At 47.5% G+C, this 144,179-nt stretch overlaps 2 protein-coding genes across 2 annotated transcripts; both read right to left on the bottom strand.

Annotated features, from left to right (window-relative positions):
* Positions 1 to 27,375: 27,375 nt before the first annotated feature.
* Positions 27,376 to 78,115, bottom strand: LOC146340941 (extracellular calcium-sensing receptor-like). The gene is made up of 10 exons (XM_084807279.1): positions 78,109 to 78,115; positions 77,220 to 77,308; positions 76,394 to 76,410; positions 69,439 to 69,555; positions 58,195 to 58,334; positions 48,077 to 48,093; positions 46,281 to 46,322; positions 28,792 to 29,001; positions 28,178 to 28,304; positions 27,376 to 27,598 (listed from the first exon to the last, which is right to left on the bottom strand). The coding sequence occupies exons 1-10, from the start codon at positions 78,113 to 78,115 to the stop codon at positions 27,501 to 27,503; spliced, it is 864 nt and encodes a 287-aa protein (XP_084663405.1). The 3' UTR covers positions 27,376 to 27,500.
* An 11,865-nt stretch (positions 78,116 to 89,980) lies between these two features.
* LOC146340940 (vomeronasal type-2 receptor 26-like) lies at positions 89,981 to 113,949 on the bottom strand. The gene is made up of 7 exons (XM_084808231.1): positions 113,771 to 113,949; positions 113,033 to 113,218; positions 105,701 to 105,943; positions 103,241 to 103,532; positions 98,498 to 98,707; positions 97,503 to 97,629; positions 89,981 to 91,980 (listed from the first exon to the last, which is right to left on the bottom strand). Exons 2-7 carry the CDS (start codon positions 113,086 to 113,088, stop codon positions 91,073 to 91,075), a joined length of 1,836 nt encoding a protein of 611 aa, XP_084664357.1. The 5' UTR covers positions 113,089 to 113,218; positions 113,771 to 113,949; the 3' UTR covers positions 89,981 to 91,072.
* Positions 113,950 to 144,179: the final 30,230 nt, after the last annotated feature.

The raw sequence follows: 144,179 nt of genomic DNA, 5'->3' as shown, positions 1-144,179 counted from the left end.
GGGGATGGATTCGACCCATTCCTCCCCCCGGAATCCTCGCCAGCCAGCTCTGCTCCACAGTGACTCCACTGAGTGCTCAGTGCCGTGCCGTATCACTGAGCACTCACTGCAGGAAGGGATCCAGCCGCAAATGGCATCTGCTACGCTATTTGCGGCCCTGTTTTTCATGCGATAGGCTACGCATTTGTATTTACATTGATATTTGCATAGCCTATCGCGTGAAAAAACAGGGACGCAAATGTCGTCAACCCCGTAAATGGCGTCCAGGACCCTTCCTGCAGTGAGTGTTCAGTGATATGCCATGGCAATGGCAGCTGTATCGCTTGCTTTACGGATCTGGCCGGCAAGGAGGATCCGGCTCCATGCGGGTCCGGTGGGAGGCGGAGGTAGGTGGACCCGTTCCGCCATTGACTCCGGAGGCTGGATGAAAAAAAAAAAAATCCGGTCACAATGGAGTCTGTGGCAGAATATTCTGCCATCCCTACCCACCCGCCACCCCTGTTCCTTTTGGATATGCCCTGGTTCAGAGGTTCTCTCAAGATAAGTTACCAGTATGAAGGGTTACCTGATGAACCATACATATACAGAACCCTCTCAAAACATAATCCTTCACTCTCAAGATGGGTGAGACCAGACGCTATTTCTTAAGGAACACTCTCAGACAAGATTTGTCTTTTTTTGTCTTTTTACTGCAAAGGTATCAGCATAACAGCACTAAATACAAGAGCTTCTGCATGCATGAATTCAAACATTTCAAGGATACAACACCATGGGAATTACATAGCAGGCAGCCCCACATCAATCCCTGGGACAATTCTGGAGCAGATGATAAAACAATCCATCTGTAAGCACCTTGAAAACAATGCAGTGATTACTCAAAGCCAACATGGATTTGCCAAGAACAAATCCTGCCAGACAAATCTGATCTCATTTTTTGATCCAGTAACCTCTCTTGTGGACTGTGGGAATGCTGTGGACATCATATACCTCAACTTCAGCAAAGCTTTCAAAAAAGTGTCCCATGATATCCTGATGAGCAAACTAGCTCAAAGTGGGCTAGATGGAGCAGCGTTCAGATGGATCCACAGTTGGCTACAGGATTGGACTCAAAGAGGGCTTGTCAATGGGATCTTTTCCAACTGGGGAGAGTTCATGAGCGGGGTACCGCAGGGCTCAGTCCTGGGCCCAGTGCTCTTCAACATTGTTATTAATGACTTGGAGGAGGAGGTGCAGGGAATGCTGATCAAATTTGCAGATGACACAAAATTGGGCCAGATAGCTAATGCCCTGGATGACAGGAACAGAATTCAAAGTGATCTTGGAAGTTTTCTTGGATATCATCCTGTCCTGTGAGCTTGTCTCCATCTTACATATCTTGCTGTATTTACCATCTGGGATGAGGCATCTTGTCACTTATCTAATGGCCCATCTGGCCCAGTTAGGACACTAATTGTTTTATGGCACTCTCTTGAATGATGCTAATGAAACCCAGGACTATACTTTTAACACAGGCACCTCCTTATCTGGATTCCTTCTTAATCAGTAAAAGGATGCTAATGATCCATCTCTAATTGCCCGGCACTGCTGTCACAAATTCTCTGACTAGACATGAAAACCTGGCAAATTTAAGAACTCAGTCATGCTCAGTCACCTGCAGTATCTTCTGAATGGGCAAAGATATAGGGAAAGTCCTATCCCTCATCATCTTAATATGACAAAATGTCCTCTGAGGAGCTGTGTTGGTGCAGAGGCTGGGGAACAGATTGCAAAAATCTCTACAGATAAAAGGGGGGAAATAGTTTGGCATTGGATTAGGGGTGGATGGACTCACCAAGTCCGGGTTTGCTGGATGCATGAGGCACTGCCCCTGCTGCCCACCCACCCAAGCCTGGCCGCATGAGCCCTGGTCCAGGAGTGCCCTGCAGCTGCCCACTCCCCCATGTGAGCCACCATTTTGATGCAAGACTGGGGCTCTAGTTTCCATATATCTAGTGTTGTGCAGAATGGTGTCTGCAAAGGGCCATTTCCACAACAGGACAGTCCTCTAATGTTGTGGAAATGGCCCTTTCCAGCCACCATTGTGCGCAACATTACATATACGAAACACTAGAGCCCACAGCTTGCATTAAAATGGCAATTCGCTTGGAGAATAGGAAGTCCCCAGGCACAAGCAGATGGGTCTGACACATCCCAGGGGCTCGCCAAGCTGGGTTTGGGGGTGAGTGGGGCAGAGGACTACAACAGATTCTCAGATAGGGATGTCAGAGAAATCCGCTCGAAAGTCAAATGGGACCGAATTCAGACACATCCGGTCCGCGGAACCCTTCCCCTGGATGGGGCGCCCCAGTCTACTCGAAGCGGAGCTCACACGGTACTTTTTTTTTTTCTCTGCCGAAAATTTTACGCATGTATTTACGAAGGAAACGTCGCAAATCGGGACGAAAGATGGTGAAAGGGATTTTACGAAACTATTTAATAAATATGCAGTTTCCTGCTACAACGTGGCTTTCTTTCACTGGGAGGGACGGGGTCACGAAGTGCACGTAGCCTGCCTGAGGCTGAGTCACGAACTGCACGTAGCCTTATCTCTTTTTTTTATTGTCTGTGTGTGAAGGTGAGGTCAGGTTCAGGTCAGGTGAGGTCAGGTGAGCAAGATCCCTCCAGGCCACCACCCCACCCCACCAGGAAGATAACGTCATTGAGGGGAGGGAACTCATCGACCATTTATGAGAGCCAGTGTAGTGTAGTGGTGAGAGTGACGGACTGGGAGCCAGGAGATCCGGGTTCTAGTCCCCACTTGGCCATGGAAGCTCACTGGGTGACTTTGGGCCAGTCACAGACTCTCAGCCCAACCTACCTCACAGGGTTGTTGTTGTGAGGATACAACGGTGAGGAGGAGGATAATGTAAGCCGCCTTGAGTTCCTTGCGAGAGGGAGAAAGGCGGGGTATAAATGCAATAAATAAATGCAATAAATAAATAAATAAATGCAATAAATAAATAAATAAATAAATAAATAAAATTTATCCCACCTTCACATAGGACGGCAGTGTGTCCAGCAGCCTCAGTTGCTCCAGTCCAGACTCCAGACTAGAGACCAGAGGCGCCACTGCTGCAGACAGAGTGTCAGTCTCCAGCAGCTGCAAGGAGTGTGTTTCTGTGTCCCCTCATTCTACGGCACTGCAGTTCAACTTTTATTACAGTGAAGGTATGTTCTTTCATATGTTTACTTTACCTGAATGTGCCCCTATGCTTAGTGATTTTGGGGTGGGTTGGAGGAGCAGGGGGAACTGGGAAGGCATCCTCCAGCAGCCTTTGTTATGCCTGCTGGGAAGGACTCCATCCTCCATCCTCCTGGGCTTTCCAGGATTAATCCATGTGCTTTCCAACTCCATGTGCGTGTGCCCCTAGTGTTTCTGAGTGGGTTGGGGTGGCGGGAACTGGGAAGGCATCCTCCAGCAGCCTTTGTTAGGCCTGCTGGGAAGGACTCCATCCTCCATCCTCCTGGGCTTTCCAGGATTCATCTATGTGATTTCCAACTCCATGTGCGTGTGCCCCTAGTGTTTCTGAGTGGGTTGGGGTGGCGGGAACTGGGAAGGCATCCTCCAGCAGCCTTTGTTAGGCCTGCCGGGAAGGACTCCATCCTCCAGCATCCGGTGTGTACTGTAGGCTTGTGTTTTTCAGGCCACATGGATGGACTACATCCTCCATCCTGGGCTTTTCAACCTAATCTGCTGTACAATATGCCCCTATTTAGTTAGCATTGGATGGCTGAATTGGTGGGGAACTACTTCTACACTGCACTATATCTGCGATTAGGCTGTTCACATGATTTCAGCTTTGCCACATGCATTTATGTCTCCTTTTGCCCAGAGACATGAACATGGAGGAAAGAGGAACCCGTGGTCATTCCGGCACTCAAAAGAGGCGTGGACGCTCGAGAACCGCTGAGGTTGCATTTCAGCGGTATTTTAAGAATGAGATGGAAGAGGAGGAAGCCTGGTGTGACCAGCAGCGACAGCAGCCCCAGCCCCAGTCCGGCCTGCACCCATAAGCAGTGCACACCACCAATTTCCGCCACAGAAAGTGGCACAGGCACAGCCGGCCACAACTCCAGAGGAAGAGGAAGAAAGTTCATGGATGGTGAGCAAAAGGGCAGTGTCTCCAAAGCGGATGAAAATGTTCCCAAGGAGACTCTACAGCGGTGGAATGAAAGTCAAGATATCTACGTCATTCCAAAGGATGAATCTGGTAAGACTCTGTCATCACAGGTGCTTGTAAATATCTGGATACAAATAAATATCTTCGAATATTTGAATAGTCCCTACATTAGCATTCTGCAACCTGCAGCCTTCCAGATGTTTTGGGCTACAACTCCCAGCATTCTTGACCATTGGTCATGCCTGCTGGGGCTGATTGGAGTTGAAGTCCAAAACCTTTGGAGGGGACCATTTGGGGAAGGGATCTTCTTCTTCAACATGACAAAACATACACGACTGTTTTACATTCATTCATATTCATTGCTGTGAACATATTTTATATTATTTAAATGTTACATGGTACTCCAGTACTAAAGAAAACCCCACCTCTTTAAAAGAACTGCAATAATTTCTCAAACGAAACACCTTTTCAGTGGGAAAACACTTCAGTGTTTTGTGCTTGCTTTGTTTCCAAAGCCATTCATCATAGTTCGCTGTCTTGTTTGGCCTTGATCTCTTTTAACTAGAGCTGCAATGTGAATGGATTAAGCAATTACATTTCTGAGGATGGTTTTTAAAAGAGGGCCTGACTAATCAGGCACTGCTCCCGGGGGACCACCAATTCACCCCGGAAAAAGGCGGTGGGATTTGCCAAGTATGTGTTCAGGTCAGGACCAGACCTATCATTAGGTAGCAGCGAGGTGTTGGGGCACAGAACTGTGGGTGTTCCTCAGACTGCCTTGTACCTCCTCAGCCAGCTTGTTGTCCTCTGGTGTGGTGGAAGAGGCTGTCCCATTGTCATTGTTCAAGTAAGATTCAGCAATCGCTCTATGTAGGATGGAGGGGTGCCATTTTATCCTTTGCCTCAGGAAGCAAAAGGCTTTGGGCCAGCCATGTAGGTGCTGAGTCCCACACAGTGGTATAATAGAGCTGATGCAAAGAAGTGGACCTTGCAAGGGAGCCAGATATCTCCTCCTCCATGCTTTTCAGACTTTCACCAGTGAGGACACGTTTAGACTCTCGTGGAGTTTCGAAGTCTGTACTTTACATTTTTTTGCAACTTGTGTCATGTGTTTTCGCAGTGCTAGCTAGTGCAAGAGTAGCTTACATCTGCACCTTGTGTCATCTTGATTGATCGCAATTCCAAGCTATGTTTCATAGATTTCTACAACTACACAGTTTTATTCTCTTGGCTATTACTCATGTGTAAAAGTCGCATTTCTCATGAAACTCTGGTTGAATCTGGACCTGACAGTGGTCATTGCAGAACGTATGCTTCCCTTCTCCCTGGTGGAAGATGAAGACTTTGTGTGCTTCATGAAGAGATTGTGCCCTTGGTGGGATGTCCCCTCTCGTCACTATATTAGTGGCGTTGCCATTCCAGCGCTGGCTTTTGAAATCAGAAGGGCGCTCCAACAGGATTTGAAATGTGCAGTTGGAGGAAGTGTACATTTAACGAGTGACACATGGACGAGTAACCAAAGACTTATCTGTATGTCACGGCGCAATGGGTATCCATCAGTGCGAGCAGCCGACTGACTCGTAGAAGAGCGACATTGGCCCTCACAATGCTCTCAGGGACACACACATCAGAAAACATCAGCAGTAGCATCAGTGGTGTTGTTCAGTCCTGGCTGGCCCCCTTAAATCTAACAGTGGGCTGTGTAGGAATGGTAGGGATGGCGGAGAATTTCTCCTCGAATCTCTGGGAGGCCGAATGCCAATGCATTCGGCCCCCCAAAATTGTTGGGGAAATTCTCCGCCACCCCCCGCCCCCCACCCCGGGATGGGACTTACCTCCTGCAAATGTCCCTCTCGGCGGCGGGTCCCGGCGGCGTTTCGGTGGCATTTCAGCGGTGGCTGGGGCGGCGACTGGTCTTCCAACCGGCTGCCACCGCTGCCATTGCAAAGTAAAGTAAAAAAACAAACAAACACGTGATAGGCTACGTAACGATTTACGTAGCCTATCACGGCTAGATTTTCAGTCAGCCGTGATAGGCTACGTAAATCTTTACGTAGCCTATCACGGCTGACTTTGAAGAAAAAAAAAAGCGTGTACGCAAACAGCAACGCCCATGGGCGCCGCCATTTGCGTTCCTTATTTGGGCACGGGTAGCGTTGCCCTTATTTCCGCCCTAGTCTACATAAATCTTTACGTAGACTACCCGTGCCCAAATAAGGAACGCAAATGGCGGCGCCCATGGGCACCGCCGTTTGCGTACATGCTTTTTTGTTTTTTTTTCAAAGTCAGCCGTGATAGGCTACGTAACGATATACGTAGCCTATCACGGCTGACTTTGAAAATCTAGCCGTGATAGGCTACGTAAATCGTTACATAGCCTATCACATGTTTTTTTATTATTATTATTTACTTGTTTTATTTCACGGACAGGGAGACGGGGCGCTCCCCCCCAGCCTGAATTTCGGCGGCGAGGGATGGGGCGCCTCCCCCCCGACCTGAATTTCGGGCGGAGAAATGGAGTGCCTCCCCCCCACCGCGAAGCAAGCTGCAGGACCAGGTAAGGGACTTTCGTCTATCCTTAAGCAACAGACAATGCCTCCAACTACCTAAAAGCAGCCCGCATCGCATGGCTAAACCACGTTCAGTGCGTTGCGCACTGTTTGAACCTTGTGGTGCCTTCCGGATTGAGCAACGCATCTCCTAAAATAGGCAAGCTACTTCAGGTGGCCCGATCCATTTGCACCCACTTCAGGCAGTCCTGCTCAGCAATGGAAGCAATCGGTGCCATCCAACATAGCCATGGCCTTCCAGAACACAAATTCATTTTGGATGTGTCCACACGCTGGAACAGCACATTGCATATGCTTCAGAGACTCTGTGAGCAGAGAGCAGCTATAAACGACTACATTACTGAGAAACAACACCACACCAAATTTTTTGTCACACCACATCAGTGGCTCTGGATGCAAGACCTGGTGGACATTTTAAACATATTCGATGAATACACAAAGTGTATTCATCGAATACACAAAGTGACTTCCAAAGTGTAAAAACCTATTTGACAGAGAAAGTCATGGAGTGCTGCCAGAGAGATGTGCTGGATGAGCAGGAGCTGGGGAAGAGTGAGGCTAGTAGGACTACTACCTCCCCTGAAGATAATATCTGCAGCAGTAGCAGCATCACCAGCAGGAGGGGCGACGATGATGACGCCGCAGCAGCTGCACCACCAAGACAACATACATAGTCAGACACAGGGGCATCTTGTCTCAAGTTCAACTTGTACTCCTCAATGGCAGTGGAGCTCAGTGTAAGTGGGAGCAGGCAGGGGGAATGTGCCAAAGAAGCCAGGAAAGGATCAGCTTATGATGTGGCTATCCAGGAACTGGAAGCTTATGCCAGAGAGAGTTTCTCGGGAATGCAGAGCCGCCCAGAGAGTGATCCTCTCCTACTTTGTTGTTGTTCAGTCGTTCAGTCGTGTCCGACTCTTCGTGACCCCATGGACCATAGCATGCCAGGCCTTCCTGTCCTGCGCTCTCTCCCGGAGTGTGCTCAAGTTCATATTCATTGCATCGGTGATGCTACCTAGCCATCTCATCCTCTGCTGTCCCCTTCTCCTTTTGCCTTCAGTCTTTCCCAGCATCAGGGTCTTTTCCAGAGAGTTTTCTCTTCGCATTAGGTGGCCAAAATATTTGAGCTTCAGCTTCGGTATCTGTCCTTCCAATGAGCACTCAGGGTTTATTTCCTTTAGGATGGACTGATCTGACCTCCTTGCAGTCCAGGGGACTCGTAAGACTCTTCTCCAGCACCACAGTTCGAAAGCATCAATTCTTCGGCGCTCAGCCTTCCTTATAGTCCAGCTCTCACAGCCATACATTACTACTGGGAAAACCATAGCTTTGATTATGTGGACCTTTGTCAGCAAGGTGATGTCTCTGCTTCTTACTATGCTGTCTAGGTTTGCCATAGCTTTCCTCCCAAGGAGCAAGTGTCTTTTAATTTCATGGCTACAATCACCGTCAGCGGTGATCTTGGAGCCCAAGAAAGAAAAATCTGTCACTGCTTCCAATTCTTCCCCTTCTATATGCCAGGAAGTGATGGGGCCAGATGCCATGATCTTCGTTTTTTTAATGTTGAGTTTCAAACCAGCTTTTGCACTCTCCACTTTCACCCTCAACAAGAGGCTCATTAGATCCTCTTCGCTTTCTGCCATTAGGGTGGTATCATCTGCATATCGGAGGTTGTTGATAATTCTCCCAGCAATCTTAACTACGACCTGTGATTCATCCAACCCGGCGTTTCTCATGATGTACTCTGCATATAAGTTAAATAAGCAGGGTGACAATATGCAGCCTTGTCGTACTCCTTTCCCAATTTTGAACCAATCCGTTGTTCCATGTCTGGTTCTTACTGTTGCTTCTTGACCCTCGTACAGGTTTCTCAGGAGACAGATAAGGTGGTCTGGTACTCCCATCACTTTAAGAATTTGCCACAGTTTGTTGTGATCCACACAATCAAAGGCTTTAGCGTAGTCAGTGAAGCAGAAATAGACGTTTTTCTGTAATTCTCTTGCTTTATCCATGATCCAGCAAATGTTGGCGATTTGATCTCTAGTTCCTCTGCCTCTTCAAAACCCAGCTTGTACTTCCGGTAGTTCTTGGTTCGCATACTGCTGAAGCCTAGCTTGTAGGATTTTGAGTATCACCTTGCTGGCATGTGAAATGAGTGCAATTGTGCGGTAGCTTGAACACTCTTTGGCATTGCCCTTCTTTGGAATTGGAATGTAAACTGACCTTTTCCAGTCTTGCGGCCATTGTTGAGTGTTCCAAATTTGTTGGCATATTGCATGCAGCACTTTAACAACATCATCTGTTAGGATTTTAAATAGCTCAGCTGGAATACTGTCATCTCCGCTAGCTTTGTTGTTACTAATGCTTCCTAAGGCCCACTTGACTTCACTCTCTACGATGTCCAGCTCAGGTTCAGTGACTGCACTATCATGGCTATCAGGGACATTCAGATCTTTCCTGTATAGTTCTTCTGTGTATTCTTTCCACCTCTTCTTAATCTCATCTGCTTCTGTTAGGTCCCTGCCTTCTTTGTCCTTTATCATGCCCGGCTTTGCACAAAACGTTCCCTTGAGAGCTCCAATTTTCTTGAAGAGATCTCTAGTCTTTCCCATTCTGTTGTTTTCCTCGATTTCTTTGCATTGTTCATTTAAGAAGGCCTTCTTGTCTCTCCTTGCTATTCTCTGGAACTCTGCATTCAGTTGGATATATCTTCCCCTTTCTCCCTTGCTTTTCACTTCCATTCTTTCATCAGCTACTTATAAAGCCTCATCAGACAGCCACTTGGCTTTCTTGCATTTCTTTTTCTTTGGGATGGATTTCGTTGCTGCCTCCTGAACAATGTTACGGACCTCTGTCCATAGTTCCTCAGGCACTCTGTCTATCAGGTCTAATCCCTTAAATCTATTCATCACTTGCACTGTATATTCATAAGGGATATGATTTAGGTCATACCTGAATGGTTTAGTGGTTTTCCCTATGTTCTTCAATTTAAACCGAAATTTTGCAACAAGAAGCTCATGATCTGAGCCGCAGTCAGCTCCAGGTCTTGTTTTTACTGACTGTATAGAGCTTCTCCATCTTTGGCAGCAAAGTATATAATCAATCTGATTTTGATATTGACCACCTGGTGATGTCCATGTGATCCTCTCCTATACTGGGAGACAAAACGTGGCGTTTGGCCAAATCTGACCAAAGTCGCCATTTGGCATATATCTTGCCCTCCCTCAAGTGTGTCCTCTGAAAGGCTTTTCTCCACCACTGGCAACATTGTCACCACCCACCGAAGCAGACTCACACCACAACATGTCTCTACCCTCGCCTTCATACGCTCCAACAGGGAATGGGTTCCCGAGCAGCACCTCCCTCCACCACCACCAGCTGTCAGCAGAGTAGAGCAGTCATCAAGTGACGAGGAGGGCCCCTGGGATGATGACACTGCTGCTAATGTGAGCGAGAGTTCTGAGGGACAATGAGGCAGAATGATAGAATTTGTGAGAGTGGTCACACTGAGGTGTCCCTCAGAACTGTGTCCAAACAAGCAGTCCCTGTCTGGCCTGGGCAGAGCCCAAAGCACTGGCGATATGTGGCGGAGCTTTATAATAACTCACATGCAGGGTCCAGTTGCACTGCCCGACTGTGTGTGGTGGACTATGCAACAGCGTACATCCCTACTACACACACACACACAGAGTTTTCTATGCATCCCAGTGTACTTCACTATTGACTGTATATGTGTATCTTTACCCCTCTGAATGTTAGTATGATTCTGATTCCCCAAATGAATGTATAGTTCTAATTCTCTTGATGTGTGCTTTTAATTCATTTTAAATTCTTCTTTCATAAATCAAGGAATTGCTTTCAAAGACCTTGTTGTGATCTCTCTCTGGACTCCCTCAGCTTTTGGGTTTTCCTAAGCACCGAGAGTTCGATGTGAAAAGATCCCTCTGGTATGTGTCCAGTTTACATGTATGTGATATGCACCTCCATATAAAACAAAGCATACTTCATAGAATCATAGAGTCATAGAATCATAGGGTTGGAAGGGGCCTACATGGCCATCGAGTCCAACCCCCTGCTCAATGCAGGTATCCAAGTCAGAGTATCCCTGGCAGATGGCTGTCCAGCCTCGTCTTGAATGCATTCATTCATAACATCAGGGATGCTGACTGACCATCTCCCTATGAGGGAAGCTTACAGCAGCTGGGCTTGTTTGGCTGGGAAAGCATTCTTGTTGCGGTTAACAGTAAGCAAACACAGAGATCATTGTGTACAATGACCTAGATTTAAAAAATTATATCTGTGGACTTGAACCAAGGAATTGTTACCTTTTTTTTTAGAAAGAACTTTATATACAAACAGAACAGATCAAAACAAAACACAGAAACAGTTGTAACGTTGGGCTGGGCACTGGCTGGTTGCAGTCCTCAATTCAGAGGAGGATGCAGTTCCCGTTCCAGGGCCTCCACCCTTCTTTGAAGGTCATCACCTGTGTGTAGAAAGAGAAGAATAAAGCGCAATAGTGATATGCATCTTGCAGGCAGAGTTGTTAGCTCAGGTCAGGTGCCATTCTGTAGTACTACTTACAGGTCCTGCTGAGCCTCTGGATGTCTCTCATCAGACGCATCAGGAGCACAAGAGGAGGGGCTTCATCTGTGGAAGAAGGATGGCCTTCCTCCACAGATGCTGCTCCTCTCGCTGCTGGCTCTTCGATCTCCTCCTCCTCCTCTTCCTTCTCCTCTTCTTCCTCTTCCTCCTCCTCCTCCTCCTCTCTCCTCTCCCTCTCTGCCGCCCTCAGTGCCTCCTCTGCCAGCAAGTCACGATGCGCAGCTGTGGGATGTCACAGTAACAGAATGAATGCATTTATATATGTGGTGAGTGAACAAAACCACAGTCATTGATTGATCTGTCTATCACCATCCCCACTACCATAAGAACCACTGATTCTGTCCTCCCACCACAAGGTCTAATGATGAGGGGATAATTAGGGAGGCAGATTATACAGTACTGACAGTTTTGGTGTGATGGGGACTGTTGGACTTCTGTAAACATGCACAGGATTGCACTTCTAGTCACCCCATTTCTACATTTGCAATGCCATGGTTTTTATTTATTCTATTGATGCATTGCATAAATGCCACCATTTTTCCTAGCGCAAGGAACGCAAGGTGGCTCACATTAGCCTCTTCCTCTCCATTTAATGCTCACAACGACAACACTCAGGTAGGCTGGGGCTTTCTGACTGGGCCAAAGTCATCCAGCGAACTTCCATGGCTGAGTGGACTATACCCAGATCTCCAAGCTCTCAGATGAACACTTGCTCATGAGTAGACTTGAGTGCCGATGTCTTGGTAGAAAGGTGGGGTGGGGTGCAAAAATTCAGCAATCACTACATGAAGAAGGATGACGTGCACACACCGAGAGGCTGGCCCTGTTGCTGCTGGGCTGGTGCCAGTCCTCCTGTGTGCTTTGTGCAGAGACCGGCAGCAGCATTTTCCTGGAAATGGACATCATGTCAGTGTGTAATATGAGTTGTAGCCAGGCCCGCATAATCCTATGCATGTGGATGTACAGGAAAAAGCAATGCAGTTCCCAGCATCCCTTCTTGAACCAGCCAAAGTGGCCGGAAGATGCTGGGACCTTTTTCTGTCCAAGTTCACCAAGCATAGGATTGCAGGCTAAATGTCAGGATTTGTTTGTTTCCACATGAGACCACAAAGAGATAGCTTCATTTTCGGTACACATCCTTGTCTTCATATTTAGCTGAGCTTGATGATGGGATGGGATAACTATAACTTACCAGGCATATACCTCTGCAAAAATGGGGGCTGGCCTGCCTTGACCCACACTCTGTGGATGAGCCAGTAGTAGGTGGGGCAGTTGGACAGCGGTGCCCTCCTCTCGGCAGCAGCAATCCCCTCTCTGATGAAGGACTGCTTTAGTGCCTTCCATTTGGACCTCAATTGTCCAACTGTGCGATGGTGGCCAGCTCGCTTCATCCTCCTCTTTATCCGGGTCCAATAAAGTTCATTGTGGCAGGAGCAGATGCCAAACAGCACAGCCACCGCCTCGCTGCTCTTAATGTTGCTGAGGAGGGCCTTGGTCTCCTCATGGTCCCACCTCCTGCCACACACTGGTGCAGCCATTTTAGAGCAGCTACTACACACACACACACACACACACCAGACAGCCACGCACAACCACCACTTAACTACACACACACAGACCAAACCGGACAAAAACACCACAATGCACAAGTACACACACACACACACCAGACAGCCACGCACAACCACCACTTAACTACACACACACAGACCAAACCAGACAAAAACACCACAATGCACAACTACACACACACACACAGACCAGACAAAACCACCACAATGCACAAACAACACTGATACAAGGAAATCCACTAAGCGCCACCACTAACACACCACCACTGCCACACAACAGAACTCCACCCACAAATCACCACGCAGACGCAAGCACAAATGCAGACGACATTCAGGAAGTTAGCAGGAAGTTGATGACAGATTTTGCGGAAGTGGAGCTGCAGCCCCGTTTTTTTTTTTTTATTTGTGAGGCGGTTAGGTCAACATGACCAGTAAACGCGAGGATCATCAAGCACAAATACACAGAAATTAATAAAATCACAGTCCCTGTCCCTGTCTGAGAAAACAAGACAGCGGGGGAGCGCGCAGAGGGTGGGAAACATTCCGCTTGGCAATGAAAAAAGATGGGTAAATAATTATGAAAATAGTGGGAACGTTCTGGCCATGGCAATCCCAACAATGGCGAGAGTGCAGCGGAAGCTACAGGGGGATTCTCCCCTAGGGAGGAAATACGTAAGCAATCACAACAAGGGAGAGTGCGGCGGAAGTTACATAGGGTCAATTCCGGCCAACGGAAACTACGTAAATATTTGAGACAAATAGTCTTTCGCAGAATGGCGGAACGGGACGGGCGGATGTTGGGCGCGGAGGATTTTTCGACGTTTGCTGCGATTTTATTTACGTAACATTCAAGGCGGGAAAAAAAACACAGTATTTTGGGGGTTTGCAGACAGCGGGATGGGACAGAGGACGCCAACTGTGAAAGTCAAGCGGAATGGTATGAGCACAATTCGTACATCCCTATTCTCAGACCCAGTTGGGCACCGACAGTATCCCTGCATTGGAGTAACATCCTCCAGTTGACATAAGGATGATCAACCAACTGCCCTGGTCAATCTTCTGCCTCAAACACTTCAGGTCTGATGCCAAAACAACCAAGGTTGGGAACATGGTTCTAAAATAAATATATATGAAAAGTGGAGCCAGGACAGATTCTGCAGTTTTGAGTATTAGTAATTTCCTTGGAGTCCTTATTAGGGATGTACGAAAGTCACTTACCTTTTCGACGGGGTGATTCACGGTGGGGGGGAGGCGCTCCGCACCTCCCCCTGAAATCATAACCCGTCCAGCTCCGCTCTGCAGCAACCATGTGGAGCCTGTGGACCCAAATGTCAGCAGGTATGGCGGCCGCTATTTGCGTTCCTGTTTTTTGGCCGTGAAAGGCTATGTAAATATTTACATAGCCTATCATGGCAAAAAAACAGGGGTGCAAATGGCAGCCACTATGCCATTTGCACCCCTGTCTTTAGCCGTGATGGGCTACGTAAATATTTACATAGCCTATAACAACAACAAAAAGGGAACGTAAATGGCCAGCGGCTACAGCGGCTGACATTTGCATTCCCTTTTCTTGCCTTGACAGGCTACGTAAATATTTATGTAGCCTATCATGGCATCCGCGGGGATGCAAATGGTGTCCCTGCATTAGCTGTGATAGGCTACGTAAGTATTAACATAACCCATCACGGCAAAAATAGGGAAGCGAATGGCAGCCGCAGACGCAGAAACCATTCTCAAAGCAGCGTGAACAGCATCAGGTAAGTGTCTCATTTCGCGCGCATTTCGCGGGGTGGTGGGGCAGGGGCTTCGTTCCGCCATGGATTTCAGGGGGCCAAATGTACTGGCATTTGGCCTCACCAAGATCCATGGTGGAATTCTCTGACATCCCTAGGCCTTATTTTATTATTTGAATAGATTTCTTAAGGAAGTCATGAATACTTTGCACATAAGTAAACAACAGAGGTATGCCATCCGAAATGGTATTTATACAGAAAATATTCCTATGGCACATGGCTCATGTCCCCTTGTCCATGACTTTCCCCCTGTCCCCACTTCACTCTTAGCCCAGTATGGTCTGCACTTTTATGGGGATCTCAAAGTCAGAGGTACCTGCGGAGTTAGAAATCGTCCCTTCTGGACAACGGTCACATCTGTAGCAGCAAACCGGCTTCCCCTCTGGAACTCTTCAGCGGTGCCCTGGAGAGCACTGCTCCACACACCTCGCGATGGGCACCTCCTGAAAGGAAAAAGGCAAACAGCGGAGGATTTCCACCTGGCAATAACTGCACTGAATGCAGCAACTCAACAGAGTCTCCCATTGCATGATGGGATTATGAGTTCCGGAGGGGATGGGAAATATGTGGTTTTAAGGCAGTTTAGCAGAGAGAGGCAAAGCAGAACAGGGATTTGCTAGTCCCACATTCATATGTATAGCGGCCATACTCTTCCTTTAGTTAAGAAATAAAACAGCTTTGCTCACACGTCATCTTGCTTGTAATGCATGCACAGGTTGCAGTTTCAAAACAAGAGATTGTTCAATCAATTTTTCTGTGTACAGGGATGAGAGAGAGCAAGCCAGGTGCACTGCCAGCATTGGAGAAAGGTGGGGGGGGTAGAGGAAAAATAAACAGGAGGCAGCGGTGAGCTATAGAGTCCTAAGGCCAGCTATGTCTTTGCTTTAACTAGCTAAATGCCGAACTTCCCCCTTCCTTTAACTTGCAGAAGAGGTTGCAATTTCCCCAACAGGAGGGCCAAATCTCTCAGCACCATCGTAAAAGAGGCTCCTCTGGGAGACACCAATTGTAACACCAGAACCAGCTGTATCCGGATGAGGCTAAGGGGACAGGGAGCCTCCACGCAGCAAATCCCTTCCCTTTGCCATTATATCAGAGAGTTCGTCCCATCCACTTTCCCCCTCAGTGCAGAGAGAGAGAGATGGAGCTCCATACCTCTCTCTGCACAGAGAAAGCGACCTCGTCCTGCAGCTCTGTCTGAGCTGGATGCTTCTGTGCTGCCGCGTTCATGTTCCAACTGGGGTGTAAGGCGGACCCCGGACCATTCCCTTCAACCCCACCTCTGTCGCCCACACAATTGCATCAGGGTGAATGGTGAAGTCTTGGCCTGGGGGAGCCCCTGAGTCCACTCCCCCAACTTTCATAGAATAGAAAGACCCATTTGGGAAGAAGATCCAGTTCAGAATATCCCATCTCTTGCCATTTTCAGTGAAACAGACTTCATCTCCAGCGATGTTGTTAAAGCGGATGCTCCTCAAAGAGGCAAGAATCTGAAAAGCAAGAGACACTTATAAAATGGGGGAAATTGTGAATGAGTTCTGACATCTTCTAACACTCTGTAACTGCCATTAGGTTAGGAAACTGGTTTTTTTTTTTCCTGCACTCCATTAGTAATTTAATGCCTAAGATGCATCTTATTTTGGCATCTCTGCTCGGCTATGCTTGTGGAATGGTTCTGGCTTTTTTGGCTGGTACCTACTTGCTACAACACAGCCTGCTATCTTTGAGTGGGATCTGGAGGGGTTTTACTCATAGCAGCAAAAAGAGCAACATCTGGGGTTCTTCAGCTGGCTGTCAAGATGGAACATAAATGGGGGGGGGAGCTGCCTGCTGTTTGCTTCTCAGGGGTGTGCTGGGGAACGATGCCACTTTATGGATAAGAATTCCCCCCTCCTCACTATTGACAGTTGCAAGTGTAAAATTATTCCAGAAGTGCCATGAATCTCCTCTATCCCTGACTCACTTTCCAGTGCTCTTTAATGGAAAGGATGGCCACGGAAGCATTTCCATGTGGATATGTCCCTCTTCTGAGCATAAGAATGGCTAGCAGCCCTTCTTCCAGGCCCCCTTTTGCTTCCAGGATCAGACCACTGAGAAACAACTCAGGTGCTTTCATATGCTTGCCCAGGGTGAAGAAGGATGTTACCTGCCATGGCTGGATGTCCAGGAGCCTCTTGTCTCCCCTGGTCAGTCCATGTTTGGATCCAGACACAGCATGTAACGCGTGTGCCTAAGGATGGATGAAAGTCTCTTACCTAGTCCCGCAGCTTGCTTCGCAGTGGGGTGGAGGTGCTCTGTTTCTTCCCCTGAAATTCTTGGTGGGGGGGGAGGCACTCCACCCCTCCCGGCAGAAATTAGGTCAGGGGGGAGGCGCCCCATCCCTCGCTGCTGAAATTCAGGCTGGGGGGGAGCGCCCTGTCTCCCCGGCTGTGAAATAAAAAAAGTAAATTGGAAAAAAAAAACGTGATAGGGTACGTAATGATTTACGTAGCCTATCACGGCTAGATTTTCAAAATCAGCCGTGATAGGCTACATAAATCTTTACGTAGCCTATCACGGCTGACTTTGGGGGGGGGGAAAGTGCGTACGCAAATGGCGGCACCCATGGGCGCCGCCATTTCCGTTCCTTATTTGGGCATGGGTAGTCTACGTAAAGATTTACATAGACTACCGCGAAAATAAGGGCAATGCAATAGCTGACTTTGAAAAACTAGCCGTGATAGGCTACGTAAATCTTTATGTAGCCTAACATATTTTTTGGTGTTTTTTTTTACTTTACTTATTTCTTTCGCGGCTGGAGAGGCGGGGCGCTCCCACAGGCCAGAATTTTGGCGGGGAAGGACGGGGCGCCTCCCCACCTGCCAAGAATTTCAGGGGGAGAAATGGAGCGCCTCTCCCTCCCCCCGAAAAAAGCTGCGGGACCAGGTAAGGGACTTTCATCCATCCCTAGTTGTAGCAGAATGTTTGGGCATCTAGCACAGTATGAATGGCATGAGCTTCCATGGACTTTCCAAAGCAGACTTTGGATGCATAAAGTGCCACCCAGAAAGAAGATGGACATTTTAATAATACATATCTAAATATAAAATGCCCTGCTCTGCACTTTTGCCACCTCTGCAATGTCCTTCCTTGATGTTGCACCCTAGATTTGTATAAGTGGAGTTTGATCATGGAAGTTTTATTTTCAGCTCCTTTGCTAGTTATGCCACACATGAAATTTTCCTTTTTCACAGCAGCCACACACTGGGATGACATTTTCATTGAGCTGTCCACCGCAACCCCGAGACCTCTTTCATGGTCAGTCACTGCTGGCTCAGATCTAGGGGTGGACGAAAGTCACTTACCTTTTCTTGCACCTTGTTCGCGGTGGGGGGGAGCGCTTCGCTGCTCCCCCCGCGAAGTTCAGGCCGGGGGAGGAGGCTTCCCGCCTCGCTCGCCGGGCCGAAATTCAGGCCGGGGAGGAGGCTTGCTGCCTCGCCCGGCCGCGAACGCGAAAGTAAAAAAAAAAAAAAAAAAAACGCCCCCTGATAGGCTACGTGACGATTCACGTAGCCTATCATGACTAGATCTGCAAAGTCAGCCGTGATAGGCTACGTGAATTGTCACGTAGCCTATCATTGGTGACTTTTTTTAAAAAAAAAGCGCGTACGCGAATGGCGGCCCCCATAGGGAGCCGCCATTCGCGTTCCTTATTTAGTTGCTGTAGTCTACGTAAATGTTTACGTAGACTACGGCGAAAATAAGGGCAACGCAAATAGCGTTGCCCTTATTTTCTCCGTAGTCTACGTAAACATTTACGTAGACTACAGCGACCAAATAAGGAACGGGAATGGCGGCTCCCTATGGGGGCCGCCATTATCCGTACACACTTTTTTTTTTTAAGTCACCCGTGATAGGCTACGTGACGATTCACGTAGCCTATCACGGCTGACTTTGCAAATCTAGCCGTGATAGGCTATGTGAATCGTCACGTAGCCTATCAGGGGACTTTTTTTTTTTCTTTTATTGCAATGGCGGCGGCGGCGGCAGCCAGTCGAAAGACCGGCTGCCGCTCCCACCCCGCTCGAACACCCGCCGAACCACCAGCCAGACCCGCTGCTGGGAGGGACATTCAGGGAAGGTAAGTCCCGTCCCGAGGGGGGGTGCGGGGGCGGGGTGTGTGTGGAGGATTTCTCCCCGAAACTTGTTCGGGGGGCCGAACACGTTGGCGCTCGGCCCCCCCGAAGTTTCGGGGAGAAATTCTCCGCCATCCCTACTCAGATCACATCAGCTTGTAGGTGAAGTTGGGATTTCTTGCCCCAACGTGCTGCTTACACTGAACCACATTTGATCAAACTCCTTCCATTCTACATGGGAAGGCATCGAGACACACAAGACAGAAAATGAGAGGCAATGTTGGTGGGGCTGAAAAAGACATCCCTGAAGAGAAGTGCCCCCATTCCAAACTCTTTCTGTTGACATCCTATGGTGTGTGGCTGAAACATGGGCCTTTTTAAATGGAAATCAGAATATAGGAAGAGCCCTGCCGGAATTAGACCAAAGGTCCATCTAGTCCAGCATTCTGTTCACACAGTGGCCAAGCAGCTGCCTGTGGGAAGCCCACAATCACAGCATGATTTCCTTATGCACACCCATAGTCATGTTCCCCTCCAACTAGTGTACACTGGCATGCTGCCTCTGATACTGCTGGAGGTCGCACGTCTCCCTCAGTACTAGTAGGCATCGATAGCCCTATACATAAAAGTCAGACAAATGTCACATTGTCATGGGAGTGAGGCCTCCCCCAAGCCCTGGAGGGGTAGCTGCCTTAGTTGATCGCAGCAAGAACAACACGGAGTCTTAAGGCACCTTGTTCTTTTATGACTCTTGAAGGTGTCAAGAGAATCCATCTGATTTCGCCCAGCCCACACACTTTTTCTGACAGAACAGGCCCTCGGCTGGGTGGGATTAGTTGTACAGAAGCCATCTGGGATTCCTGGCCATCACCAAGGAATGGCAGCTTAGCCAGGGCCCCTGACCCCCCAATCCAGAATACAGGCAACTCACACACTACAGGGATAAATCTATTTCGGATATTGCCTTGTCCGACTGGGTGATCCTGCCTCTGCAGGCCTCTCATATCCATCCCTTATGGACCCCCTTACCTGTGGGATCTTGTAGATGCCTGTTAGGGATGCTATTTCTCTGGAAGATTTGGAGTCAAGACCCCCAATGATGGAGAGCAGTTTATCCTGCCGGTCACATTTATAATTGGGCATTATTTGCCCCCGAGTGGAAAGCAGAGAGAGGCTGTTCTGATGCATTCATCTGGCAAGGTCCTTGTGCTCATACATGCAGAAGCCCAGCGTTGTGTTGGGAAGGAGAGCCGGATCCTTGTTGACCTCTGTGATGGCAAACGCCAAGGCCAGGAAGTGCTGGTAGTTCCTGACTATCGACCTGTAGCAGAGAGGGAGACATTGGGAGGTGGGTGAGGATCCCAACAGAACTGGTGAGAAGTGTAGTGTTAAAACAGCTTCTGTGTTAAATGTGCCTATTATTCGGAACCATGAGGACTCGAACATTGTTTTATTTTTAGAGGAAGGAGCATAGTCCAGGGATAGAATGCCTCCTCTGAAGGTTCCTGGTCCCAGGATCCATCTTTGGCATATACAGGCTATGCTGGGAGAGACGGAGAGAGAGACCCTGTCTAACACCCTGGAGAGCTGCTGCTACCTCTGGAAATGGGAAAAATTACAGCTATCACTTCTGAGAAGAATTGCAACGATTAAAATGAATGTATTACCTGGAATGTTTTTTGTTTTTTTTTTTTTTCAAATGACACGCATTATTACTTTGGATTTACCTTTTAAGCAGTGGCAGAGAGATATAATGAAGTTTATATGGCAAGCAAAAAACCCAAGTTCAAATACAAATTTTACCAGATGCAAAGGAAAGAGGTGGCTTGGGATTACCAGAAAAACCTATTTTTCTGACTGCTGCTTGATGTGGATGAAGGAATGGGTGACGTTGAAAAATAGAAGACTTTTAGAACTAGAAGGACATGAATCGAGATATGGGTGGCATAGTTATTTGTGGTATGATAAAACAAACAAGACTTAAATACTCATTATATAAGAAGGGCTGTATTAAGAATTTGGAATGAATATAAATTAAGGTTTTATCAGAAAACACCACGTTGGATATCTTCACAAGAAGCAATGCAGACAAGAGAATTTGATAGCACACATAAATGGATAGGATATAATGATTTACTTGAATTGTCACAAAGGGGAATATAAGTTAAAACCAAGGGAAAACATACTGGAAGAAGGTCATGTCTGCCAGTGGTTTTCATATTTGCAAATTAAAGAAAGGTTTAAAATAGAAGAGAAAAATGGTGGATTTGAACAAACAGAATCTGAGTTTGAAACAGCACTGTGTACAAACGATGAACACGTTATTGCGAAACTGTATAAATTACTGTTAAGGTATGAGACAGAGGATGAACAAGTAAAAGATTGTATGATAAAATGGGCACAAAATGTTGGTCATAATATATCAATGGAAGAGTGGGAAAGTATGTGGGGAAAAGATCTAAAATGTACTTTATGTACAAGTCTTAAAGAGAATTTTTATAAGATGATGTATAGATGGTATATGTCACCATTTAAACTGTCTAAAATATATAAGGATGTTTCTGGAAAATGCTGGAAATGTTAAACTCAAGATGGAACATTTCATCATTTATGGTGGACTTGTAAAAAAGCTAAAATAGTTTGGAAACGAATACAGTTTTTAGCTCAAAGAATATTACAGACTACTATAGAATCAAAGCAAGAAACTTTTTCATTGGGACCAACAGATAAACACGTAAAAGAGAAGTGGGGAACCCTCTTTCTCTACATGACAACGGCTACACAGTTATTGTATGCACAGAAGTGGCAGAACGAAGCACGACCAACTGTGAGCGAGTGCATCATGAAAATGATGGCGCTGGCAGAGATGGCAAAATTTACTGTTACAATTAAAGAAGGATCAACAGCAAAATTTATGTTGGTTGGAAACCTTCTCTAGAATTTGTACAAGAAATAGAAAAAAATGATGTCTATGTATGTGGATTTTGAACTTTGAGATGGTTGGTTCTCTTTTCTTCTTTTTCTTTTGTTGTTAAAAATTAGGAGAGAAATGAGATAATGTCTGGGAACGCAATGTATGATATACAACTAAGATAAGAAGTAGACAATAATAATAAGCATTTGTTGTGTAAGGGGAGCCAAAGTTAGATATCTTACAACCTTAAGAGATACTTCAGTGGATGTGTATTGTGTGTTTATGTTGTTGTTGTTGTTGTTTTCTTTTTTAAAAATAAAATTATTACATCGAAAAAAAGAAAAGAACCCTCAAGGCTACGACTCTCCTTACAGGTCAAGGCCAATCCTGACAGGCCTCTGAGAGTGTCATCTCAAACCAAGAGATTTTAAACATCAGCAGCATTGCTGATGCATTTCCCTGGAAGGAGCTTTCCCATCTGAGAGCAAAGCAGGCAAGGCCCTCTCCCAGATCCCTCTGGTGGAAACTTAACAGAGAATACCGGATATGTATAATCGGGGGAATCTACAGAAGTCTTCTGACTTTTTGAAATAATAAGTGCCAAGGTGTAAATTCCCACCGACAATGAGGTCTCCCGGCCTGTAATAATCTTCTTCCAGCTTAGATGGGCAGGTCAGGGGGCACGTTGTCCTCAGCATCCTGTGGGTGGCCTGAGGCAGGAGCCAAAACAGCAGGAGCAGCCAAATCATCAGCAGCACAGGGAGACCTTCCCCGCTAGGTCAGAGACAAAGAGAGCCAGAAAAAGCTGCCCTGGCAGGGGAATTCGATCACAGCAAGAAGAGAGCAGATGCCAAGTGACCAGACACCACCCCAGCCCCACATTGACGAGCTCCTGGCATACTTATATTAAGCATGTTTTCTCCAGGATTTATTTGTTACTGACTTGCTGGATAGAAATCCCTGCAGAATTCATGAACAATAATTGTCATTTTGATCTTTCCAGGCATGACAAATAACCACATCCCAATAACACTGGGCCCTCTTTGCACTTTGGAGGGAGAAAAACAGATTTGCATCACTCTTTGCTTCTTTGTGGGCCACTTGGACTTGACCTGAGTTGTCAGGCTCTTCCCTTTCACCTGTGTAAATATGAGCAGTTACATCCAAGATGGAGTCTAGCTGAGCATAAACATGGCCTCACTTCTCATGCACATCCTCAGCTCTGATAAGATAAACGGTACCAGAGCTCAGTAACATGGAATGTGCTGAGGTGGAGATATCGCCATTTGACTCACCTTACAAGCTAAGAGGCCCACTAGCAAGAAAACTGCAGCTAATGAACCAAAGCAAAGAGCAGTATGGATCACTATGTCTCTCTAAAGCTACTGGCAACTTCGTTACAGGCTTGGGGCTTACACCTGGGTATATGTGAGACCCACAGGAAAAAGGAAAAAAGGGCTCCACCCTTGATTTAGGGACAGAAATGGGGCACGAAAGGAGTGAGCATGAACATAGGTCTCTTACCCTTTCCTCCTTGCACTGTCCTCACAAAGTTCTGGAGTTATAGGACCCCTCAAGTAGGATGTATGAAACTTCCGCCACGGATCTCGGGGAGGCCAAATGCCAGCGCATTCGGCCCACCGATATTGGTGGCGGAATGGCCTGCCCCCCCCACGCGCCCCCGAGACGAGACTTACCTTGGGGGGATCTTCCTGGTGGTGGCGGTGGCTCCGGCAGCGGCGGCGGCGGTGGTTGGTCTTCCAACCGGCTGCCGCCGCCACCATTTCCAGTTTAAAAAAACAAAAAACACGTGATAGGCTACGTAAAGATTTATGTAGCCTATCACGGCTAGGTTTTTTTTAAATAAATGTGATAGGCTACGTAAATGTTTACGAAGCCTATCACGGCTGACTTAAAAAAAAAAATTGCGTACGCAAATGGCAGCGGCCATGGCCGCCGCCGTTTGCGTTCCTTATTTTGGCACGTCTTAGTCTACGTAAACATTTACATACACTAAGACGACGAAAATAAGGGGAATACAAATAGCGTAGCGGACGCTATTTGTGTTCTTCTTATTTTCGCCATCTTAGTCTACGTAAATTTTTACGTAGACTAAGACGTGCCAAAATAAGGATGTCTGGCTGCTGGCAGAGCCAGCTGGCGGCTCCGCAGAATCCCTGCGGAGCGGTGCCGGCCGGCCACGATTCCGGTGGGGGAGCGACGTAGCGCCTCCCCCCCCGGCATGGATTCCGGGGGGAGGGACGGAACGCCTCCCCCCCAACCATAAACATAATCTGCGAAAGGTAAGTGATTTTTGTACATCCCTACCCTCAAGACACGTCAGTCAGTACAAGATGGGGGGGCTTTAGCTCAGGACATCAAGAGGTTAACTATGCCACACCTCTCCCCACCTCAGAAATCGAAGGGGTGACAAACTCAATAGTGAGGAAGTCAAAGAGTTCCAGTACTTATTTTTGATGAGACTATTAGTCTCGGTCATCCCTAAGAAAAAAGGAGGGCTGAGTTCTTTGTTGAGGAAACGTCAGAGTATCAGAAACCATTTTTTTTCCTCTCTGGAGAGTTTCATACACACAGACCTCAGACAGAGATTGGGCCACCATCTCTCCAGTCTGAGACAAGGGAGTTCCCTCCTAGCCTAGACTTCCTGCCTTTCCCCCTGAAGCTGCCATGACAGGGGGAACAGTTTTTTCAGGAAGTGGCCTCTGTCTTCTGAACCCTGAGGGTTCAAGGGGAAGTCTCCAAGGGCAACAGCAGTTGAGCCTGTTAGCTCCTTTAGAAAGAATGAAGGAGTAGTAAAATAAATAAGAATTCCTCGTGACACTCTGAGGGGTTCCCCTGGTGAAGGGTCTGGAAGTTTCATTCTGGTTCCAAAAGTGGATGAAATGCAGGCTCAGCCTGAACCATTGATTTTTCAACCAGTCTTTCAAGTCTGCATCCATTCATGGAGGAGGGGAAGATAGAGTAGCTGAGCTAGCAGGAGAGGTAGGCAGAGAAGGGCCGGAGTTCAGGGCTAGAGAACACAGTCTTCATGCAGAAGGTCCCAAGTTTGATGCCCGGGATCTCCAGCTAGGGTTGGGAATGGCTCTAAATCTCCTGAGAGTCACTGCCAGTCAGTGTGGACACATCCTTCCCAACCTGGTTCCCTCAATGCAATGCAGGGCAGGAGAAGCACAGGGGGATCGTTCCCTCTTGCTTCTCCTGTCCTGCATTTGCAGCTAGACAGCCGATTTCAGCAAATAGCGTTGCCCTTATTTTCACCATAGTCTACGTAAATCTTTATGCAGACTACAGGGACCAAATAAGGAATGCGAATGGCGGCTCCCTATGGGGGCCGCCATTTGTGTATGCGCTTTCTTTTTTCAAAGTCACCCGTGATAGGCTACGTGACGATTAACGTAGCCTATCATGGCTGACTTTGCAAATCTAGCCATGATAGGCTACGTAAATCGTTACGTAGCCTATCACAGGGGCGTTTTTTTTTTTTTACTTTTCTTGTAATGGTGGCGGCGGCGGCAGCCGGTCAAAAGACCGGCTGCTGCCCCCGCCCCTGACGAAGACCTGCTGAACCGCCAGGAGCGACATTCGTAAAAGGTAAGTCCCATCCCTGGGGGGAGTGGGGGGGCGGAGAATTTCTCCCCGAACCTTTGGAGGACCGAATGCATTGGCACTCAGCCCCCCGAAGTTTCTGGGAGAAATTCTCCCCCATCCCTAACCATACTGCAACTTTCTGCTGGACCAACAATTAATGGTAAAAGGTAAAAGGTAAAGGTGTCCCCAACCAGTCGTGTCCGACTCTAGGGTGCGGTGCTCATCCCCGTTTCTAAGCCGAAGAGCCAGCGCTGTCCAGAGACGCTTCCGTGGCCATGTGGCCGGAATGGCTGAACACCGAGGTGCACGGAACGCTGTTACCTTTCCCGCCGAAGTGGTACCTATTTATCTACTTGCAATTTCTTGCTTTCGAACTGCTAGGTTGGCAGGAGCTGGGACTGAAGACGGGATTAGTGTTATGTACCATGTATTAATGGTACATAACACTAATTTATTAATAATTGATAATTATTAAATAATTATTTGACTAAAGGATGTCTATGGGGAATATAATGCCATACAGACAACCTTTGAGTCCACTTCCAGTTGAGAGGGAAATAGCAAAAGCCCAGTGTGGACAGGACCCCGTTGTTCAAGGAATAACTCGGCACATTCAGCAATGTTATTGGCCTTCTTTTGGTGTACTTGACAGGAAACCAGAGTAGCAGGGCATGTTTCAAAGTGATAGACACCCTAAGTCCTTCTCCTGATTAGATGATCTTTACAGTTGAGACTGGGCCTTAGCACTATGATGTAGCATTTGGGGAGGAAGATGCAAGCCAGGAGACCAGCCCCAGAGGCCAAGATGGAGAAGACCTCCATAGCCACCATGGACTTCCCCTTGGTGCTCAGGTAGGTGGGCACAAAGGAGACCCAAACACTGCAAAACACCAGCATGCTGAAGGTGATAAACTTGGCTTCGTTGAAGGTGTCAGGCAGTTTTCTGGCTAGGAAAGCCACCATGAAGCTGACGACAGCCAGAAAACCCATGTAACCCAGGACAGTGTAAAACATAGTGACTGAGCCTTCATTACATTCGACGATGACTTCTCCAGCCAGGGAATGGAAGTCCAAGATTGGGAATGGGGGAGAGGTCACCAGCCAACAAGCACAGATAATAGCTTGGATGAGGGGACAGGCCAGGACAATGGAGTTTGGTAGTTGTCTCCCCAAGAGTTTTCTGGCCGTGTTTTCTGGCTTGGTGGCCATGAAGGCCAGAACCACTGTGACAGTTTTTGCCAGCACAGAAGAAATGGCAACTGCAAAGATGATGCCAAAAGCAGTTTGACATAGAAGACACGTGACCTTCATGGGGCAACCGATGAACAGAAAGCAGCAGAAGAAACAGAGCCGGAGAGAAAGAAGGAGGACATAGGTGAGGTGTCGGTTGTTAGCTTTGACGATGGGTGTGTCATGGTGTGGAATGAAGGTGGCCAAAAGTACAGATGTAATGAGAGAGAGGAAAAGATCCAGAGAAGCTAAAATGAACCCCAGTGTCTCTTGATAGGAAAGGAAGTGGGTCTTCTTGGGGAAACAGTCATCTTGGTTCCTCTTTGGATGTAGGGGTGTACGAAACCCTGCTTACCTGGCTCGCCTGGGTTCTGCAGGTGGGGAGAGGTGATCCGTTCCTCCCCCCGGAATCCTGCCCGGCTGGCTCTGCTCTGCTGCCAGGCCACGGAGCCGCCGGCTGGGGCAACCAGCAGCAGGGCTGCCAGCCGCTGCCGGGCTGGTGCGGATGCAAATGGCATCCTGTGTAGGGGACGCCATTTGCGTCCCTACACTGGCCCATGATAAGCTACGTAAATATTTATGTAGCCTATCATGGCAAAACTAAGAGAACACAAATGGCGGTGACTACAGCGGCCTCTGTTTGCATTCCCTTTTTTCCCCACCATGATAGGCTACGTAAGTATTTATGTAGCCTATCACGGCTATATGGATGAAGCGAATGGCGTCCATGGATGCCATGCCTATTTGGATGTTGATCTTCTGGGCATGGGTCACAGTGATCTGAATCTGGAATGAGCAAAAGTATCTCAAACATGGCATCAATATTTTTATGTGCAGACAGTGCAGCTGATAAAGAAGGAGATGGAGATATCAGTTCCCTGGCTTACTGTACATATAAGCATGCAACGTCCCTTTTAGTATTTTCTCTTTTCATTTCTACAACATATTCCATAAGACCAGAGTCAGGAAGGGTACAAAATGCTCCTTTTCACCTGTGTAGGATAGCCCATGCCAGCAGACCCATGTTCCATATTCTGCAAGAAGAAAAACCTCAAGTCTGTAACCAGAATTTAAAAACTGTTAAGTGTAAGAACATCACCACAGCCTGTCACCTGCAGTGCCTTCTGAATGAGCAAATAAATACATAAATAACTCTCTGTCCTATACTTCAGATGATGCACTTTCTTCAGAGGAGATGTGTTGGTGCAGCGGCTGGGAAATAGCTGACAGGAATCAATATAGATTAAACAGCAGTTTACTTGACATTGGAGTATCATGCTCCCATTGCTACAACAACTAATCACCGTTCAGCTTCATGTTTAATGCCCAAACAACCGAGATTGGAAACATGGTGTTTAAAACACTATGCATGGAAAGGTGAGCCAATGCAACTATCTAAGGATATTATTATTCTTTATTATTTAAATAGAAGGTTCTTCACGAAATTGTGAATAGTGTGCAAAACAGTAAACCAGCGAGCTATGCAACCCCCAATGGTTCTTAAGGAGAAAATAAGCATAGGTTAAACAACCATGTCTTCTCCTTGCCCATGATCTTCCCATGCGAACCTCAGTTTGCTCTGCACTTTGACAAGGCTCTGAATGACAAGCTACCTGTCCGGTTAGAGATCGTCCCTTCTGGGCAACGGTCACATCTGTAGCAGCAAACCAGCTTCCCCTCTGGAATTTTTCTCTGGTGCCCTGGAGAGGACCCCTCCACACACCTCGCAGAGGGAGGCACCTGAAAGGGAAGAGAGAAATAGTTGAGGTTTAACATGCAGTGGATATTGCATAAAAATAGGACAGAGTTACTCAACAGAGTTTCCCAATTGGATAGGATCACCAATTTAGAAAGTCTGAATCTTTTCTGCAGGTTACTTAGAATCATCCTAATGGAAGCTGATGTAGATATATATGCTCATACACAATCAAAAACATGAAGCTGCCTCCTCCTGCATCAGACCCTTTCTCTACCTCACCCACTATTGTCTGCACTGAGTGGAAGTGGCTCTCCAAGCTTTAAGACCGGGGCCTTTTCCAGCCATACCTGGAGATGCCAAGGACTCAACCTGGGACTTCTGCATGCAAAGATGGTTCTTTCTCACTGGACAAGGGCCCCTCCCTGGGCTCAATAGGCCTTTGGTCTCATCTAGAAAGACACGTTCTGTTCTCAAGCCATAGTACTGCAACATTCTTTATTGCCCCCATGAGTTTCACTTCAGACCCACCTCCGTAGCCCACACGATTGCATCAGCATGAATGGTGAAGTCCTGGTTAGGAGGAGCTTCTGGATCCACCTGTCCAACTTTGGTGTGAGCAAAAGATTTATTTGGGAAGAAAACCCAGTTCACAATATCGTATCTCTCTCCCTTTTTAAAGAAAGAGACTTCATCTCCAGCACTGTTGTTAAACCGGACGTTCCTCAAAGAGGCAAGAAACTGAAATGGAAGAGAGAATTATAAACAGGGTTATTGTCAGGGAGGTCTGGTGTCTTCAGACATTCTGTGACTGCCATCAAGATAGAGACTTCTTTTCTTTACTCCATTGCTTAGTTCAACACTGAAGATGCATTAAGATGGGTTCATTGTGCAACTGCTCACATATGCTTGCCCAGTGGTTTGGCCTTTCTTCTTTGGTGTCTACTTGCTGCAAGCCACCTTCATATCCTTGCCTGTGTGCCAGAGGAATTAGGGTGGTGCCATCAAGGCGAACAACACCTGTGGTGTCCTCTTGCTGCCTGGCAAGAATGAATGTGGGGCAGGGAGGGGGGAGAAGCTGCCTGTTGTTTGCTTCTGGAGATGGGGGGTGGGGAGAAGAATACTAGGGGGTATGGAGAGAAGAATACTATGTATTTGGGGTGAGAGCTTGCTTGATTCTTCCTCTCAGTAGCCACAGTTTTCACTACATAATTATCACAGAAGCACCATTGTTCTCCACTGCCTATTACTCACTTCTTAGTGCTCTTTAAGGGAAATAATGGCATGGAAGAATATCTATGGGGAATGTCTCTATTGGGACCTTTAGATTGGACCAACATCCTGTCTCCTAGGCTCACCCTTTGCTTCCAGGATCAGACCACCGGGAAACCAACAAGGAAGCTTTTATAAGATTGCCAACTCTCAACGAGGACATTACCTGCCATGGCTGAAGATTCAGCAGCCTCTTGCCTCCCCCTGTTAATTCATGCTTGGATCCAGATGAGGACATGGCATGTAACGTGTGTGCCATGGAATACACAGCATTGTAGTTGCTGTAGCTGTAACTGGACATGGTCATTTCAAGCTTATGGCTCAGCAGGCAGTGCAGTCCCTCCTTCCCCTCGGAGAGATTTCTCCTGATTTCAGAAACTGACAGTCAAATGCAAATTCCCACCATTTTTGGAGAAAGACATCTCCTTGTGGTCAGTGTGGATTTAAGGCCCAGAGAAAATGTCTGAATTCTGGCACATCCCTGCTGTTGACTCTAAAGTGCAAAGCAACATGGAAGAGTTTGGCCTGGTTTAAATTTTGTCCTTTAGCAGAAGTTTCCCAATGGGCTGTCAGGATCCAAACCTTCCTAAATGGGGTCTTGGTCTTTTCTTCATGAATAGCCAAGAAGACTCTTAATATGCGTAAAACCTTGGTGTCCGCAAAGGCAATAATCTCTTGGGGTTCAAACCAAGCACTAGGAATAGATCCAGATAGGGATGTATGAAACTTACTTACCTTTTTGCAGAATATTTCAAGGGGGGGGGGAGGTGCTCCATCCCTTCCACTGAAATCCTTGACGGGGGGGGAGGCGACCCCCCCGGAATCCTTGATGGCCAGTTCTGCTCCACAGCCAGGCTGCGGAGCAGCCAGCCAGGGCAGTCCACAGCCGGGTTTCCGGCCACGGACGGCTGCTGTGGACACAAATGGCGGTCACTGTAGCGGCCACCATTTGCGGCCAGCCAGCCAGCTGTGATAGGCTACATAAGAATTTATGTAGCCTATCATGGCTAAACCCCCCACGCAACCCCCCCCCCAGCATACTCAAATGACGGTGGCTACGGCGGCCGCAATTCGCGTTCCCTATTTTTTGCCAATTTATCTTACGTAAATATTTACGTAAGATGAAACGGCCAAAAAAAGGGGGACGCAAATAGCATAAATAAATGTTTACGTAGACTAGAATGGCATGAAATAATGGAATGCAAATAGCGCCCACTACGCTATTTGCATTCCCCTTTTTTTTTCACCATTTTATCTTAGGTAAAAATTTACATGAGATAAATCGGCGAAAAATAGGGAACGCAAATGGCAGCCGCCATATCTGCTGCAATTTGCATACGCTGGGTTTTGGGGGGGGGGGGTTAGCCGTGATAGGCTATGTAAATTCTTATGTAGCCTATCACGGCTGCAAGGACGGCAATGGCGGTGGCAGCAGTCTGGGCGCGGCCGGCCAGGAGACCAGCCACCGGAGCCGCCGCCACCGGAGCCGCTGCCGGAACCGCTGCCACCGCCGAATCCGCCGTATCAGCCCCAGGTAAGTGCCTTCCTGGGGGGATTCCATGGGGGGGTGGGGGGTGGATTCTAAAGAATCTGGCCTCACTGGAATCCATGGTGGAATTCTCCGCCATCCTTAGATCCTGATAGTGCTTGTTGTATAAGGACAGGTTTTGTTGGCTCAAACATTTCAGTGAAGGCCACACAGATGTCCTTCTGCCTGAGCATTGGTGTCAGTGTCTGGATGAAATTTTCACCACTCTCCTCATTTAAGGCAACCAGCCCAATCCAGTTCCAGTGGAAACGCAGGAGCAGCCGGACAAGGCCCACATATTGAGCAAGTTCATTAATATCAATCGGGCATAAGCAAGGAAATTCTGTTCTTTCTCCCTGGACAGGGTCAACCAAACCATAACTGAGCTGAAAGACAGATTTCGTTGTTAATCTACTGCAGTGAAATTTGTGCTGCTTTGAAAGCTGACACATTTCTAATGGCGTAATCTTCCATGGACTGCTACAGCCAACTTCAGATGCATGAAGTGCTATCCAGAAGGCAGACATCCATTTGGAACATAGGCGCCTAATATGAAATGAAGCTCTCTTTAAGGTCACCCACTGCTGTGGATGTCAACCCAAAAGTCAGGGCTACCATGGAGGTAACCTTGGCACAGTTTCTAGCCATTGTCCTGAAAGGCCCATGTTGCTATACTGAAGCAATAGGTCTCCTTGTAAGGGTGGTGGGGATTTAGGGTCCCTCCCCAAATATGATAGTTTGGTCAAACAGTCCATTGTGTGTCAAAATCCATTAGGACACACAAAATGGAAAACGTGACTTAATCAGAAAGACCGTAAGTTCCTCTACTCCAAACACATTCCGTTTTCATCCTAAGCCATGTGGCTAAAAGAGTAGCTCTTTTATATGGGAATGTTCATCAAAAATTTCATCAAAAATTACTGGGCTTACCACAATTCCAGAGTGGCAAAATAACCACAACACCACAGCACTGAGCTCCCTTTGCACAGTGGAGGGGGGGGGGGAGTTTCAATTGCTTCTCTGTGGGGCAGGCTCTGAGATTGGACTTGAGTTGTCACATTCTGGCCTTGGGCCTGTGTGGAGCTGAGGAGCTAAATCCAAGATGGAGTCTGAGCTTGTGCCAAAGTTCATTAGCCCAGATATGTGACTGGGGAAAGGGAGGAGCTGGGTGTGGCAGAGTCATGCTCAGTGATGCTTGGAGCAACCATAGTATGTGAGCTGTGTGTCTAAGCTTAAATGCATGTTTGTTTCTCTTGCAGGCCAGATGGAAGTTTCTGGGTTAGCTGAACAGTCCATCAGCTAGGTTCGTTTGACAGTTTATATATGATCGTTCAGTTGACATTAGGGATGTACGAATTGTGCTCATACAGTCCTGCTTGATTTCCACAGTTTGCGTCCTCCGTCCTGTTCTGCTGTCCGCAAACCCCCAAAATACTGGGGGGGTTTTCTGCCTCGGAAGTTACGTAAATAAATCCGCAGCAAAGGTCGAAAAATCCTCCACACCCAACAGCCACCCATCCCATTCCGCCATTCTGCAAAAGACTATTCATCACAAATATTTACGTAGTGTCCGTTGGCCGGAATTGACCCTATGTAACTTCTGCCGCACTCGCCCTTGTTGTGATTGCTTACGTATTTCCTCCCTAGGGGGGAATCCCCCCGTAACTTCCACTGCACTTGCCATTGTCTGTTGTGATTGCTGACGTATTTGTATTTTCTCCCTTGGGAGGAATCCCCCCGTAACTTCCGCCACACTCGCCATTGTTGGGATTGCCTTGGCCGGAACTTTCCCACTATTTTCATAATTATTTACGTATTTTTTTTGCTGCTGCCCAAAATGTTTCCCACCCTCTGTGCACTCCCCCTCTGTCTTGTTTTCTCGGACACGGACAGGGACTGTGATTTTATTAATTTCTGTGTATTTGTGCTTGATGATCCTCACGTTTACTGGTCTTGTTAACCTAACCAACTCACAAATTAAAAAAAACGGGGCTGCCGCTCCACTTCCGCAAAATCTGTTGTCAACTTCCTGCTAAATTCCTGAATGTCGTCTGCATCTGCGTTTGCGTCTGCGTGGTGATTTGTGGGTTGAGTTCTGTTGTGTGGTGGTGGTGGTGTGTTAATGGTGGTGCTTAGTGGATTTCCTTGTATCAATGTTGTTTGTGCATTGTGGCGGTTTAGTCTGGTCTGTGTGTCTGTGTGTAGTTAAGTGGTGGTTGTGCGTGGCTGTCTGGTGTGTGCGTGGTTGTGTGTGTGGTTGTGCATTGTGGTGTTTTTGTCTGGTCTGTGTGTGTGTGTATTTAAGTGGTGGTTGTGCGTGGCTGTCTGGTGTGTGCGTGTTTGTGTCTGTAGTAGTGTGGCTGCTCTAAAATAGCTGCACCAGTGCTTGGTGGGAGGTGGGACCATGAGGAGACCAAGGCCCTCCTCATCAACATTAGGAGCAGCAAGGTGGTGGCAGTGCTGTTTGGCAGCTGCTCCTGCCGCAATGAAATTTATTGGGCCCAGATAAAGAGGAGGATGGAGCGAGCGGGCCACCATCACACAACGGGACAATTGTGGTCCAAATGGAAGGCGCTAAAGCAGTCCTTCATCAGAGAGGGGATTGCTGCTGCCGAAAGGAGGGCACTGTTGTCCAACCCCCCCGCCTACTACTGGCGCATCCACAGAGTGTGGGTCAAGGCAGGCCAGCCCCCATTTTCACACAGGCAAATGCCTGATAAGTTATAGTTATCCCATCCCGTCATCAAGCTTAACTAAATATGAAAACAAGGATGTGTACTGAAAATGAAGCTATCTCTTTGTGGTCTCATATGGAAACAAACAAATCCTGACATTTAGCCTGCAATCCTATGCTTGGTGAACTTGGACAGAAAAAGGTCCCAGCATCTTCCGGCCACTTTGGCTGGTTCAAGAAGGGATGCTGGGAACTGCATTGCTTTTTCCTGTACATCCACATGCATGGGATTATGCGGGCCTGGCTACAACTCATATTACACACTGACACGCTGTCCATTTCCAGGGAAATGCTGCTGCTGACGGTCTCTGCACAGTGCACACAGGGGGACTGGCACCAGCCCAGCAGCAACAGGACCAGCCTCTCGGTGTGTGCACGTCATCCTTCTTCATGTAGTGATTGCTGAATTTTAGCACCCCACCCACCCCACCTTTCTACCAAGACATTGACACTAGGGGTGTCAGAGAATTCCGTGATGGATCTCGGTGAGGCCAAATGCAAGTGCATTCAGACCCCCGAAACCTGCCAACCCCCTGCCCCCTGCGGATCCCCCCCAGGATGAGACTTACCTGGGGTGGATCTTCCGGGCGGCGGTGGCTGCGGCAGCAGCAGCTGGTGTTCCTACCGGCTGCTGCCGCCGCCGCCAGCAGTCTTGTAAAAAACAAAACACGTGATAGGCTACGTAAAGATTTACGTAGCCTATCATGGCTGGGTTTAAAAACAACAACAACCACGTACGAATATGGCGGCGGCTATGGCCGCCGCCATTTGCATTCATTATTTTTGGTCATCTTAGTCTACATAAATATTTACGTAGACTATTACGGTCAAAATAAAGGGGAACGCCAATAGCGTAGCGGGCTCTATTTGCGTTCCCCTTTATTTTTGCCATCATAGTCTATGTAAATATTTACGTAGACTAAGACGGCCAAAAATAAGGAACGCAAATGGCAGCAGCCATAGCTGCCGCCATTTGCGTACACGGTTGTTTGTTTTTTCCCAGAGCCCTCCGCGGCTGGAAATCTGGCTGCAGATGGCTCTGGCCTGGGCCTGGCCGGCTGCTCCGCAGAGCTGCCGTGGAGCACAGCCAGCCGTTCGAGGATTCTGGGGTGGAGGAACAGAGCACCTCCCCCCCGTCGATGATTCTGGGGGGAAGGACAGAGCGTCTCCCCCACACCATCAATGTAATCCGCGGAAAGGTAAGTGACTTTCGTACATCCCTAATTGGCACTCAAGTCAACTCATGAGCAAGTGTTCATCTGAGAGCTTGGAGATCTGGGAACAGTCCACTCAGCCATGGAAGCTCACTGGGTGATTTTGGCCCACCCAGCCTACCTCAGTGTTGTTGTTGTTGTGAGCGTTAAATGGAGAGGAGAGGATAATGTGAGCCATCTTGGGTTCCTTGCGCTAGGAAAAAAGGTGGCATTTATGCAATGCATCAATAGAATAAATAAATACCATGGCATTGCAAATGTAGAAATAGGGTGGCTAGAAGTGCAATCCTGTGCATGTTTACAGACGTCCGACAGTCCCCATCACACCAAAACTGTCAGTACTGTATAATCTGCCTCCCTAATTATCCCCTCATCATTAGACCTTGTGGTGGGAGGACAGAATCAGTGGTTCTTATGGTAGTGGGCATGGTGATAGACAGATCAATGAATGACTGTGGTTTTGTTCACTCACCACATATATAAATTCATTCATTCTGTTACTGTGACATCCCACAGCTGCGCATCATGCCTTGCAGGACCTGTAAGTAGTACTACAGAATGGCACCTGACCTGAGCTAACAACTCTGCCTGCAAGATGTATATTACTATTGTGCTTTATTCTTCTCTTTCTACACTCAGGTGATGACCTTCAAAGAAGGGTGGAGGCCCTGGAACGGGAACTGCATCCTCCTCCGAACCGAGGCCTGCAACCAGCCAGTGCCCAGCCCAACGTTACAATTGTTTCTGTGTTTTGTTTTGATCTGTTCTGTTTGTATATAAAGTTCTTTCTAAAAAAAAGGTAACAATTCCTTGGTTCAAGTCCACAGATATAATTTTTTAAATCTAGATCATTGTACACAATGATCTCTGTGTTTGCTTACTGTTAACCGCAACAAGAATGCCTTCCCAGCCAAACAAGCCCAGCTGCTGTAAGTAGGGGTGTCAGAGAATTTCTCACCGAAACTTCGGGGGACCGAGTGCCAACGTATTGGACCTCCCGAAGTAGTTTCGGAGAGAAATTCACCCCCCCTGCCCCCGCCCCCGGGATGGGACTTACCTTTCCCGAATGTCTCTCCCGGTGGCAGGTTGCAGCGGCGGTTCAGCAGGGCTTCAACAGGGGCGGGGGCGGCAGCCGGTCTTTCGACCGGCTGCTGCCGCCGCCATTACAAGAAAAGTAAAAAAAAAAAAACACCCCCATGATAGGCTACATGATGATTAACGTAGCCTATCACGGCTAGATTTGCTGCGCATCATGCCTTGCTGGTGGAGGAGGCACTGAGGGCCGCAGAGAGGGAGAGGAGAGAGGAGGAGGAGGGAGATGAGTGAGGAGGAGGAGGAGGAAGAGGAGGAGGTGGAGATCGAAGAGCCAGCAGCAAGAGGAGCAGCATCTGTGGAGGAAGGCCACCCTTCTTCCACAGATGAAGCCCCTCCTCTTGTGCTCCTGAGGCGTCTCTTGACAGATGTCCAGAGGCTCAGCAGGACCTGTAAGGAGTACTACAGAATGGCACCTGAGCTAACAACTCTGCCTGCAAGATGCATATTACCATTGTGCTTTATTCTTCTCTTTCTACACACAGGTGATGACCTTCAAAGAAGGGTGGAGGCCATGGAACGGGAACTGCATCCTCCTCCGAACTGAGGCCTGCAGCCAGCCAGTGCCCAGCCCAACGTTGCAATTGTTTCTCTGTTTTGTTCTGATCTGTTCTGTTCTGTTTGTATATAAAGTTCTTTCTAAAAAAAAGTTAACAATTCCTTGGTTCAAGTCCACAGATATAATTTTTTAAATCTAGATCATTTTACACAATGATCTCTGTGTTTGCTTACTGTTAACCGCAACAAGAATGCTTTCCCAGCCAAACAAGCCCAGCTGCTGTAAGCTCCCCTCATGGGGAGATGGTCAGTCAGCATCCCTGATGTTATGAATGAATGCACTCAAGACGAGGCTGGACAGCCATCTGTCAGGGATACTCTGACTTGGACTCCTGCAATGAGAAGGGGGTTGGATTCGATGGCCTTGTAGGCCCCTTCCAACCCTACGATTCTATGATTCTATGAAGTATGCTTTATTTTATGTGGAGGTGCATATCACATACATGTAAACTAAATGCATACCAGAGGGATCTTTTCACATCGAACTCTCGGTGCTTAGGAAAACCCAAAAGCTGAGGGAGTCCAGAGAGGGACCACAACAAGGTCTTTGAAAGCAATTCCTTGATTTATGAAAGAATTTTAAATGAATTAAAAGCACACATCAAGAGAATTAGAAATATACATACATTTGGGGAATCCGAATCATACTAACATTCAGAAGGATACAGATACACATATACAGTCGATAGCGAAGTACACTGGGATGCACAGAAAATTGTGCATGTTTGTAGTAGGGATGTACGCTGTTGCATAGCCCACCACACACAGTCGGGCAGCGCAAATGGACTCTGCATGTGAGTTATTATAAAGCTCCGCCACATATCGCCAGTGCTTTGGGCTCTTCCCAGGCCAGACAGGGACTGCTTGTTTGGACAAAGTTCTGCAGGACACCTCAGTGTGACCACACTCACAATTATGAGTCTGCCTCATTGTCCCTCAGAACTTTGGCTCACATTAGCAGCAGTATGCTGCTAATCATCCCAGGGGTCCTCCTCATCACTTGATGACTGCTCCACTCTGCTGACAGCTGGTGGTGGAGGGGGGATGTGCTCCTCGGGAATCCATCCCCTGTTGGAGCGTATGAAGGCGAGGGTGGAGACATGTTGTGGCGTGAGTCTTCTTCAGTGGGTGGTGACAATGTTGCCAGTGGTGGAGAAAAGCCTTTCAGAGGACACACTCGAGGGAGGGCAAGATAGATGCCAAATGGCGACTTTGCTCAGATTTGGCCAAATGCCACATTTTGTCTCCCAGTATAGGAGAGGATCACTCTCTGGGCTGCTCTGCATTCCCGAGAAACTCTCTGTGCAATAAGCTTCCAGTTCCTGGATAGCCACATCATAAGCTGATCCTTTCCTGGCTGCTCTGGCATGTTTCCCCTGCCCACTCCCGCTTACACCGAGCTCCGCTGCCATTGAGGAGTACAGGTAGAACTTTCCACAAGATGCCCCTGTGTCTGTATGTCGAGTTGGTGGTGCAGCTGCTGTGGCGTCATCATCGCCCCTCCTGCTGGTGATGGTGCTACTGCTGCAAATATTATCTTCAGGGGAGGTAGTAGTCCTACTAGCCTCACTCTTCCCAACCCCTTCTCATCCAGCACATCTCCATGACTTTCTCTGTCAAATAGGTTTTTGCACTTTGGAAGTCAGGGTTCTGGTTTGGCAGCACCGCCCTTGTTGTTCTTTCCTGGAACCATGGTTCAAGGAATGCAGCAGCAACGTTTTTCATGTCCCCCCTCATCAAAGTGTTGTGTTTGTTGGTGCCCAGCTCCTGCAGAAGGAATTCAGCAAGCCTAACTACAGGATTGGGGACTTGACTGCCTACAGCACTGGTGTGCTCACAAAGCTCAGCATGGGGTTTTCTCAGAACCCCCTCTATGATCTTCAGCACAGGTAGAACTTGGCCCAGTGTGGCATAGTCTGCACTCAGTAGCATTGTGCATTCATCGAATATGTTTAAAATGTCCACCAGGTCTTGCATCCAGAGCCACTGATGTGGTGTGACAAAAAATTTGGAGTGGTGCTCTTTCTCAGTAATGTAGTCATTTATAGCTGGTCTCTGCTCACAGAGTCTCTGAAGCATATGCAACGTGCTGTTCCAGCGTGTGGACACATCCAAAATGAATTTGTGTTCTGGAAGGCCACGGCTACGTTGGATGGCGCCGATTGCCTCCATTGCTGAGCAGGACTGCCGGAAGTGGGTGCAAATGGATCGGGCCACCTTAAGTAGCTTGCCAATTTTTGGGGAGGCGTTGCTCAATCCAGAACTCACCACAAGGTTCAAGCAGTGAGCAACGCACGGAACGTGGTTTAGCCGTGCAATGCGGGCTGCTTTTAGGTAGTTTGAGGCATTGTCTGTTGCTACACAGCCCACTGTTAGATTTAAGGGGGCCAACCAGGATGGTGTTGTTGTTGGCATTGTTGATGGCGCTGACCAGCGCTTAGCAGGGGATGTTTGTTCCTGAGGTCTGGGATTGCTCCCAAAATCCCAGCAGGCTGGAAGTGGAACACAGAGTCAGACCCAGTCTCAGCAGGGACATCATTGATATAGAAGAGCTCCTCATCATCTTCGCTGTCCGGATCACTGATGACGCTAAGTCCTCTGGCATTTTTTTCAAAATCACCTGAGCCGCCGCCAATGAGGTGATTATCAGCAGGCAACTGTGGACCTGGTTCACCTGTCCCACTTCCGCTGTCTGATGCAGGGAGGACGGTTGTGGGCGTCTCTGTAAGGATTCAAAATAGATAGAAGTGGAGTTTCATGAGAAATGCACCTTTTACACATGAGTAATAGCCAAGAGAATAAAACTGTGTACTTGTAGAAATCTATGAAACATAGCTTGGAATTGCGATCAATCAACATTGCACTAGCTAGCACTGAGAAAACAACACATGAGACAAGGTGCAAAAAAAAATGTACTGTACAGACTTGAAAACTCCACAAGAGTTATCTAAACATGTCCTCACTAGGGATGTCAGAGAATTTCTCCACGAATCTCGGGGAGGCCGAATGCCAGCGCATTCGGCCCCGGGAAACTGGTGGAGAAACGGTCTGCCCCCCCGCCCCCCTGGGACGGGACTTACCTTGCTCGAATGTCCCTGGCGGCAGCGGCTCCGGCGGTGGTTTGGCGGCGGCGGTGGCCGGTCTTCCGACCGGCTGCCGCTGCCACCATTTCCAAGTAAAACAAACAAACAAACGTAATAGGCTACGTAAAGATTTACGTAGCCTATCACGGCTAGATTTTCGAAAAACACTGTCATAGGCTACGTAAATCTTTACGTAGCCTATCACGGCTGACTTTGAAAAAAAAAAGCACATACGCAAATGGCGGCGCCCATGGGCGCCGCCATTTACGTTCCTCATTTTGGCACGTGTAGTCTACGTAAACATTTACGTAGACTACGGCGAAAATAAGGGCAACGCTATTTGCCCATGGGCGCTGCCATTTGCGTATGTGCTTTTTTTATATATATAAGTCAGCCGTGATAGGCTATGTAAACATTTACGTAGCCTATCACGGCTGACTGCAGGCCAGGGATGCAAAAGGCAGCGGCTATGGCTGCCGCCATTTGCGTCCCGGCACGAGATGAGGTTTCACGGCCGGAGGGACGGGGCGCCTCCCCCCCGGCCAGAATTTTGGCAGGGAGGGGTGGGGCGCCTCCCCCCTGGCCAGAATTTCGGCAGGGAGGGATGGGGCGCCTTTCCCCTGCTCAGAAATTCAGGGGGAGGGACGGAGCGCCTCCCCCCCACCGCGAAGCAAGCTTCGGGATCAGGTAAGTGACATTCTTCCATCCCTAGCCTCATTGGTAAAAGTCTGAAAAGTATGGGTGAGGAGATATTTGGCTCCCTTGCAAGGTCCACTCCTTTGCATCAGCTCTATTATACCACTGTGTGAGACTCAGCACCTACAGGGCTGGCCCAAATAGGGATATACGAAAGTCACTTACCTTTTCGAAGGGTGACATTCGCGGTGGGGGGAAGGCGCTCCATCCCTCCCCCCGAAATTCTGGCCGGGGGGGGAGGTGCTCCGTCCCTTCCCCCCGAATCCTGGCCAGCCAGGTCCGCAAATGGCGGCGGCCATAGCTGCTACCATTTGCGTCCTTGCAGTCAGCCGTGATAGGCTACGTAACTGTTTACGTAGCCTATCACGGCTGATTTAAAATAAAAAAAATGTGCGTATGCAAATGGCGGCGCCCATGGGCATTGCCATTTGCATTCCTTATTTTGACACATCTTAGTCTACGTAAACATTTGTGTTCCCCTTATTACATTATTTGCGTTCCCCTTATTTCCGCCGTCTTAGTCTACGTAAATGTTTACGTAGACTAAGACGTGTCAAAATAAAGAACGCAAATGGCAGCGCCTATGGGCGCCACCATTTGCGTACACACATGTTTTTTTTTTCTTTTAAATCAGCCGTGATAGGCTATGTAAACATTTACGTAGCTTATCATGGTACTTTTTAAAATTCTAGCCATGATAGGCTACGTAAATCTTTTTTTACGTAAATCCAAGATTCGTGACAAAATTCTCTGACATCCCTAGGCCCAAATCCTTTTGCTTCCAGAGGCAAAGGATAAAATGGCACCCCACCATCCTACATAGAGCGATAGCTGAATCTTACTTGAACAATGACAATGGGAGAGCTTCTTCCACCACACCAGAGGACAACAAGCTGGCTGAGGAGCTACAAGGCAGTCTGAGGAGCACCCACAGTTCTGTGCCCCAACACCTCGCTGCTACCTAATGATAGGCCTGGTCCTGAGCACATACTTGGCAAATCCCACTGCCTTTTTCCGGGGCGCATTTGTGGTCCCCCGGGAACAGTGCCTGATTAGTCAGGCCCTGTTTTAAAAACCATCCTCAGAAATGTAATTGCTTAATCCATTCACATTGCAGCTCTAGTTAAAAGAGATCAAGGCCAAACAAGACAGCAAGCTATGATGAATGGCTTTGGAAACAAAGCAAGAACAAAACACTGAAGTGTTTTCCCACTGAAAAGGTGTTTCGTTTGAGAAATTATTGCAGTTCTTTTAAAGAGGTGGGGTTTTCTTTAGCACTGGAGTACCATATAACAATTTAATAATATGAAATATGTTCACAGCAATGAATATGAATGAATGTAAAACAGTCGTGTATGTTTTGTGGTGTTGAAGAAGAAGATCCCGCGGGGTACTCTTCCCGAAATGGTTCTCTCCAAAGGTTTTGGACTTCAACTCCCATCAGCCCCAGCCGGCATGACCAATGGTCAAAAACGCTGGGAGTTGTAGCCCAAAACATCTGGAAGGCTGCAGGTTGCAGAAGGCTAATGTAGGGACTATTCAAATATTCAGAGATATTTATTTGTATCCAGATATTTACAAGCAACCTAGCAGTTCGAAAGCAAGAAATTGCAAGTAGATAAATAGGTACCGCCTCGGCGGGAAAGGTAACAGTGTTCCGTGCACCTCGGTGTTCAGTCATGCCGGCCACATGGCCACGGAAGCGTCTTCGGACAGCGCTGGCTCTTTGGCTTAGAAACGAGGATGAGCACCGCACCCTAGAGTCGGACACGACTGGTTGGGGACACCTTTACCTTTACCTTTTTATTTACAAGCACCTGTGATGACAGCGTCTTACCAGATTCATCCTTTGGAATGACGTAGACATCTTGACTTTCATTCCGCCACTGTAGAGTCTCCTTGGGAACATTTTCATCTGCTTTGGAGACACTGCCCTTCCGCTCACCATCCATGAACTTTCTTACTCTAGGAGTTGTGGCCGGCTGTGCCTGTGCCACTTTCTGTGGCAGTAATTGGTGGTGTGTGCTGCTTACAGTTGCAGGGTGGACTACTGCTGGGGCTGCTGTCGCTGCTGGTCACACCTTGGGCTTCCTCCTCTTCCATCTCATTCTTAAAATACCGCTGAAATGCAACCTCAGCGGTGTATGTTCTCACGGGGCATCCACGCCTCTTTTGAGTGCCGGAATGACCACGGGTTCCTCTTTCCTCCATGTTCATGTCTCTGGGCAAAAGGAGACATAAATGCATGTGGCAAAGCTGAAATCATGTGAACAGCCTACAATCACAGATATAGTACAGTGTAGAAGTAGTTCCCCACCCATCCAGCCATCCAGTGCTAACTAAATAGGGGCATATTGTACAGCAGATTAGGCTGAAAAGCCCAGGATGGAGGATGTAGTCCATCCATGTGGCCTTATAAACACAAGCCTACAGTACACACAGGATGCTGGGGGATGGAGTCCTTCTCAGCAGGCCTAAACACAGGCTGCTGGCCTGGCCTGGCCTGGCCTGGCCACCCAGGCAGGCCCTCCCCAGAAGCACTCAGAAACACTAAGTACATAGGGGCACTAAGTACATAGGGGCATGGGCCTACTAGCTCCTATCTCTAATCCGGTTCATGGTTAGACTTATAGCTGAATGATCTGATACCCTTTTTAGATAGATCTCTCTGCTTACGATGGAAGAAGCATGAGTCAAAGGAATGAATAGATGGTCTATTCTAGTGTATGTTTGATAGCGAGGGGCAAAGTATGCATACAGGATCCTATATTTAAAATGGCCAAGAATCTATTAATCTAAATTTACCAAAAAGTCACTAAATGATGAGATAGTGGTGGTCCTGCAAAGCAAGTTCTGTCCGGAGTTGGATCACTTCCTATGTTGAAATCCCCCCAACAATTGTTACACCTTGTCAAAATAACTAATTTTTGCAAAGTGTCATGTAAAAAAACTATGTTGATTTGAATCTGGGGAGTATGAAGTCGCAAATGTATACTATGAACCCCCTATGGCACTTTTAATAAATAGGTCTCTGCCACTGGGGTCTACCATAGTACTTTCAGTGGACAGAAGAAGGGAGGTTTCAAAAGGAATAGCCACACCACGGGTTTCTGAATAGCCTGAGGCAGTAAACTGTTGTCCAAAATGTGGGTGTTTTAATATTGCCTGCTATCTCTTAGTTAGATGCACTCCTGCAAAATTACGATGTCTGGAGACTGCTTTTTAATTTCTGTTAGAACCCTTTTCCTTTTAACATCTGTGTCACTTGACCACATTCACACACACACAGAGGTCCCAGAAATGCACCACTAAACGTCTGCTGCTGCTTTGGCTTCTCCTCCACACGGCAGTGATTCCCCTCCCCACCACACCCGCACATTCCGAGGTCCACATGATGAGGCACCCACAGACTTGCATTATGCTAATAAAAAATATTTTTAAAATAAGGAAATTGCATTTTAAAAAATTAATTCCATCAGTGACACTAGAAAGGAATAGGAAAACATCAGACTCTAAAATAAGGAGCCTATAGTTTTGTTCACAAATGACAGGCACCAAAGGGAGCCAACACAGGCTTTGAGGAACACTTTTGCATGACCAGGTTTTTTCTTCTTTTTTCTGGTAAGTGCCCTTTCTCCTGCAATATTTCACCAATCTCCTTGACATTTTCCGGTGATGTAAAACAAACATGTCTTTCTGGCACCTGCAAATTTCAGGAAGGTTGGTGAAATCTTTTCGATTTTATAAAGCTTAGAACAACCCACCTGCCTGATTTCCATTCCACATGACGGGACCCTGATTTTCCTGATGCCTTCTCTAACAGGAGCTACAACTGTGCCTCCTATAACAGAGATGTGCATCATTATTTTTCTAATGTTCAATTAAAGGTCCCTAATGTTGGAGGAATCTGTTATACTGTTGTCTCTTCTCTCAACCCCATTTTCCTTTTTTTCCACAACAGCATATTCATATGTTTTACATTCCAACTCTGCAAATATAAGTGTCGCTGACATTCTTCATGACTGAACATAATGCATTCTTGCTGCTAGTATCACCTCTCTAATAGTATCACCTCTTGTTGGCACTTGCTCACGGGGCAAGTGCCAACAACAACCAAGCCACAATGGGGCTCCTGAGAAACAAGAGAGAAGGATGAGCATTCTGGAAGGAAACAGGTTGAGAGAATCACTGAAACTTGAACACAATTTATTTTATTCTTTTTTATTTAGTATCACATTTATATCCCGCCATGTTTCCTCTTCGAAGGAACTCAAGTTCCAGTTGCCTCAACAGTGGCCAATAAAATAAAGTAAAACCTCCCCTCCCCAAGACCAATCCAGTTAGCAGAATGGAGAAAGGCATGGAGGAGAGAAGAATGTTCTCCTGATAGGGGAAGTGAGATCCATCAAATTTAGAGTATCTCAGAAGTGAGCCTAACCCTGAACCATACTGCAACTTTTTGTTGTACCTCCAAGGCATGCCATATAATGATACCTGATAGTGGAATGGTGTAATTTTTTTTAAAGAATTATATGATTGAAAGATGTTTAGGAGGAATATAAAGCCATACAGACAACCACTTCCAGTTCACTGGGAAAGAGAAAAAGCCCAGAGTGGGAAGGACCCCGTCGTTTAAGGAATAACTCACCACATTTAACAATGTTATTGGCCTTCTTACATGTGTACTTGACAGGAAACTAGAGTAGCAGGGCAGGTTTCGAAGTGATAGTCACCCTAAGTCCTTCCCCTTATTAGATGATCTTTACAGTTGAGACTGGGCCTTAGCACTATGATGTAGCATTTGGGGAGGAAGATGCAAGCCAGGAGACCAGCCCCAGAGGCCAAGATGGAGAAGACCTCCACAGCCACCATGGACTTTCCCTTGGTGCTCAGGTAGGTAGGCACAAAGGAGACCCAAACACTACAAAACACCAGCATGCTGAAGGTGATAAACTTGGCTTCATTGAAGGCGTCAGGCAGTTTTCTGGCTAGGAAAGCCACCATGAAGCTGATGACAGCCAGAAAACCCATGTAACCCAGGACAGTGTAAAACATAGTGACTGAGCCTTCATTACATTTGACGATCATTTCTCCAGCCAGGGAATGGAAGTCCAAGACTGGTAATGGGGGAGAGGTCACCAGCCAGAAAGCACAGATAATAGCTTGGATGAGGGGACAGGCCAGGACAATGGAGTTTGGTAATTGTCTCCCCAAGAGTTTTCTGGCCATGTTTCCTGGCTTGGTGGCCATGAAGGCCAGAACCACTGTGACAGTTTTTGCCAGCACAGAAGAAATGGCAACTGCAAAGATGATGCCAAAAGCAGTTTGACGTAGAAGACACGTGACCTTTGTGGGGCGACCGATGAACAGAAAGCAGCAGAAGAAACAGAGCAGGAGAGAAAGGAGGAGGACATAGGTGAGGTGTCGGTTGTTGGCTTTGACGATGGGCGTGTCACGGTGTAGAATGAAGGTGGCCAACACTACAGATGTAATCAGAGAGAGGAAAAGATCCAGAGAAGCTAAAATGATCCCCAGTGTCTCTTGATAGGAAAGGAAGTGGGTCTTCTTGGGGAAACAGTGGTCTTGGTTGCTGTTTGGATGTTGATCTTCTGGGCATGGGTCACAGTGATCTGCATCTGGAATGAGCACAAGTATCTCAAACATGACATAGATGTTCTTTATGTGGGGACAGTGCAGCCCACAAAGAAGGAGATGGAGATATCAGTTCCCTGGCTTACTGTACATATAAGCGTGCAACGTCCCTTTTAGTATTTTCTCTTTACATTTCTACAACTTATTGCATAAGAGCAGAGTCAGGAAAGGTACAAGATGCTCCTTTTCACCTGTGTGGGATAGCCCATGCTAGCAGACCCACGTTCCATATTCTGCAAGAAGAAATATCAAAAGTCTGTAACCAGAACTTAAAAACTGTTAAGTGTAAGAACATCACCACAGCTTGTCACCTGCAGTGCCTTCTGAATGGACAAATAAATAAATAACTCTCTGTCATTTGCTTCAGATGACACACTTCCTTCAGAGGAGATGTGGATGTTGGTGCGGAGGCTGGGATGTAGGTGACAGAAATCAATAGGGATTAAACAGCAGTTTCTTTGACATTGGAGTATCATGCTCCAGTTGCTACAACAAATGATCACTGCTCAGCGTCATCTCTAATGCCCAAACAACCGACATTGGAAACATGGTGTTAAAAACACTGTGCGTGGAAAGGTGAGCCAATGCAGCTATCTAAGGATAATATTATCCTTTAGTATTTAAATAGGTTTCTTCAGGAATTCATGGATAGTCTGCAAAAGAGTAAACCACCAAGTTATGCAATCCCCAATGGTTTTTATGGAGAAAATATGCATAGGTTAAATGGCTATGTCTTCTCCTTGCCCATGATCTTCCCATGCTAATCCCAGTATGCTCTGCACTTTGACAAGGCTCTGAATTAGGGATGTACGAAAGTCACTTACCTTTCTGCGGATTATGTTAATGTTGGGATGGGAAAGCGTTCCGTCCCTCCCCTGGAATCCTCGAACGGCCAGCTGTGCTCTGCGGCAGCTCCACAGAGCAGCTGGCCAGGCCCAGGCCAGAGCCGTCCGCAGCCGGATTTCCAGCTGCGGAAGGCTCTGGGTAAAAAAACAAAACAAAAAACTGCGTACGCAAATAGCGGCGGCTATGGCCACTGCCATTTGCGTTCCTTATTTTTGGCCGTCTTAGTCTACGTAAATATTTACGTAGACTATTACGGCAAAAATAAAGGGGAACGCAAACAGCGCCCACTACTCTATTTGCATTCCCCTTTATTTTCGCCATAATAATCTATGTAAATATTTACATAGACTAAGATGGCCAAAAATAGGGAACACAAATGGCGGTGGCCGTAGCCACCACAATTTGCGTACGCTTTTTTTTTTAACTCAGCCATGATAGGCTACGTAAATACCTACGTAGCCTATCACGGCCTCTGCAGGGACACAAAAGGCATCCCTGCATTAGCCGTCATAGGCTACGTATGTATTTACGTAGCCTATCATGGCCATGAAGAAGAAGTGAATGGCGGCCGCCCATTCGCAAGTCGGTGCCAACGGGAGCAGGTAAGTTTTATTTATTTTATTTATTATTAAATTTATTAACCGCCCATCTGGCTGGTCACCCAGCCACTCTGGGCAATGTACAACATACAATAAAACAGTTTAAAACAATACAATTCTACAATAAAAACATTTTCTAAAATACCCTAACCCACCCCAAATGCCTGCCTGAACAACCACATTTTTAATGCACGACGGAAGCTCATTAAAGAGGGGGCATGACGGAGTTCCCTAGGGAGGGAGTTCTCCGTTTCGTGCGATTTTCGTGGGGTGGGGTGAGGCGGGGGCTTCGTCCCGCTCAACTTTCGTGGGTTGGGGGAGGGGGGGCTTCGTTCCACAATGGATTTCGGGTGGCCGAATGCACTTGCATTCGGCCTCACCGAGATCCGTCGCAGAATTCTCTGACATCCCTACTCTGAATGCTTGAGCTACCTGTGTGGTTGGAAATCGTCCCTTCTGGACAACGATCACATCTGTAGCAGCAAACCGGCTTCCCCTCTGGAACTTTTCTCTGGTGCCCTGGGGAGCACCATTCCACACACCTTGCAGATGGAGAAACCTAAAAGAGAAGAGAGAAATGTTTGAGGGTTTACATGCAATGGATGTTGCACAAAAATACGACAGAGTTACTCAACAGAGTTTCCCATTACACAATGCATAGGATCACCAATTTAGAAAGGCTGAATCTTTTCTGCAGGTTTCTTAGAATCATCCTAATGGAAGCTGATGTGAATAGATATGCTCATACAGAAACAAAAGCATGAAGCTGCCTCCTACTGCATCAGATCCTTGGTCTACCTAGCCCAGTATTATCTGTACTGATTGGAAGTGCCTCTCCAAGGTTTAAGACAGGGACCATTTCCCAGCCATACCTGGAGATGCCAAGGACTCTACCTAGGATTTTGCATGCAAAGATGGATCTTTCTCACTGGACAAGGACCCCTCCCTGCACTCAATAGGCTTTTGGTCTTATCTAGGAAGACACCTTTCATGCTCAAGTGATAGAACTACAACAGTCTTTATTGCCCCCATGACATTCACTTCAAACCCACCTCTGTAGCCCACACGATTGCATCAGCATGAATGGTGAAGTCCTTCTCAGGCGGAGCTTCCGGATCCACCTGTCCAACTTTGGTGTGAGCAAAAGATTCATTTGGAAAGAAAATCAAATTCACAATATCGTATCTCTCTCCCTTTTTAAAGAAAGAGACTTCATCTCCAGCACTGTTGTTAAACCGGACGTTCCTCAAAGAGGCAAGGATCTGAAATGGAAGAGAGAATTATAAACATCGTAATTGTGAGTGAGTTCTGGTGTCTACTGACATTCTGTGACTGCCATCAAGTTAGGAGACGACTTCTTTTTTCTTTACTCGATTGCTTAGATCAACACTGAAGATGCATTAAGATGGCTTCATTGGCCAATTGCTCAAATATGCTTGCCAAGTGGTTTGGCCTTTCTTCTTTGGTGTCTCCTTTCTGCAAAATACCCTCATATCCTTGCCTGTGTGTCAGAGGAAGAAGGGTGGTGCCATCAAGGCGAGCAACACCTGAGGAGATCTCATGCTGCCCAGCAAGAATGAACATGGGGCAGGGAGAGTTGAGAAGTAGGGATGGTGGAGAATTCTACCACGGATTTCAGTGAGGCCAAGTGCACTGGCATTCGGCCCCCCGAAATCCGTGGCTGAATGGCCTACTACCCCCCGCCACCCCCACGGATTCCCCCCAGGACGAAGGTTACCTGGGACTGCCGCAGCCGCCATTGTCATCCTGGTCTTTGCCGTGATAGGCTATATAAGTATTTACGTAGCCTATCATGGCTGGGGGGGGGGGGAAATGGCGTATGCAAATGGCAGTGGCTATGGTGGCCACTATTTGCATTCCCTATTTTTTGCTGTTTTAGTCTATGTAAATATTTACATAGGCTATTACAGCAAAAAAAAAAAAAGGGGGAGTGGGCGCTATTTGTGTTCCTTTTTTTTCCGCTGCTTTAGCCTACGTAAATATTTATGTAGGCTAAAATGGGAAAAATAGAGAATGCAAATGGGGGCCGCCATAGCTGCTGCCATTTGCGTATGCTGTTTCCCCCCTCCCCCAGCCATGATAGGCTACGTAAATACTTATGTAGCCTATCACGGCTGCCTGGCTGGATGCGGCCGGAACTTCGGCTGCGGACCGGCCTGGCCAGATGCGGAGCAGGGCCGGTCGGGCAGGATTCTGGGGGGAGGACTGGATCCCTCCCCCCCATCAAGGATTCCGGGGGGAGGGACGGAGTGGTTCCCTGCCCCATTGCAAACACAATCCGCGAAAAGGTAAGTGACTTTCATACATCCGTAGGGAGAAGTGGCCTTTTGTTTGCTCCGGGAGATGAGGGGTGTGGAGAAGAAGACTATGCATTAGGGGTAAGAACTTGCTTGATTCTTCCTCATCAGTAGTCACTGTTTTAAATTCAGGATTATAACAGAAGCACCATTACTCTCCACTGCTTTTTACTCAGTGCTCTTCCAGGGAAATGATGGGCATGGAAGAATATTTATGGGGAATGTCTCTATTGGGATCTTTAGATCGGAACAACAGCCCTTCTCCTAGGCTCAACCTTTGCCTTCAGGATCAGACCACCGGGAAACCAACAAGGAGCCTTTTATAAGATTGCCAACTCTCAATGAGGACATTACCTGCCATGGCTGAAGATTCAGCACCCTCTTGCCTTCCCCTGTCAATGCATTTTTGGATCCAGAGGAGGACACAGCATGTAACGTGTGTGCAACAGAATAGACAGCATTGTAGATACTGTAGCTGTAACTGGACATGGTCATTGCAAGCATATCGTTCGGCACATCCCATACCTTCTCCTCCCCAGTACAGCTCCTCCTTCCCCTCGGAGAGATTTCTCCTGATTTCAGAAACTGACATTTAAATGCGAATTCCCACCATTTTTGGAGAAAGACATCTCCTTGTGGTCGGTGTGGATTTAAGGCCCAGAGAAAATGTCTGAATTCTGGCACATCCCTGCTGTGGACTCTGAAGTGCAAAGCACCATGGAAGAATTTGGCCTGGTTTAAATTTTGGCCTTTATCAGAAGTTTCCCAATGGGCTGTCAGGATCCAAACCTTCTTAAATGGGGTCTTGGTCTTTTCGTCATGAATAGTCAAGAAGAATCTTAACATGTGTAAAACGTTGGGATCCCCAAAGACAATAATCACTTGGGGTTCAAACCAAGCACTAGGAATAGATCCAGATAGTGCTTGTTGTAGAAGGAGAGGGTTTGTTAGCTCAAACATCTCAGTGAAGGCCACACAGATGTCCTTCTGCCTGAGCATTGGTGTCAGTGTCTGGATGAAGTTTTCGCCACTCTCCTCAGTTAAGGCAAGCAGCCCAATCCAGTTCCAATGGAAATGCAGGAGCAGCCGGACAAGGCCCACATATTGAGCAATTTGATTAGTATCAATCCGGTAGAAGGAAGGAAATTCTGTTTTTTTTCCTGGAACAGCGTCAACCAAACCATAACCGAGCTGAAAGATGATATTCTTGTTAGTCTACTGCAGTGAATTTGTGCTCCTTTAAAGACTGACACATTTTTAATGGCATAACCTTCTATGGACTGCTACAGCCAGGTTCAGATGCATGAAGTGCTATCAAGAAGGAAGACATCCATTTGAAAAATAGGTGACTAATATGAAATGAAGCTCTCTTTAAGCCCCCCCCCCCCACTGTGGATATCAACCCAAAAGTCAGGGCTGCCCTGGAGGTAACCTTGGCACAGTTTCTAGCCATTGTCCTGAAGAGGCCCATGTCACTATCCTGAAGCAAAAGGACACTTTCTAAGTGTGGTGGGGATTTAGGGTCCCTACCCAAATACGATAGTTTGGTCAAACAGTTCCACTGTGTGTCAAAATCCATTGTTGTTGTTCAGTCGTTCAGTCGTGTCCGACTCTTCGTGACCCCATGGACCATAGCACACCAGGCCTTCCTGTCCTGCACTCTCTCCCGGAGTGTGCTCAAGTTCATATTCATTGCATCGGTGATGCTATCTAGCCATCTCATCCTCTGTCGTCCCCTTCTCCTTTTGCCTTCAGTCTTTCCCAGCATCAGGGTCTTTTCCAGAGAGTTTTCCCTTCGCATTAGGTGGCCAAAATATTTGAGCTTCAGCTTCAGGATCTGTCCTTCCAATGAGCAGTCAGGGTTGATTTCCTCTAGGATTGACTGATTTGACCTCCTTGCAGTCCAGGGGACTCATAAGAGTCTTCTCCAGCACCACAGTTCGAAAGCATCAATTCTTCGCCGCTCAGCCTTCCTTATAGTCCAGCTCTCACAGCCATACATTACTACTGGGAAAACCATAGCTTTGATTAGACGGACCTTTGTCGGCAAGGTGATGTCTCTGCTTCTTACTATGCTGTCTAGGTTTGCCATAGCTTTCCTCCCAAGGAGCAAGCGTCTTTTAATTTCATGGCTACAGTCACCATCTGCGGTGACCTTGGAGCCCAAGAAAGTAAAATCTGTCACTGCTTCCATTTCTTCCCCTTCTATATGCCAGGAAGTGATGGGGCCAGATGCCATGATCCTCGTTTTCTAATCTTGAGTTTCAAACCAGCTTTTGCACTCTCCTCTTTCACCCTCAACAAGAGGCTCTTGAGATCCTCTTCGCTTTCTGCCATTAGGGTGGTATCATCTGCATATCGGAGGTTGTTGATAATTCTCCTGGCAATCTTAATTCCGACCTGTGATTCATCCAACCCAGCGTTTCTCATGATGTACTCTGCATATAAGTTAAATAAGCAGGGTGACAATATGCAGCCTTGTCGTACTCCTTTCACAATTTTGAACCACTCGGTTGTTCCATGTCCATTTCTTACTGTTGCTTCCTGACCCTCGTACAGGTTTCTCAGGAGACAGGTAAGGTGGTTTGGTACTCCCATCACTTTAAGAATTTGCCACAGTTTGTTGTGATCCACACAATCAAAGGCTTTAGCATAGTCAATGAAGCAGAAATAGACGTTTTTCTGGAATTCTCTTGCTTTTTCCAGGACCCAGCGAATGTTGGCGATTTGATCTCTAGTTCCTCTGCCTCTTCGAAACCCAGCTTGTACTTCCGGTAGTTCTCGGTTTGCGTACTACTGAAGCCTAGCTTGTAGGATTTTGAGCGTCACCTTGCTGGCATGTGAAATAAGCGCAATTGTGTGGTTGTTTGAACGCTCTTTGGCGTTGCCCTTCTTTGGAATTGGAATGTAAACTGACCTTTTCCAGTCTTGTGGCCATTGTTGAGTGTTCCAAATTTGTTCGCATATTGAATGCAGCACTTTAACAGCATCATCTTTTAGGATTTTAAATAGCTCAGCTGGAATACTGTCATCTCTGCTAGCTTTCTTGTTACTAATGCTTCCTAAGGCCCACTTGACTTCACTCTCTACGATGTCCGGCTCAAGTTCAGTGACCGCACTCTCATGGCTATCAGGGACATTAAGATCTTTCCTGTATAGTTCTTCTGTGTATTCTTGCCACCTCTTCTTAATCTCATCTGCTTCTGTTAGGTCCCTGCCTTCTTTGTCCTTTATCATGCCCGTCTTTGCACAAAACGTTCCCTTGAGATCTCCAATTTTCTTGAAGAGATCTCTAGTCTTTCCCATTCTGTTGTTTTCCTCGATTTCTTTGCATTATTCATTTAAGAAGGCCTTCTTGTCTCTCCTTGCTATTCTCTGGAACTCTGCATTCAGTTGGATATATCTTCCCCTTTCTCCCTTGCTTTTCGCTTCCCTTCTTTCCTCAGCTACTTGTAAAGCCTCATCAGACAGCCACTTGGCTTTCTTGCATTTCTTTTTCTTTGGGATGGATTGAGTTGCTGCCTCCTGAACAATGTTACGGAGCTCCATCCATAGTTCCTCAGGCACTCTGTCTATCAGGTCTAATCCCTGAAATCTATTCCTCACCTCCACTGTATATTCATCAGGGATATGATTGAGGTCATACCGGAATGGTTTAGTGGTTTTCCCTACGTTCTTCAATTTAAGCTGAAATTTTGCAACAAGGAGCTCATGATCTGAGCCGCAGTCAGCTCCAGGTCTTGTTTTTACTGACTGTATAGAGCTTCTCCATCTTTGGCTGCAAACGACATAATCAATCTGATTTCAATATTGACCATCTGGTGATGTCCATGTGTAGAGTCGCCTCTTGTGCTGTTGGAGTCAAAATCCATTAGGACACACAAAATTGAAAATGTGACATAATGTTAGTTGGTCTTAATCAGAAACCCCGTAAGTTCCTCCACTCCAAACACTTTCTGTTTTCATCCCATGCTCTATGGCTAAAACAGAAGCTCTTTTATATAGAAATGTGTTCCAATACATAAAACACTGACAAATGTTATATTGTTGTGGGTTCAAGTTCCCACAATCACTGGAGGGTTTAATGAAATGCATTAACTGACTGCAGCAAAATCAAGGAGTCTTGTGTCATCTTGTTCAAGAACACAAGTTCAGAAGAAGAGCCATACTGCCGCACACCAAAAGGCCATCTAGCCCACCATTCTTTTCCCACAGTGGCCAACCAGCGGTCAATGGGGAACCCTCCAGGAGGACACAAGTGCTACAGCACCCTCCCGCCCATGTTTCCCAGCAATAGGTCTACATAGGCATACTGCCTCTGATCCTGGAGGTAGCACATGGAAATCAGGACCAGGAGCCATGGGTGGCCTTCTCCTCCAGGAAGTTCTCTAACCCCCTTTTTAAGCGATCCATGTTGGTGGCCATCACTACATGTTGTGGTAGTGAATTCCATAATTTAACTATGCACTCTGTGGGAAAAAAAGCCTTCCTTTTCTCTGTCCTGAGTCTCCCACCAATCACCTTCATGGGATGACACCAGGTTCTAGAATTTTGAGAAAGGGAGAAAAATATCTCCCTATACACATTCTCCTTACCATGCATAATTTTGTACACCTCTATCATGTCTCCCCTTACTCTCCTTTTTTTCCAAGCTGAACCAGCCCAGCTGTTGTAACCTTCCCTCATGGGGGAGATGCTCCAGCCCCTTGATCATCTTAGTTTCCCCTTTCTACACTTTTCCAAGCTCTACAATATCCTTTATTGCCTGGTTTATTCTCAGTTCCTTTTCTAACTATCCCAAACATGGAGTTTGACTTTTTTACAGCAGCCACACACTAGGTTGACATTTTCATGACTCTCTCCACCGCAATCCCAAGAAAGTTTTCTTGGTCAGTCACCATTAGCGAAGATCCCATCAGGTTATACATGAAGTTGAGCTTTTTTGTCCCAACGTGCATCACTTTGCATTTGCCTACATTGAACCTCATTTGCCATTTGTATGCCCATTCTCTCAGTTTGGAGAGATCCTTTTGGAGCTCCTCACAATCCCTTTTTGTTTTTACCACCCTAAATAAGTTGGTGTCATTGGCAAACATGGACAGTTCACTGCACACTCCTAATTCCAGATCATTCATGAACAAGTTGAAAAACACTGGTCCCAATTAGTGATGGACGAAAGGGACTTACCTGGTCCCGCAGCTTGCTTCGCGGTGGGGGGGAGGTGCTCCGGTTCTCCCCCCGAAGTTCAGGCAAGGGGGGGGAGGCGCCCCATCCCTCACCACCGAAATTCAGGCCGGAGGAGTCTACCCGGCCACAAAAAAAAAGTAAAGTAAAAACAAACACACACCCGTGATAGGCTACGTAATGATTTACTTAGCCTATCACGGCTAGATTTCCAAAGTCAGCCGTGATAGGCTATGTAAATCGTCACGTAGCCTATCACGGGTGACATTGAAAAAAAAAAGTGCGTACGCAAATGGCGGCACACATGGGGCGCCGCCTTTTGCGTTCCTTAGTTTGGCACGTCTAGTCTACGTAAAGATTTATGTAGACTACGGCGAAAATAAGGGAACGCTATTTGTGTTGCCCTTATTTTCGCCGTAGTCTACGTAAATCTTTACATAGACTAGACGTGCCAAACTAAGAAACGCAAATGGCGGCACCCCATGGGCGCCGCCATTTGCGTACGAGCTTTTTTTTTCCCCCAAAGTCACCCGTGATAGGCTACGTGACGATTTACGTAACCTATCACGGCTGACTTTGGAAATCTAGCCGTGATAGGCTACGTAAATCGTCACGTAGCCTATCATGTGTGTGTGTTGTTGTTGTTTTACTTTCCTTTTTTATTTTGCAATGGCGGCGGCGGCAGCCGGTCAGAAGACCGGCCGCCGCCGCCCCCACCAAAACACCGCCAAAACGCCACCGGGACCCACCGCCGAGAGGGACATTCGCACGAGGTAAGTCCCATCCCGGGGGGTGGCAGGGGGCTGGCGGAGAATTTCACCACCAATTTCGGGGGGCCGAATGTGTTGGCATTCAGCCTCCCAGAGATTCGTGGAGAAATTCTCTGCCATCCCTAGTCCCAATACAGATCCCTGTGGGACCCCACTATTTACATCTCTGTATTGGCAGAATTTACCATTTATTCCTACTCACTGCTTTCTGTTCTTTAACCAGTTCCTGATCCATAAGAGGACCTGTCCTCTTATTTCATGACTGCTAAGTTTGCTCAGGAATCTTTGGTGAGCAGCTGTGTCAAAAGCTTTTTGGAAGTACATGTAGACAATGTCTACCGGATCACTCCTGTCTACATGTCTAATGAAACTCTCAAAGAACTCTAAAAGATTACTGAGACAGGACTTACCTTTGCAGAAGCCGTGTTGATTCTTTTCCAGCAGGGCTTGTCCTACTAGAGGCTTGCTAATTTTATCTTTCATAATGTTTTCAACCAATTTACCCAGAATAAACCTTAAGCTAACTGGCCTGAGATTTCCCGGATTGCCCCTGGATCCCTTTTTAAAAATTGGTTTTACATTGGCCATCACTCAGTCCTTTGGTACAGAGGCTGATCTGAGGGACATGATGCATATTTTGGCTAGAAGATCAGCAATTTAATACTTGAATTCTTTGAGAACTCTAGGATGGATAGCACCTGGGCCCGGTGAATTTATTTGCTTTCAATTTATCAATAAGGTTGAGAACTTCATCTCTGGTCACCACTATTTGTCTCAATTCCTTAGACTCGATTCTTGAAAACATCAGTTCAGGCTCAGGTATCTCTCCTATATCTTCAGCAGTGAAGACAGATGAAAAGAATTCATGCAGCTTCTCTGCAATCTCCTTGTCCTCATTTATTTCTCCTTTAGGAGGAGGTTTGTTTGTGAATTTTTAAGGTCTTGCAAGACTCCATTTTTTACTCCCAATCCAAAGCTTTTTCTTATGCAACAGACACATTGCTGATTGGGATTAGTCAAACAATAGAGACCCGAGATTTCTGGCTGTGACCAAGGCTATTACAGGGCTGGTTAGTCACAAGGACTCCTACTCCTCCCATCCAAAAGAAAGGCAACACACCCGCTGCATGGGGGAAAATGGTTTCAGAGATTGGCCTCTCCATCTCAGAGTTCCTGAGTTCTGCAGATCCCCCACATCTCTCCCCAAATGAATCCCCTTACCTGTGGGATCTTGAAGATGCCCATTAAGGAAGCAATCTCCCTTGAGGATTTGGAATCGAGACCCCCAATAACAGAGAGCACCTCATCTTGCCTGTCATATTTATAATTAGGAGACATTTGTCCCCATGTGGAGAGCAGAGACAGACTGTTCAAGTGGATCCATCTTGCGATGTTGCTGTGGTCATAGATGCGAAAGCCAAGGGTGTGGTTGGGGAGGAGAATTCTGTCCTTGTTGATCTCCTTCATGGCGAATGCCAATGCCAGGACTTGTTGGTAGTGCTTGAATATGATCCTGCAATGATGGGAGTTATGTTGGGAGGTGAGTCAAGATAGAATATAATTTAATATCAGGTGGGAGGGAGACATTTGTTGCCCCTATTACGCAATTGCGAGTCGGAAATGTTTGCTCATCTACTTCAGCTCACCCAGAAATCAACCTTCCCCTCCCCTGTCTTACATGAAGTCTGTGGGGGGTGGAAGGGTGGGCATTTGTAGGTCACTATGAAACTCTTCACATGAACCCCAATTATTGTTTCACTCTGCCTACCCTCCTTGCAACAAACAGCCTCTAGGAGCAGGTCACCTGTTCTCCCAGTTCGCAAGGAAGTGGATATATGATGGCCAGCCCTCTCCAGGTCACCCCCGCCCTGAGCTCGATTCAGAGGAGGAGGAGACTGCAAAGCCAGCTTCTGGCTCAAGACTCTGAAAATTATTTATTCCAGACTCAGTTACAAAGAGGACACAATCCAGCGACTTCAGTGTTGGTGGAACAAAGTATGAAGTGTCCTCCCAGCCTATTGGTTGAATGCACAAATCCCATCTTCCAAATGCCCCTTCTCTGCCTTACACACACACACACACACACACACACCATTCCACATATTTCACCTTGCAGCAGTAGATGCAACAGCAGAGCTTGGCTCCCCCAGTCTCTGGACATTATAGTTCCCAGGGTTTCTGTGTCACTACCATAGCCAGAGAAGGAAAGAGGAATCATGCTACGGCTTAGAATGGGACCATACATAGCTCAGAGCCACAAAGCACAGGCTTTGCATCCTTTGCAAGCAAAAGGTCCCAGGTTCAATGCCTGGGTTCTCCAAGAAAGGCAGGAAAGCTTCCTGACTGAAACCCTGGAGAGCTGCTGCCGCCAGTCAGTGCTGACAATACCGGGCAAGCTGGACCAAGGGTCTGACTCAGTATACTGCAGCTTCCTATGTTGCCATGCAGCCGGAGATGGACCCCCAAGTCTCTGCTTCTCATTACAGGTCGAAGCCAAATTAGGATCAGCCTGGAAGGAGCCCTCTAACCTGCAAGCAAAGCAGGCAAACATCTGTCCCAGATCCCTCTTGTGGACACTTACAAAGTAGTAGTGTGGAGTGCTGGTGGTGCTAAACCACTGAAGTCCTGAGTCTCTTCATAATAATTCATGCCAAATGGTAAATTCCCTCCGACAATGAGGTCTCCGGGGCTGTGATAGGCTTGCAGTTCCTTAGGCCTGGTCAAGAGGCAGGTGGTCCTCACCATCCTCTGGGTGGCCTGAGGCACCATCCAGAGCAGCAGCAGTGCAATCATCAGCGGCACAGAGAGACCTTCCCTCCTCGGTCAGCGACCAGGCAGAACTGGAAGAAGAGCTCAATATGCAGGCCCTGGCAGGGGAATTCTAGCGTAGCCAGAAATGATCAGCCCTCAAGTCATCAGACACTGCCCCACCACACATGGAAGGGCTCAGGGCATATTTATATGAAGCATGTTTTCTCCTGGATTTCGTTGTTCTTGGTTGGGTGGGTGGAAATCCATGGGGGTTCATCAGAAATTACTGTCATTTCCACAATTCCAGAGTGGCAAAATAGCCACAGCCCCACAGCACTGAGCTCCCTTTGCACAGTGGAGGGAGGAGGGAAAAGTTTCAACTGCTTCTCTGTGGGGAGACGGGCTCTGAGATTGGACCTGAGTTGTCAAGTTCCAGCCTTCGGCCTGTGTGGAGCTGAGGACCTAAATCCAAGATGGAGTCCGAGCTTGTGCCAAAGTTCATTAGCCCAGATAGGTGACTGGGGAAAGGGAGGAGCTGGGTGTGGCAGAGTCGTGCTCAGTGATGCTTGGAGCCATAGTATGTGAGCTGTGTGTCTAAGCTTAAATGCATGTTTATTTCTCTTCCGGATGGAAGTTTCCAGGGTTAGCTGAACAGTCCATCTGCTAGTTTCTTTTGACAGTGTATATATGATTGTTCAGATAACATATTGCTGTCTCGGGACTGATCTTTTCCCTCCCTGTTAAAAGATTGTCAAGTTCATTACTCAAGTTTTCTTTTGTCTACTTCAGCTGCCTGTTCAAGTTACTGGCCCACAAGAAACAGCATGCAGCCAATTTGGAGCTCCAGTTTCCATTTAAATCCTTTCCACTATGGGGAAAATAGCCAGTAAAGAACCATTGAGGGAGTTTGTCAAGCAAAGCATACAGATATAGAGTACATTAGCGACAGACTCTGAGATGGGCCCCCTCAGGGCCTGGGAGAAGGAGAGACCAGAGGAGAGAGCCAGTCTCCTGTCTGAGGAGAAACTGCTCTGAGAGAGACTCTGAGGGAAGATTACGGAAGGGCACTGAAGCGCGCTAATTCACCTGTAGAAAAGGCCTCAGTGCTGAGATACCGAAGGCCTAGTGCTACTCTTCTGCCTCTCCTGAATGGATCTGCCTCGGAAGGAGCAGTGGGAAAATGCTGGGGGATTGCAAGATAAAGACAACGATGTCTGGCCCCCTTGTAAAAATTAAGGGACTGAGGCAGGATGAGGGCACAAGGAAAGCCTCAACTGGGAGCCCCCTTTCTCTGTTTTGCTTGGATTTTTTAAAAAGGGGACCGGCCCCCCTCACGTTCTTCTGCCCCAAGGAGGAGGATTTTCCAGCTTAAAATGGAGAGACGGGGGAGCTCTTGGTGGCGCAATTAGAGCAGAATGACTGGTTACAGATGAAGGCATGGAGCTGTCGGCTCTCTTCACACCTGGCAGTTCATCCCACTACAAACCGGGGGGTTTGATTCTGGATCTTTCCGGGATTTGGACTGGCCCTGTATACGGGCATCTCTCCTAGCACGTCCCTCTGCTCTGTCCCTTTTCATGGCTGCATGGAAAAATCAGGACAGAAGGCTGACCGGTGGATCCTTTGGATTCCGCAGCAGGAGGGAAGTCGGAAGCCCTTCTCGTGGCCTTGACAGTGGAGGGAGCCCCCCTTCCAGATGCATCTGCTTGGGTCCTCATGGTGCTGCCACAGGAGGCTTCCCCTCGACTGGGTCCCCCCCACTTCCCCTTTATTCTGGCTTCCCAATGACCCTGCAAGGTGGGCTAGGAGGAGAGATAGCTGCTGGCTGGCTTCCCCATCATATGGATGTTAGGGATGTCTGAGAATTCCGCGATGGATCTCGGTGAGGCCAAATGCCAGTGCATTTGGCCCCCCGAAATACATCGCGAAATGAAGCCCCTGCCCCCCCAACCCACGAAAAGCACATGGGATGAAGTCCCCGCCGCCCCCACCCCACTAAAGGCGTGCAAAATGGAGCACTTACTTGCTCCTGTCAGCGCTGCTTTGCGAATGGAGGCCGTCCTGCAGCCGCCATTCATTTCCTCCTCTTCAGCCGTGATAGGCTACGTAAATGCTTACGCAGCCTATCACGGCTAACGCAGGGACGCTATTTGCGTCCCTGCGGATGCCATGATAGGCTATGTAAATATTTATATAGCCTATCACGGCTCACTACAGGGATGCAAATAGCGGTGGCTATGACAGCTGCCATCTGCATCCCTGCAGGGCTGCCCAGCAGTCGGATGTCCAGCTGCAGCGCCCGGAACCTGCCGGCGGCTCCGCGGCTTGGCCGCAGAATGGAGCCAGCCGGGCAGGATTCCGGGGGGAGGGACTGAGCGCCTCCCCCCACCTGCGGATCCCGGCGGAGCCAGGTAAGCGGGGTTTCGTACACCCCTAGCTACTGCTGCAGATATTATCTTCAGGGGAGGTAGTAGTACTACTAGCCTCACTCTTCCCCACCTCCTACTCATTGAGAACATCTCTCTGGCAGCACTCTATGACTTTCTCTGTCAAATAGCTTTTTTGACTTCATAGAATCATAGAATAGTAGGGTTGGAAGGGGCCTCAAAGGCCATCGAGTCCAACCCCCTGTCAATGCAGGAATCCAAGTCAGAGCATCCCTGACAGATGGCTGTCCAGCCTCATCTTGAAGGCCTCCAGTGTGGGAGAGCCCACCACCTCCCTAGGCAATGGGTTCCATTGTCGTCTTGCTCTAACAGTCAGAAAGTTTTTCCTGATGTTCAGCCGGAATCTGGCTTCCATTCACTTGAGCCCATTATTCCGTGTCCTGCACTCTGGGATGATCAAGAAAAGATCCTGCCCTTCTTCTCTGTGACAGCCTTTCAAGTACCTGAAGAGCGCTATCATATCTCCCCTCAGTCTTCACTTCTCAAGGCTAAACATGCCCAGTTCTTTCAGTCTCTCTTCATAAGGCTTTGTTTCCAGTCCCCTGATCATCTTTGTTGCCCTCCTCTGAACCCTCTCCAGTTTGTCTGCATCCTTCTTAAAGTGTGGTACCCAGAACTGGACACAGAACTCCAGATGACACCTAACCAGTGCTGAGTAGAGGGGAACTAGTACTTCCTGGAATTTGGAAGCTATGCTTCTATTAATGCAGCCCAAAACAGCATTTGCCTTTTTTGCAGCCACATCACATTGCAGGCTCATATTCAGCTTGTGATCGACAACAATTCCAAGATCCTTCTCGCTTGAAGTGTAGTTGCCAAAGCATTCGGCCCCCCGAAATTAGTGGTGAAATTCTCTGCCGGCCCCCCGCCCCCCCCCCCGGGATGGGACTTACCTCGTGCGAATGTCCCTCTCAGCGGCGGGTCCTGGTGGCGTTTCGGCGGCGTTTCGGCGGGAGCGATCTTCTGACCGGTTGCCGCCGCTGCCATTGCAAAATAAAAAAGGAAAGTAAAAAAACAACAACACACACCCATGATAGGCTACGTAACAATTTCCAAAGTCAGCCGTGATAGGCTACGTAAATCGCCACATAGCCTATCACGGGTGACTTTGAAAAAAAAAAAAAAAAGCGCGTACGCAAATGGCGTTCCCTTATTTTCGCCGTAGTCTACGGAAATCTTTATGTAGACTAGATGTGCCAAACTAAGGAACGCAAATGGCGGCACCCATTTGCATACGTGCTTTTTTTTTTTCAAAAGTCACCCGTGATAGGCTACGTGACAATTTACATAGCCTATCACGGCTGACTTTGGAAATCTAGCCGTGATAGGCTAGGTAAATCGTTACGTAGCCTATCACGGGTGTGTGTGTGTTTTTTACTTTACTTTTTTTTTTTCACGGCCGGGTAGACAGGGCGCTCCTCCCTGGCCTGAATTTCAGTGGCGAGGGATGGGGCACCTCCCCCCCCTCGCCTGAACTTCGGGGGGAGAACCGAAGCGCCTCCCCCCCACTGCGAAGCAAGCTTACGAAAGGTAAGTCCCTTTCGTCCATCCCTAGATTTGTGTGGCAGGACTTGTTTTTGAAAAATCCATGTTGGCTTCGAGTAATAACGGCACTGTTTTCAAAGTGCTTCCAGATGGATTGCTTTATCATCTGCTCCAGAATTTTCCCAGGGATTGATGTCAGACTGACTGGTCTATAGTGACCAGGTTCCTCCTTTTTACCCTTTTTGAAGATAGGGACATCGTTAGCCCTCCTCCAGTCATCTGGCACTTCCCCCGTCCTCCATGATTTCTCAAAGAGAATAGACAGTGGTTCTGAGAGTTCTTCTGCCAGTTCCTTTATGACTCTAGGATGCAGTTCATCTGGCCCTGGAGATGTGAACTCATTCAAAGTCATTAGGTGTTTCTTGTAGGGATGTCAGAGAATTTCGCCACGAATCTCAGGGAGGCCGAATGCCAGCGCATTTGGCCCCCCGAAATTGGTGGCGAAATGGTCTCCCCCCCCCCGGGACGGGACTTACCTTGGGCGAATCTCCCTGTCGGCGGCGGCTCCAGCAGCGGTTCAGTGGTTTGGCGGCAGCGGCAGCCGGTCTTCTGACTGGCTGCCACCGCCACCATTTCCAAGTTTAAAAAACAAAAAACAAAACACGTGATAGGCCTATCACAGCTAGATTATTAAAAAAATACCATGATACGCTACATAAATGTTTACGTAGCCTATCATGGCTGAGTGAAAAAAACAACAACGCGCGTATGCAAATGGCGGCGCCCATGGGCGCCGCCATTTGCGGTCCTTTTTTTGGCATGTGTAGTCTACGTAAACATTTACGTCGACTATGGCGAAAATAAGGGGAGCACAAATAGCGTAGCGTCTACAAATAGCGTAGCATCTGCAAATTTGCAGACCCGGCAGGACAGGATTCGTGGAGGGAGGGACGGGGCGCCTCCCCCCCGGCCAGAATTTTGGGGTGGAGGGACAGGGTGCCTCCCCCCCGGCCAGAATTTTGGGGGGAGGGACGGAGCGCCTCCCCCTACCGCGAATCAAATTTCATCACAGGTGACTTTCGTACATCCCTAGTTGACCATATGCCTATCGATCTCAAGCTGCAATCCTGCCCCTTCAGCATGTACTTTGCCTTTGCCAGGGGGGTCATAGACCCTCTTTTGGGAGACGACTGAGCCAAAGTAGGAATTGAGCACCTCTGCCTTTTCTTTGTCATCTGTTATCATTTTGCCATCCTTATTTAACAGCTGAACAACCATTTCTTTCCTCTGCCTTTTACTATGCACGTAGCTGAAGAAAGCCTTTTTGTTGTTTTTAGCTTCCCTCGCTAACCTCAGCTCGTTCTCACCTTTAGCCTTCCTGACGCCATCCCTGCAATTCTGTGCTACCTGCCTGTACTCTTCCTTTGTTACTTGGCCTTCTTTCCACTTCCTATATGTGTCCTTTTTTGTTTTCAGGTCATCTCTAATCTTTTTGTGAAGCCACGTTGGCTTCTTCTGTTGTCTTCCACATTTTTTTCTTGTTGGAATTGTTTGCGATTTAGGGATGTTGGAGAATTTCTTCACGAATCTCCAGGAGAATGCGTTGGCATTCGGCCCCCTGAAATTGGTGGAGAAATGGTCCACCCCCCCCTGCCACCCCCCGGGATGGGACTTACCTCGTGCGAATGTCCCTCACGGCGGCGGGTCCCGGCGGCAGTTCGGCGGCGGCAGCCAGTCTTCCGACTGGCTGCCGCCGCCGCCATTTCCAAATAAAAAAAAAGAAGTGATAGGCTACGTAAATCTTTACATAGCCTACCACGGCTGACTTTGAAAAAAAAAAAAAAGCACATATGTTTTTTTAAAATCTAGCCGTGATAGGCTATGTAAATCTTTACGTAGCCTATCACGTTTTTGTTTTTTTTTACTTGGTCCCAGCAGAAGAACTTTCATGGCCGGAGAGGCGGGGTGCTCCCCCCCACCCAGAATTTCAGCGGGGAGGGATGGGGCGCCTCCCCCCCACCGCGAAGCAAGCTGCAGGACCAGGTAAGGGACTTTCGTCCATCCCTAGTGATTGTGCCTTGAGAATTTCCTTTTTTAAAAGCTCCCACCCATCTTGGACTCATTTTCTCGTTAGCGTCGCTTGCCATGGGACCTTACTGATCATTGTTCTGAGTTTATTAAAATCAGCTTTCCTAAAATCCAGGGTACGCGTTTGACTACACTCAGCTTTTGCTTCCCTTAGAACTAGGGATGTATGAAAGTCACTTACCTTTTAGCGAAATTGAATTGAGGTGGCGGGGGAGGCGCTCCATCCCTCCCCCCAAAAAATTCTTGCCGGCCAGCCGGCTCCGCTCCACAGGGATTCTGTGTTCCCTTATATAGCATTCCCCTTATTTTCCCAGTAGTCTACGTATATATTTACATAGCCTACACGTGCCAAAATAAGGAACGCAAATGGCGGTGCCCATGGGCACTGCCATTTGCGTACGCGTGGTTTTTTTTTTTCACTCAGCCTATCACGGCTGACTGCAGGGACGAAACGGTGGCGGCTACGACTGCCACCATTTGCATCCTGGCAGGACAGGATTCGCGGCCGGAGGGACAGGGCGCCTCCTTCCCAGACAGAATTTCAGGGGGGAGGGACGGGGCGCCTCCCCCCAGGCCAGAATTTCAGGGGGGAGGGGGGAGCACCTCTCCCCCACTGCGAATCAACTTTCGGGTTCAGGTAAGTGACTTTCGTACATCCCTACCAGCAGCGTGATCAACTTGCACTTGTTGCAGGTGTAGGCCATGTTGTTCTCAGGCAAGAAAACAAACATTGCACACACCTTGCAGGTCACCACCACTGGAGAGTCTTGTCCTTCCATTGCCTCTTTTCCCTTTTTGTGTTTAGCTTTGTGATTGTTCTAGGCTAGCCTGTGCCTGCTCCTCTACTCAGTAGAGGTTAAAAGCAGAGTCCCACTGGTGTGAAAGTGTGTGTTACAAGACAAATAAATGGGAAAAAAGTTAGTTAAAAAATTTAAAAAAATGAAAAATGAAAAAAAATGTTAGGGGCCTCCCCCTTGACCACCCCTGCCGAACTCCCCTGGCCAAATCCTGTTTGCTCCCCATGTTTGCTCCCTCTGTCCGCTCGCTCTCTGGGAGCTTGCTTGCTTCTGTAGTCCCTGGAGCAGCTGGAGCAGGTTGCTGTGCTCTGCTTTGCTCTGCTCAGCTGGGAGGCGGGAAACAGACTCGGAAGTCACGGTTCTGGTTTGGCAGCACCGCCCTTGTTGTGCTATTCCGGAACCTTGGTTCAAGGAATGCGACAGCAATGTATTTCACGTCCCCCCTCATCAAAGTGTTGTGTTTGTTGGTGCCCAGCTCCTGCAGAAGGAATTCAGCAAGCCTAATTGCAGGATTGGGGACTTGACTGACTACAGCACTGGTGCACTCACAAAGCTCAGCATGGCGTTTTCTCAGCACCCCCTCTATGATCTTCAGCACAGGTAGAACTTGGCCCAGTGTGGCATAGTCTGCACCCAGTAGTGTTGTGCATTCATCAAATATGTTTAAAATGTCCACCAGGTCTTGCATCCAGAGCCACTGATGTGGTGTGACAAAAAAATTGGAGTGGTGCTGTTTCTCAGTAATGTAGTCATTTATAGCTGCTCTCTGCTCACAGAGTCTCTGAAGCATATGCAATTTGCTGTTCCGGAATGTGCTAGGGAAGTCAGAGAATTTCACCACGAATCTCGGGAAGGCCGAATGCCAGCTCATTCGGCCCCCCGAAATCGGTGGCGAAACGGTCGGCCCCCCCGGGACATGACTTACCTTTGGCGAATCTTCCTGGCAGTGGTGGCTCCGGCGGCGGTGTGGCAGCGGTGTGGCGGTGGCGGCGACTGCAGCGGCTGGTCTTCTGACCAGCTGCTGCTGCTGCCATTTCCGGTTAAAAAAAAAAATGTGATAGGCTACGTAAAGATTTACGTAGCCTATCACGGCTGATTTAAAAGAAGAAAAAAAAAACGCGCGTACGCAAATGGCGGAGCTATTTGTGTTCCCCTTATTTTCGCCGTAGTCTATGTAAATGTTTACGTAGACTAAACGTACCAAAATAAGGAACACAAATGGCGGTGCCGATGGGCGCCGCCATTTGCGTACGCGCGGTTTTTGTTTTCGTTTTTCACTCAGCCGTGATAGGCTACGTAAACATTTACGTAGCCTATCACAGTGTTTTTTAGAAATGTAGCCATGATAGGCTATGTAAATGTTTACATAGCCTATCAGGTTTTGTTTGTTTTTTTACTTGGAAATGGCGGCGGCGGCAGCCGGTCGGAAGACCGGCCGCTGCAGCCACCGCCGCCGAACCACTGCCGAACCACTGCCGGAGCCGCTGCCGCCGCCAGGGACATTCGCACAAGGTAAGTCCTCTCCCGGGGGGGCGGGGGGCAGACCATTTCGCCACCGATTTCGGGGGGCCGAATGAGTAGGGATGGCGGAGAATTTCTCCCCGAAACTTCGGGGGGCCGAGCGCCAACGTGTTCGGCCCCCCGAACAAGTTTCAGGGAGAAATCCTCCGCACCACCCCACACCCCGCACCCCCCCGGGACGGGACTTACCTTCCCTGAATGTCCCTCCCGGCGGCGGGTCCGGCTGGCGGTTCGTCCGGTGTTCGAGTGGGGCGGGAGCGGCAGCCGGTCTTTCGACCGGCTGCCGCCCCCGCCATTGCAATAAAAGAAAAAAAAAAAAGTCCCCTGATAGGCTACGTGACGATTAACGTAGCCTATCATGGCTAGATTTGCAAAGTCAGCCGTGATAGGCTACGTGAATCGTCACGTAGCCTATCATGGGTGACTTAAAAAAAAAAAAAGTGTGTACGGATAATGGCGGCCCCCATAGGGAGCCGCCATTCCCATTCCTTATTTGGTCGCTGTAGTCTACGTAAATTTTTACGTAGACTACGGCGAAAATAAGGGCAACGCTTAACGTAGACTACGGCGAAAATAAGGGCAAAGCCCTATGGGGGCCGCCATTCGCGTACGCGCTTTTTTTTTTTTTAAAGTCACCCGTGATAGGCTACGTGACGATTCACGTAGCCTATCACGGCTGACTTTCCACATCTAGCCATGATAGGCTACGTGAATCATCACATAGCCTATCAGGGGGCTTTTTTTTTTTTTAACTTTCGTGTTCGCAGCTGAGCGAGGCGGGAAGCCTCCCCTCCCGGCCTGAACTTCGCGGGGGGAGCAGCGAAGCGCTCCCCCCCACCGCGAACAAGCTGCGAGAAAAGGTAAGTGACTTTCGTCCACCCCTACGAATGAGCTGGCATTCGGTCTTCCCAAGATTCATGGCGAAATTCTCTGACTTCCCTAGCACATTCTGGAACAGCACATTGCTATTTGCGTTGCCCTTATTTTCGCTATAGTCTACATAAATCTTTACGTAGACTACAGGGACCAAATAAGGAACGCGAATTGCGGCTCCCCATGGGGGTCGCCATTCGCGTACGCGTTTTTTTTTTTTTAAGTCACCCGTGATAGGCTACGTGACGATTCACGTAGCCTATCATGGCTGACTTTCCAGATCTAGCCATGATAGGCTACATGAATCGTCACATAGCCTATCAGGGGACGTTTTTTTTTGTTTTTTTTTTACTTTCGTGTTCGCGGCCGGGCGAGGCGGGAAGCCTCCCCCCTGGCTTGAATTTCGGCCGGGCGAGGCGGGAAGCCTCCCCCCCCGGCCTGAACTTCACAGGGGGAGCAGCGAAGCGCTCCCCCCCACCGCGAACAAGTTGCGAGAAAAGGTAAGTGACTTTCGTCCACCCCTACGAATGAGCTGGCATTCGGCCTTCCCAAGATTCATGGCGAAATTCTCTGACTTCCCTAGCACATTCTGGAACAGCACATTGCTATTTGCGTTGCCCTTATTTTCGCCATAGTCTACGTAAATCTTTACGTAGACTACAGGGACCAAATAAGGAACGCGAATGGCGGCTCCCTATGGGGGCCGCAATTAGCGTACGCGCTTTTTTTTTTTCAAAGTCACCCGTGATAAGCTATGTGACGATTAACGTAGCCTATCACAGCTGACTTTGCAAATCTAGCCGTGATAGGCTACGTTAATCGTTACGTAGCCTATCACAGGGGCGTGTTGTTTTTTTTACTTTTCTTGTAATGACGGCGGCGGCAGCCGGTCAAAAGACCGGCTGCCGCCCCCGCCCCTGACGAAGACCCGCTGAACCGCTGCCGGGACCCACCGCCGGGAGCGACATTCATGAAAGGTAAGTCCCATCCCGTGTGGGGGCGGCGGTGGGGGCAGAGAATTTCTCCCAGAACAACCTTCGGAGGACCGAATGCATTGGCACTCGGCCCCCCGAAGTTTCAGGGAGAAATTCTCCCCCATCCCTAGTTCTGGAAGGCCACGGCTACATTGGATGCCACCGATTGCCTCCATTGCTGAGCAGGACTGCCTGAAGTGGGTGCAAATGGATTGGGCCACCTGAAGTAGTTTGCCTATTTTAGGAGATGCGTTGCTTAATCCGGAATGCACCACAATGTTCAAACAGTGCGCAACGCACTGAATGTGGTTTAGCTGTGCGATGCAGGCTGCTTTTAGGTAGTTGGAGGCATTGGCTGTTGCTACACAACCCACTGTTAGATTTAAGGGGGCCAACCAGGACTGAACAATAGCACTGATGCTACTCCTGATGATTTCTGCTGTGTGTGTCCCTGAGAGCATTGTGAGGGCCAATGTCTCTGTTCTCCAAGTCAGTCAGCTGCTCGCACTGACGGATACCCATTGCGCGGTGACACACAGAAGAGACTTTGTTTGATTACTTGTCCATGTGTCACTCGTTAAATGTACACTTCCTCCAACTGCACATTTCAAATCCTGTTGGAGCGCCCCTCTGATTTCAGAAGCCAGGGCTGAAATAGCAACACCACTAATGTAGTGACGAGAGGGGACATCCCACCGAGGGCACAACCTCTTCATGAAGCACAGGAAGACCTCGTCTTCCACCAGGGAGAAGGGAAGCAAACATTGAGCAATGAGCTCTGTCGGGTTGTCATTCAACCTTCGTGCCTGGACACTGTCAGTGGGGAATTTCTGTGTCAGTGTGAGGCATTTCTCACTTGACGCCTGCCTCTTAGCTAAGTTGCCTTCAGTGCCCTTCTCACCCGGACCACTTTGTGAGGTCTTTGGGAGATGAGGCAAAGAAGGCGGTAATGTTCTTTTTGGATGGTTGTGGCAGGGACTTCCCATTGCTATCTTTGGGCACAAGAAGTGCATGATGCACCTCCGTGTGTTGCCTCATGGCAGACGTGCCCACTCGTCCACACCTAGGGATGTCAGAGAATTCTGCGACGGATCTCGGTGAGGCCGAATGCCAGTGCATTCAGCCCCCCGAAATCTGTCATGGAACAAAGCCCTCACCCCCCCCACCCCACAAAAGGCGCGCAGGATGAAGTCCCTACCGCCCCCACCCCACGAATGGCGCGTGAAACGGAGCACTTACCTGCTCCCGTCCGTGCTGCTTGCGAATGGCGGCTGTCCTGCAGCCGCCATTCGTTTCCTCCTCTTCAGCCGTGATAGGCTACATAAATACTTACGTAGCCTATCACGGCTAATGAAGGGACACCATTTGCATGCCTGCGGAGGCCGTGATAGGCTACTTAAGTATTTACATAGCCTATCACGGCAGGGGGGGAGGGAAACCCAGCATACGCAAATGGCGGCGGCTAACACCATTTGCGTACTCTGGAGGTTTTTTCCCCCTGCGGTGATAGGCTACATAAGTATTTACATAGCCAATCATGGCTTTGATGAAGAAGTGAATGGCAGCTGCAGGGTGGCCGCCATTCGCAAGTCAGCGCGGTCGGCAGCAGGTAAGTGCTCCATTTCGCACACCTTTCGTGGGGTGGGAGCTCCGTCCCGCACACCTTTCGTGGGTTGGGGGGGCAGGGGCTTCGTTCCACCATGGCCGAATGCACTGGCATTCAGGCTCACCAAGATCTGTGGCAGAATTCTCTGACATCCCTAGCTGCTGGTCAATGGCGATCCTGGGAGGCTCATACTTTCATATGTGTAGGATAGCCCAGCTAGCTTTACTGTTTTGCTCTTGAGATGTGTGCCTTGGTGTTTGGTGTTTCTGGTTTTGCTTAGAGTTTTGTACCTTGCTTGTAATTTCTTGCACAACCAACCACCTCTCCCTCTTCCTTCCTCTTTGTTCCTTCCCGCAAAAACATTTTTACCCAACTTCCAGTTGGTGTGGTGTGTCCTGAATAACTTCAGTGCTGACTACAGTGCCTATTGGCCGTGAAGGGAGCTCCTGGGTTAATTTAGGGAATCTGGTGGCTGTGTATGTCCTGGTCTACCTTGCTGGGTTGTTGGGGTGAAACCAGCAATCCTTCACAATCCCTGAGAGAAAGCTCCTCAAAAAAGGATTAATTTGCCAATTCACAATGCATCGCCATCCAATAAAAAAACACAGATTTACAGCACAGCCTTATATTGGAGACATCAACTCTAATCTATCAGTAGAGGGAGCAAGTGCCCCATTTGAACCCATACAATGGATCTTCCATTTTAAATATAGATTCTCTTTGGGGGGCAGTATGTTAATTGCTGCCGGTAGCTGCCTAGTGTTAGGACCTACTGACAAGGGGTTCACTACCCAATCCTGAGCGACTAAATCCACTTCAGCCTTCATTAATGCTGTGCTATGTCAGTGGATAGCATTTGTTTCAGGAGAACAAAATTCATTTAAATTTAAATATCTAAAGGCCTGCCAGTCTTCAGGGCTTGGCTTTGGTAGCAACCAAGCAGAGTGCTGAGGGTTTTTTTGGAGCATAACCAGTTGACAGCTTCAAATTAACTAGCTTCTTGGAGGACCGAAAGGTCTCCTGGTCTTGAATGTCAACTGAATGGCTTAGAGACGTGGAGAGTGCCTAGCAGAAGGCAGATCTTGATGAACAACTAATGTTGGAAGCTGATTCTCCAGTGGTGAAAAAGAACTCACAATCTTACTCTGTTTGGAGGTGGGCAAGAGATCATGATCTCCAGGACAACTGATTCATTTAGATTTTCTCATTTAAAAATAAGACAAATTATCTGTCAAGCTAGAATTGTAAAATGATACAACTAGATGGAAAACAATGTTTCTAAAATGTTAAGACAATTATCAATATCAATAACAAGTAAAAACTGAGTTGGGCTTAGTCAGTCACATTCTCTGCAGGGGGGTATCAGTCTCTCTTTCCAAAAATAAAAATCGCATGCAGTGATGTGTTGATACTATGACAATGTCAGAAGACTTAATCAGTAACGTCATCCATTCATTCACATGAGGTTCTCTTCTCTTCTCAGTGCTGTTGTGAGGAAACACAAGAGCACTTTTCTTTTCAAAATGGTTGAGGGATCATCCAAGCACAGTGCTGGATCCAACCTGTAAGCGTGGTGGAGGACCTCTAAGTAAACCCCAAGTGTAACTTTTCCAATACAAACTCCATAATTTGAGAGTCTAGCGAGGTGTTGAAACTGTTGAGTGAGATGTCAAGTGAGGTGACAAAAATGGCGAAATTACTTGAAGAATTAAAACAAATGGCAGCACCTAAAATGAACGCTGCTACTCATGAGCCATCTTCTTTTGTAACCAACTCTAACCAGCTCTCTCTCACACAATGAACCCCTCCTCCACCACTGTCACTGACCAGAGACTGCTGGGTTACCTTCAGCTCCAATTTGGCAGCTAGAGCCTGAGGCAGTAAATTGGTGTCCAAAATGTGGGTGTTTTAATACTGCCTTATATTTCTTAGTTAGATGCATCTCTGGCAAAAATACGACCTCTGGAGAGTGCTTTGTAATTTCTGTTGTAACCCTTTTCCTCTTAACAACTGTGCTACTTGACCACGTTCACACACACACAGAGGTCCCAGAAATGCACCACTAAACTTCTGTTGCTGCTTTGGCTTCTCCTCCACATGGCAGTGATTCCCCTGCCTACCACACCTGCACATTCCGCAGTCCACACGATGAGACACGCACAGACTTGCATTATGCAAATAAAAAATATTTTTAAAATAAGGACATGGCATTTTAAAAATCAATTCCATCAATGACAGTGGAAAGGAATAGGAAAACATCAGTCTCTAAAATAAGGAGCCTATACTTTTGTTCACAAATGATGGGCACCAAAGGGAGCCAACAGAGGCTTTGAGGAACACTCTTGCATGACTTAGTTTTTTCTTCTTTTTTCTGGTAACTGCCCTTTCTCCCGCAATATTTCACCTATCTCCCTGAAATTTCCCAGTGACGTAAAACAAACATGTCTTTCTGGCACCTGCACATTTCAGGAAGGATGGTGAAATCTTTTCGATTTTATAAAGCTTACAACAACCCAGCTGCCTGATTTCCATTCCACATTATGGGACCCCGTTTTGTCCCTGACATCTTATCTAACAGGAGCCACAACCGGGCCTGCTATAACAAAGAGGTAGGGATGTCAGAGAATTTCTCCACAAATCTCGGGGAGGCCGAATGCCAACGCATTCGGCCCCCCGAAATTGGTGGGGAAATTCTCCGACACCCCCCTGCCCTCCCCCGGGATGGGACTTACCTCTGTCGATTGTCACTCTCGGCGGCGGGTCCCGGCAGCGGTGTGGCAGCGGTGCAGCGGTGGCGGCCGGTCTTCCGACTGGCTGCCGCCACCGCCATTTCCCAGTAAAGTTTTTTTTAAAAAGTGATAGGCTACGTAATGATAGGCTGTTTGCGTTGCCCTTATTTTCGCCGTAGTGTACATAAATCTTTACGTAGACTACCCGTGCCTAAATAAGGAATGCAAATGGCGGCGCCCATGGGCGCCGCCATTTGCGTACGTGCTTTTTTTTCTTCAAAGTCAGCTGTGATAGGCTACAAAAAGATTTACATAGCCTATCATGGCTGACTTTGAAAATCTAGCTGTGATAGGCTACGTAAATCGTTACGTAGCCTATCATGTTTTTTTCTTTCCCCCATAACTTTTTTATTTCGTGGCCGGGAAGACGGGGCGCTCCCCCCCGGCCAGAATTTTGGTGGGGAGGGATGGGGCGCCTCCCCCCCGGCCTGAATTTCAGCCAGGAGGGGTGGGGCGCCTCCCCACCTTCCAAGAATTTCGGGGGGAGAAACAGAGTGCCTCCCCCCCGCACCGAAAACAGCTGTGGGACCAGGTAAGGGACTTTCATCCATCCTTACAAAGAGGTGCATTGTTATTTTTCCAAAGTTCAATAAAAGGGCCCTGATTTTGAATGAATCTGTTACACTGTTATCTCCTCTCTCACCCTAACTTTCCATTTTTCCACAACAGCAGATTCATACATTTTACATTCCAGCTCGGCAAATATGTGTGTCGCTGACATTCTTCATGATTGGCCATGATGTGTTCTTGCTGCTAGTATCACTCCCTCTAAAAGTGAGCTCAGGGGGCAAGTGCCAACACCAACCAAGCCACAATGGGGCTCCTGAGAAACAAGGGAGAAGAATGAGCATTCTGGAAGGAAAAAGGTTTAGAGAAGTACTGAAACATGAACACAATTTATTTTATTCATTTTCATTTGGTATTATATTTATATCCTACCATGTTTCCTCTTTGAAGGAACTCAAGTTTCAAATGCCTCAACAGTGGCCAATAAAATGAAATGAAACCGATCCTCTCCAAGACCAATCCAGGGAGCAGAACAGAGAATGGTATGGAGGAGAGAAGAATGTTCTCATTATAGGGGAAGTGAGATCAGTACAATTTAGAGTATCTCTGAAGTGAGCCTAATCCTGAACCATATTACAACTCTCTGTTGTACCTATAATGCATGATATGTTACACTAATTCGTGATAGTGTGATGGCATGATTTTTAAAAAAATTATATGGTTGAAAGATATCTAGGAGCAATATAATGCCATACAGACAACCTTTAAGTCCACTTCCAGTTGAGTGGGAAAGAGCAAAAGCCCAGTGTGGAAAGTATCCTGTAGCTTAAGGAGTAACTCCACACATTTAACAATGTTATTGGCCTTCTTACACGTGTACTTGACAGGAAACTAGAGTAGCAGGGCATGTTTCAAAGTGATAGACACCCTAAGTCCTTCTCCTGATTAGATGATCTTTACAGTTGAGACTGGGCCTCAGGACTATAATGTAGCATTTGGGGAGGAAGATGCAAGCCAGAAGACCAGCCCCAGAGGACAAGATGGAGAAGACCTCCACAGCCACCATGGACTTCCCCTTAGTGCTCAGGTAGGTGGGCACAAAGGAGACCCAAACACTGCAAAACACCAGCATGCTGAAGGTGATAAACTTGGCTTCGTTGAAGGTGTCAGGCAGTTTTCTTGCTAGGAAAGCCACCATGAAGCTGACGACAGCCAGAAAACCCATGTAACCCAGGACAGTGTAAAACATATTGACTGAGCCTTCATTACATTCGACGATGATTTCTCCAGCCAGGGAATGGAAGTCCAAGACTGGGAATGGGGGAGAGGTCACCAGCCAGAAAGCACAGAGAATAGCTTGGAAGAGGGGACAGGCCAGGACAACGGAGTTTGGTAGTTGTCTCCCCAAGAGTTTTCTGGCCATGTTTCCTGGCTTGGTGGCCATGAAGGCCAGAACCACTGTGACAGTTTTTGCAAGCACAGAAGAAATGGCAACGGAGAAAATGATGCCAAAAGCAGTTTGGCGTAGAAGACATGTGACCTTCGTGGGGCGACCGATGAACAGAAAGCAGCTGAAGAAACAGAGCAGGAGAGAAAGAAGGAGGACATAGGTGAGGTGTCGGTTGTTGGCTTTGACGATGGGCGTGTCACAGTGTAGAATGAAGGTGGCCAACACTACAGATGTAATGAGAGAGAGGAAAACAGCCAGAGAAGCTAAAATGATCCCCAGTGTCTCTTGATAGGAAAGGAAGTGGGTCTTCTTGGGGAAACAGTGGTCTTGGTTGCTGTTTGGATGTTGATCTTCTGGGCATGGGACACAGTGATCTGCATCTGGAATGAGCAAACATATCTCAAACATGGCATACATGTTCTTTTTGTACAGACAGTACAGGCCACAAAGAAGGAGACGGAAATGTCTGTTCCCTAGCTTACTGTCCATATAAGCCTGCAGCCTCATTTTTCATATTTTCTCTTTACATTTCAACAACATATTGCATAAGAGCAGAGTCAGGAAGGGTACAAAACACTCCTTTTCACCTGTGTAGGATAGCCGACGCTAGCAGACCCATGTTCCATATTCTGCAAGAAGAAAAACCTGAAGTGTGTAACTAGAAATTGAAAACTGTTAAGGGTAAGAACATCACCACAGCCTGTCACGTGCAGTGCCTTCCGAACGGGCAAATACATAAATAAATAAAAATGGCATTTGCCTCAGATGACGCACTTTCTTCAGAGGAGATGTGTTGGTGCAGAGACTTGGAAATAGCTGACAGAAATCCATATAGATTAAACAGCAATTTCCTTGACATTGGAGTATCATGCTCCCATTGCTACAACAACTAATCACCGCTCAGCTTCATGTTTAATGCCCAAACAACTGAGATTGGAAACATGGTGTTGAAAACACTATGCATGGAAAGGTGAGCCAAGGCAAGTATTTAAGGATATTATTATTCTTTATTATTTAAACAGAAGGTTTCTTCAGGAAATTGTGAATAGTTTGCAAAACAATAAACCACTGAGTTATGCAATCCCCAATGGTTTTTATGGAGAAACTGTTCATAGGGTAAATGGCTGTGTCTTCTCCATGGGCATGATCTTCCCATGCAATTGAACAAGGCTCTCAATGCTTGAGCTACCTGTCCGGTTAGAAATTGTCCCTTCTGGGCAACAATCACATCTGTAGCAGCAAACCGGCTTCCCCTCTGGAACTTTTCTCTGGTGCCCTGGAGAGCACCGTTCCACACACCTCGCAGAGGGAGGCACCTAAAAGGGGGGGACAGAAATAGTTGAGGTTTTACACGCAACAGATGTTGCACCAAAATAGGACAGAGTTACTTAACAGAGTTTCCCAATACACAGTGGATAGGATCACCAGTTTAGAAAGTCTGAATCTTTTCTGGATTTCTGCAGGTTACTTAGAATCATCGTAATGGAAGCTGATGGAGATATACATGCTCATACAGATGCAAAAACATGAAGCTGCCTCCTACTGCATCAGACCCTTTCTCTGCCTCTCTAGGGATGCTGGAGAAATCCTCCACAGACCCCAGTGAGGGGTCCGCTACACCACTTGCATCCCTGCTATTTGACGTGATAGGCTATGTACATCTTACGTAGCCTATGGTGTGAAAAAACAGGGACTCAAACGACATATTTGCGTACCAGATCCAAAGTCCCTGCTGTGGCTTTGGAGCTGGCCAGCGGCTTCCCGGTGTCAATGCGGAGTGGAGCCAGCCAGCGAGGATTCTGGCGGGGGAGGCTTCCCCCCCAGCAGACCCTCCACAGACAGCAATGTAAGGGATTTGTACATCCCTATACCTCACCCACTATTTTCTGCACTGAGTGGAAGTCGCTCTCCAAGCTTTAAGACTGGGGCCTTTTTGCAGCCATACCTGGAGATGCCAAGGACTCAAATTAGGAATTTGCATGCAAAGATGGTTCTTTCTCACTCGACAAGGACACCTTCCTGCACTCAATAGGCCTTTGGTCTCATCTAGAAAGACAACTTCCATTCTCAAGCCATAGAACTGCAGCATCCTTTATGGCCCCCATGACATTCACTTCAAACCCACCTCTGTAGCCCACACGATTGCATCAGCGTGAATGGTGAAGTCCTGGTCAGGTGGAGCTTCCGGATCCACCTGTCCAACTTTGGTGTGAGCTGAAGATTCATTGGGGAAGAAAATCACATTCACAATATCGTATCTCTCTCCCTTTTTAAAGAAAGAGACTTCATCTCCAGCACTGTTGTTAAACCGGACATTCCTCAAAGAGGCAAGAATCTGAAATGGAAGAGAGAATTATAAACAGGGTAATTGTGAGTGAGTTCTGGTGTCTTCTGACATTCTGTGACTGCCATCAAGATAGAGACTTCTTCTTTTCTTTACTCCATTGTTTTTGATGAACACTGAAGGTGCATTCAGATGGCTTCATTTGGGCAATTGCTCAAATATGCTTGCCCAGTGGTTTGCCCATTTTTCTTTGGTGTCTACTTGCTACAAGCCATGTTCCTATCTTTGTGTGTGTACCAGAAGTAGTAGGGTGGTGCCATCAAGGCAAACAACACCTGAGGTGTCCTCATGCTGCCTGGCAAGAATGAACATGGGACGGGGGGGGCGGAGAAGCTGCCTGTTTTTTGCTCCTGGAGATGAGGGGTGGGGAGAAGAATACTATGTATTTGGGGTGACAGCTTGCTTGATTCGTCCTCCTCAGTAGCCACAGTTTAAATATATGATTATCACAGAATCACCATTGGTCTCCACTGCTTTTTATTCACTTCCTAGTGCTCTTTAAGGGAAATGATGGCCATGAAATAACATCTATGGGGAATGTCTGTACTGGGAACTTTACATTGGACCAACAGCCCTTCTCCTAGGCTCAACCTTTGCTTCCAGGATCAGACCACCAGGAAACCACCAAGGAACCTATTATAAGATTGTCAACTCTCAACGAGGACGTTACCTGCCATGGCTGAAGATTCAGCACCCTCTTGCCTCCCCCTGTCAATGCATGTTTGGATCCAGATGAGGACACAGCATGTAATGTGTGCGCAATGGAATAGACAGCATTGTAGATACTGTAGCTGTAACTGGACATGGTCGTTGCAAGGATATGGCTCTGCAGGTCCCGTACCTTCTCCTCACCAGTGCAGTTCCTCCATCCCCACGGAGAGATTTCTCCTGATTTCAGAAAGTCACAGTTAAATGTGAGTCCCCACCATTGTTGGAGAAATACATCTCCTTGTGGTTGGTGTGGATTTAAGGCCCAGAGAAAATGTCTGAATTCTGGCACATTCCTGCTGTGGACTCTGAAGTGCAAAGCACCATTGAAGTCTTTGGCCTTGTATAAATTTTGTCCTACCGCAGAAGTTTCCCAATGGGCTGTCAGGATCCAAACCTTCCTAAATGGGATCTTGGTCTTTTCTTCATGAATAGCCAAGAACATTCTTAATATGAGTACAACGTTGGTGTCACCAAAGACAATAATCACTTGGGGTTCAAACCAAGCACTAGGAATAGATCCAAGATATGCTTGTTGTACAAGGAGAGGGCTTGTTGGGTCGAACATGGCAGTGAAGGCCACACAGATGTCCTTCTGCTTGAGCATTGGTGTCAGTGTCTGGATGAAATTTTCACCTGTCTCCTGAGTCAAGGCAACCAGCCCGATCCAGTTCCAATGGAAATGCAGGAGCAGCCGGACAAGGCCCACATATTGAGCAAGTTCGTTAGTATCAATCCGGTAGAAGGAAGGAAATACTGTTTTTTCTCCCTGAACAGGGTCAGCCAAACCATAACCAAGCTGAAAGAAGGATTTTCTTGTGAGTCTACTGCAGTGAATTTTGTGCTCCTTTCAAGACTGACACATTTTTAATGGCATAATCTTCCATGGACTGCTACAGCCAGCTTCAGATGCATGAAGTGCTATCAAGAAGAAAGTCATCCATTTGAAACATGGACATCTAATATGAAATGAGGCTCTCTTTAAGGTCCCCCCCTCCACTGTGGATATCAACCCAAAAGTCAAGGCTGCCATGGAGGTAACCTTGGAACAGTTTCTAGTCATTGTCCTGAAGAGGCCCATGTCGCTATACTGAAGCAATAGGACACTTTGTAAGTGTGGTGGGGATTTAGGGTCCCTCCCCAAATAGGATAGTTTGGTCAAACAGTTCCACTGTGTGTCAAAATCCATTAGGACACACGAAATGGAAAATGTGACATAATGGTAGTGGGTCTTAATCAGAAACCCCGTAAGTTCCTCTACTCGAAACACTTTCCATTTTCATCCCAGGATGTGTGGCTGAAACAGAAGCTCTTTCATATGGAAATGTGTCCCAATACATAAAGCACTGACAAATTTAATATGATGGTGGGTTCAGGTTCCCACAATCACTGGAGGAATTAATTAAATGTATTAACCTACTGCAGCAAAATCAATAGGGATGTTGGAGAATTTCTCCATGAATCTCCAGGAGGCCGAATGCCAATGCATAGGCCCCCCAAAATTGGTGGAGAAATGGTCCGCCACCCCCCGCCACCCCCCCGAGAGGGGACTTACCTTCGGCGAATGTCCATGGCAGCGGCAGCTCCTGGCAGCGGTTTGGCAGCGGTTCGGCGGCGGTGGCGGCAGCGGCCGGTCTTCCGACCGGCTGCCGCCGCCGCCTCCATTTCCAAGTAAAACAAAAACAACAACAACAAACGTGATAGGCTACGTAAAGATTTACCTAGCCTATCACAGCTAGATTTTCAAAAAACACCGTGATAGGCTACGTAAATCTTTACATAGCCTATCTACGGATGTACGAATGTCACTTACCTGGTCTCGCAGCTTGCTTTGTGGTGGGGGGGAGGTGCTTCGGTTCTCCCCCTGAAGTTCAGGCCGGGAGGGAAGCACCCCATCTCCCCGGCCGTGAACTACGAAAGTAAAAAAAAAAAAAAAAACGTGATAGGCTACGTAACGATTTACACAGCCTATCAAGGAAAGATGTGCAAAGTCAGCCGTGATAGGCTACGTTAATTGTTACGTAGTCTATCACGGGTGACTTTGAAAAAAGAAAAGTGCTTATGCAAATGGCGGCCCCCATAGGGGGCCGCCATTTGCGTTCCTTATTTGGTCCCTGTAGTCTACGTAAAGATTTACGTAGACTACGGCAAAAATAAGGGCAACGCTATTTGCGTTGCCCTTATTTTCGCCATAGTCTACGTAAATCTTTACGCAGACTACAGGGACCAAATAAAGAACGCAAATGGCAGCTCCCCATGGGGGCCACCATTTGCGTACGTGCTTTTTTTTTTTTTCAAAGTCACCCGTGATAGGCTATGTAACGATTAACGTAGCCTATCACAGCTGACTTTGGAGATCTAGCCGTGATAGGCTATGTTAATCGTTACGTAGCCTATCACGGGGTTTGTTTGTTTTTTACTTCAGCTGTAATGGCAGCGGCGGCAGCCGGTCGAAAGACCGGCTGCTGCCCCCGCCCCCACCGAAAGCCCGCCAAACCGCCGCCAGGACCCGCCGCCAGGAGGGAGATTTGGCTACAGTAAGTCCCATCCCGGGGGGGCAGGGGGGCGGGGGGGCGGAGAATTTCACCGCCAATTTCAGGGGGCCAAATGCGTTGGAGCTCGGTCCCCCGAAGATTCCGGGAGAAATTCTCCACCATCCCTAAGCCTATCACGGCTGGCTTTGAAAAGAAAAAAAAAAGCGCGTATGCAAATGGTGGCGCCCATTGGCACCGCCATTTGCCTTCCTTATTTCGGCCCGGGTAGTCTACGTAAATATTTATGTAGAATACAGCGAAAATAAGGGCAATGCTATTTGCGTTGCCCTTATTTTCGCCGTAGTCTATGTAAATATTTACGTAGACTACCCGGGCCAAAATAAGGAATGCAAATGGCGGCGCCAATGGGCCACACCATTTGCATACGAACTTTTTTTTTTCCCCAAAGTCAGCCGTGAAAAGGCTACATAAGGATTTACGTAGCCTATCACAGCTGACTGCAGGTCAGGGACTCAAACGGCGGCAGCTATGGCCGCCGCCATTTGCGTCCCAGCAGGAGAGTACTTTCGCAGCTGGAGAGGCGGGACGCTCCCCACCAGCCAGAATTTCAGCAGGGAGGGATGGGGCGCCTCCCCCCTGGCCAGAATTTTGGCAGGGACGGACAGGGCGCCACCCCCCCGCCTAGAATTTCAGGGGGAGGGACGGAGTGCCTTCCCACCACCACGAAGCAAGCTGCGGGACCAGGTAAGTGACATTCGTCCATCCCTAAAAATCAAGAAGGAGTCTTGTGTCACCTTGTTCAAGAACACACGTACAGAAGAAGAGCCATGCTGCATCACACCAAGGGTCCATCAAGCCCACCATTCTTTTCCCACAGTGGCCAACTAGCTGTCAACCGGGAAGCCTCCAGGAGGACAGAAGTGCAACAGCACCGTCCCACCCATGTTTCCCAGCAACAGGTCTACTTAGGCTTACTGCCTCTGGTTCTGGACGTAGCACATAGCCATCAGGACTATGAGCCATTGAGAGCCTTTTCCTCCAGGAATTCATCTAACCCCCTTTTAAAGCCATCCAAGTTGGTGGCCATCACTACATGTTGTGGTAGCGAATTCCATAGTTTCACTATGCACTCTGCGAAAAGGTCTTCCTTTTCTCTGTCCTGAGTCTCCAAGCAATCAGCTTCATGGGATGACCCCAGGTTCTAATATTTTGAGAGAGGCAGAAAAACAGCTCCCTATGCACATTCTCCACACCATGCATAATTTTGTACACCTCTATCAAGTCTCCCCTTACTCCCCATTTTCCAAACTAAAAAATCCCAGCAGTTGTAACCTTCCCTCATGGGGGACAGGGGGAGATGCTCCAGCCCCTTGATCATCTTAGTTGCCCTTTTCTGCACTTTCCCCAGCTCTACAATATCCTTTATTGGCAGTTTTATTCTCAATTCCTTGTCCAAATATGCCAAACATGGGGTTTGCCTTTTTTACAGTGGCCACACACCGGGCTGACACTTTCATCAAGCTGTCCACCACAACCCCAAAACCATTTCCATGTTCAGTCACCACTAGCTCAGATCCCATCAGGTTATACTTGAAGTTAAGATTTTTTGTCCCAGTGTGCATCACTTTGCATTTGCCTACATTGAACCTCATTTGCCATTTGGATGCCCACTCGCCCAGTTTGGAGAGATCCTTCTGGAGCTCCTCACAATCCCTCTTTGTTTTAACCACCAGAAACAATTTTCTGTCATTGGCAAGGATGGACACTTCACTGCACACTACTCATTCCAGATCATTTATCAACATGTCGAAGAGCATTGGTCCCAGTACAGAATCTTGTGGGACCCCACTATTTACATCCCTCCATTGGCAGAATTTACCATTTATTCCTTATCTCGGCTTCCTGTTATTAAACAAGGTACTGATCCATAAGAAGAGCTGTCTTCTTCTTCCATGACCACTAAGTTTCCTCAGGAGTCTTTGATGAGGGACTTTGTCAAAACCTTTTGGGAAGTACATGCAGACAATGTCTAATGGTCACTCTTGTCTACACGTCTATTGAAACTCTCAAAGAACACTAAATTGTTACTGAGACAGGACTTACCTTTGCAGAAGCAGTGCTGATTCTTTTCCAGCAGGGCTTGTCCTACTAGAGGCTTAGTAATTTTATCTTTCATAATGCTTTCAACCAATTTACCCAGAATAAGCCTTAAGCTAACTGGCCTGAGATTTCCTGGATTGCCCCTGGATCCCGTTTTAAAAATTGGTGTTACATTGGCCATCGTCCAGTCCTCTGGTACAAAGGCTGATCTTAGGGACATGTTGCATACGTTGGCTAGAAAATGAGCCATTTCATATTTCAATTCTTTGAGAACTCTAGCATGGATACCATCTGGGCCCAGTGAATTTATTTGCTTTCAATTTATCAATAAGGTTGAGAACTTCATCTCTGGTCACCACTATTTGTCTCAATTCCTCAGACTCCATTCTTGAAAACATCAGTTCAGGCACAGGTATCTGTCCTATATCTTCTGCAGTGAAGACAGATGAAAAGAATTCATGCAGCTTCTCTGCAATCTCCTTGTCCTCATTTATTTCTCCTTTAGGAGGAGGTCTGTTTGTGAACCTTTAAGGTATTGCAAGACTCCATTTTCTACTCCCAATCCTAAGCTTTTTCTTAAGTAACAGTAATTGGGAAAAGTCAAACAATAGCCCCCTAAGATTCCTGGATATGACCAAGGCTATCTTGGGGCAGGTTAGCCAAAGTCAGTAGGCCTCCTACTCCTCCCATCCAAAAGCAAGGCAACACACCCGCTGCATGGGGGAAAATGGTTTCAGAGATTGGCCTCTCCATCTCAGAGTTCCTGAGGTCTGCAGATCCCCCACATCTCTCCCCAAATGAATCCCCTCACCTGTGGGATCTTGAAGGTGCCCATTAAGGAAGCAATCTCCCTTGAGGATTTGGAATCGAGACCCCCAATAACGGAGAGCAGCTTATCTTGCCTGTCACATTTATAATTAGGAGACATTTGCCCCCATGTGGAGAGCAGAGACAGACTGTTCAAGTGGATCCATCTTGCGATGTTGCTGTGGTCATAGTTGCGAAAGCCAAGGGTGTGGTTGGGGAGGAGAATTCTGTCCTTGTTGATCTCCTTCATGGCGAACGCCAAGGCCAGGACTTGCTGGTAGTGTTTTATTATCATCCTGCAATTATGGGAGTTATGTTGGGAGGTGAGTGAATATGCACAATAATTTAAAATCAGGTGCGAAGGAGACATTTGTTTCTGCTATAATTACCCAGCTGCGAGTCTGAAATGTTTGCTCATCTACTTCAGCTCACCCAGAAATCAACCTTCCCCACCCCTGTCTTACATGAAATCTGTGGGGGGTGGAAGGGTGGGCATTTCTAGGTCATTATGAAACTCTTCACATGAAGCCCAACCTTTGTTTCACTCTGCCTACCCTTCTTGCACCAAGCAGCCTCTAGGGGCAGGTCACCTGTTCTCCCATTTTGCAACGAAGTGGAGATATGATGGCGAACCCTCCCCAGGTCACCCCCGCCCTCAGCTCGATTCAGAGGAGGAGGAGACTGCAAAGCCAGCTTCTGGCTCAAGGCCCTGAAAATTATTTATTCCGAACTCAGTAACAAGAAGGACACAATCCAGCGACTTCAGTGTTGTTGGAACAAAGTATGAAGTGTCCTCCCAACCTATTGATTGAATGCACAAATCCCAACTTCCAAGTGCCCCTTCTCTGCCTTACACACACACACACACACACACACACACACACACACCTTTTCCACATATTTCACCTTGCAGCAGTAGATGCAACAGCAGAGCTTGGCTCCCACAGTCCCTGGAAATTATAGTTCCCAGGGCTTCTGTGTCACTACCATAGCCAGAGAAGGAAAGAGGAATTGTGCTCCGGCTTAGAATGGGCCCATACATAGCTCAGTGTGACACAGCACAAGCTTTGCATCTTTTGCATGCAGAGGGTCCCAGGTTCAATGCCCAGCTTCTCCAAAAAAGGCAGGAAAGCTTCCTGACTGAAACCCTGGAGAGCCGCTGCTGCCAGTCAGTGCTGACAACTCCGGGCTAGATGGACCAAGGGTCTGAGTCGGAATACTGCAGCTTCCTATGTTGCCATGCAGCCAGAGAAGAACCCCCAGGTCTCTGCTTTTCATTACAGGTTGAAGCCAAATTCGGATCAGCCTGGAAGGAGGCCTCTAACCTGAAAGCAAAGCTGGCAAACATCTGTCCCAGATCCCTCTTGTGGACACTTACAAAGCAGAAGTGCGGATTTCTGGTGGTGCTAAACCACTAAAGTCCTGAGTCTCTTCATAATAATTCATGCCAACTGGTAAATTCCCCCCGACAATGAGGTCTCCAGGGCTGTGATAGGCTTGCAGTTCCTTAGGCCTGGTCAAAAGGCAAGTGGTTCTCAGCATCCTCTGGGTGGCCTGAGGCACCATCCAGAGCAGCAGCAGCGCAATCATCAGCGGCACAGAAAGACCTTCCCTCCTAGGTCAGCGACCAGGCAGAACTGGAAGAAGAGGTCAATATGCAGGCCCTGGCAGGGGAATTTGAATGTAGCCAGAAATGATCAGCCCTCAAGTGATCAGACACTGCCCTGCCCCACATGAAAGGGCTCACAACATCTTTATCTGAAGCATGTTTTCTCCTGGATGTCTTTGTTCTTGGTTGGGTGGGTGGAAATCCATGGGGGTTCATCAGAAATTACTGTCATTTCGACAATTCCAGAGTAGCAAAATAGCCACAGCCCCACAGCACTGAGCTCCCTTTGCACAGTGGAGGGGGGGAGTTTTAACTGCTTCTCTGTGGGGCACACAGGCTCTGAGATTGGACTTGAGTTGTCAAGTTCCGGCCTTGGGCCTGTGTGGAGCTGAGGAGCTAAATCCAAGATGGAGTCTGAGCTTGTGCCAAAGTTCATTAGCCCAGATAGGTGACTGGGGAAAGGGAGGAGCTGGGTGTGGCAGAGTCGTGCTCAGTGATGCTTGGAGCAACCATAGTATGTGAGCTGTGTGTCTAAGCTTAAATGCATGTTTGTTTCTCTTGCAGGCTGGATGGAAGTTTCCAGGGTTAGCTGAACTGTTCATCTGCTAGGTTCTTTTGACAGTTTATATATGATCGTTCAGTTGACATATTGCTGGCTTGGGGTTGATCTTTTCCCTCCCGGTTAAAAGATTGTCAAGTGCATTAGTAAAATTTTCTTGTGCCTACTTCAGCTGCCTCTTCGAGTTACTGGCCCACAAGAAACAGCATGTAGGCATTTCGGAGCTCCATTTTCCTTTTAACTCCCTTTCAGTTGGGGGGGGGGGAAATAGCCGGTAAAGAACCATAAAGGGAGTTTGTCAAGCAAAGCATATATACATAGAGTACATTAGTGACAGACTCTGAGGGCATCTCTACACCAGCCTAACATCCTGCATTTAAAATGGGGCTATCTGCTTCCATCTTAAATGCAGGATCACAACTGGCCCCCTTTACACGTGCTTCCTTTACCACCTCTCCTTTCCCCCTCCTTCTCCCTGTGTCAGTCTTCCATTATCTTTCATTGATCTCACTCCTCTTCTTGCCTCTTTTCCCCTTTTCATGGAGGGAACTCAAGCGGGACACAGTGGGGTAATTTCATATCTCATGATCTGCGACCCCGTTTAAAAATGGAAAAAGGGGCATTTAGTGCATGAGATGCCTTGGAGGGTCACAGCATCATGTAAAGAGTCTACCAACGTCCGTGAAGAAGCCATCTCAACCACTTGATAAAAGTCCGGTGTGAAGGGGAGACCGGAGGGGAGAGCCAGTCTCCTGTCTGAGGAGAAAATAATTTTCTGAGAGAGACTCTGAGGGGGATTCCGGAAGGCCATTGAAGTACGCTAATTCACATACAGAAGAGGCCTCAGTCTGGACCCCCTGTAAAAATTAAGGGACTGAGGCAGGATGAGAGCCCAAGGAAAGCCTCATCTGGAAGCCCCCCTTCTCTGGTTTGCTTGGATTTTTTGAAAAGGGGACTGGCCCAACTCACGTCCTTCTGCCCAAAAGAGGAAGATTTTAGATTTTAAAATGGAGAGACGGGGGAGCTCTTGGTGGCGCAATTAGCGCAGTATGACCTGTTACAGATGAAGGCACAGAGCTGTCAGCTCTCTTCACGCCTGGCAGTTTATCCCACTACAAACTGGAACTTTGGATTCTGGATCCTTTCTGGGATTTAGACTGGCCCTGTATATGGGCATCTCTCCTAGCGTGTCCCTCTGCTCTGTCCCTTTGCATGGCTTCATGGAGCAGAGCTGGCCAGGCAGGATTCGGGGGGGGGGGAGGAACGGATTGCCTCCCCCCCACGGAAACCGGCGGAGCCAGGTAAGCAGGGTTTTGTACACCCCTACCATAATGGCTGACCCAACTCTCCCAGTCAAAGCCTGTTCCTCCATTTCTTTGGGTGGGGACATGGCTGCCCCACTGACTCAAAGATGGGGGCATGTCCTGCACGATGCCTGCATCATCACTCAGCCTCCCAGGGAAATCCAGGGGTGGTGGAGTGCTTGCAAGGGTAGTCCAGCGAGTGAAGACCAACTAGGATGCATAGGGTGCTACTTTTGGCTGATCATCTCCTGGCCTCCAGTGTGTTTTACACTCACGTGAACAGTTTTACATTCCTTCATAGAAAGCTGTGCCTGTTCTTAGTGGAAGGAGGAGAACACTCCTGAAGCTTTACTACAACACCAGTGACTGCGGAGGACTTTGCAAGGGCCCACCAACACCCTGGCCCTTCCTGCAAAGCAGACGTGGCATCCCCACCCACCCCTTGGAGCTTGGGTTGGCTAGCTGCTGTTTCCAGGGCTGGAAGGAATTTTGATGGTCAGCTGGGTGCTGGATACTGTCACGAGACTGGGAGGAGGGATAGCTTTTCCTCCTGGTAGAGCTCTACTTTATGTGGGTTCCCCAGGAAAAGAATATCTGACAGGCTGCCGCCATTCAGAGAACACTTCCTCACCCTAGTCTGTCCATCTGCTTCTGAGCCCGATTGCCAAGGTCCCTTTCCTTCAGCCCAGACCTGGGAAAGAAGAAAGAAAGAAAGAAAGAAAGAGAGAAAGAGAGAAAGAGAGAAAGAGAGAAAGAGAGAGAGCGGGGGGGGAAGGTACTTTGGGCTTTCCTTCCCAAAACACAGAAACAGTGAACATTCCAAAACCCATCTAAAACTTTTAAAAGACAAATGTAACCATGTGGGGAAGAGCTCAGTGAGAAATCCCTTTTAAAACAACACAGCCACATGTCCAAATATAAAAAGGAGTTTATTTAGTGGGGGGGGGGAGAAAGAAGGGAGAAAGAAACAACAGGGAAGGCAACAATCATACACATACTCAGAATTCCCAGTTAAAATAAGTCTAACTTGTGGAGTCATATTCCCTATTTGACTACAGCCTTGAGTCTTAGAGCATGTGCTGCGTTTATTGCAGAGAGGATGCTCTGGGACAGCGAGAGAGCATCTGGCTTCCCGTGAGATGGTATATAGGAAAGCTCTAGAAGCACTGAGGGGGTCTTTTTTATGGGGGATCTCCATTCAGTAAAAAGCCAGCCCCTTAGAAGAGACGGATGGCTGGTGTGTCCGATAATGTCAGAGCCTCCATTTCTGATGTCAGTGGTCTCGCCAGCAAATAATGAAATTACCTAGTGTCTGGTCATTCCCTGGACCCAAGTTTTAAATGACTTTAACTTCCATCTCAAAAGCCCAAGGTGTATGAAACCAGTCAATCTATTCAAGAAAAGGGATTAAAGTGTTGTTCACATTTTGGAGGACAAAGAAGAGAGATAAGAACATAAGAACATAAGAGCCATACTGGATCAGACCAAGGGTGCATCTAGTCCAGCATTCTGTTCACATAATGGCCATCCAGCTGTTGACCAGGAACCCACAAACAGGACAGGAGTGCAACAGCACCCTCCCACCCATGTTCAAGAAAATGGTGTACATAGGCTCACTGCCTCTGGTTCTGGAGATAGCATATAACCCTCCAGAGTGATAGCCATTGATAGCCTTCCCTCCAGGAATTTCTCTAACCCCTTTTAATGCCATCCAAATTGGTGGCCATCACTACATCCTGTGGTCGCGAATTCCACAGCTGAACTATGTGCTGTGTGAAGAAGTCCTTCCATCTATCTACCCTGAATCTCCCACCAATCAGCTTCACGGGATGACCCCGGGTTCTAGTATTTTGAGAGACAGAGAAAAATGTCTCACCATCCATATTCTCCACACCATGCATAATTTGGTAGACCTCCACCATGTCTCTCCTTACCCTTCTTTTTCCCAAGCTAAACAATCCCAGCTACTGGAACCTTCTCTCACACGGGCGATGCTCCAGCCCCTTGATCCTGTTAGTTGCCCTTTTAAGCACTTTTTCCAGCTCTACCATATCTTTCTTTAGGTGTAGGGATGTACGAAAGTCACTTACCTTTCATGGATTATGTTGATGGGGGGGAGGTGCTCCGTCCCTCCCCCTGGAGTCCTGGATGGGGGGGAAGGCGCTGGACTTTTTCCAGCTCTACCGTAACATTTTTAGGTGTGGTGACCAGAACTGTACACAGTATTCCAAGTGTGGTTGAGCTAAGGCTAGATAAAACTATTCAGGTTGCCTGGCAGGGTGCCAACTGACCAGATGCTCTATGGGCACTGTGCATCTGTATCAGCGGAGGGTTTGTCACAGACACACCATTCTCCACCTGCCCCTCATTGCTCCACCACCCACATGTTAGACGACGTGGTTCCACCCGCTGGCAGGAGAGGGGGTGCTCTCCAGACGGACGGCTCCTGGCACCATCAGTCCAAAGCCCTCGTGCAGCTACTTGGTTCTTTCCTCCAGAATGGGATTTTGGGGAAGCAAAAACAAGACAGACTCAGGGCTGGGAAACACAAGAGGGTTACAAGTGGAAGATGGCGATGGCTGAAAATCTTCTCAAACCCTGTGGAGGAGGCCTGGCAATTGCGTACTGAAAGCCTTCTTGAGTGGCAGTTTGAAGACTCTGATTTGATAGAATTCAGTTCTCTCCATGATCCTATCACTTTGTAGAGATAAGTCCTGTGGCAGATCTGTTCATTTGATAATATAAGATGGAGCTGTATTTACAAATCTCCTCAAACCATGTTGATAAAGAGCAGTCCGGCTGGGTCAGATATGTCAGGACATGATCTGCAGACAATGTGGCTTTCATCTGAATCGTATTTATCTTGGTACCGTATATGTGGGGTAAGAGGAGGAATGCAATAGCAGGTGGTCTGATGCCCAGGGAAACCAATAATGGTATAAGGGGACAATCCTGTATTCCCATCAGTTCTTTGTTCATTACAATATTTGGTGCTGAATATACAGCTTTAACAAATTGGGATGCAGTTCCCATAACATGAAATAAACACACAAAGAAACAAGACAACATTCCACTCAGTCAAATGCCTTAAATGGTCTTTTAACAATTTGCTTAAAACAAAACATTCTAGCAAGTGGTTTATCCATGTAACAAATTGGGCTGCAGGTTTTTATGTGCAGGTCCCCCAACTCTGAACAATGAGACATTTCAGGGGTTCCAACATGTAGGCATGGTTCATTTTCCATACAAGGAGACCTCTGTGATTGACATTTTATTTATGCATAAATACAGGGTGAGCATAAGGTGATGAACCACAGCATTAACACTCCAACAGGGCCCTGTTCCCCTTCCAATGTCCAGGGTGACCCCTGAGTCCAACAGGATTTGCTGCAGAGAGCAAAGTCAACCCTCTACCTCCTTTTCAGATCCACTTATGGCACAGACTGTCCAAGACACACATGAGCTTCGCTGGCTTCTATTCTCACACCAAAGGCAATCAGGATATTCCTCAGGGAGAGAGAAAGAGAACAGTCACCATCCTCCAGAAGAGTCTAGTGACGGGAAAGAAAGGATGAGTCGTGACACCTCTGCCCACCAACAATTTCTTGGCCCATCCCATCTCCCATTGAAACACACTAACAGAAGGTTATGGGCTATCATCTGTCTCTTGTCATGTCATTAAGAGGGCTTGCCTCTAGGCATCTCCTCTACCTAAGGAAATCTTAGAACCAAGACTTACACAGTTGGGCAGGACTCTGAATCTCTTTGCACTCAGAGTCTTTGGGCTCTGTAAAGTACCCCCAAAGGTCATTCAGACCAACCCCAACCCTATAAAAATATTAAAGCCTTCCATAACTTTAAGCTAACAAACAAAACACCATTCCTCTCAGTCAGTATAAAAATAGACAGCAATACAGAAGTGAACTAGAAGGTTTCATTTTAAAATAAAACAAATCAGGATCACAATAAATCCTGTAAGAACAACTTGAAAGCTGAATTGTGAGTGATTGACCGGAAAATGAATTAGCAGAGGTTTGTTTTAAGACTGTATTCTAATGACAGGTTCCTCTCCTTATTAGGTGATCTTTACAATTGAGACTGGGCCTCAGGAGAATAATGTAACATTTGGGAAGGAAGATGCAACTGAGGAGACCAGCCCCAGAGGCCAAGATGGAGAAGATTTCCACAGCCACCATGGACTTCCCCTTGGTACTCAGGTAGGTGGGCACAAAGGAGACCCAAACGCTGCAAAACACCAGCATGCTGAAGGTGATAAACTTGGCTTCATTGAAGCTGTCGGGCAGCTTCCTTGCTAGGAAAGCCACCACGAAGCTAACAAGAGACAGACAACCCATGTAACCCAAGACCATGTAAAACATGGTGACTGAGCCTTCGCTGCATTCCACGACAATCTCACCAGGCAGGGAATGGAAGTTGACATTTAGGAATGGTGGACAGGTCATCAGCCAGAAAGTGCAGATCACGGCTTGGATGAGGGGGCAGGCCAGGACAATGGAGTTTGTCAGTTGTCTCCCCAAGAGTTTTCTGGCCATGTTTCCTGGCTTGGTGGCCATGAAGGCCAGAACTACCATGACAGTTTTTGCCAAAATGGAAGAAATCGCAACAGAGAAGATGATGCTGAAAACAGTTTGTCTCAGAAGACAGGTGAGCTTTGTGGGTTGGCCAATGAACAGGAAGGAGCAGAGGAAGCAGAGCAGGAGGGAGATGAGGAGGACATAAGTGAGCTCTCGGTTGTTGGCTTTGACAATTGGTGTGTTACGGTGTTGAAGGAAGGTTGCCAGTACTAGAGACGTGATCAAGGAGAGGAAAAGAGCTAGAGAAGCTAAGATTTGCCCCAGTGTCTCTTGATAGGAAAGGAAGTGGATCTTCTTGGAGATACACTGGTCTTGGTTCTTGTTTGGGTGTTGATCTTCTGGGCATGGGGCACAGCGAGCTGCATCTGGAATGAGTAATAACGATTGAAATATCGCAATCATGACTCAATGTTCATTATGTGGAGCCTTGTTCAGCCCTCAAAGACAGGGATGGAAATAGCCATTCTCTACCTTACTTTACACCTTTGATAATTTTCTGTTTAAGCTTTGGCCATCAGAATACCAGAAACAGAAAAGTTACAAAATGCTACTTTTTCTCCCCCTATGATCCCACCTCCACCCCCTACCCCCGGTCCTGTGGCATACGCCCTGGTTCTGAGATTCTCTCAAGATATGTTACCAGTATGAAGGCAATGTTGTGTTACCTGATGAACCACACATATACGGAACCCCCTCAAAACCATCTTAGAGCAAGCTTAATCCTTCACTCTCAAGATGGGTGATATCAGATTCTATTTCTTAAGAAACACTGTCAGACAAGATTTGTCTTTTTTTGTCTTTTTACTACAAAGTATCAGCATAACAGCACTAAATACAAGAGCTTCCGCATGCATGAATTCAAACATTTCAAGTATCCAACATTATGGGAACTACAGACCAGTCAGTCTGACATCAATCCCTGGGGAAATTCTGGAGCAGGTGATAAAGCAATCCATCTGTAAGCACCTTGAAAACAATGTAGGGATTACTCAAAGCAAATATGGATTTGACAAGAACAAACCCTGCCAGACAAATCTGATCTCATTTTTTGATCCAGTAACCTCCCTTGTGGACTGTGGGAATGCTGTGGACATCATATACCTCAACTTCAGCAAAGCTTTCAACAAAGTGCCCCATGATATCCTGGTGAGCAAAGTGGGCTAGATGAAGCAATGATCAGGTGGATCCACAGTTGGCTACAGGATCGGACTCAAAGAGTGCTTATCAGTGGGATCTTCCCAAACTGGGGAGAGGTAAAGAGTGGGGTACCACAGGACTCAGTCCTGGGCCCAGTGTTCTTCAACATTGTCATTAATGACTTGGAGGAGGAGGTGCAGGGAATGCTGATCACATTTGCAGATGACACAAAATTGGGCCGGATAGCTAATGCCCTGGAAGACAGAAACAGAATTCGAAGTGATCTTGGAAGATTTCTTGGATATCATTCTGTCCTGTGAGCTTGTCTTCGTATTACATATCTTGTGGTATTTATGATCTAAGGTATCTTGTCACTTATCTAATGGCCCATCTGGCCCTGTTATGCCACTAATTGTAACATGGGCGCCTCCTTATCTGGATTCCTTCTTAATCGGTAAAAGGGTGCTAATGATCCCTCTCTAATTGTCCGGCACTGCTTTCACTCATTGGCAAACCCCAGAGGTGAGACCCCTTCACTACTCATGGGTCAGAAACCTAAGCTGTGTTGCATTAGCCATTGGGATCTCTAGTTCCAGAATTCTCTTGGAGGCCTCGCACTACTGAACTTCCTAACTCTGGTGAGATGATGAAGGGCTGAGATGATGCAGATAGGAAAGTTTTGCCTGATCTGCCACAGTCCCAGACTTATGCTCAATATTCTGCAAGGAAGAAAATCACAAATTCCCTAACTAGAAATGAAAACCTGGCAAATTTAAGAACTCAGTCATGCTCCGTCACCTGCAGTATCTTTTGAATGGGCAAAGATATAGGGAAAATACTATCTCTCATCAACTTAATATGACAAAATGTCCTCTGAGGAGCTGTGTTGGTGCAGAGGCTGGGGAACAGATTGCAAAAATCACTACAGATAAAAGGGGGAAACCGTCTAACATTGCAGTAGGGGCAGATGGACTCATCCCAGTCAGAGGTTGCCTGGCGTTTGAGGAGCTGCCCCTGCTGCCCACCCACTCAAGCTTGGCTGCACAATCCCTGGTCCAGAAGTGCCCTGCAGCTGCCAACTCCCCCATGGGCGCCACCATTTTGATGTGAGATGGGGGCTGTAGTTTCCATATATCTAGTGTTGTGCACAACTGTGGCTGTAAAGGGCCATTTCCACAACAGGACAGGCCTCTAATGTTTTGGAAATGGCCCTTTCCAGCCACCATTGTGCGCAACATTAGATATACAAAACACTAGAGGCCACATCATGCATTAAAATGGCAATTCACTTGGAGAACAGGAAGGCCCCGGGAACAAGCAGTTGGGTCCAGCACATCACAGGGGCTTGCCGAGCTGGGTTTGCAGGGCGAGTGGGGCAGGAGGAGTACAACAGACTTTCAGACCCAGTTGGGCACCCACAGTATCCCTGCATTGGAGTAATGTCCTCCAGTTGACAAAGGATGACCAACCACCTGCTCTGGTCAATGTTCTGCCCCAAACACTTCAGGTCTGATGCCGAAACAACCGAGGTTGGGAACATGGCTCCAAAATAAATATGAAAAGGGGAGCCAGGACCACTGGAGCCAGAAAACTGGAGCCAGTTTTGAGTAATAGTAATTTCCTTTGAGTCCTTATTTCATGATTTGAATAGATTTCTAGAGGAAGACATGAATACTTCGCACAGAAGTAAACAACAGAGGTCCCCTTCATGGATCACTGCCTTGTTGTGACGAAGGGGCTTGTGTAACTCAGTGAAGCCATAAGCTATGCCGTGCAGGGCCACCCAAGACGGACAGGTCATGATGGAGAGTTCTGACAAAATGTGGTCCACTGCAGAAGGAAATGGCAACCCACTCCAGTATTCTTGCCAAGAAAACCCCATGGAACGTATCACAAGGCTAAAAGATATGACGTCAGAAGATGAGCCCCTCAGGTCGGAAGGTGTCCAGTATACTACTGGGGAAGAGCAGAGGGAATTTCCAAGTAGCGCCAGAAAGAGTGAAGTGGCTGGGCCAAAGCTGAAGGGACACTCAGCTGTGGATGTGTCTGGTGGTGAAAAGTCCGATGCTGTAAAGAACAATATTGTTTAGGAACCTGGAATGTCAGATCAATGAATCAAGGTAAGCTGGAGGTGGTCCAACATGAGATGGCAAGATTGAACATTGACATCTTGGGAATCAGCGAACTAAAATGGACAAGCACGGGTGAATTTAATTCAGGTGACCATCATATCTATTACTGTGGGCAAGAATCCCTTAGAAGAAATGGAGTAGCACAGAGTCAACAAAAGGGTGGGAAAAGCAGTACTTTTGGGCTACAATCTCAAAAATGATAGAATGATCTCAGTACGAATCCAAGGCAAACCATTCAACATCACAGTAATTCAAGTCTATGCCCCAATCACTGAGGCCGAAGAAGCTGAGGTTGATCGGTTCTATGAAGACCTACAACACCTTCTGGAACTAACACCAAAAAAGGATGTCCTCTTCATCATAGGGGATTGGAAAGCTAAAGCAGGAAGACAAGAAATCACCAGGATAAGAGGCAAGCATGGCCTTGAGGTACAAAATGAAGCAGGACAAAGGCTAATAGAGTTTTGTAAAGAGAACACGCTGATCATAGCAAACACTCTTTTCCAACAGCACAAGAGGCGACTCTACACATGGACATCACCAGATGGTCAATATCGAAATCAGATTGATTATGTACTTTTCAGCCGAAGATGGAGACGCTCTATACAGTCAGTAAAAACAAGACCTGGAGCTGACTGTGGCTCAGATCATGAGCTTCTTCTTGCAAAATTTTGGCTTAAATTGAAGAACATGGGCAAAACCACTAAACCATTCAGGTATGACCAAAAACATATCCTTTATGAATATACAGTGGAGGTGAGGAATAGATTTCAGGGATTAGACCTGATAGACAGAGTGCCTGAGGAACTATGGACTGAGGTCCGTAGCATTGCTCAGGAGGCAGCAACTCAATCCATCCCAAAGAAAAAGAAAAGCAAGAAAGCAAAGTGGCTGTCTGAGGAGGCTTTACAAGTAGCTGAGGAAAGAAGGGAAGTGAAAAGCAAGGGAGAAAGGGGAAGATATATGCAACTGAATGCAGATTTCCAGAGAATAGCGAGGAGAGACAAGAAGGCCTTCTTAAATGAACAATGCAAAGAAATTGAGGAAAACAACAAAATGGGAAAGACTAGAGATCTCTTCAAGAAAATCAGAGATCTCAAGGGAACGTTTTGTGCAAAGATAGGCATGATAGAGGAAAAAGAAGGCAGGGACCTAACAGAAGCAGATGAGATTAAGAAGCGGTGGAAAGAATACACAGAAGAACTATATAGGAAAGATCTGAATGTCCCTAATAGTCATGATAGTGCAGTCACTGAACTTGAGCCGGACATCCTAGAGAGTGAAGTCAAGTTGGCCGTAGGAAGCATTATTAATAACAAAGCTAGTGGAGATGACAGTATTAGTGCTAAGTTATTTAAAATCCTAAAAGATGATGCTGTTAAAGTGCTGCACTCAATATGCTAACAAATTTGGAAAACTCAACAGTGGCCACAAGACTGGAAAAGGTCAGTTGACATTCCAATTCCAAAGAAGGGCAATGCCAAAGAGTGTTCAAACTACCGCACAATTGTGCTCATTTCACATGCCAGCAAGGTGATGCTCAAAATCCTACAAGCTAGGCTTCAGCAGTATGCGAACCGAGCACTACTGGAGTAAATCATGAGAAACGCCGGGTTGGATGAATCACAGCTCGGAATCAAGATTGCCGGGAGAATAGTAAACAACCTCAGATATGCAGACGATACCACCCTAACGGCAGAAAGCTAAGAGGATCTAAAGAGCCTCTTGCTAAGGGTGAAAGTGGAGAGTGCAAAAGCTGGTTTGAAACTCAACATTAAAAAACTAAGATCATGGCATCTGGCCCCATCACTTCCTGGCATACAGAAGGGGAAGAAATAGAACCAGTGACCAGTGACAGATTTTATTTTCTTGGGCTCCAAGATCACCACAGACGGTGACTGTAGCCATGAAATTAAAAGACGCTTGCTCCTTGGGAGGAAAGCTATGGCAAACCTAGACAGAGACATCACCTTGCTGAGGTGATTAAAGGTCCATATAATCAAAGCTGTGGTTTTCCCAGTAGTAATGTATGGCTGTGAGAGCTGGAATATAAGGAAAGCTGAGTGCCGAAGAATTGATGTGTTCGAACTGTGGTGCTGGAGAAGACTCTTACGAGTCCCCTGGACTGCAAGGAGGTCAAATCAGTCCATCCTAAAGGAAATCAACCCTGACTGCTCGTTGGAAGGACAGATACTGAAGCTGAAGCTCAAATATTTTGGCCACCTAATGTGAAGAGAAAACTCCCTGGAAAAGACCCTGATGCTGGGAAAGATTGAAGGCAAAAGGAGAAGGGGACGGCAGAGGATGAGATGGCTAGATAGCATCACCGATGCAATGAATATGAACTTGAGCACATTCCAGGAGAGAGCGGAGGACAGGAAGGCCTGGTGTGCTATGGTCCATGGGGGTCACAAAGAGTCGGACATGACTTAATGACTGAACAACAACAACAACAACAACAAAACAACAGAGGTACGCCATCCAAAATGTTATTTATACAGAAAATATTCCTAGGGGAAATGGCACACATCCCCTTGTCTATGATCTCCCCCTGTCCCCACTTGACTCTTACCCCAGTATGGTCTGCAGTTTTATATGGCTCTCAAAGTCGGAGGTACCTGTGGAGTTAGAAATCGTCCCTGCTGGACAACAGTCACATCTGTAGCAGCAAACCGGCTTCCCCTCTGGAACTCTTCTCCGGTGCCCTGGAGAGCACCGCTCCACACATCTTGCAACGGGCACCTTCTGAAAGGGGAAAGGCAAATGGTAGAGGATTTCCACCTGAAACAACTGCACTGAATGTAGCTACTCAACAGAGTCTCCCATTGCATGATGGAGGGGATTATGAGTTCAGGGGGGGGGATGGGAAATACATGGTATCGCTGGATCTTATCAGAAAGGCAGTTTAGCAGAGAGAGGCAAAGCAGAACACGGGTTTGCCAGTCCCACAGTCACATGAAGGCTAAAGAAGATATAGCGGCCATACTCTTCCTTTAATTAAGAAATAGAACAGCTTTACTCACACGTCATCCTGCATATAATGCATGCACAGCTTGCAGTTTCACAACAAGAGTTTGTTCCATCATTTTCTCTGTGTTCAGGCAGGAGAGAGAGCAAGCCAGGTGCACTCCCAGCAATGGAGAATGGTGGGAGGGGAGAAAGAAACAGGAGGCCGCTGGGGGCTATAGAGTCCTAAGGCCAGCTATGGCAATGCTTTGACTAGCTAAATGTTGAACTGCCCCCTTCCTTTAACTTGCAGACGAGGTTGCAGTATCCCCAACAGGAGGGCCAAATCTCTCAGCACAATCGTAAAAGAGGCTCCTCTGGGAGACACCAATCCTAACGCCAGAACTAGCTGTATCCTGATAAGGCTAAGGGGACAGGGAGCCTCCACCCAGCAAATTCCTCCCCTTTCCCATCATATCAGCAAGTTCGTCCCATCCACTTTCCCCCTCAGTGCAGAGAGAGAGAGAGACGGAGCTCTATACCTCTCTCTGCACAGAGAAGACGACCTCGTCCTGCAGCTCTGTCTGAGCTGGGTGCCTCTGTGCTGCCACGTTCATGTTCCAACAGGGGTGTAAGGAGGACCTCGGAACATTCCCTTCAAACCCACCTCTGTCGCCCACGCAATCGCATCAGGGTGAATGGTGAAGTCTTGGCCTGGGGGAGCCCCTGAGTCCACTCCCCCAACTTTCACAGAATAAAAAGATCCATTTGGGAAGAAGATCCAGTTCAGGATATCCCATCTCTTGCCATTTTCAATGAAAGACACTTCATCTCCAGCGCTGTTGTTAAAGCGGATGCTCCTCAAAGAGGCAAGAATCTGAAAAGCAAAAGACACTTAGAAAATGGGGGAAATTGTGAATGAGTTCTGGCATCATCTAAAGCTCTGTAATTGCCATCAAGTTAGGAGACTTTATTTTCCCTGCACTTCATTATTACATGTTATTGCCAAATGGTTCAGACTTTTTTGGCTGGTGCCTACTTGCTACAACACTCCCTCCTATCTTTGTGTGGGAGCTGGAGGGGTTTTACTCAGAGCAGCAAAGAGAGCAACATCTGGGGTTCTTCAGCTGGCTGTCAAGATGGAACCTAAGCGGGGGGGGGAGCTGTCTGCTCTTTGCTTCGCAGGGGTGTTCTGGGGAACGATGCCACTTTATGGATAAGAATTCCTCCCACCTCACTATTCATAGTTGCAACTGTAAAATTATTCCAGAAGTGCCATGAATCTCCTCTATCCCGGACTCCCTTTCCAGTGTTCTTTAAAGGAAAGGATGGCCACAGAGGCATTTCCATGGGGACATGTCCTTCTTCAGAGCTTAAGAAAGGCTGATGCCCCTTCTCCCCAGCCCCCCATTTGCTTCCAGGATCACACCACTGAGAGACCACTGAGGTGCTTTCATAAGCTTGCCCAGGGTGAAAGACGATGTTACCTGCCACGGCTGGATGTTCAGGAACCTCTTGCCTCCCCCCATCAGTCCACGTTTGGATGCAGACACAGCATGCAATGCGTGTGCCACAGAATAAACACCATTGTAGATCCTGTAGCTGTGACTTGTCATGCTCATTTCGAACATGGCGTGTGGCAGGTCCTCTGCCTTCTCCTTCCCAGTGCAGTTTCTCTCTCCTCGTGGAGAGGTTTGGCCTGATTTCAGAAACAGACAGTTAAATGCCCTTTCCCACCAGAAACGGAGAAGGACAACTCCTTGCGGCTGGAGTGGATCTAATGCCCCTAGAAAATGCTTGAATTCTGGCACATCCCTTGTGTGGACTTTGAAGTGCAAAGCACCATAGAAGATTTTTAGATACCACCCACCTGAGGGGGCTCCTGCCGCAGCCATTTCCCAATAGGATGTCATGATCCAAACTTTCCTAAATGGGGTTCTGGTCTTTCTTTCATGATTCCTCAACAACAGTGTTAATTGTCCGATAACACTGGAGTCCCCAAAGAAAATCATCACTTGGGGCTCAAACCAAGAACGAGGAATAGATCCACTTTCTATCTGACGCCGATAAACTGGGTCCGTTGGATTGAATGTTTCAGAGATGGCCACACAGATGTCATTCTGCTTGAGCATTGGGGTCAGTGTCTGGATGAAATGTTCAACGCTGTCACCCTCGGGAGCAAGGAACCCAATCCAGTTCCAGTGGAAATACAGGAGCAGCCGGACTAAGCCCACATACTGAGGATTTTCACTGGGATCAATCCGATAGAAGGCAGGGAATGGCCCTTCCCCTCCCTGAGCAGGGTCCAAAAAGCCATAACCAAGCTGAAGGAAGGAATTTCCTATGAGTCTGTTGTAGCAGAATGTTTGGGCATTTAGCACAGTAATAATTTCCATTGACTTTATTTATTTATTTATTTATTTATTTATTTATTTATTAAATTTATTAATCGCCTATCTGACTGGTCACCCAGCCACTCTGGGCGATGTACAACCCACCATAAAACAATTTAAAACAATAAAATGCTACCATAATTTTTTTTTTTTAAATACCCTAACCCACCCCAAATGGGTTAGACTTATCAAAGCTGACTTTGAATGCATAAAGTGCTCCCCAGAAGGAAGATGGACATTTTCAAAATACATATCTAAATATAAAGTGAAGCACTGTGATGTTGTTAAGCCTCCCCCATGTGTGGGTATCACCCCCAAATGTCAGGGTGACCATGCATGTGACCCGAAAGAATTTTGTAGCCTTCCAGTGACTGGGGTCTTGTGTCTAAATTCTAGAAATGTATTGGGGGCTTTCTGACCCTCCCCATTTACAATAGTTTGTTCATAGCAACCTAAGAAGAGTCCTGCTGAATCAGACCAAGGGTCCATCTCATCCAGCATTCTGTTCACATAGTTGCAAACCAGATGCTTGTGGGAAACTCACAAGCAGGACATGAGTGCAAGTTCCCCACAACTGGCATACAGTGTGACACTGAAGGCAGCATACAGGCATCAGGATGGGTAGCCAGTAATCACCTTCTCCTCCAGGAATGTGTCCAATCCCCTCTTAAAGCCATCCCAATTGGTGGCCATCACTGCATGTTGCAGAAGTGAGTTCCACAGTTTAACTATGCGCCGTGTGAGGAAGTCCTTCCTTTTATCTCTCCTGAATCTCCCATTGCTCATCCTCATGGGATGACCCCAGGTCTAGTATTATGAGAGATAGAGAAAATGTCACCCTATCCACTTTCTCCACCCCAGGCGTCATTTTATACTAGGGATGGCAGAGAATTCTGCCACGGATCTCGGTGAGGCCGATGCCAGTGCATTCAGCCCCCTGAATTCCATGGTGGAATGGCCTGCCACCCCCCGCCCCCCCGCGGATCCCCCCTGGGATGAGACTTACCTGGGGCGGATCTTCTGGGTGGCGGCGCCTCCAGCGGTGGCTTCAGCAGCGGCGGCGGCTGGTCTTCCAACCAGCTGCCGCCGCCGCCATTTCCAGTCTTGTTAAAAAAAAAAAAAAGGTGATAGGCTACGTAAAAATTTACGTAGCCTATCATGGCTGGGTTTAAAAAAAAAAAACACGACGTGATAGGCTACGTAAATCTTTACGTAGCCTATCATGGCTGCGTGGGTTAAAAAAAAAAGAAACGACGTGATAGGCTATGTAAAGATTTACGTAGCCTATCATGGCTGGGTTTAAAAAATAAATAAAAAATCGCGTACGCAAACCGTAGCTGCCGCCATTTGCGTTCCTTATTTTTGACCATCTTAGTCTATGTAAATATTTACGTAGTCTATGATGGCAAAAATAAAGGGGAATGCAAATAGCATAGCGGGCGCTATTTGTGTCCCTTGTTGATTCGCCATTTTAGCCTATGTAAATATTTACATAGGCTAAAACAGTGAATCAAAAAGGGATGCAAATAGCTCCCGCTACGCTATTTGCGTTCCCCTTTTTTTTTGCCGTCATAGTCTACGTAAATATTTACGTAGATTAAGATGGCCAAAAATAAGGAACGCAAATGGCGGTGGCCGTAGCTGCCACCATTTGCGTACGCAGTTTTTTTGTTTTTGTTTTCCCAGAGCCCTCTGCAGCCAAAAATCCAGCTGCGGACGGCTCTGGCCTGCCTGGGCCTGGCCGGCTGCTCCGCAGAGCTGCCGCGGAGCACAGCCAGCCGTGGAGGATTCCGGGGGGGAGGAACGGATCGCCTCCCCCCCCCCGTCGAGGATTCCGGGGGGCGGGATGGAACGCCTCCCTCTGCACCATCAACATAATCCACGTTAAGGTAAGTGACTTTCGTACATCCCTATTGTACACCTCTATCGTTTCTCCCCTTATTCGCCTTCTTTCCAAAGATAAACAATCCCAGAAGTTGTGACTTTTCTCATAGAGGAGTTGTTCCAGCCCCTTGATCATTTCAGTTGCCCTTTTCTGCACTTTTGCCACCTCTGCAATGTCCTTCCTTGGTGTGGTGACCAGAACTGTACACAGGATTCGAAGTGTGGTTGCACCCTGGATTTGTATCAGTGGAGTGTGATCTTGCAAGTTTTATTTTCAGCTCCTTTGCCAATTATGCCACACATGGATTTTTCCTTTTTCACAGCAGGCACACACTGGGATGACATTTTCATTGAAATTTCATCCCACCGCAACCCCGAGACCTCTTTCATGGTCAGTCACTGCTAGCTCAGATCACATCAGCTTGTAGGTGAAGTTGGGATGTTTTGCCCCTACATACATCACATTACACTTGGTTACACTGAACCACATTTGATGAAACTGTATCCATTCTTCATGGGAAGGCATCAAGACAGACAAGATAGAAAATGAGAGGCAATGTTAGTGGGGCTGAAAAAGACATCCCTGAAGTGCCCCCACTCCAAACTCTTTCTGTTGACATCCTATGGTGCGTGGCTGAAACATGGGGCATTTTATACGGAAATATGAATATAAGAAGAGCCCTGCCGAATCAGACCAAAGGTCTATCTAGTCCTCTCCATCAGGACTAGTAGGAATCAATAGCCCTATACATAAACGTCAGACAAATGTTACATTGTCATGTGAGTGGGGCCTCCCCCAAGCTCTGAAGGGGTAGCTGCCTTAGTCTTGAGGCACCTTGTTCTTTTATGACTCTTGAAGGTGTCAAGAGAATCCGTCAGATTTCTCCCAGTCCACACACTTTTTCTGACAGAACAGGCCCTCTGCTGGGTGGGATTAGTCGTGCAGTAGCTATCTGGGATACCTGGTACCACCAAGGAATGGCAGCTTAGCCAGGGCCCCCAACCCCTCCAATCCAGAATACAGGCAACTCAGGCACTGCAAGGGCAAATCTGTTTCAGGGATTGCCCTGTCCTTCTTGGTGATCCTGAGCTCTGCAGGCCCCTCATATCCATCCCCTGATGGATCGCCTTACCTGTGGGATCTTGTAGATGCCTGTTAGGGATGCTATTTGTCTGGAAGATTTGGAGTCAAGACCCCCAATGATGGAGAGCAGTTTATCCTGCCGGTCACATTTATAATTGGGCATCATTTGCCCCCGTGTGGAAAGCAGAGAGAGGCTGTTCTGATGCATCCATCTGGCAAGGTCCTTGTGTTCATATATGCGGAAGCCCAGCGTTGTGTTGGGAAGGAGAGCCGGATCCTTGTTGACCTCTGTGATGGCAAACGCCAAGGCCAGGAAGTGCTGGTAGTTCTTGACTATCGACCTGTAGTGGAGAGAGGGACATTGGGAGGTGGGTGAGGATCCGAACGGAACTGGTGAGAAGTGCAGTGTTAAAACAGCTTCTGCTTCAAATGTGCCTGTTATTTGGAACCATGAGGACTCAAACACTGTCTTATTTTTAGAGGAAGGAGCATAGTCCAGGGATGGAATGCCTCCTCTGAAGGTTTCTGGTCCCAGGATCCATCCTTGGCATATACAGTCTATCCTGGGAGAGAGAGAGAGAGACCCTGCCTAACACCCTGGAGAGCTGCTGCAACCGATGAAAATGGGAAAAATTACAGCTATGACTTTTGGGAAGAATTGCAGCGGTTAAAATGAATGTATTACCTAGAATTTTTTTTTGTTTGTTTCAAATGATGCCCATTATTACATCAGATTTACCTTTCAAGCAGTGGCAGAGAGATACAACGAAGTTGATATCGCAAGCAAAAAATCCAAGAGTTCAAATACAAATTTTCCAAGATGCAAAGGAAGGAGGTGGCTTGGGATTGCCAGATTTGAAAACCTATTTTTCTGCCTGCTGCTTGATGTAGATGAAGGAATGGGTGACATTGAAAAATACAAGACTTTTAGAACTAGAAGGACATGAATTGAGATATGGGTGGCATGGTGATTTGTGGCATGATAAAACAAAAGTGAATGCAGATTTTAATACTCATTATATAAGAAGGACTGTATTAAGAATTTGGAATAAATATGAATTATGGTATTATCAAAAACTCCAAGTTGGATATCTTCACAAGAAGCAATGCAGAGAAGAGAATTTGATAGCACACATAAATGGATAAGATACAATGATTTACTGGAATTGTCACAAGGGGAATATAAGTTAAAACCAAGGGAAAGCTTATTGGAAGAATGTCATGTTTCCCAGTGGTTTTCATATTTGCAAATTAAAGAAAGGTTTAAAATAGATGGGAAAAATGATGGATTTGAACAAACAGAATCTGAGTTTGAAACAGCACTGTGTACAAATGATGATCATATCATTGCGAAACTGTATAAATTACTGTTAAGGTATGAGACAGGGGATGAACAAGTAAAAGATGTATGATGAAATGGGCACGAAAAGTTGGTCATAATATATCAATGGAAGAGTGGGAAAGTATGTGGGGAAAAGATCTAAAATGTACTTTATGTACAAGTCTTAAAGAGAATTTTTATAAGATGATGTATAGATGGTATAAGTCACTGTTTAAACTGTCTAAAATGTATGAGGGTGTTTCTGGAAAATGTTGAATATGAGAAGATCAAGATAGAACGTTTTATCCTTTATGGTGGACTTGTAAAAAAGCTAAAATGTTTTGGAAACGAATACAGTCTTTAGCTCAAAGATTATTACAGACTACTATACAATTAAAGCCAGAAACTTTTTGTATTGGGACTAACAGATAAACACATAAAAGAGAAGTGGGGAACCCTCTTTCTCTACATGATAACTGCTGCACGGTTATTGTATGCACAGAAGTGGCAGAATGAAACAATACCAACTGTGAGCGAATGCATCATGAAAATGATGTAGCTGGCAGAGATGGCAAAACTTACTATTATAATTAATAAGTATCAACAACAACAACAACATAATAAGTATCAACAACAACATTTCTGTTACATTGAAAACCTTTTATAGAATTTGTACATGAAATAGAGAAAAATGATATCTATGTATGTATGTGGATTTTGAACTTTGAGATGGTTCATTTTCTTTTCTTTTTTTTCTTTTGTTGTTGTTGTTGTAAAAAATTAGGAGAGAAATTAGATAATGTCCGTGAACTCAATGTATGATATACAACTAAGATAAGAAGTAGAGAATAATAATAAGCATTTGTTGTGTAAGGGGAGCCAAAGTTAGATATCTTACAACCTTAAGAGATACTTTAGTGTATGTGTATTGTGTGTTTATGTTGTTGTTGTTGTTGTTTTCTTAAAAAAAGAAAATTATTATATCAAAAAAAGAAAAAAGAAGAACCCTCAAGTCTATGACTCTCCTTACAGGTCGAAGCAAATCCTGACAGGCCTCTAGGAGTGTCATCTCAAACCAAGAGATATAAACATCAGCAGCATTGCTGATGCATTTCCCTGGAAGGAGCTTTCCCATCTGAGAGCAAAGCAGGCAAGCCCCTCTCCCAGATCTCTCTGGTGGAAACTTACCGAAGAATACTGGATATGTGTAATTGAGGTAATCTACGGAAGTCTTCTGACTTATGGAAATAATAAGTGCCAAGGTGTAAATTCCCACCAACAATGAGGTCTCCCGGCCTGTAATAATCTTCTTCCAGCTTAGACGGCCAGGTCAGGGGGCACGTGGTCCTCAGCAGCCTCTGGGTGGCCTGAGGCAGGAGCCAAAATAGCAGCAGCAGCAGCCAAATCATCAGCAGCACAGGGAGACCTTCCCTGCTAGGTCAGAGACAAAGAGAATGAGAGAAAGATGCCCTGGCAGGGGAATTCGATCACAGCAAGAAGAGAGCAGATGCCAAGTGACCAGACACCACCCCAGCCCCACGTTGACGAGCTCCTGGCATACTTATATTAAGCATGTTTTCTCCAGGATTTCTTTGCTGGATGGAAATCCCTGGAGGATTCATCAAGAATTATTGTCATTTTGATAATTCCAGGCAAGAGAAATCACCGCATCCCAATAACACTGGGCCCCCTTTGCACTTTGGAGGGAGAAAAACAGATTTGCATCACTCTTTGCTTCTTTGTGGGCCAATTGGACTTGACCTGAGTTGTCAGGCTCTTCCCTTTCACCTGTGTCAATGTGAGCATTTACATTCAAGATGTAAAGATTACGTAGCCTATCATGGCTGGGTGAGTTAAAAAAAACAACAACACCCACGTACACAAATGGCGGCGGCGGCCATTTCCTTTTCTATGTAAAGATTTACCTTTTAAAGATTTACCGTTTTAGCCTACGTAAAGATTTACACTATTTGCGTCCCTTTTTGATTCCCCATTTTAGCCTACGTAAATCTTTACATAGGCTAAAACAGCGAATCAAAAGGGGACGCAAATAGCTCCCGCTAAGCTATTTGCGTTCCCCTTTATTTTCACCGTCATAGTCTACGTAAATATTTATGTAGACTAAGACGGCCAAAAATAAGGAACGCAAATGGTTTTGTTTTGTATTTAAACTCACCCAGCCATGTTAGGCAACACAAAGATTTATGTAGCCTATCACGTTGTGGTGTTGTTGTTTTTTAAACCCAGCCATGATAGGCTACGTAAATCTTTATGTAGCCTATCATGATTTTTTTTTTTTTTTACCAACACTGGAAATGGCGGTGGCGGCAGCCAGTCGAAAGACCAGCTGCCACAGCCGCCACCACCTCAGCCGCCGCCAAAGCCTCCACCGCCCGGAAGATCCACCCCAGGTAAGTCTCGTCCCGGGGGGGATACATGGGGGGGCGGGGGAGTGGCAGGCCATTCTGCCACGGAGTTCAGGGGGCCGAATGCGCTGGCATTCGGCCTCACTGAGATCCGTGGCGGAATTCTCTGACATCCCTAACCAAACCATTCTCCTTGGGGAGGGTCCCTAAAGCCACACAGTTGCTTACAAAGAGTCATATATCTAGCATATAGACAGAAGGGCCCATTCATTGCAATAGGAAGAAATAGTGTCAGGCTACCTGCATGGCACCCTGACCTCTGTTGTGATATCCACACTGGGGGCAGGTGGGGGGGTATTAAAAACCTCACAGAGCTTCACTTTATATTTGGATATCCTTTTTTAAAAATGGGCATCTTCCTTCTGGAGAGCCCTTCATGCATCTAAGGTCAGGCATAGGAGTCCATGAAAGCAGAAATAGGCTAGTTCTTAAAATGCCACAACATTTTTGTGCGAGACATTAACAGGAAATTCCTGCCTTCAGCTCAGTTACAGCTTTGTCACCCATGCTGAGGGAGAGAAAAGGGAATTTCCTCCTTCAACCAGAATAATCCCTGTAAAGTCCCTCAGTATGTTGGCCAAGTCAGGCTGCTCCTGCATTTCCATTGGACCTGGATTGGGCTGGTTCTGGTTGTTCACAGTGATGATAGAGGTGAAAATTTCATCCAGACACCGAACCCAATGCTCAAGCAGAAAGTCCTTGGTGGTCGCCAGAAATCTCAGGTGGCTACTGTGTGACTATATCCAGCCAGCAATGCATCTGTTAAGTAAGAAAAAGTTTTGTCTTCAGAGAAATAAAATGGAGTCTTGCAATACCTTAAAGGTTCACAAAAAAGATTCACAAAAAAGGGAGAAATAAATGAGAACAAGGAGATTGCAGAGAAGCTGCATGAATTCTTTCCATCTGCCTTCACTGCAGAAGATATAGGACAGATACCTGTGTCTGAACTGATGTTTTCAGGAAGGAAGTATAAGGAACTGAGGCAATTACTTCTCAAAACCCACAAATATGAAATGGCTGATCTTCTAGCCAAAATATGCAATATGTCCCTAAGATCAGTCTCTGTAGCAGAAGACTGGAAGATGGCCAATGTAACACCAATTTTTAAAAAGGGATCCGGGGTGATCTGGGAAATTACTGGCCAGTTAGCTTAACAGGGTAAATTGGTTGAAGACATTATTAAAGTTAAAAATAGGAAGCCTCTAGAAGGACATCCCCTTCAGGGATCACTGCCTTGGTGTGGCGAAGGGGCTTGAGTAACTCAGTGAAGCCATAAGCTATGCCGTGCAGGGCCACCCAAGACAGACAGGTCATGGCGGAGAGCTCTGACAAAATGTGGTCCACTTAGCAATGTCAGAGAATTTCACCACAAATCTTGGGGAGGCCGAATGCCAGCGCATTTGGTCCCCTGAAATTGGTGGCAGAACAGTCTGCAACCCCCCAGCCCCCCCCCCCAGGACGGGAACTACCTTGGGTGGACCTTCCTGGTGGCGGTGGCTCCGGCAGCGGTTCGGCGGCAGTTCGGCGGCGGCGGCTGCAGTGGCCGGTCTTCCAACCAGCTGTCGCCGCTGCTGCCATTTCCAGTTAAAAAAAAAAAAAAACATGATAGGCTACGTAAAGATTTACGTAGCCTATCACGGCTAGATTTTTAAAAAACACCGTGATAGGCTACGTAAACATTTACATAGCCTATCACGGCTTATTTAAAAGAAAAAAAATGTGCATACGCAAATGACGGTGCCCATGGGCACCGCCATTTGCGTTCCTTATTTTGGCACATCTTAGTCTACGTAAATGTTTACGTAGACTAAGACGTACCTAAATAAGGAACGCAAATAGCGTACACATGTTTTGTTGGTTTTTCTAAATCACCCGTGGTAGGCTACGTAAACATTTACGTAGCCTATCACGGCTGACTGCAGGGATGCAAATGGCAGTGGCTACGGCCAGCGCCATTTGCGTCCCTGCTAGCCAGTGGCCGGATGTCCGGCCGCTGGCGGAGCCGACTGGCAGCTCCGCAGAATCCCTGCGGAGCGGAGCCGGCCGGCCAGAATTTCGGGGGGGGGGGACGGATCAATCCCAAAGAACGGCAATGCCAAAGAGTGTTCAATCTACTGTACAATTGCGCTCATTTCACATGCCAGCAAGGTGATGCTCAGAATCCTACAAGCTAGGCTTCAGCAGTATGCGAACCAAGAACTACCAGAAGTACAAGCTGGGTTTCGAAGAGGCAGAGGAACTAGAGATCAAATCGCCAACTTTCGCTGGATCATGGAGAAAGCAAGAGAATTCCAGAAAAAACGTCTATTTCTGCTTCATTGACTATGCTAAAGCCTTTGATTGTGTGGATCACAAATTGTGTGGCAAATTCTGAAAGAGATGGGAGTACCAGACCACCTTACCTGTCTCCTGTGAAACCTGTACGAGGGTCAAGAAGCAACAGTAAGAACCGGACATGGAACAAATAATTGGTTCAAAATTGGGAAAGGAGTATGACAAGGCTGTATATTGTCGCCCTGTTTATTTAACTTATATACAGAGTACATCATGAGAAACGCCGGGTTGGATGAATCACAGGTCGGAATTAAGATTGCCGGGAGAATTATCAACAACCTCAGATACACAGACGATACCACCCTAATGGCAGAAAGCAAAGAGGATCTAAAGAGCCTCTTGTTGAGGGTGCAAGTGGAGAGTGCAAAAGCTGGTTTGAAACTCAACATTAAAAAAACTAAGATCATGGCATCTGACCCCATCACTTCTTGGCATATAGAAGGGGAAGAAATGGAAGCAGTGACAGATTTTATTTTCTTGGGGTCCATGATCACCGGAGACGGTGACTGTAGCCATGACATTAAAAGACGCTTGCTCCTTGGGAGGAAAGCTATGGCAAACCTAGACAGCATAGTAAGAAGCAGAGACATCACCTTTCCGACAAAGGTCCGTCTAACCAAAGCTATGGTCTTCCCAGTAGTAATGTATGGCTGTGAGAGCTGGACTATAAAGAAGGCTGAGCGCCGAAGAATTGATGCTTTCGAACTGTGGTGCTGGACAAGACTCTTACGAGTCCCCTGGACTGCAAGGAGGTCAGATCAGTCCATCCTAAAGGAAATCAACCCTGAGTGCTCATTGGAAGGACAGATACTGAAGCTGAAGCTCAAACATTTTGCCCAACTTATGTGAAGATAAAACTCTCTGGAAAAGACCCTGATGCTTGGAAAGACTGAAGGCAAAAGGAGAAGGGGACGACAGAGGATGAGATGGCTAGATAGCATCACTGATGCAATGAATATGGACTTGAGCATGCTCCGAGAGAGAGCGCAGGACAGGAAGGCCTGGCGTGCAATGGTCCATGGGGTCATGAAGAATTGGGCATGACTGAACGACTGAACAACAACAACAGAAGGACAAGCCCTACTGGAAATGAATCAGCACGGCTTCTGCAAAGGTAAATCCTGTCTCACTAACCTTGAAAGTTCCTTGAGAGTGTCAGTAAACATGTAGACTGGGGTGATCCAAGAGAACGCAACAAAATGGACTTCCAAAAAGCTTCTGACAAAGTCTCTCATCAAAGACTCCTGAGCAAACCTAGCAGTCACGGAATAAGAGGACAGCAGTTACTTATGGATCAGTAACTGGTTAAAGAACAGAAAGCAGAGAGTAGGAATAAATGGTAAATTCTGCCAATGGAGGGATGTAAATAGTGGGGTCCCAAACAGATCTGTATTGGGACCAGTGCTATTCAACTTCTGCATAAATTATCTGGAAAAAAGGAGTGTGCAGTGAACTGTCCATGTTTTCCGACGACACCAAATTATTTAGGGCGGCTAAAACAAAAAGGAATTGTGAGGCGCTCGAAAAGGATCTCTCCAAACTGGGAGAATGGGCATCGAAATGGCAAATGAGGTTCAATGTAGGCAAATGCAAAGTGATGCACTTTGGGACAAAAAAAATCCCAACTTCAAGTATACCTGATGGGATCTGCGCTAGCGGTGACCAACCAACAAAAAGATCTTGGGGTTGTGCTGGACAGCTGGATGAAAATGTCAACCCAGTTTGCGGCTGGTTTAAATAAAGCGAACTCCATGTTTGGCATAATTAGAAAAGGAATTGAGAATAAAACTGGCAATAAAAGATATTGTACAGCTGGAAAAGGTGCAGAAGAGGCCAACTGAAATGATCAAGAGGCTGGAGGATCTCCCCTATGAAGGAAGGTTACAACATCTGGGATTGTTTAGCTTGAAAAAAGGGGAGTACAGGGAGACATGATAGCGGTGTACCAAATGTGGAGAAGGCGGATAGGGAGGGTTTTTTTCTGCCTATCTCAAAATACTAGAACCCGGAGTCACCCCATGAAGCTGATTGGTGGGAGATTCTGAAGAGATAAAAGGAAGTACTTCTTCACACGGTGCATAGTTAAACTATGGAATTTGCATTTTTAGTCTTAAACTAAACAATGGAGCCCGCTCAAACTTATCCCATTTTCCAAATGTCTCTTCCATTTCAGATTCTTGCCACTTTGAGGAATGTTCAGTGTTGGAGATGAAGTCTCTTTCTTTACAAAAGGAGAGAGATACGATTTTGTGAACTGGAGTTTCTTCCCAAATGAATCTTTTGCTCACACCAACATTGGACAGGTGGATCCATTAGTCCCCCCTGGCAAGACTTCATCATTCACTCTGATGCAATTGTGTGGGCTACACAGGAGGGGTTGAAGTGAATGACATGGGAGAACTGAAGAACGTTGTAGTTCTATGGCTTGAGAACTAGGAATGTCAGAGAATTCCTCAACCGAATGCCAGTACATTCGGCCCCCTGAAAACCGTCGCGGAATGAAGCCCCCGCCCCCCCAACCCACGAAAGGTGTGCAAAACGGAGCACTTACCTGCTCCCGTCTGCACTGCTGTGCGAATGGCGGCCATCCGGTGGCCACCGTTCGCTTCTTCCTCTTCAGCCGTGATAGGCTACGTAAATACTTTTTTATGCTATTTGCGTACCTCCGGAGGCTGTGATAGGCTACGTAAGTATTTACGTAGCCTATCACGGCAGGGGGGGGAAAACCCAGCATACACAAATGGCGGTGGCTACCGCCATTTGCGTACGCTGGGTTTTTTTTCCCCCTGCCGTGATAGGCTATGTAAGTATTTACGTAGCCTATCACGGCTCACTACAGGGACGCAAATGGCGGCAGCTACGACAGCCACCATTTGCATCCCTGCAGGGCTGCCCAGCGGCCGGATGTCTGGCTGTGGGCAACCGGAGCCAGCCAACAGCTCCACGGCTTGGCCGTGAAACGGAGCCGGCAGGCCAGGATTCCGGGGGGAGGCACGGAGCGCCTCCCCCCCATCGAGGATTCCGGGGGGAGGGATGGAGCGCCTCCCCCCACCTGCAGAACCCAGCGGAGCCAGGTAAATGGGCTTACGTACACCCCTATTGAGAACGCAAGGTCTTTTCTAGATAAGACAAAATGCCTATTGAGTCCTGGGTGGGGTCCTTGTCCAGTGAGAAAGGACCATCTTTGCATGCAAAATCCCAGGTTCAGTCCTTGGTATCTCCAGATACAGTTGGAAACAGACACCTGCCTGAAACCCTGGAGAGGCAGGAAATATTTTGACTGTCTGAAATGGTGATCCTATCCATTGTGTAATGGGAAACTCTGTTAAGTAACTCCAAGTCCTTTTTAGTGCACTATCCATTGCATGTTAAAGCCCTCTCTCCCCTTTTAGGTGTTTCCCCCTGCGAAGTGTGTGAAGGGGGGCTCTTGAGGGCACCTGAGAAAAGTTCGAGAGGAAAAGCCGGTTTGCTGCTACAGATGTGATTGTTGTCCAGAAGGGACGATTTCTAACTGTACGGGTAGCTCAAGCATTCAGAGGCTTGAAAAAGGGCAGAGCAAACTGGGGTTAGCATGGGGTGGGAAGATCATGGGAAAGGAGAAGAGACAGCCATTTCACCTGTGAATATTTGCTGCATAAAAACCATTGGGGATTGCACAATTTGGTGGTTTACTAGTTTTCAGACTATTCACCATTTCCTGAAGAAACCTTTTATTTAAATAATAAAAGAATAATATACTTCGATGTTTGCATTGGCTCACCTTTCTATGCATAGTTTTTTTAAACACCATGTTTCCACCCTCGGTTGGTTTGGCATTAGACATGAAGCTGAACATTGATCAGTTGTTGTAGCAATTGGAGCATGATACTCCAAAGACGAAGAAAATGTGTTTTAATGTTTAGTGATTTCTGTCACCTCCACATCTCCTTTGAAGAAAGTGCATAATCTGAAAAAATGACAGAACCGTACAATCATAGAACTCTTCCCTCCTAACTCCATACTCACTATAAGGAACTGTAAAAAAAAACACATATAAATAATTTCCCCACCTTCTCATAGGGACCAATTAAGTTTTCAAGAAAAACACACTGAAATAGTGAAAAAAAAAACCCACTTATGAAGGTAGAAAGCCAGAAGTGAGGAGGAGGTTATCCAGTGTATTGCAGTTATTGCCACATGTCCGACTACCTCCCTGCTGGACGGAAGTCAGGGAATCAAATAGTAGGGATGGAAGGGGCCTACAGGACCATCGAGTCCAACCCCCTGCTCAATGCAGGAATCCAGGTCAAAGCATCCCTGACAAGTGGCTGTCCAGCTTCATCTTGAATGCCTCCAGCATGGGAGATCCCTTTCCTCCCTAGGGAAATGGCTCCATTGTCATATTGCTCTAACAGTCAGGAAGTTTTTCCTGATGTTCAGCCAGAATCTGGCTTCCTGTCACTTGAGCCCATTATTCTGTGTCCTGCATTCTGGGTAGGGGTGGACGAAAGTCACTTACCTTTTCTCGCAGTTTGTTTGCGGTGGGGGGGAGCGCTTCGCTGCTCCCCCCGCGAAGTTCAGGCCAGGGGGGGAGGCTTCCCGCCTCGCCCGGCCGAAATTCAGGCCGGGGAGGAGGCTTCCTGCCTCGCCCGGCCGAAATTCAGGCCGGGGAGGAGGCGCCTCGCCTCGCCCGGCCGCGAACGCGGAAGTAAAAAAAAAAAACGCCCCCTGATAGGCTACGTGACGATTCACGTAGCCTATCATGGCTAGATTTGCAAAGTCAGCTGTGATAGGCTACATGAATCGTCACGTAGCCTATCACGGGTGACTTTAAAAAAAAAGCGCGTACGTGAATGGTGGCCCCCATAGGGAGCCGCCATTCGCGTTCCTTATTTAGTTGCTGTAGTCTACGTAAACATTTACGTAGACTACAGCGACCAAATAAGGAACGGGAATGGCGGCTCCCTATGGGGGCCGCCATTATCCGTACACACTTTTCTTTTCTTTTTTTAAGTCACCCGTGATAGGCTACGTGACGATTCACGTAGCCTATCACGGCTGACTTTGCAAATCTAGCCGTGATAGGCTACGTGAATCGTCACGTAGCCTATCAGGGGACTTTTTTTTTTTTTTCTTTTATTACAATGGCGGGGGCGGCAGCCGGTCGAAAGACCGGCTGCCGCTCCCGCCCCGCTCGAACACCCGACGAACCGCCAGCCGGACCCGCCGCCGGGAGGGACATTCAGGGAAGGTAAGTCCCGTCCCGGGCGGGGTGCGGGGGGTGGGGGGGTGCGGAGGATTTCTCCCCGAAACTTGTTCGGGGGGCCGAACACGTTGGCGCTCGGCCCCCCGAAGTTTCGGGGAGAAATTCTCCGCCATCCCTAATTCTGGGATGACTGAGAAGACATCCTTGCCTTCCTCTCTGTGACAACCTTTCTAGTACTTGAAGAGTATTTTCTTTGTTGCCCTCCTCTGAAACCTCTCCAGTTTGTCTGCATCCTTCTTGAAGTGTGGTGCCCAGAACTGGTTGCAGGACTCCAGATGAGGCCTAACCAGTGCTGCATAGAGGGGAACTAGTACTACCCTGGATTTGGAAGCTATACTTCTGTTAATGCAGCCCAAAATAGCATTTGTCCTTTTTGCAACCACAACACGTTGTTGGCTCATATTCAGCTTGTGATCTACCACATTTCCAAGATCCTTCTCGCTTGTAGTATTGTTGAGCCAAGTATCCCCCATTCTGTAACTGTGCTTTTGGTTTCTTTTTCCTACGTGCAGAATGTGGCATTTCTCCCTATTAAATGTCATCCAGTTTTCTGCCCAGTGCTCCAGCCTATCAAGATCACTTTGTATTTTGTTTCTGTCTCCCAGGGTATTAGCTTTCCTGCCCAATTTGGTGTCATCTGCAAATTTGATCAGCATTCCTTGTACCTCCTCATCCAAATCATTAATGGAAATGTTGAAGAGCACTGGGCCCATGACTGAGCCCTGTGGTACCCCCTCGTTACCTCTCCCCAGTTTGAGAAGATCCCATTGAAAAGCACTCTTTGAGTACGACTCTGTAGCCAGCTGTGGATCCCTCTCATAGATAAATCTCCATCAAAGATGAATTGAAACAATTTTCTCATACAACCGTACAAGATGGAGATTGGGAGGAGATAGCAGATGTATTTGCATGAATTAAAACAGGGGAAGGCAGTTACAGGAGGTCTGGGGGGATTGTCACCATCAGAACGCCCCCCCATCTGCTCTGGGAGGGAAAACAACTAATATTAAAAGAAAATTGTGGGGCTGTCATCAAAACATAATGTCAAACGGCTGTGTGGTCCTCAGCGGTGACAAAAGTGCTAAGGTTAGCTTGCCATGAAGCTATATTTGTCCATTTATCACTCTATAGCCGCTACAGAGTACCATTTTGTTGCTTAAAAAATCCTGGGGTGGTATTGGGGGGATGTGTGTGGCAGGGTCTGCATGTTGCAAACTCTGATTTTAAAAAAGAAAGCCTAAAATGAAATTACTTTATTATGGCATAAGCTTTTCTGGACTGTAGACCACCTCAGTCCATGGAAGCATTTGATGTAGCAAATTTAATAAACAAGGTCCCACGAGATGCATTGCTGTTTTTCCTGCAACAAACTAGCACCACTGATAGCCCTCTGGAAACTGTTGGCTGGATGAGGCCTTACTTGTTGTCAGGTAGAACCCAAGACTTCTGGGCAGGGGACTATAATGGCTGCCCCACTGACTCAAAGATGGGGACATGTCCTGCAGTCCTCAGGCTCATCACTCAGCCTCCCTGGGAAATCTAGGGGTGGCAGAGTGCTTGCAAGGGTAGCCTAGTGACTGAAGACCAACTAGGATGCATAGGAGGGCCTCCATTGTGTAGGAGGGCCTCCAGGAGATGACCATGGCTGATCATCTCCTGGCCTCCAGTGTGTTTTACACTCACGTGAACAGTTTTCCATTCATTCATAGAAAGCTGTGCCTGTTCTTAGTGGAAGGAGGACAACACTCCTGAAGTTATACTGCAACACCGGTGACTGCAGAGAACTTTGCAAGGGAGCACCAACACCCTGGCTCTTCCTGCAAAGCAGACGAGGCATCCCCACCCACCCCTTGGAGCTTGGGTTGGCTAGCTGCTGTTTCCAGGGCTAGTAGGCATTTTGATGGTCAGATGGCTGCTGGATACTGTGATGAGACTGGGAGGGGGGATAGCTTTTCCTCCTGGTAGCGCTCTACTTTATGTGGGTTCCACAGGAAAAGAATACCTGACAGGCTGCCACCTTTCAGGAAAGACTTCCTCACACTCCCTGGTCTGTCCATCTGCTTCTGAGCCCAATTGCCAAGGACCCTTTCTTCAGCCCAGACCTGGGAAAGAAGAAAAATGAAAGGTACTTTGGGCTTTCCTTCCCAAAGAATGGAAGCAGTGAACGTTCCAAAACCCAACTAAAAATTTAAAAGACAAATGTAACCATGTGGGGAAGAGCTCAGTGAGAAATCCCTTTTAAAACAACACAGCCAAATGTCCAATTTTAAAAAGGTGTTTATTTAGTGGGGGGTAAAGAGAAATAAGGGAGAGAGAAACAACAGGGAAGCCAACAATCACACACATACTCAGAATTCCCTATAAAATAAGAAGTCTAACTTATGGAGTCACTTTCCCTATTTGACTACAGCCTTGAGTCTTAGAGCATGTGCTGAGTTTATTGCAGAGAGGATGCTCTGGGACAGCGAGAGAGCATCTGGCTTCCCCTGAGATGGGATATAGGAAAGCTCTAGAAGCACTGAGGGATCTTCTTTATGGGGGATCTCCATTCAGTAAAAAGCCAGCCCCTTAGAAGAGACTGGTGGCTGGTGTGTCCAGTAATGTGAGAGCCTCCATTTCTGATGTCAGTGGCCTCACCAGGAAATAATGAAATGACCTCATGCCTGGTAATTCCCTGGACCCAAGTTTTAACTGACTGTAACTTCCATCTCAAAAGCCCAAGGTATTTGAAACCAGACAGTCTATTCAAGAAAAGGGATTAAAGTGTTGTTCACATTTTGGAGGACAAAGAAGTGAGATAAGAACATAAGAACATAAGAAGAGCCATGCTGGATAAGACCAAGGGTCCATCTAGTCTAGAATTCTGTTCACAAAGTGGCCATCCAGCTGTTGACCAGGAACCCACAAACAGGACAGGAGTGCAACAGCACCCTCCCGCCCATGTTTGCAGCCACTGATGTACATAGGCTCACTGCCTCTGGTTCCAGAGGTAGCACAAAACCCTCAAGCCTGGTAGCCATTGCTAGCCTTCCCTCCAGGAATTTCTCTAACCCCCTTTTAAAGCCATCGAACTTGGCGGCCATCACTACATCCTGTGGTAGCCAATTCCATAGCTTAATTATGTGCTGTGTGAAGAAATACTTCCTTCTATCCATCCTGAATCTCCCACCAATCAGCTTCACGGGAATTTTGAGAGAGGGAGAACAATAACTCGCCATCCACATTCTCCACACCATGCATAATTTGGTAGACCTCCATCATGTCTCTCCTTACTCTTCTTTTTCCCAAGCTAAACAATCCCAGCTACTGGAATCTTCTCTCACAGGGGTGATGCTCCAGCCCCTTGATCCTGTTAGTTGCCCTTTTAAGCACTTTTTCCAGCTCTACCATATCTTTCTTTAGGTGTAGGGATGTACGAAAGTCACTTACCTTTCATGGATTATGTTGATGGGGGGGAGGTGCTCCGTCCCTCCCCCTGGAGTCCTGGATGGGGGGGAAGGCGCTCCGTTCTCCCCCCCCCCCGGAATCCTGGGCGGCCAGCTGTGCTCCACAGGGATTCTGCGGAGCCGCCGGCCAGCTCCGCCAGCAGCCGGACATCTGGCCGCTGGCTAGCAGGGACTTAAAAACAACAACAACAACACACGTTCCTTATTTTGGCATGTCTTAGTCTACGTCAAGATTTACGTAGACTAAGACGGCGAAAATAAGGGGAACGCAAATAGCGTAGCGGTTTAAAAAAAAAAACAGCTGTGATAGGCTACGTAAATCTTTACATAGCCTATCACGTCTTTTTTTTTTTTTTTTTAAACTGGAAATGGCGGCGGCGGCAGCCAGTCAGAAGACCGGCCGCTGCCGCCGCACTGCCGCCGCCCCGCTGCCGCACCGCCTCCGGAGCTGCCGCCACCAGGAAGATCCGCCCCAGGTAAGTCTCATCCCGGGGAGGGGCAGACCATTCCGCCACCGATTTCGGGGGGCCGAATGCGCTGGCATTTGGCCTCCCCGAGATCCGTGGCGGAATTCTCTGACATCCCTATTTAGGTGTGGTGACCAGAACTGTACACGGTATTCCAAGTGTGGTTTAGCTTAGCCTAGATAAAACTATTCAGGTTGCCTTGCTGGGTGCCAACTGCCTAGATGTTCTAGGGGGCACTGTGCATCTGTATCAGCAGAGGGCTTGTCACAGACATACCATTCTCCTCCTGCCCCTCATTGCTCCACCATCCACATATTAGACGAGGTGGTTCCACCCGCTGGCAGGAGAGGGTGTGCTCTCCAGATAGACGGCTCCTGGCACTATCATTCCAAAGGCCTTGTGCAGCTACTTCGTTCTTTCCTCCAGAATGGGATTTTGTGGAGGGAAAAACAAGATAGACGCAGTGCTGGGAAACACAAGAGGGTTACAAGTAGAAGATGGCGATGTCTGAAAACCTTATCAATACCTATGAATGAGGCCTGACAATTGCGTACTGAAAGGACTTCTTGGGTGGCAGTTTGAAGACCCTGATTCAATAGAATAAGGTTCTCTTCATGATCCTATCACTTTTAGTGACATATGAATCCCTTACCTGTTCTGGTCGGGGCATCTGCTGGTGGGGGTGGGGGAGGAAATCCGGTCCTCCGCCCCTGGAATCCTGCCTGGCCAGCTCTGCTCCATGGTGGCTCGGCGGAGCTGCCAGCCAGGGCTGTCCGCAGCTGGACGTCTGGCCGCAGACGGGCTGCTGCGGACGCAAATGGGGGCCACCATAGTGGCTGCCATTTGCATCCTTCCAAGCTGCCATGATAGGCTATGTAAGAATTTACATAGCCTATCACGGCATGCCTCCCCAAAAAAAACGTTGTACGCAAATGGCTGCGGCTACGGTGGCCACCATTTGCGTCCCCTATTTTCCGCCATTCTAGCCTATGTAAATATTTACGTAGGCAATTACGGCAGAAAAAAAAGGGAACTGCAAATAGCATAGTGGGCGCTAGAACAGTGAAAAATAGAGAACGCAAATGGAGGCCACGGTACCTGCCACCATATGCGTACACTGGTATTTTTTTGGGGGGTAGCCGCGATAGGCTACGTAAATTCTTACGTAGCCTATCACAGCTTGAAGGACAGCAATGGCGGCCACAGCAGTCTGGCCATGGCCAGCCAGGAGACCAGCTGCTGCCGCCACTGCTGGAGCCGCCACCGGAACCGTCGACAAATCCGCCGCATCCGCCCCAGGTAAGTGCCGTCCCGGGGGTTTCCACAGGGGGGGGAGTGCAGAAGGCCTTTCTGCCATGGATTCTGGGGGACCGGATTCTACAGAATCCGGCCTCACTGGAATCCGTGGTGGAATTCTCCACCATCTATAATCACTTTATAAAATCCTGTTGTTGATCTGTTCATTTGATAATATAAGATTGAGCTGTATTTTCAACTCTACTCAAACCATTTGGAAAAAGAATGGTCTGGCTGGGTCACATATGTCAGAATGTGAACTGCAGACAATGTGGCTTTTATCTGACTAGTATTTGGTACCATGTATGTGGGGTAAGAGGCGGAATGCAATAGCATGTGGTCTGATGCCCAGGGAAACCAGTAATGGTAAAAGGGGACAATCCTGTTTTCTCGTTGGTTCTTTGTTCATTAAAATATCTGGTGCTGAATAAACAGCTTTAACAAATTGGGATGCAGTTCCCATAACATGAAATAAACAACAAAGAAACAAGAAACATTCCACTCAATCAAATGCCTTAAATTGTCTTTTAACAGTTTGTCTATTAACAAAACATTCTAGCAAGGTTAATCCACTTAACAAATTGGGCTGCAGCATTTTTATGTGCAGCCACCCCAACTCTGAACAGTGAGAAGGTTCAGGGGTTCCCGCACTTAGGCATGGTTCATTTTCCACAGAAGGAGACTTCTGTGATTGGCATTTTATTTCTCCCTAAATAAAGGGTGAGCATAAGGTGATGAACCACAACATTAGCACTCCAACAGGGCCATGTTCCCCTTCTAATGTCCAGGGGGACCTCTGAGTCCAAAAGGATTTACTGCAGAGAGCAAAGTCAACCCTCTACCTCCTTTTCAGATCCACGTATGGCACAGGCTGTCCAAGACACACATGAGCTTTGCTGGTTTCTATTCTCACACCAAACACAATCAGGATATTCCTCAGGGAGAGGGAAAGAGAACAGTCACCCTCCTCGAGAAGAGTCCAGGGAGGGGAAAGAAAAGATGAGTCATGCCACCTCTGACCACCAACAATGTCTTGACCCATCTCATCTCCCGTTGAAACACACCAACAGAAGGCTGCGGGCTATCATCTGTCCCTTGTTGTGTGATTAAGAAGGTCTGCCTCCAGGCATCTACTCTGCCTACTAAAATCTTAGAACCAAGACTTACACAGTTGGGAGGGATTTTGGATCTCTTTGCACTCAGAGTCTTTGGGCAATAAAGAACCCCCAAAGGTCATTCAGACCAACCCCAACCCTAGAAATAATATAAAAGCCTTCCAGAACTTTAAGTTAACAAACAAAACACCATTCCTCCCAGTCAGTATAAAAATATACAACAATACAGAAGGGAACTGGAAGGTTTTATTTTAAAATAAAACAAACTGGGATCAGAATAAATCCTGTGAGAACAAATAGGAAGCTGAATTGTGAGTGATTTGACTGGAAAATGAATTAGCAGGGAGTTGTTTTAAAACAATGTATTGAAATCACAGTTTCCTCTCCTTATTAGGTGATCTTTACAATTGAGACTGGGCCTCAGGAGAATAATGTAACATTTGGGAAGGAAGATGCAAATGAGGAGACCAGCCCCGGAGGCCAAGATGGAGAAGATTTCCACAGCCACCATGAACTTCCCCTTGGTGCTCAGGTAGCTGGGCACAAAGGAGACCCAAACGCTGCAAAACACCAGCATGCTGAAGGTGATAAACTTGGCTTCATTGAAGCTGTCGGGCAGTTTCCTTGCTAGGAAAGCCACCATGAAGCTCACAAGAGACAGGAAACCCATGTAACCCAAGACAGTGGAAAACATGGTGACTGAGCCTTCGTTGCATTCCACGACGATCTCTCCAGGCAGGGAATGGAAGTTGACGTTTAGGAATGGTGGACAGGTCATCAGCCAGAAAGTGCAGATCACGGCTTGGATGAGGGGGCAGGCCAGGACAATGGAGTTTGTCAGTTGTCTCCCCAAGAGTTTTCTGGCCATGTTTCCTGGCTTGGTGGCCATGAAGGCCAGAACTACCATGACAGTTTTTGCCAAAATGGAAGAAATCGCAACAGAGAAGATGATGCTGAAAACACTTTGTTGCAGAAGACAGGTGAGCTTTGTGGGTTGGCCAATGAACAGGAAGGAGCAGGGGAAGCAGAGCAGGAGGGAGATGAGGAGGACATAAGTGAGCTCTCGGTTGTTGGCTTTGACGATTGGTGTGTTACGGTGTTGAATGAAGGTTGCCAGTACTAGAGACGTGATCAAGGAGAGGAAAAGAGCTAGAGAAGCTAAGATTTTCCCCAGTGTCTCTTGATAGGAAAGGAAGTGGATCTTCTTGGAGATACACTGGTCTTGGTTCTTGTTTGGGTGTTGATCTTCTGGGCATGGGGCACAGCGAGCTGCATCTGGAATGAGCAACAATGATTGAAATATCGCAATCATGACACAATGTTCATTATGTGGAGCCTTGTTCAGCCCTCAAAGATGGGATGGAAATAGCCATTCTCTACCTTATTGTACACCTTTAATAATGTTCTGTTTAAGTTTCGGCCATCAGAATACCAGAAACAGAAAAAGTACAAAATGCTACTTTTTCTCCCCGCATGATCCCCCTCCCCACCCCTAGGGATGCACAAATCCCCTACTTTCCAGTCCTGGGGGGGGTCTGCAGGGGGAGGGATTCAACCCGTTCCTCCCCCCAGAATCCTCACCAGCCAGCTCTGCTCCACGGTGACTCCACTGAGTGCTCAGTGCCATGCCATATCACTGAGCACTCGCTGCAGAAGGGATCCAGCCACAAATGGCATCTGCTATGCTATTGCATCCCTGTTAGGGATGTAAGAAAGTCACTTACCTTTTTGAGGGGTGACATTCACGGTGGGGGGGATGCGCTCCGTCCCTCCCCCCAAAATTCTCCCTGGCTGGCTCCAATCCACAGCAACTCCGCAGCACGAACGGCAGCAAGTAAGTGCTCCATTTCCTGTGAGGGGTGCTTTGTTGCACCACGGATTTCGGGGGACTGAATGCACTGGCATTCGGCCTCACCGAGATCCATGGCAGAATACTGTGACATCCCTAACCCCTGTTTTTTCACGCGATAGGCTATGCCTTTGTATTTACGTAGATATTTGCGTAGCCTATCGCGTGAAAAAACAGGGACGCAAATGGCGTCCACCATGTAAATGGCATCCAGGACCCTTCCTGCAGTGAGTGCTCAATGATACAGCACAGCAATGCTGGCCGTATCTAGGGATGTACGAAAGGTACTTACCTTTCGCGGATTATGCTGATGGTGGGGGGGAGGCGTTCCGTCCCTCCCCCTGGAATCCTGGCCAGGGGGAGAGGCGCTCCATTTCTCCCCCCCCCCCCGGAATCCTGGCCAGCCGGCTGTGCTCCACAGCGATTCTGCAGAGCCGCCGGCCGGCTCCGCCAGCAGCCGGACATCCAGCCGCTGGCTAGCAGGGACGTAAATGTTTACATAGCCTATCACGGCTGATTAAAAAAAAAAAAGAACAGCAACAACACGCGTACGCGAATGGCGGTACCCATGGGCGCTGCCATTTGCATTCCTTATTTTGGCACATCTTAGTCTATGTAAATGTTTACGTAGACTAAGACGTGCCAAAATAAGGAATGCAAATGGTGGCACCCATGGGCGCTGCCATTTGCGTACGGGCATTTTTTTTTTTAATCAGTCGTGATAGGCTAAGTAAACATTTACATAGCCTATCACGTTGTTTTTTGAAATTTAGCTGTGATAGGCTACGTAAATCTTTACGTAGCCTATCACTTTTTTTGTTTTTGTTTTTGTTTTGAACTTGGAAATGGTGGCGGTGGCAGCCGGTCGGAAGACCAGCCGCCGTCGCCGCCACCACCGAACCGCCGCCGGAGCCACCGCCGCAGCAAGGAAGATCCGCCCCAGGTAAGTCCCGTCCTGGGGTGGGCAGGGGGCCGTTCTGCCACCAATTTCAGGGGGCTGAATGGGCTGGTATTCGGCCTCTACGAGATCCGTGGCGGAACTTTCGTACATCCCTAGTCTTTTTACTACAAAGGAATCAGCATAATAGCACTGAGTACTGGAGTTTCTGCATACATGAATTCAAACATTTCAAGTATCCATCATCAGGGGAACTACAGACCAGTGACATCAATCCCTGTGTAGGGGTGTACAAATCACTTAGTTGGCTCCTCTGGGGCCATCCACGGTGGGGGGGAGGCACTCCGTCCCTCCCCTCGGAATCCTCCCCAGCCAGCTCCACTCCACGGCGACTCCGCAGAGCCGCTGGCCATGGCTGGCCACAGCCAGACTTCTGGCTGCAGCCAGGCTGCTGCAGCCACAAATGGCGGCCATCGTAGCAGCCACCATTTGCGTCCCTGCATTATGCTGATGTATCTTACGTAAATGTTTACGTAAGATAAAATGACGAAAAAAAGGAGAACGCATATAACGTCGTGGGCGCTATTTGCATTGCCCTTATTTTCGCCGTAGTCTACGTAAATGTTTACGTAGACTAAACGTGCCCAAATAAGGAACGCAAATGGCAGCGACTATGGGCGCCACCATTTGCGGACGCGCTTTTTTTCCCCCCCAAAGTCAGGCATGATAGGCTACATAAAGATTTACGGAGCCTATCATTGTGTTTTTTGAAAATCTACCCATGATAGGCTACGTAAATCTTTACATAGCCTATCACGTTTGTCGTTCTTGTTGTTTTTTTACTGGGAAATGGCGGCGGCGGCCGAACCACCGCCGCCGCCGCCAAACCGCCGCTGGGAGCCGCCGGGAGCCGCCAGCGCCAGGGTCATTCGACAAAAGGTAAGTCCCATCCCGGGGGAGGGCAGGGGGGGAGGACCATTTCTCCACCAATTTCGGGGGGCTGAATGCGTTGGCATTCAGCCTCCCAGAGATTCATGGAGAAATTCTCCGACATCCCTACAAAAATCTCTACAGATAAAAGGGGGAAATAGTTTGGCATCGGATTAGGGGTGGATGGACTCCCTGAGTCTGAGGTTGCTGGATGCATGAGGCGCTGCCCCTGCTGCCCACCCACCCAAGCCTGGCCGCATGAGCCTTGGTCCAGGAGTGTCCTGCAGCTGCTCACTCTCCCATATGCGCCACCATTTTGAGGCATGACGGGGGCTGGAGTTTCCATATATCTAGTGTTGTGCACAATGGTGGCTGTAAAGGGCCATTTCCACAACAGGACAGGCCTCTAAGGTTGTGGACATGGCCCTTTCCAGCCACCATTGTGTGCAACATTAGATATACGAAACACTAGAGCCCACATCTTGCACTAAAATGGCAATTTGCTTGGAGAACAGGAAGCCTCCGGGCACAAGCAGATGGGTCCAGCACATCCCAGGGGTTCTCCAAGCTGGGTTTGGGGGCAAGTGGGGTGGTGGAGTACAACTAGGGATGTCAGAGAATTCCGCCACGGATGTCGGTGAGACCGAATGCCACTGCATTCAGTCCCCCGAAATCTGTGGTGGAACGGCCTGCTCCCCACCCCACCCCGCAGATCCCCCACTGGGAAGAGATTTACCAGGGGCGGATCTTCCGGGCAGCGGCAGCTCCGGCGGCAGCACCAGTGGCGGCTCCGCCGGTGGCAGCTCCACCGGCGGCGGTGGGCGGTCTTCCGACCGGCTGCTGCCACCGCCATTTCCAGGCTTGTGGGGAAAAAAAAAGAAGACATGATAGGCTACGTTAGGATTTACGTAGCCTATCATGGCTAGGTTTAAAAAAAAGAAAAACAAGACGTCATAAGCTACGTAAATCTTTACATAGCCTATCATGGTTGGGGGTGAGTTTAAAAAAAAACCCGCATATGCAAATGGCGGCGGCTACGGCTGCCGCCATTTGCGTTCCTTCTTTTTACTGTTTTAATCTAGGTAAATATTTACATAGACTATGACGGCGAAAATCAAGGGGAAACGCAAATAGCGTAGCGGGCGCTATTTGCATCCCCTTTTGATTCGCCGTTTTAGCCTACGTAAAGATTTACGTAGGCTAAAACGGTGAATGAAAAAGGGATGCAAATAGTGCCTGCTACACTCTTTGCAGTCCCCTTGATTATTGCCGTCATAGTCTACGTAAATATTTACGTAGATTAAGACGGCCAAAAACAAGGAACGCAAATGGCGGCGGCCGTAGCTGCCGCAATTTGCGTACGTGGTTGCATTTTGTTTTTTGTTTACCCAGAGCCCTCAGCGGCTGGAAATCCGGCTGCGGACAGCTCTTGCCTGGCCAGGCCGGGCCTGGCAGGCTGCTCCGCGGAGCTGCCGCAGAGCACAGCCGGCAATTCTAGAATTGTCTATTTGTCCGCCAGGATTCTGGGGGGAGGGACGGAACGCATCCCCCCCACCATCAACATAATCCGCAAAAGGTAAGTCACTTTCATACATCCCTAACTACAACAGACTCTCGGACCCAGTTGGGCACCCATAGTATCCCTGCATTGGAGTAAAGTCCTCCAGTTGACATAAGGATGACCAACCACCTGCCCATGGTCAATGTTCTGCCCCAAACACTTCAGGTCTGATGTCAAAACAACCGAGGTTGGGAACGTGGTTCTAAAATAAATATACATGAAAAGTGGAGCCAGGACATGTTCTGTACTTTTGAGTATTAGTAATTTCCTGGGAAATTACTTTATCATTTGAATAGATTTCTTGAGGAAGTCATGAATACTTTGCACAGAAGTAAACAACAGAGGTATGCCATCCAAAGTGGTATTTATACAGAAAATATTCCTAGGGCAAATGGCCCATGTCCCCTTGTCTATGACCTTCTGCCTGACCCCACTTTACTCTTACGGCAGTATGGTCGGCACTTTTATCTGGCTCTCAAAGTCGGAGGTACCTGTGGAGTTAGAAATCGTCCCTTCTGGACAACGGTCACATCTGTAGCAGCAAACCGGCTTCCCCTCTGGAACACTTCTCCGGTGCCCTGGAGAGCACCGCTCCACACACCTCGCGACGGGCACCTTCTGAAAGGGGAAAGGCAAACGGTAGAGGATTTCCACATGGCAACAACTGCACTAAATGTAGCTACTCAACAGAGTCTCCCATTGCTTGATGGAGGGGATTATGAGTTCCAGAGGGGATGGGAAATATGTGGTACCGCTGCCTCTTATTCGAAAGGCAGTTTAGCAGAGAGAGGGAAAGCAGAATGCGGGTTTGCCAGTCCCACAGTCACATAAAGGCTAAAGAACATATAGCAGCCATACTCTTCCTTTAGGGAAGAAATAAAACAGCTTTGCTAACACGTCATCTTGCATATAATTAGGGATGGCAGAGAATTCCCACCCCCTGCCACCCCACGGAATCCCCCCCGGGACGAAGCTTGCCTGAGGTGGGTGTTCTGGTGGAGGCGGCTTTGGCGATGCCTCCGGCGGTGGCAGCGGTGACTGGTCTCTCAGCCGGCTGCTGCAGCCACAAATGGTGGCCAATGTAGTGGCCACGAATTGCGTCCTGCCAGGCTGCTGTGATAGGCTATGTAAGTATTCATGTAGCCTATAACGGCAAAGAGCAGGGGCGCAAACAGCGGCCGCTACGCCGTTTGCGCCCCTGCTCTTTGCCATGATAGGCTACGTAAATATTTATGTAGCCTATCACGGCAGCCTGGCAGGATGCAAATGGCGGCCGCTACGGCAGCCACCATTTGCGGCCGCAGCAGCCGTCCATGGCCAGAACTTCGGATGTGGACAGCCCTGGCTGGCAGCTTCGCAGAGCTGCCGCGGAGCAGATTTGGCCCAGGGATGATTCTAGGGATGGCGGAGAATTTCTCCCCGAATCTTCAGGGGGCCGAGTGCCAACGCATTCGGCCCCCCAAAATTGGTGGGGAAATTCTCCGCCGGCCCCCCGCCCCCTCCCGGGATGGGACTTACCGTGGCCGAATGTCCCTCTCAGCGGCGGGTCCCGGCGGTGGTTCGGCGGCGGTTTGGCGGGGGCGGGGGCGGCAGTCGGGCTTTCGACCGGCTGCCGCTGCCGCCACTACAACTAAAGTAAAAAAAAAAAAAACCGTGATAGGCTACGTAACGATTAATGTAGCCTATCACAGCTAGATCTCCAAAGTCAGCTGTGATAGGCTACGTTAATCGTTACGTAGCCTATCACGGGTGACTTTGAAAAAAAAGAAAACGCTATTTGCGTTACCCTTATTTTCGTCGTAGTCTACGTAAATCTTTACGTAGACTACAGGGATCAAATAAGGAACGCAAATGGTGGCGCCCCATGGGTGCCGCCATTTGCGTACACACTTTTTTTTTTCCAAAGTCACCCGTGATAGGCTACGTAATGATTTACGTAGCCTATCACGGCTGACTTTGGAAATCTAGCTGTGATAGGCTGTGTAAATAGTTACGTAGCCTATCACGGGTTTGTTTGTTTTTTACTTTTTATTTCACGGCCGGGGAGACGGGGCACTTCTCCCCAGTCTGAATTTCGGCCGAGCGAGGCGGGGCGGGGCACCTCCCCCCTGGCCTGAATTTCGGCGAGGCGGGGCGCCTCCCCCCCAGCCTGAATTTTGGGGGGAGAAGCAAAGCGCCTCCCCCCCACCGCGAAGCAAGCCGCGGGACAAGGTAAGTCCCTTTCGTACATCCCTAGAGGATTCCGGGGGGTGGGACAGAGCACCTCCATCTCACCGCGAATCAAACCTGGGGAAAGGTAAGTGACTTTCGTACATCCCTATATATATTGCATGCACAGCTTGCAGTTTCAAAACAAGAGTTTGTTCAGTCAATTTATCTTTGTTCAGGCAGGAGAGAGAGCAAGCCAGGTGCACTCCCAGCAATGGAGAAAGGCGGGGGGGTAGGGGAGGAAGAAGCATGAGGCTGCTGGGGGCTATAGAGTCCTAAGGCCAGCTAGGTCTATGCTTTGACTAGCTAAATGCCAAACTGCCCTCTACCTTTAATTTGCAGACGAGGTTGCAATATCCCCAACAGGAGGGCCGAATCTCTCAGAACCATCGTAAGAGAGGCTCTTCTGGGAGACACAAATTCTAATGCCAGAAACAGCTGTATCCTGATGAGGCTAAGGGGACAGGGAGCCTCCACCCAGCAAATCCCTCCCCTTTCCCATCATATCAACGAATTTGTCCCATCCATTTTCCCCCTCAGTGCAGAGAGAGAGAGAGAGATGGAGCTCTATACCTCTCTCTGCACAGAGAAGGCGACCTCGTCCTGCAGCTCTCTCTCTGCTGGGTGCCTCTGTGCTGCCACGTTCATGTTCCAACAGGGGTGTAAGGCGGACCTCGGAACATTCCCTTCAACCCCACCTCTGTCGCCCATGTTATCGCATCGGGGAGAATGGTGAAGTCTTGGCCTGGGGAAGCCCCTGAATCCACTCCCCCAACTTTCACAGAATAAAAAGATCCATTTCGGAAGAAGATCCAGTTCAGGATATCCCATCTCTTGCCATTATCAGTGAAGGAGACTTCATCTCCAGCGCTGTTGTTAAAGCGGATGCTCCTCAAAGAGGCAAGAATCTGAAAAGCAAGAGACATTTAGAAAATGGGGGAAATTGTGAATGAGTTCTGGCATTTTCTAACACTCTGTAACTGCCATCAAGTTAGGAGACTGGTTTTTTTCCTGAACTCCATTAGTAAATTTAATGCTTAAGGTGCATCTTATTTTGGCATATCTGCTTGGCTATGCTTGTGCAATGTTTCGGGCTTTTTGACTGGTGCCTACTTGCTACAACACTCTCTCCTATCTTCAAGTGGGAGCTGGAGGGGCTTTGCTCAGAGCAGCAAAGAGAGCAACATCTGGGGTTCTTCAGCTGGACATCAAGATGGAACATAGATGGGGGGGAGCTTCTTCTGTTTGCTTCTCAGGGGTGTGCTGGGAAACAATGCCACTTTATGAATAAGAATTCCTCTCTCCTCACTAGTCATAGTTGCAACTGTAAAAGTATTCCAGAAACGCCATGAATCTATCCCGGACTCACTTTCCAGTGCTCTTTAATGGAAAGGACGGCCACGGAAGCATTTCCATGGCAACATGTCCTTCTTCAGAGCTTAAGAAAGGCTGACTCCCCTTCTCCCAGGCCCCCCATTTGCTTCCAGGATCACACCACTGAGAAACAACTGAGGTGCTTTCATACGCTTGCCCAGGGTGAAGGAGGATGTTACCTGCCATGGCTGGATGTTGAGGAGACTCTTGCCTCCCCCCGTCAGTCCACGTTTGGATACAGACACAGCATGTAACGCATGTGCCACAGAATAAACACCATTGTAGATCCTGTAGCTGTGACTTGTCATGCTCGTTTCGAACATGTCATGTGGCAGGTCCGCTGCCTTCTCCTTCCCAGTACAGTTTCTCTCTCCTCGTGGGGAGGTTTGGCCTGATTTCAGAAACTGACAGCTAAATGCCCTTTCCCACCAGAAGTGGAGAAGGACAACTCCTTGTGGTTGGAGTGGATCTAATGCCCCAAGAAAATGCTTGAATTCTGGCACATCCCTTAAGTGGACTTTGAAGTGCAAAGCACTATACAAAGTTTTTAGATTTGAGCCACCTGAGGGGGCTCCTGCCGCAGCCATTTCCCAATAGGATGTCATGATCCAAACCTTCCTAAATGGGGTTCTGGTCTTTCTTTCATGATTCCTCAACAACAGTGTTAATTGTGACATAGCACTGGAGTCCCCAAAGAAAATCATCACTTGGGGCTCAAACCAAGAACGAGGAATAGATCCACTTTCTATCTCACGCCGATAAAGTGGGTCTGCTGGATTGAACGTTTCAGAGATGGCCACACAGATGTCGTTCTGCTTGAGCATTGGGGTGAGTGTCTGGATGAAATGTTCAACGCTGTCACCCTCGGGAGCAAGTAGCCCAATCCAGTTCCAGTGGAAATACAGGAGCAGCCGGACTAAGCCCACATACTGAGGAATTTCACTAGGATCAATCCGATAGAAGGCAGGGAGTGTCCCTTCCCCTCCCTGAGCAGGGTCCAAAAAGCCATAACCGAGCTGAAGGAAGGAATTTCCTATGAGTGTGTTGTAGCAGAATGTTTGGGCATCTAGCACAGGATTAATGGCATGAGCTTCCATGGACTACTAAAGCTGACCGTGGATGCATAAAGTGCTATCCAGAAGGAAGATGGTCATCTTAAAAATACATATCTAAATATAAAGTAAGGCACAGTGATGTTGTTAAGTCTCCCCCAGGTGTGGATATCACCCCCAAAAGTCAGGGTGACCATGCATGTACCCTGACAGTATTTCGTAGCATTCCAGAGAATGGGCTCTTGTGTCTAAATTCTAGAAATGTATTGGGGGCTTTCTGGCCCTCCCCATATACGTATAATAGTTTGGTCATGGCAACCTAAGAAAAGTCCTGCTGAATCAGACTAAGGGTCCATCTCATCCAGCATTCTGTTCCCAGAGCTGCAAACCAGATGCTCGTGGTAAACTCACAGGCAGGACATGAGAGCAAGAGCACCTCCTGCCCAGGTTCCCCACAATGGGCATACGGACGCATCGTCCCTACTATACCGAAGACAGAAAACAGGCATCAGGACTGCTAGCCAGTAATAGCCTTGTCCTCCAGGGATGTGTCCATTCCCCTCTTAAAGCCATCCCAATTGGTGGCCATCACTACATGTGGCAGAAGTGAGTTCCACAGTTTAACTATGCACTGTGTGAGGAAGTCCTTCTAGTCCTTCTTTTATCTCTCCTGAATCTCCCACTATCCATCCCCATGGGATGATCCCAGGTTCTAGTACTATGAGAGATGGAGAAAATGCCACCCTAGCCATTTCCCCCACAACATGTGTCATTGTGTACACCTCTATCGTTTCTCTCCTTACTCGCCTTCTTTCCGAAGATAAACTATCCCAGATGTTGTAGCTCTCCTCATAGGGGAGTTGTTTCAGCCCCTGATCATTTCAGTTGCCCTTTTCTGCACTTTTTCCACCTCTGCAATGTCCTTCCTTGGTGTGGTGACCAGAACTGTACACAGGATTCCAAGTGTGGTTGCACCCGAGATGTGTATCAGTGGAGTTTGATCATGGAAGTTTTATTTTCAGCTCCTTTGCTAATTAAGCCACACATGGAATTTTCCTTTTTCACAGCAACCACACACCAGGGATGACATTTTCATTGAGCTGTCCACCACAACCCCAAGATCTCTTTCATGGGCAGTCACTGCTAGCTCAGGTCACATCAGCTTGTAGGTGAACTTGGGATTTTTTGCCCCAACGTGCAACACATTACACTTGCTTACACTGAACCGCATTTGATCAAATTGAATCTAGTCTTCATGGAAAGGCATCGAGACACACAAGACAGAAAATGAGAGGCAATGTTATTCGTATCTATCCCCAGATGGATCCCCTTACCTGTGGGATCTTGTAGATGCCTGTTAGGGATGCTATTTCTCTGGAAGATTTGGAGTCAAGACCCCCAAGAATGGAGAGCAGTTTATCCTGTCGGTCACATTTATAATTGGGCATCATTCGCCCCCGAGTGGAAAGCAGAGAGAGGCTGTTCTGATGCATCCATCTGGCAAGGTCCTTGTGTTCATACATGTGGAAGCCCAGTGTTGTGTTGGGAAGGAGAGCCGGATCCTTGTTGACCTCTGTGATGGCAAACGCCAAGGCCAGGAAGTGCTGGTAGTTCTTGACTATCGACCTGTAGCGGAGAGAGAGACATTGGGAGGTGGGTGAGGATCCGAACGGAACTGGTGAGAAGTGCAGTGTTAAAACAGCTTCTGCTTCAAATGTGCCTATTATTTGGAACCATGAGGACTCCAACATGGTTTTATTTTTAGAGGAAGGAGCATAGTTCAGGGATGGAATGCCTCCTCTGAAGGTTTCTGGTCCCAGGATCCATCCTTGGCATATACAGGCTATCCTGGGAGAGACAGAGAGAGACACCCTGCCTAACACCCTGGAGAGCTGCTGCAACTGATGAAAATGGAAAAATTTCAGTTATCACTTTTGGGAAGAATTGCAACAATTAAAATGAATGTATTACCTAGAAAGTTATTTTTGTTTCAAATGATACCCATTATTACATCAGATTTACCTTTTAAGCAGTGGCAGAGAGATATAACCTAGTTGATATGGCAAGCAAAAAAAACCAAGAGTTCAAATACAAATTTTCCAAGGTGCAAAGGAAAGAGGTGGCTTGGGATTACCAGATTTGAAAACCTATTTTTCTGCCTGCTGCTTGATGTGGATGAAGGAATGGGTGATGTTGAAAAATACAAGACTTTTAGAACTAGCAGGACATGAATTTGGATATGGGTGGCATGGTGATTTGTGGTATGAGAAAACAAAAGTGAATGCAGATTTTAATAAACATTATATAAGAAGGGCTGTATTAAGAATTTGGAATGAATATAAATGAAGGTTTTCTCAAAAGACACCATGTTGGATATCTTCACAAGAAGCAATGCAGAGAAGAGAATTTGATAGCACGCATAAATGTATAAGATATAATGATTTACTGGAATTGTCACAAGGGGAATATAAGTTAAAATCAAGGGAAAACGTATTGGAAGAAGGCCATGTCTGCCAGGGGTTTTCATATTTGCAAATTAAAGACAGGTTTAAAACAGAAGAGAAAAATGATGGATTTGAACAAACAGAATCTGAGTTTGAAACAGCACTGTGTACAAACGATGAACTCGTTATTGTGAAACTGTATAAATTACTGTTAAGGTATGAGACAGAGGATGAGCAAGTAAAAGATTGTATGATAAAATGGCCACAAAATGTTGGTCATAATATATCAATGGAAGAGTGGGAAAGTATGTGGGGAAAAGATCTAAAATGTACTTTATGTACAAGTCTTAAAGAGAATTTATAAGATGATGTATAGATGGTATATGTCACTGTTTAAACTCTCTAAAATGTATAAGGGTGTTTCTGGAAAATGTTGGAAATGTGAAGCTCAAGATGGAACGTTTTATCCTTTATGGTGGACTTGTAAAAAAGCTAAAATAGTTTGGAAATGAATACAGTCGTTAGCTCAAAGAATATTACAGACTACTATAGAATTAAAGCCAGAAACTTTTTCATTGGGACTTACAGATAAACACGTAAAAGAGAAGGAGGGGAACCCTCTTTCTCTACATGACAATGGCTGCACAGTTATTGTATGCACAGAAGTGGAAGAATGAAACAAGACCAACTGTGAGCGAGTGGATGATGAAAATGATGGAGCTGGCAGAGATGGCAAAACTTACTGTTATAATGAAAGAAGGATCAACAGCAAAATTTATGTTAGATTGGAAGCCTTTTATAGCATTTGTACAAGAAATAGAAAAAAAATGATGTCTATGTATGTGGATTTTGAGCTTTGAGATGGTTGGTTCTCTTTTCTTCTTTTTCTTTTGTTGTTGTTGTAAAAAATTGGGAAAGAAATGATACCATGTCTGTGAACTCAATGTATGACATGCAACTAAGATAAGAAGTAGAAAATAATAACAAGCATTTGTTGAGTAAGGGGAGACAAAGGTAGATACCTTACAATCTTAAGAGGTACTTTAGTGTAAGTGTATTGTGTGTTTATGTCATTGTTGTTGTTTTCTTTTTAAAAAATAAAATTATTATATCAAAACAGAAAGAAAAGAACCCTCAAGTCTATGACTGTTCTTACAGGTCGAAGCCAATCCTGACAGGCCTCTGAGAGTGTCATCTCAAACCAAGAGATTTTAAACAAGAGCAGCATTGCTGATGCATTTCCCTGGAAGGAGCTTTCCCATCTGAGAGCAAAGCAGGCAAGCCCCTATCCCAGATCCCTCTGGTGGAAACTTACCGGCGAATACCAGATATGTATAATCGGGGGAATCTACGGAAGTCTTCTGACTTTTTGAAATAATAAGTGCCAAGGTGTAAATTCCCACCGACAATGAGGTCTCCCGGCCTGTAATAATCTTCTTCCAGCTTAGATGGCCAGGTCAGGGGGCAGGTGGTCCTCAGCATCCTCTCGGTGGCCTGAGGGAAGAGCCAAAATAGCAGCAGCAGCCAAATCATCAGCAGGACAGGGAGAGCTTCCCTGCTAGGTCAGAGACAAAGAGAATGAGAAAATACCCCCTGGCAAGGGAATTAGATCACAGCAAGAAGAGAGCAGATGCCAAGTGACCAGACACCACCCCAGCCCCACGTGGAGTCACTCCTGGCATATTTCTATTAGGCATGTTTTCTCCAGGATTTCTTTGACTTGCTGGATGGAAATCCCTGGAGGATTCATCCAGAATTATTGTCATTTTGATAATTCCAGGCAAGAGTAATCACCGCATCCCAATAACACTGTGCCCCCTTTGCACTTTGGAGGGAGAATAACAGATTTGCATCACTCTTTGCTTCTTTGTGGGCCAATTGGACTTGACCTGAGTTGTCAGGCTCTTCCCTTTCACCTGTGTCAATGTGAGTACTTACATCCAAAATGGAGTCTAGCTTAGCATAAACATAGCCTCCCTTCTCAGGCACATCCTAGGCTGTGATAAGATAAACGGTACCAGAGCTCGGTAGCATGGAATGTGCTGAGGCGGAGATATCGCCCTTTGACTCATCTTACAAGCTGAGAGGCCCACTAGCAAGAAAACTGCAGCTAATGAACCAAAACAAAGAGCAGTATGGATTGCTAAGTCTTTCTAAAACTACTGGCAACATGGTTATAGGCCTGGGGCCTTACACCTGGGTATGTGTGAGACACACAGGGAAAAGGAAAAAGGGTTCCACCATTGATTTAGGAGCAGAAATGGGGCACAAAAGAGCAAGCATGAACATAGGTCTCTTACCCTTTCCTCCTTGCACTGTCCTCACAACATGCTGGAGTTATAAGGACCCCTGAAGACATGTCAGTCACTCCAAGATGGGGGGGAGGGGGCTTTACCTCAGGACATCAAGAGGTTAACTTTGCCGCACCTCTCCCCACCTCAGAAATGGAAGGGGTGGCAAACTTTCTAGTGAGGAAGCCAAAGAGTTCCAGTACTTATTTTTGATGAGACCATTAGACTCCCTCATGCCTCCAAAAAACAGAGGGCTGAGCTCTCTGGTGAGGAAACGTCAGAGTATCAGAAACCATTTTCTTCCTCTGTGGAGAGTTTCATACACACAGGCCTCAGACAGAGAAAGGGCCACCATGTCCCCAGTCTGAGACAAGGGAGTTCCCTCCTAGCCTAGGACTTCCTGCCTTTCCCCCTGAAGCTGCCATAACAGGAGAAGCAGTTCTGCCAGGAAGCGGCCTCTCTCTTCTGAACCCTGAGGGTTCAAGGGGTGTCTCCACGGGCAACAGCAGAAGAGCCTGTTAGCTCCTTTAGAAAGAATGAAGGAGTAGAAAAATAAATAAGAATTCCTCATGACACTCTGCGGGGTTCCCAGATTCCCCTGGTGAAGGCTCTGGAAGTTTCATTCTGGTTCCAAAGCTGTGGATGAAATGCAGGCTCAGCCTTAGCCATTGATTGTTCAACCAGTCTTTCAAGTCTGCATGCAGTCATGGAGGGGAGGATGGAAGTGCTGAGCTAGCAGGAGAGGCAGGCAGAGAAGAGCCGGAGTTCAGGGCTAGAGCACACAGTCTTCATGCAGAAGGTCCCAAGTTTGATCCCCAGGATCTCCAGCCAGGGTTGGGAACGGCTCTTGTCGAAATCTCTGGAGAGTCACTGCCAGTCAGCATGGACACATCCTCCCCCACCTGGTTCCCTCATTGCAATGCAGGGCAGGAGAAGCACAGGGGGATCATTCCCTCTTGCTTCTCCGTCCCTGCATTTGTGGCTAGACAGCCAATTTTGGCTCTCTAGCCGTAGGGTCTTGGAAAGGGGGAAGTGGCAGCTGGATGACATGTAGGATGTGTCGTACCGGCATTTCTCACTTCTTCGCCATGGCATGCCCCGAGGAACGCCTTGTTTTCGCTGCTCTCTGCTGCTCTTCCAAGTGCAAAGTGCAGGGCCGCTCCGCACCGCTTACGAGGAAGCGTGGGAGGGGGTGGAGGTCAGTTCTCAGGGAACTGAACCATCCATGGCCACATAGCTGCTGACTAGTGGCCATCAGATTGCACCCTTAATGACATCAGGATCTGGGTGAGAATACAGGCCTGAATAGAATTGCACAAATTGATTACTGATCTGTATAGTCCCACAAACCAACGAATTTTGATTGTCTTTAATTGAGCAAATAACATTTCTTAGGTTGAGGCGTTTCAGCTCATAGGCTAGCAATTTAGAGCTTCTATCCCCAAATACACGGTATTTTTCTTGAAGGCAAACAATTGATGTTGAAATCTGACCTACTTCAAGGGCTATAAGATCCATTCTTCTTTGTGAAAGAAGATGGTAATTTTTTGCCCCACCTGATTTGTTGTGTTTCATTTCCAGAAGTTTTATTTCTGACAAAAGTGTTACTTTTTTTCATATTGAAACCTTCAGAATTGCTGTCAATTCACTTATACAAATGCCCCTTGTAACAGAGTTCATTGCATCCCATATTCTGCATGTGACAATCCTACTTGCTCATTTGGATGGAAATAATATTCTATTTCACTTTTAATTTTCACAACACAGAGTTGGTTTTATGGATGATAGGACTGAAGCACCATGGATCAGTTTAGAGGATCGGTTTATGGTGAGACTTATAGCTGAATGATCTGATACCCTTTTTTGATAGATCTCTGTGCTTATGATGGAAGAGGCATGAGTCGAAAAAATGACTGGATGGTCTATTCTAGTATATGTTTGATAGTGACGGGCAAAGTATGCATAATCTCAGGATCCTATATTTAAGAAACTATTAATTTAAATTCAGCCAAAAGGTCCCTAAATGAGGACATAGTGGTGTTCCTGCACTCATCCCCAAAGCAAGTTCTGTCCAGAGCTGGATCACTTACTATGTTGAAATTCCCCTTGTAATTGTTACACCTTGTTGAAATACCACTAATTTCTGCAAACGGTCATGTAAAAAAGTATGTTGATTTGAATTTGGGGAGTACAAAGTGGCAAATGTATACTTTGAACCTCCTATGGCACCTTTCATAAACAGGTCTCTGCCACTGGGGTCTGCCATAGTACTTTCTATGGATAGATGGGAGGTTTCAAAAGGAATAGCCACACCACGGGCTTCTGAATAGCCTGAGGCAGTAAATTGTTGTCCAAAATGTGGGTGTTTTAAGACTGCCTGATATCTCTTAGTTGGATGCGTCACTGCAGCATGCTTTTTAATTTCTGCTTTAACAAAGGAACACTTTTCCTTTTAACAACTATGATTAAACCCCTGACAGTGAGGGGTCAGATCACCCATTTATGTTGCATTAGATACCTGTGACAACGTAACCTTGATATCTAAGCAAGTCCAAACTGGCTACAAGCGATGACAAAACAAGTAGCCTTGAAATAAATGACACTTTCAACAAAAATGCATAACTCTATAACTTATACCAGAAATGATCCATGTCAAGAAGGGCCAAATAGAGTAGGATCCAGGAGGGCTGCTGGGGTGGTCACACATGCAGCATAGGCATGTACAAAAGTCACTTGCCTTTTTGAAGGGTGACATTCGCGGTGGGGGAGAGGCACTCTGTCCCTCCCCCCGAAATTCTCCCCAGCTGGCTCCGGTCTGCAGTGACTCCACAGAGCCACCGGCCAGGGCCACCTGCACCAGACATCCAGCCACTGGGCAGCCTGCACAGGGACGTAAATGGCGGCCTCCATAGCCGCCACCATTTGCGTCCCTGTATTTTGCCGTGATAGGCTATGTAAATACTTACGTAGCCTATCACGGCAAAAAAAAAAAAGGGGGGGAACGCAAATGGCAGCGGCTATGGCACAAATGGCAGCGGCTATGGCACAAATGGCATAGTGGCCATAGCCACCGCCATTTGCATTCCCCCTTTTTTTTTGCCGTGATAGGCTACGTAAATACTTACGTAGCCTATCACGGCCATAATGAAGAAGCAAATGCCGGCCGCAGAAACAGCGTGAACAGCAGCAGGTAAGTGCTCCGTTTCACACACCTTTTGTGGGGTGGGGGGCAGGGGGCTTCGTTCCGCCAGGGATTTCAGGGGGCCGAATGCACTGGCATTCGGTCTCACCGCGATCTGTGGTGGAATTCTCTGACATCCCTAATGCAGCAGCCCCTTGGAGGGTGGTTGCTTTAAGCTGTGTCTCAGCCTTCAGCTCAAGGCCATGATTTGCCCGACAAATTGGGAAAATGATAACAGCCGTGCCTGGTGGGAAGATGCATCCTCTTTGGAGGGTGAGTCAGGTGTCCCAGGCCTTGGTTTGGATTGCGTGCCTCGAACTGGCCTTGGATTGCTAGGGCTGGGCAATGAAAGGAGGGCTAGTGAAGGGGCGGGTGTCTCTCCTTGGCCCTGATGGTACTAAGGTGTGCTGCCTGTCGAGGGTGACCCTGGGAGGCCCATTCTTTGGTATGGATAGGGTAGCCCAGCTAGCTTTGTTGTTTTGCGCATGGGAGTGTGTGCCTTGGTGTTTGGCGTTTCTGGTTTTGCTTAGAGTTTTGTACCTTGCTTGTAATTTCTAGTACAACCGACCACCTCTCCCTAAATATATGTAAATAATTACGTAGATTAAGACGGCCAAAAAGAAGGAGCACAAATGGTGGCAGCCGTAGCCACCGCCATTTGCGTACGCAGGGTTTTTTTGGGTTTTTTTACCCAGAGCCCTCCGCAGCTGGAAATCCAGCTGCAGACAGCTCTGGACTGGCTGGCCTGGCTGGCTGCTCCGCAGAGCTGCTGCGGAGCACAGCCGGCCATGGAGGATTCCAGGGGGGAGGAATGGAGCGCCTCCCCCCCGTCCAGGATTTCAGGGGGAGGGACAGAACACCTCCCCCGCCATCAGCATTATCCGCAAAAGGTAAGTGATTTTCATACATCCCTAGCTGAATGGGCTGGGGGCTTCCACCTGTGCGTACCTGGACGATGTGGCCATTTTCAGCCAGACTTGGGAATCCCATCAGGAACATGTCCACCAATACGCCATTTGGGTGTATTCAAGAGGCTGGCCTGACCATGAAGGCCTCAAAATGTCAATTTGGCCTAGGAGAGGTCACCAACTTAGGCCATCGGGTGGGAGGAGGCACCATGAAACCCCTTGATGCCAAAATAGGGTCCATTCGGAATTGGCCAGTGCCCAACCCCAAGAAGCAGGTTCAGTCCTTTTGGGGGTTGGCTGGATGTTATAGGCAATTTGTGCCCCATGTCAGTGACCTGGCTGCCCCTCTGACGGACCGTTGTAAAAAGAAACAACCTGTACAAGTGGCGTGGACAGCATTTTGTCAACCGGCTTTTGATCAGCTGAAAGCTAAGTTGGTGGACTTATTCTGAGCCCCTGATTCTGAAGCCCCTTTTATCCTTCAGACAGATGCTTCACAGGGGTGGATGGGGCCAGTCCTTCCACAGGAAGGGCCAGACCAAGAACTCCACCCAGTAGTCTATTTGAGTAAAAAATAGGGATGACAGAGAATTTCGCCACCAGTGTCGGGGAGGCCGAACGCCAGCACATTCGGCCCCCCGAAATCGGTGGCAAAACGGTCTGCCCCCCCCGCCCCCCCCGGGACAGTACTTACATTGGGTGAATCTCTCTGGCGGCGGCGGCTCTGGCAGCGGTTTGGCGGCAGTTCGGCAGCGGCGGCTGCGGCAGCCAGTCTTCCGACTGGCTGCCGCCACCGCCATTTCCAAGTTTAAAAAAAAAAAAAAGTGATAGGCCACGTAAAGATTTACGTAGCCTATCATGGCTAGATTTTTAAAAAATACCCATGGGCACCGCCATTTGCGTACGTGCGTTGTTTTTTTTAACTCAGCCGTGATAGGCTACGTAAACATATATGTAACCTATCACGGCTGACTGCAGGGACGCAAACGGCGGCGGCTATGGCCGCCGCCATTTGCAGACCCGGCCAGCAGGATTTGCGGCGGGAGGGACAGGGCACCTCCCCCCCCGGCCAGAATTTCAGGGGGAGGGACGGAGCGCCTCCCCCCCACTGTGAATCAAATTTCGTAAAAGGTAAGTGACTTTCGTACATCCCTAGTAAAAAAATATTGCCTTGAGAAGGGAACCTGGCTACTGTGGAGGAGTGTGTGGCCATTGTGTGGGCCTTAGGCGAGCTCCATCCTTATTTATGGGGCCGAAAGATCCAGCTACAGACTGACCGTTCCCCCCTGTGCTGGCTGGATCCAGTGAAGGGGTCAAACTGGAAGCTATTGCGCTGGAGCCTAGCCCTACAGGACTATCATTTTACTGCCTCTCACATCCAGGGCAAGAAGAACATTTTGGCTGACAGCCTCTCCCATGTTCATGATTTGAGCCAGGTGTCAGGAGAGGGGACTCCTGATCAGCGAGCCTAGGCTGTTGGGCTTCTCTGGAGGAGCCTGTGGGAGAGTTTTCCAATCTGGTTTTCGTTTCTTTTCTGTAACATGTATTTTATTTAAAATCTGAGATGGGAGGGGGATAGACAGTAGGGAAATTGTCCCCTGAGCCCACTTCTTTTAAAGGGGGGGATGTCAAGAATGGGTTAATTGAGTAGGAGCCATGAGGGCTGCTGGGGTCTGCAGCAGCCACCTGGAGGTTGGTGGTTTTCAGGTGCGTGCGAGCCTGCAGCTCAAGGCCACGATTTGCCTGGCTACTTGGGAAAATGATAAGAGCCATGACTGGTGGGAAGATGCAACCTCTTTGGAGGGTGGAGTGGGGTGTCCCAGGCCTGGGTTTGGATTGGGTGCCTCGAACCTGCCTTGGGTTGCTAGGGCTGGGCAATGAAAGGAGGGCTAGAGAAGGGGCGGGTGTCTCTCCTTGGTCCTGACGGTACTAGGGTGTGCTGCTGGTCAATGGCGATCCTGGGAGGCCCATACTTTGGTATGTATAGGGGAGCCCAGCTAGCTTTCTTGTTTTGCGCATGGGAGTGTGTGCCTTGGTGTTTGGTGTTTCTGGTTTCGCTTAGAGTTTTGTACCCTACTTGTAATTCCTTGTGCAACCGACCACCACTCCCTGTTCCTTCCCCTAATACATTTTTACCCAACTTCTAGTTGTTGTGGTGTGTCCTGAATAACTTCAGTGCTGACTACAGTGCCTATTGGCCGGGAAGGGAGCTCCTGGGTTAATTCAGGAGAATCTTGTGGCCGAAATTGGCCTGGTCTACCTTGCAGGGTTGTTGGGGTGAAACGAGCAATCCTTCATGATCTCTGAGAGAAAGCTACTCATAAAAGGATTAATTTGCCCATTCACAATGCATCACCATCCTATAAAAAAAACACAGATTTATAGCACAGCCTTATATTGGAGACATCAACTTTAATCTATCACTAGAGGAGGCAAGTGCCCCATTTGAACCCATACAATGGATCTTCCTTTTTAAATATAGATTCTCTTTGGTGGCAGTATGTTAACTTCTGCCTGTATCTGCCTCGTGTTAGGACCTACTGACAAGAGGTTCTCTACCTGATCCTGAGTGACTAAATCCACTTCAACCTTCATTAATGCTCAGGAAGGCCTGGCTTGCCATGGGGTCACGAAGAGCCGGACTCGACTTAACGACTGAACAACAACATGTAGGTGGATAGCATTTGTTTCAGGAGAACAAAATTCATTTAAATTTAAATATCTAAAGGCCTGCCAGTCTTCAGGGCTTGGTTTCTTTGGTAGAAACAAAGCAGAGGGCTGAGGGGTTTTTTGGAGCAAAGCCAGTTGACAGCTTCAAATTAACTAGCTCCTTGGAGGATTGAAAGGTCTCCTGGTCTTGAATGTCAGCTGAATGGCTTGGAAAGTACCTAGTAGAAGGCAGATCTTGATGAACAACTAAAGTTCGAAGCTGATTCTCCAGTGGTGAAAAAGAACTCACAATCTTACTCTATTTGGAAGTGGGCAAGGATCATGATCTCCAGGACGACTGATTCATTCAGATTTTCTCATTTAAAAATCAGACAAGTTATCTGTCAAACTAGAATTGTAAAATGATACAACTAGCTGGAAAACACTAGCTGGAAAACAATGTTTCTAAATTAAGACAATTATCAATATCAATAATGAGTAAAAATGGTAAACACAAGAAAAACTAAAAATCAGTATTAAATCAATACCTGAAAGCTCAGAATAAAATTATTTTTCCCAGCCCCCCTCAAACACCACTAGGAGATTCCTTTCCCACAACGATAAAAATTGAGAGTCCAAAATCCAATGTAAAGCTTTTAAGGCCCTCTCGTTGACCCCAAGTCGGGCTTAATCAGTCACATTTTCAGCAGGGGGGTATCAACTTCTCTTTGCAAAAATAAAAATTGCATGCAGTGCTGTGTTGATACTATGAGAATATTATGATAGATTCCCTTGAAATGGTCAGAAGACTTAGTCAATAATGTCATCCATTCATTCACATGAGGTTCTCTTCTCTTCTCAGTGCTGTTGTGAGGAAACACAAGAGCACTTTTCTTTTCAAAACGGTTGAGGGATCACCCAAGCAGCAGTGCTGGATCCAACCAATAAGCAGGGTGGGGGACCTCTAAGTAGACCCCAAGTGTAACTTTTCCAATACTATCTACATAATTTGAGAGTGAAGTGAGGTGATGAAACTGTCGAGTGAGCTGTCAAGCAAGGTGATAAAAACGTTGAAATTAATTGAAATATTAAAACAAACGGCGGTCTGAAACAGACCCACTGCTGATTGGGAATAGTCAAACAATAGAGACCAGAGAATCCTGGCTACGATCGAGGTTATCACAGGGCAGGTTAGCCAAGGTCAGAAGGCCTCCTACTCCTCCCATCCAAAATCAAGGCAACACACCCACTGCATGGGTGGAAATGGTTTTAGAGATTGGGCCCTCCATCTCAGAGTTCCTGAGTTCTGCAGATCCCCCACATCTCTCCCCAAATGGATCCCCTTACCTGTGGGATCTTGAAGATGCCCATTAAGGAAGCAATCTTCTTTGAGGATTTGGAATCGAGACCCCCAATAACAGAGAGCAGCTTATCTTGCCTGTCACATTTATAATTAGGAGACATTTGTCCCCATGTGGAGAGCAGGGACAGACTGTTCAAGTGGATCCATCTTGCGATGTAGCTGTGGTCATGGATGCGAAAGCCTAGGGAGTGGTTGGGGAGGAGAACTGTGTCCTTGTGGATCTCCTTCCACAAACGAACGCCAAGGCCAGGACTTGCTAGTAGTGCTTGAATATCATCCTACGATCATGGCAGTTATGTTGCGAGGCGAGTGAAGATTAATATAATATAATATAATATAATATAATGTGGGAGGCGAACAGTTGCTGCTCCTATGATTACACAACTGCTAGTCAGAAATGTTTGCTCATCTACTTCAGGTGACCCAGAAATCAACCTTTCCCAACCCTGTCTTACACAGGGATGTACGAAAGTCACTTACCTTGTCCCGCAGCTTTTTTCACAGTGCGGGGGAGGCGCTTCGCTTCTCCCCCCGAAGTTCATGCGAGGGGGGGTGTCTTCCCGCCTCGCCCGGCCGAAATTCAGGCCGGGGAGAAGCGCCCCGTCTCCCCGGCCGCGAACTTCAAAAGAA

This window comes from Heloderma suspectum, chromosome 6 (genome assembly GCF_057233095.1).
Source record: "Heloderma suspectum isolate Gila_16-S chromosome 6, 16-S_ref, whole genome shotgun sequence".
NCBI classification, from domain to species: domain Eukaryota; kingdom Metazoa; phylum Chordata; class Lepidosauria; order Squamata; family Helodermatidae; genus Heloderma; species Heloderma suspectum.
Note: the sequence above shows the minus strand (reverse complement) of the source record. Positions and strands in the feature narration are given on the sequence as shown.

Excerpts from the sequence above, each read along its gene's own strand:
- LOC146340940 (XM_084808231.1), bottom strand. The coding sequence starts at position 113,088 with ATGCCAAACCAACCGAGGGTGGAAACATGGTGTTTAAAAAAACTATGC. Across the intron at positions 98,708-103,240 it reads GCATCTACAAGATCCCACAG|ATTCTTGCCTCTTTGAGGAG; the intron begins GTAAGGCGATCC and ends TTTGCTTTTCAG. Across the intron at positions 97,630-98,497 it reads CGATTGCGTGGGCGACAGAG|AAGGTGCCCGTTGCAAGATG; the intron begins GTGGGTTTGAAG and ends TTCCCCTTTCAG.
- LOC146340941 (XM_084807279.1), bottom strand. Across the intron at positions 29,002-46,280 it reads GCATGGGCTATCCCACACAG|TTTCTTGCCTCTTTGAGGAA; the intron begins GTGAAAAGGAGC and ends CTTCCATTTCAG. Across the intron at positions 28,305-28,791 it reads CAATCGTGTGGGCTACGGAG|GTGCCTCCCTCTGCGAGGTG; the intron begins GTGGGTCTGAAG and ends CTTCCCTTTCAG.